Below are 144179 nucleotides of genomic sequence, written 5' to 3' on the forward strand. Positions count from 1 at the left end.
ACTGCTATATATTTACCTTTACTTTTGTTTCCTGCGTTCTTAATATGAACTATTATTTTTTATCTATGTTATTTTTTTTTAAGATAAATTATAAATTAAATCAAATTTCGCATCACGCTTAATTTTATTTTCAAATTATACACTACTATCTGTCCTGAGAAAAACTCAGTATTTTTTTTTATACAAACTACCATAAATCTACGTATTACGCCTGCCGGTGACTCAATTCGCACAAGGATATAAAACGTATATAAGAACGATGGTAAATACATTTGTTTGTATATTTAAGTGTCGTCTCAGACGTCAAATCTAAGTAGGAAAATTATTCCAATCCGGTGAATCTGTTTTCTCATGACGTTTCGGAATGTAATGCAAACGCTTCGTGTATAAATAAGTAAGCGGTTTTAACCGGATTACGTAGCTACCTAATTCATAAATATGAAGAAATAATGAGATACCTATTCATTTATGAAAATGTTATCATCAATAAAACATTATTCCAATACTTCACTCTTATAGAATATATGAATTATTTACTTTATTTACATGTACTCTTCCTTACGAGTACAAGTTACAAAGTATTAAGCTATAAAACTTTACAAATTAAAATAAAAAATAAATATTTTATTCTTAACTGTGTAGTGCTTTTACAACAAACACTTATTATATATAGATACACTTATTATATATAGATATATTTATAAATCATCGAAACTGTACACAAAATAATTAGATTAAATTTTTGGTTATAAATACATTGTCAAAATTTTACATTTGATGTTCGTGACAGAATAACGTACGTAGGTGACGAATCTGGTTAAAGTTATACCTTACACCTATTCCCAACTCAATAACTAGGCAATAACTCGAACAACATCTTAGAGATCCGTGAACGTTTTGCATAATATATTTTTTTATACATTTATTTTGGATTAATTTCATATAAGTTAAAAATATATATATTAAAATCGCTGTAAATTTAAAATAATAATTAGCAGTAGCGGTGGGGTCTTTTAACTTGGACTAGGTCAGGTTATCCTCCGCAAAGGTAACATCGGCTGTCTTGTCATTAGGTTTGGATCTGGAAGGTCAACGCCTCATAAGGGGAAAAATAATCATAAATTTATTGCACTATAGACTTTACTGAAGTTCGTCACTAGATGGCGCTGTAATACATAAATTAATTTATGTAATATTTAGCCGATCGCCTCGACAATTCACAGTTGGTACCTATGTACCAACTGTCGAGTCGAGGCACAGACAGAACAACGTCTGCGTGGATGTACAAAGAAAGCAGATTGAATATTAGATATAATTGTTAAATTGAAATAATATTTACCTGAATATTTCATTATTTATTTATTCTTAATTATTTGTATTATATGCGTGACACCTGATATCGTTGTATTGATTTAAAACTATATAATCACGAGTTGGTGTTGTCACTTAAAAATTATGATAGTTTTATTGTTGACGAAATTTTGAATAGCATTGCAGTTCATTCAGTCGTTAGCTTGTTTTATATACGTAATATGTTTAATTTATGTATTGATGTGCAATAAACAATAAATAAATATATATATATATATATATTATAAACATTCTTCTGTGTAACCATCTTAAATGCTTTGATCTATTTTGTTATTTAGATGATTTTGTTTTAATCTGAAATATAAATAGTAGGTATACCCTACCAATAATAATAAAAACTAGTAAAAATGTATCACAATTTAAATCTCGAACACGTGAAGCCGCGTAAGCTAGTTTTATAATGTGTGAATATTTTTTCCTGGAAAATTTTACAAGGAATAGTCGAAACAGAAAAAACTAAATTTACATATTCAAGAACGACTACGTGAACACAACATCTCTTAAAAATACTTATTTAAATGTACGGAACCATCACTTCATACGGCGCTCTATAAAAGCAAGGGAAACATACAATTTACAAGCTCCTTGTCGTTACAAGGCGACTGTTCTGAATAATAAGGCTATATCTCACGAGGCCTCATTTCGTTATAAAGTGAACGTTTTATTCGTGACTTTTGTTGAGATATTGATGCTAAAAATATCTTTATATAAATAAAATTATCGTAAATGCTTATGGAAATGTTTTTAAATTGTATGTAGAGTTTTTGTATGGATTTGTTATTACAACGTGACAATAATAAGCTACGATACGTTTTTCACGCCGATATTATTCTTATAAAATCTAGTGCTTGTTTATTTTTGACACAGGGAAAACTATTTAGTATAATCATAAAGTATATTTTTAGACCTTTTTATAAATGTAGAGTTTTTAACATAAAAAAACATCTATTTTGTCCATAAAATTATATCCAATTATTTAACTACAAAGGAAAAATCATTATTATTGTGTTATATGTTGTTTTCCGGTTTGAAGGTTGAGTGAGCTAATGTAGGCAGGCTTCAAGGGACATAACATCTCAATTGGTTGGTATATTGACGGAATACGATTATTACATGACATCTACCTGTATTGAATTGAAAAAATGTATTCTGCCACATTAGTAGAGTTTTCCGCCTTTCGTATATGGATTCAAACGTCTAAAGTTAAAGGTATTGAAGACTTTGTGCAGCGCCATCTAGTGGTAAGTTACAACAAAGTTGATAGTATAAGAGCCTATTATACGAATAATAGCATCGAAGTTTATTAATCTCAAATAAATATATTTTTGATTGGAAATTGAATTGAAATTGAAGGATATCCTAGAATATATATACCTAGAAGGATAATATAGTTTTTTTTTTTACTTTAATATTGTATATAGAGATATTAGTATAAATTTAAACTATACTATGAAATGACTTGGTAAATAGAATATGTGAATCTTAAGAGTTGATTGCGGGTAAATTGGTACTCAAGCAAGCATCATTCTATTTTCATGCGCTTAATTTGCCTTTATAAGTCATTCCATACTCGGCTGTGAAGGTATACAATATGAGAAAACCTGTATGTATATGTTGGAAGAAGTTCTACCACGCGTGTAATCGATAACTCGCATCGAAGCAGCGTGGTAGCCTGAGCCCAGTAAATTTAACTTTAGTATAAAATAGTCTCGTATAAACGAGACAGTATACCAAAGACACTTATGCGTTACTGGAGGAGTTAAGTGTAGCTCCTATACTGCAATAAAAATTTTAACCAATTTTAATGGGAAGTCAGTACCTGTAAATTTTTAAATTTGTCTTGAACCTGTCTTCACAAACTCTTATGAACAAATAAGTTCGAAAAGAGTAATTAATAAATATTTTTTAAACATTTCATTTAAATCATAAGATACCTTCGCTGCTGTATCTTGACAATTATTAGTACATGTCTAAACAGAAAAAAATTAAATACGTAATTCTTAAAGCAATTGTCATAATTTATTATAGCCTTGAGGGTTTAATTTTTTCACCTCTAAAGTTGTATAATAGGTACTCGATCTATTAACAAATTTCAAAAACTACACTGATATAACACTGCTATAAGCTACATAACATTTTGTATAACAAATAATAAGAATACATATAACGCTAAACGAGAGCACAATTCAATTACTCAATATAAAAGAGCCTTATTCAAAAAGTTAGCTATAAATTTTAACTAAGTCTCATTCATATTTTTGTATTAAAATGACAAAACGTAATTAAGTATTAAAACATTTAATAAGCTTTAATAAATAAAACCGTTCAAGTACTTTTCTTTGATAATATAAGTCACTATAAGTCATCAAATTCTGATATAAAAGATGATATTTTAAGTGATCGGAAAAGAACATTAGTTATACTAACAGCGCCAGATGTTGGTTCAATAAACCTTCGGCTGCAGATATACATAGATATAAATTAAACAGAAGTGTATTAACATTAAAATCAAATTAAATTATATTTTTTTATGATAGAGTTAAACGGACGAGCAAATCGGCCACCAGATGGTAAGTGATCACCATTACCCATAAACAATAGAGCTCCAAGAAAAAATAATCATTTATTACATCGCCAATGTGCCACTAATATTGGGAACGAAGATGTTACGTGTCTTTAGCTACACTGGCTCACTCAGCCTTCAAACTGGATCACAACAATACAGGGTACTGCTGTTTGGCGTTAAAATATCTGGTGAGTGGGTACCTACAGTATTCATTTTCCCAATTTCCAAACTTAGTACCAGTGCCGAGAATTTCTAAAGTATAAACTTCTATATCCGAGGTGCCAACTAAACTTCAGACTACTATTTTTATAAGTTGAATTTGAATTACAACCTTTATAAACTTTACAATAAAACATTTTTGAATCGTCCATATTTCACCGTTTCGGAAAGCCCATTGTCAAATAAATTATACTCTTATAATATATAATCTTCGCCCTGCTATCTACAACGAGGTAGTCAGATTAGAACATAAAGATACCGTATCTAGATTGCACTTATCCTTGTTCAGACCCTTTCAAAATTACCTTATTCATTTAACCTTGCAACAGATGTGAATTTATTGATAGATTTTTTTTTCTTGGCCATCCTTTAATGTCCAATAATTATATTTTTTACAACTTTCATAAATTTACATTACTTTTCTCGTTGTAAAATTTTGATGGAATCTTTCATCGTGTTAATGTACGACATTATAGCTATTTTAAAATTAATAAATACAACCGAGTAAATACCAAAAACTTTCATTAAAGGGACAATTGTTTGTTAGAAATTACAACCGAATAATGTACATTAATGTGTCACACCTTATGAACAATATCACAATTTGTACGTACAATTATCCTATGAGTACAAGCGCCTGAACTAGGCCGAGCCTGTGTCTCAGACGCTAGTCTCTTCCGATGACGTTATAGAATAATTATTTAAATATAAAGTTCCATACATTCATAGGTCAATGAAGGTGTATTATATCTTAATACAATTTATAATGTATAATCATACTAATATTATAAATGCGGAAATAACTCTGTCTGTCTATCTATTGCTCTTTTACGGCCAAATCACTTCAACGAATTTGATAAAGTTGATATGAAGCAAGCTTGAACTCCAAGGAAGACTATCTACTTTTAAGTATAACAATAAAACGCAAAGCCGCGGGCGACAGTTAGTGTTTTATAAAGTGCCAATACCTAAAAACTACCTTTCTAGATTCAATAAAAAAGAGATACTCTCGAAATAAGCGTTTTTTTTTTCTTTTTTTACTGACAACGTTATTCTGTACACCGTACTTGAAATGTAATCAACATCGATGCTTGAAAAAACAAATCAGGTAGGAATCCAGTTTATACGGCTTTTTATTTAAATTGGATGTTTCATGAAAATATTTGATCGTAAATCATATTGGAAGTCGACGGGCTTCTTATTATATATAACCCACAATTAATAATTATGCAAAGTATTAATAATATCGAGTATGAGAATACGCGATGTGAACATCTGTGACGTCATAACGTTAAAGTGCTTATGTTGACCAAAATAAATTATGTTAGTTTTTCTAAGTTTCCTTTTCAAAAAAAGGATGTCTTGGTATGACATCGCTCATATTTAAACGATATAATTATGTAAAACGTGCTCATTAAAGTTTTAGTTTCTGGAGGGATTTGGAGGGACATTAAACATTTCTTATTATAGTACTTTAATAAGATGAGAAAAAAGTCAAAGTCAAATAAATAAAAAAAAAGTTTTCAATATAGAATCAATAAACTTACTTATTGATTGTCAAAGAAAAAAATTTCTACCACCAGTCCGGAAAGAAACACCTCAGGTCTGAAAATAACCGGCGAAAGAAACTCAGGAAAATGTTAAAGAAAAGTCAGTCGTCGATAACACATCAGTTCTTTGTATTGATGTGTTCCGGTATGAAGAAAGACCGAAGGGTAAAAACAGCTGACATTAACATCTTAGTTATTACGATTAGCGGCGTAACGTAGCGGGTATTTTTGCATATTTTGACTTTATTCCATTAGTACTCATATAATAAAGCTAAAAAGTTTGTTTAAATGCGCTAATCTCTGGAACTACCAGTCGTGCTAAAAAAACATCATCCGCATCTGATAGCCCAATTCTTGAGAAATGTTTTAAGCTATTTAAGATTATGCTACGGCCCACGAGAGTGGAGCAGGAACGATTAACGAGAAACCGCGCAGTGTTGCTAGTTACATTATAATATTTTTAATATTTTCGTGAACGCAAACGTCAGTGAATTGTATTTGAATAAAAAAATAATAATGATTATGAAAAATGATAATAATTTCATTCAGGTCTATGATAGACCCGATCAAAACCTGTCCACAATTATAGATAGTTAAAAATAATTATTTTTAGTAGACAACATATATCCGCAACATTCGTATCATCGAGATATTTTATTTATATCACCCTAGCGGAGCCAGGTTTTCATCTAGTAAAAAAATATTTAAGCACATATTTAGTGGTTTCGGTGTATAAACATTCTTTATAAAACCCAATATCCACTTCACATTTGCTATACAAAATACAAAAAAAATATATTTAATTATTTAACCACGTAAAACAATTTTGGTCAAATTGAAAAATAAATATTTAACACAAAATATTGTACATACCAAGCTGAAATCAAAAAATGGCTATTGTGAAGCACCATATCGACTAAAATGATTTCAATTATTACGTACGTCATGTTATTACGTACCTTTTAATTAAACAAAAATAAGATAATTTTCATATAAATTGTTTATAGTACAGTATATTTACTTTATGACTGTCTAAATTTTTAATAACATCGGATATATTATAGAATATATACCTGAGTCTTAAAATAACAAGCGAAAGAAATTAAAAGGAATGCTCTTTTTTCAAACGAAATAAAAATTATTGTCACAGTGAAAATCTTCCATATAGTATTCCAAGTTATATATTCCATGTAAGAAGTCGTTAGATTTTTAATTTTTTTTTTTTAGTCTGATATAATATAACAACCTACCTATTCTATATAAAAGACACGAAAGACATTTCTAGTTAGTTAAATGAATTACATATCAATTCACTTGTTATTGATTACAGTGATTCGTGGTCAAATTAAACGAGTGTTCGCTATTTTCAATTAACCGCAATTATTAACCGACAAAAGTGGAATAATGTTATAACAGTTTAATATCACTTTATATATACAAAGTGTCTGACTGTGATTGACACGGTAAATAATACAAGTTAGTTCTTTTTTTTTGGATATTAAAAAAAAAATTAAATATGACGGCTTGGAATTGTGCACAGAAAGCTGAAGTGTTTATTCGTTCAATCGTAATGCCGATCCTTTGGAGAAAAATGAACTAGTCCTCTAGTTACCAGTTGAGGTAATTACCTACTACTAGTTCAAAGGCCGTAAATTCACCAGCAAGCTTCCATATGTTCATGATCGGTGGTTGTCTCTTTTCAGGTGAGTCTCGGGCAAGTTCCCTATTATTATTATTTTTTAAGAAATATTATGGCACTATTACTTGTTCCATCCAATGTTTCAACTGCAAACATAACAAATAAACTATAATATCAGTATAATACTAGTATCAACGAGTCAGACGCCTAAATTATGACTTTTGCTATCACCTAAGCCTATATATTCCCACTGCTGGGCTAAGGACTCATTTTAAGGCAAAGGTTTGGAGCTTATTTCAACCCACTGGCTTAATTAGGGTTGGTGGTGACATATGTCAGAATTTCGTCCGATTTATTTAAGCAGGCTTTCTCCTGACATTTTATAATTTAATTGTTATCAAGTCAAGATAGTTATTATAAATATGTTATATTTATAGTTAATTTAAATGATTTAAATGTTAAAAATTAAACAGGTTATTGGAATATAATTGTATTTCGTTGGTTCGGTATAACTTTGGAAGTTCCAATTTGGCGAAGTAGGCTAAGTAAGTGTAGTCGCTGCATAAAGTTAAGATATTAAAGTCATAACAATAAATTGATTTTAAACTAACAAACTCTACTTTTAAGGGGTATCACTCGCTTCTTCTTTGTATCAACCTGTCTTGAAAGTGTAAGTTTTTTAATGAACACGCAAGTTTTTCTTCTGGTCTTAATGTGAATAAAATGGAAGATTTTAATATATATGATATTAACGTTACATAACATTACGTCCCATATACTCAATTGCCGAATTTGTAAAGAACTGTTTGTAGTACTGAAAAAAATATCTAGTAACGGTTTCCGAGAAAATAGTATATTATGTAATTCAAATGAAGTCCTTCCTCTGGTGTTACAAGATTTCCAATCCATCGAATTACAATACTAGTTTCTGTAATATCTGTTGCGGTTAGTCCTTCAGATTGACTGACATACGTCAAATATTTCACAGGCTATGTCTCTGTTTTATCTATTCCATAAATGCAAAAATTTTGTACTTTATAACTAACAGATTAGCAACAAAATAAAAAACCTGTTTGTTTGTCTTCTAAGCACACAGTCCACGATCTCCTTATTGTGATGATACTTTGATAAGTGTTCTCCGTACTCCAAGACTGACCCCGTCCCAAATAATATGTAATTTGTTAGCTGCACTAAGTTTTATTTAAAGACTCAATCTACCCGTGCCATGCTGTTCGGGTAGCTAGTTCTGTTATAAAATGGAAAGATTTAAAAGTGGCAACGATACTCATAAATACAATCGGACTCCACCACGCGTCCAATTCACAATAACAAACAAACATTTTAATAAACAGTTTCTCCAACGCCCGTTCAATGCTTTATTTAGCGCGCTGCCGGCTCTGAATATATTTTATGACCTCTGCTTAAATCCCAAATCGCATTCGATGGTTTTCAATTTCCCAGTTACAGAGGATTGGTGTATTAGGGATGATATTTAATTTGAATAATTGCGAATTTGCCAAAATTATAAATAAAATTTTATGATTATTAATGTTTTATTTATAATTTATAAAGTTATGTTCAATGATCGGATTTAGATAGCATTTTTAAAATTATTAAGTGCATACATTATGGCATGTTTTCATTTAAGAAATATTCCGGTAACAGAAAATTAATATACGAAATAAATTTGTTGTATATTAAACAAAGAAAAGGCCTAATTATTATATATTGTAAAAAACAGATGTTGGTTTTTTTTTATTAGTTTGTTTTTTTTTTAAGTGGGTCAAAATATTTATAATTTAATTCTATTGACTTAGTATATACATAAAAGTCATGTCAGTACCACTATTCCAGATGTGTAAAGTCACAAAAGTCAGCAGATATTGGTATTTTTCCATGGATATTTTTGTACTATCCACACTATAGCAACCAGCCAGTAGACGGCACTGCAATATATCAAATGCTAACCTATTCAACCGATCGCTATGACGATTGGCATGCAAACACAGGGTTTTGTTAGTATAATACGTATGACAATTCAAATATTTATTTCGGATGATAATAAAAAGAACGAATTCAATTCAACCATTCAAATTTACGTGGTAGATGTAAAACGTCTCATCTAGAAACGTTGTTTGTAATTCTAAATTTGAAATTTATGTAGCGTAGTAATGTTTTGATAACCAATTACAATAATCACAATATAACAGAACTAAGAAAATATACAAATACCAAAAATATTTGTCAAAAATCCCTCAAACGGCATGACCATTAAGGCTTAAATTTATAGATAAAGGCGAATAGAACTACATATGAATTTCGAGTGTCTCGAACGAAGACAAATTCGCGTCAAACCCAAACAAGCCTTTCCCAGTTTATATTAAACCAATTTTAATCAAGACTAAGTTATAAATTATTGGAGAAGGCATTGTTAAATTAATGATTTTATTATCAACGAGCATTGGCTGGTACTGACTTGACGTAAAGATACGGCTTCTTAGCAAGAAGAGGGTGCTTAGAAGCGTTATCTTTATGATAATAACAGTATTCTTATCCCAAAGTATACTTAACTTGAGCTTCACCAAAAAACGAATCCATCTAATGACTGCTTATTATTAAAATATACGCATAAATTTAATTTATATTCCTTCAGTTTATAGTCTAATAGTCTATAGTCATAATATAATTTATTTAAAAAAAGGCTATTAAATATATTTAATTTTTGGAAATAATATGTAATTATTTACAGAAAAAGTTGAAATAAAAAACAATACATATTGGGCGAAATCGTATAATATTATCTTAATGGACATGCACTTTTTTATCAATAGTTTAAACTAAACAATATCTTCAGAAAAAAATCTGTAATAGCCTCAAACAAAAGTAGGTCAAGTTGCAAAACTGTAAAATAGTTTCTTGAACCATAAAATAAGAGCTTCGAAAGAATTAATCCTTATTTAGAGTTAAAACTAAGGCGAGAGGCCTTAGTTTTGTGCGTTTAGTCCTTATATAAAAACATATTGCAGATCTAGTTTCTTTTTAAAATGTATTTCATTTTGGCGCACAAAATGATTGATTTTGTCACTCGCAATGGGTTTTGAATGTTAAAGATTATTTTTTTAATAATTTGCTTCGCACGATTCTAAAACTGAGAAAAATGGAAAAATTGTTTTTCCAAATGAAAAATATAAAAAAAATAATACGTACGTAGTTAATATATGGTTTACTATAATTTTATATATGTAATCATGCAAGTATAAACAGTTCGGCCGCGTTTCAGACTAAAGCATACAAAATCAGAAGTAAGCATACAAAAATCACTACATCTGCATTGACACCAATTAAATAAAATAAAAAAATAATTATATATATATATATATATTGTTATTAAAGAGGCCGACACAACTCATATAAGCAAATAGCGTAGCTCGAAATATTAGTAAGCAACCAAATAAAATTAATAAAAATAATTAATTAATTAAAATAATCTTTAGTCGATTAAAAAAATGTAGTTGGAACTTTAAAATAAATTTATCTTAGGTAATTTGTAATATTAATAAGTAATATTAGAACTGTTCAAAAACTATTTTTCATCATACGTTACGCCACTATAAATAAAAATTCCTTTGAATTTCAATATTCTTATATCTACAATATTAACGTAATTTAAAAGACATACTATTTCTTAGCAATAAATCCTACAGGCTCTTCTATATTTTGCGAAGGACATAAAAATGAAATTCAAAGGGACTAAAAAAGAGGACAGAGAGTGTCAATCAAACCTTTTAATCTAGACTCGAAGTTTGTTCTTGTTTCTTATGCGTTATTGGTCTGCTTGGGTGTCGTTTATAACAAAAAAACAGAACGGCGTGGGTGTCATAAATAAAAAGAGCTAAAATATTTTTTATGTAGTCATGATGTAATTTTACAAATATTAACATCCTCAGGGTTTAGAATTAAAGTTTTCTATATAAGTACATATACTGCAAGCTCGTTAGGAATTATGATTAAAGAGGACAGTTTTTATCTTCGAAACCCTCAAGGGGGTTAGTTTCTGTGAAACTTATTCAATAATTACTAAGCCATAACTTATGGCCAGCCAAGCGAACGATTATTAACTAATTGTATGACTCCCTTGTTTATATGTCCTCCCTATTCGCTAGCTTATAAGGCCGATATCCCGAAGTTCTGAGTTCAAATAATAGATCAGCTCAATATAAATTTATTGTTTTTTTTGCCGTTGAGTGTTTCTATTAACAGCGCAATGTCTAGGAGGTAACTAGAAGGTAAACTAGCGATAAGCAAGTGTAAGTCGACCGACGTGTTCGACCTGAACTAGCTTCGGTCAGTTCGGATTTGCCGATCGAATTATAAGTGTGAGTGAAGTGCACTCTACCTGTGTTTAGTAGTATAATGCGCTGGTCGCTAGTTTTCTCAGCAGGACATCATCCTCAATTGTATTTTATATTCGTATTTATACATCATACAGAAATAAAAATAGCATTAAAGTTGAACTATCGCTTACTAGTCCAAAACATTAGGCTAGGAAATTTAACTTTAAAAAAGGATGGCGGAATTACGTATATCGACAATATTTTTTTATGATTATAAAAACGTCGCCTGATGGTAAGTAGTCACCACCACCAAAGACATTGGCACTGTACAATCTTACATAGGCAATGCGCCGCCAACCTTGGGAACTAAGATGTTATGTCCCTTGTGTCAGTGGTTAATTAGGTTTAAGGTTACCTTAAGGAGATGGTTGTTTTAGCGGTAACGCTTCTCTTGTAATATACAAATTCCCTGTATATACTCTAGGTTTTTTCATTGGTGTACCATATATAATATTTATATTGTATTGTATTGTATTGTACGACTCATACAAATAAATTAACATATACACATTTTTGAATACAATAGATAATAAATATTTTTTTGACACAAATAAAATAAAATTTGAATTGAATAAGTAATTTTATTACCTCTGCGTTCTTTTACAATATGACTTTTGTTGGCAGTTGAAGCCATGTTCAATTCAAGTAATAGAGAAAGTCATTACAGGAGAGCCTGAATGGCAGGATCGTAAGCCATCCCTCTTAGTAACAAAAAAGTTTTTATACCTAATTGAATGTTCGAGAATTGTTGAATACATTTTGATGAAAAAAACGAAGTAACATTCGAAAAATCTGTTTTGTTAAAATACCTAAGAACAAGTACACAAAACTCAGGGATATTATCCAAAATGAGTTCAAATCCGGAATAACAGTACTGATTTTAAATGTGCTTAATTTATATTTATAATTTGTTTTGCTGGTCGTAGGTAAAGGAAAAAACCTTAATAAAACTTTCATGTATCGAATGAGATTTTGCCACACAATCGACACTACCGTATTGAAATAGCGTCCAAACAATCTCCGTAAGAAGAGCCTTTGTCCATCTGTGGGATATGTGATATATTATGATACATTTAATAATGTTTTTTACAGTTGAACCTCAATAGTACTTTTATCCGCGGACATAGTTACGTAAGATTGTTAATTATATTCTATCAACGTAAAATATTTTTCATATATATATATCAACACTCAACTTTTATCAATAACATAGCAATATGTACATTATCATTATTCTTAGCTTACAACCAACAAAAGATATAAAGTTAATTTGTAGGGGTAATCACCAAATCTAAAGATAGAAAACTACATTATTCCGGAGTACAATAGGGTATAAATTATATTGATATCATATCTATTTCTTTTTAAATAAATTGCACCCGTGCAAAGTCGGGACGAGTCGCTAGTTAGTTAAAATTCATAGTATTTTAAATAGTATGAATAAATATTACAAGAAAGTCAAAAGCGGGTTAGTCCTTTTCGTCCTGTGCGCTACGGCCATATCGATTCTCAAAAAATCCTGTTTTTTTTAATATTCTAAAATGTACAGACTTCTATTACTCTGAACTAATTAAGTCTGTAGACTAAGAAATAGAATTTAAACTTCGATAATTTTAAATACAATATCTGAGCAATAATAAAACTAAGTACATATTTATTATATTTCCGTAGTCGTTTATCATTCAATACACTATACAGGCATTAGGATACGGGATGCTAGTAATGTCATGCGATATTCCACATAAAACAAAGGAATAACACGAACGATATCAATCACCTTGAATAATGTAAGCTGGAATGCGATCAGAAGGAATCAGCCGATACATTCCCTCTTCAATAATTAATTTTATTGTCAACCAACTCCTGCGGAATAAATTAAATTTGTATCGATTTCGTGTTGTGCTCTCTGCGTTTTCGTTATAAATTACAAATATCGTGTTATTTTGTATATATGAACGATGTTTCGAGTTACACGTTACGTATATTATTGGAGAAATAAATGAGCTATCGGGAGAGATATATACAGGCCCGTCTGAATCCAGGGTCAAGGTGAAAAATACTGGTCCACTGCGCGTTTGGATCACGTGTGCGACTAAAAATGTGGCACCTCGGGTCTTACAAATCATTTTTTGCAGGAAGAGCAGCTAGATTAAACCCGGATGCTTATTGTAATTTTTTTTTTATGGCATTGGTTGGTGGATGAGCATATGGGCCACCTGATGTTAAGTGGTCACCACCGCCCATAGACAATGGCGCTGTAAGAAATATTAACCATTCCTTACATCACCTATGCGCCACCAACCTTGGGAACTGAGATGTTATGTCCCTTGTGCCTGTGATTACACTGCCTCACTCACCCTTCTAACCGGAACACAGCAATACAGAGTACTGTTATTTGGCGGTAGAATATCTTTTATCAATTGAGATGAGACTGGCTATAAAGCCATCTACAAAATATCACTAAAGTTTTCACCTCTATTTCAATCACATTGTTGTTTTTTAAGCATAAAAATCTAATCTAATTATTGTGATATTTTATAAAATTAATTACATAACATTTATATTTTTTTGATTAAAATTATTGCTTTAGAATCTAAGTGATTATTAAAAACGTAAACCAAAACGTAAGTTAGACTTAAGAAGCGAGTAAGTTCGATGTTGCTTACACTTATTCTAGCTAAGTTAATTTGTAAGCAGGAACGATTAAACACGGTGGTTTCATACTAAAGAATACTTCAGATAATGAGAATAAATATGTAGATATGCGTATGTATGTATGTATGTATGAGTTGTGGAAGTGGGACGGTAATAAATAATTGTAACTATAATATGTACGTAAAATAAAGTACATTGTATTCTTTGATGCTTTTTGTATTGATTGGTAAATATTGTTTAACAATTCATAATTAAATTCTTATATAAAAGTTAGTCGACGGACAGATACTGGAAATAGAATGTTAATAATAAAATATATTTTATTTTTTCAGGTTTTAAGATAACTTTGTTTTTATAACGTTGATAGGCGGAATGACATATGAAAGATTGACCATTCCTTGGATCACCGACAAGTTGTAGCGAACGACACATATAATGTTATGTCAATGTGTGTAGTTACACTGGCTTACTTCAAAGCGGAACGCAACAATACCAAACAATACGATTTAGCGGTAGAATATAATAGTACTTACCCAGAAGCGCTTACACAAAAACCAAGTAATATTAGTAAATAACTATAGTAATCAATGTGTTATTTTAAGTGAAAAATTGTGACGATTTGAAACGATCGTTTTCACTCAACAAAATACTTGTTGATTTAAAAACAAATAGATAGAAATGTGTGTCGTGAAACATCTGAGTCCAACTACGCGTTACATTCTCTCCAGTTTCATAAAAGGCTGCGTACCTTGTCACATATTTGTGAGCAACCAGCATACTAACCGTGAAGATATTATATAACAACAATACGTTACTATTTTATTCGAGTATTGATTTTATTAAGAGCTGGTATTTTATATGGGAAACGAGATCTCTTAAAATGGATATCGACGCTTACTAGATCTCAAAATTGATTGTAATTATTGAAGCTCACTTTGACTCGAAATAAATATTTATTATTAATATAATAAATAGTAATTAATAATTAGTAATTTAATTTCGACCCATTCTCAAAAACATTGATTTTAAAATATCTATCATTATCGTATAAAGTGCGTACGACATTGTAAAATTTTAATAGGTTAGCTCAGATTATAAAACAATAAACAAAACACTTTTATTTTATTACAAAAAGATGCGTCCTTTTGCACTACCGGGAAAATGTATTCGCTTTTGTTGCCTGCACTATAATGTGGCGCGTGCTCCATCAAGGAGTAAATTTGATCACACTTTAATATTATTTATTTCTATAGAAATTAATTATTTATCCTTGTAGTGTGGCGATGTGGTCACTACCGTCCATAGACAATGGCGATTTAAGAATTATTAACCATTACTTACATCACCAATGCGCCACCAACCGTGTAAACTAAAATGTTATGTCCCTTGTGTAGTTAGCTAGCTCACCCTTTGAAACGGAACACAACGATACTGAGTACTGCTGTTTGGCGGTAGAATATCTGATGAGTGGGTGTTACCTACTCAGACGTGCTTGCACAAAACCCTACCAACCAGTAAGTAGTAGTAATATAATTTTAACAGAAATGTAGTAATATAAGAAAAAGAACAAGAATTTCAAGAAACAAAAAAAAAATGTTTGTTTGTGGAACCCCTTCTTAACAGTTAGTTTGTGAAATTTTGTGTGTATTTCATGGTTTAGATTGAATCCGGACGAAGTCGGGACAGGCACGTAGTTTCCTATAAATTTCCTAATGAAAAAAGTCAAACTAATAATATTAAGTGCCTATTACATTACATATTAATATTTTTCTACAACCGAGTACGAAAATCATAAGGTTTTTCCTTAATAACGTTAAAGACGTCGCGGTAATTTGACGAAGGAAACGTTTTCCATGATAATTAAATTATAAAAAGTTTCGAGGAAATTAACTTCTAATTGAGAGCTCTCATTAAAATAAGTTTTTCAAGAAGGATTAAGAGTGACGGGAAAGCGGCCTGCTTAGTTTAATTATTTTTTTAACTTCACAATTTTATAAATAGTTTAGGTTACTTTAATAAATTAAAAAAAGCCAAGATCACAAGCTCATAAGTTTCCATGCGAAAAGGTCTGATATATACTCTGGCCAACACATATCTCTTGTTTCCACCTAAAATAGTAATAAATTTAAAGACTTACCCGATGTCATCAGCAGCGTCTATATAGCGCCGGTGCATCCACAAATTAAAGGATGCGAGCTGAAGCTCATACGTGGACGTCGGAGCAATATAAATAATACTATGTATGTTATTATAATGATAAGTAAAAGTTATCAAATGACAAACTCAAAAAACTTAATTTTTAACACATCTCATGCCATATTTTATGGAACATTTAAACGAAAAATACATTCTAGAAATGGTCTCCGACTGGGAACACCGCTGTGCTCTGAGCACAGATGCCTTTCGGTTTACATGGTCTTTCTTGCCCAAGGAGTTCAGGCAGGTTTTTCCGCCACGGTTCTCTTAATGACACAATAAAAAGGGCTCTTGCGACCATCGACGTTCCTGCTCTTACAGAGCCTCCTGCAATTAGTAGTGATGATGGTAAGAGACCTGATAGATTAACATTGGTTCCCTGGGAACGAGGACGGGCGCTTGTGTGGGACGCTACATGCGTTGTCACGTTGGCCCCGTCTCATATCTGAGAAACAATGTTAAGAACCGGTACCGCTGCGGCAAAAGCTGAAGCAAAAAAAGGATCTAAGTATTCGTGTCTTATGTCAAATTACTTTTTTGTTCTATTTGCTTGAAACACTTGGGCCCTTGGAGTAGTGGTGCAAAACGCTACTTCAAAAGTATAACCCCTCGCCTTATTGCCTCCACTGGCGACAGGAGGGCTGGTTCGTTTTTAGCCCACAGGATCGGAATTGCAATTCAACGGGGAAATGCTGCTAGCATTCTTGCTACCATTCCGCGGTCAAGATTTATACAGTAATTATTTTAATGCATATTTATATTATTTATTCTAGAAATAAAAAAAAATACTATAAACCAACTTATTTATATAAGGTATCCTCTAATTGTAAGCGATTATATGTTTTTAATTCCCAACTGAAAGAAAGAGGTGAGTTTAATCGTAATTTATTGCTCACTAGCCATGTACCCGATGGGGTATCCCATCGGAATACAGTATAAAGTTTGTGATTTACTTATAAACAGAAACATAAACACCGATCTCTATGTTTCTAACTTAAAAAATGACAAAGTTGAATGCAAGCTTTCAGTTCGTATTTCACCTTCTGACGAACTTTCGTATAAACTTTCATAATAAGTTTCACTGCTAGAATTTTAAAATAAGGTTTAACTGTCTTTAACTCAACAACATAATACTAAATACTGAATAATATCCAAATAAATTTTCATCCTCCCATTTTACCCTCTAGGAGATGAATTAAAAAAATCCTGTCTTATTATAGCTCATTCAAGAAATCTTGACAAAATTTCGTCTTGTTAGACCCACCGGTTAAGTCAGTCAGACATTTTAAAATTTATTATTTCAATATTAAAAGTATGGAGCTGCCATCTATGAATGATATTAAATACTACGACCAACGGAACATGAGACTATCACGGCAATGTTCGTCATCTTAACAACGCCTTGAAATGTACATATCAAATAATAGATGGCGCTAGTAGACTAAGGGTTAGGTTTTTTTTTATGCATATAAAAATGTAATCAATGTTCTGTCCTTTTAAATTATTCACGTATTTGCAATTCAAATTTGAAACGAATGCTTTATTATACAATTTTTTTGAAAGGCAAAAATAAACGATTTTTTTAACAAACCAAGCTTTAATAATTTCATTGTTTACAATATTGACTTCTGTATTAAATTTCCTTCAGACACCTTGATTTGAAAGATGACGTAATGTTAGATATAAGGATTGTTAAATATAAGGATTTTATTAAATAAAGCAACAATTACTTAGTATGTAGTTATTTATTATATTAATGACTGTGAGAGATAAAATTAGAGTAATGTCTATAAATACTTAGTTAACTAACTTACAAAAATGTAATAAACAGTATCATTAAAGCAAGCAAAGATACTACATTCTTATTCGCAACACTGGCAGAATAATCTCTAATATCCTTCATTTCTTGAATACTTCTATGTGCCTTTATTTTATCTGGTACCGCTTCATCGGACGCCATCTCACGATCGTCGTATCCTTTCTTCTCTATTGGATTAGCTGAAACAGTTGCCAGACGACTTGTTGTGTATGGATTCGGCTTTTTTTCTTTATTTTCTTCTTTATTCTCATTAACACTAGCAGCCTCAGTCGTAGAAGACTCCATTGATAAGTCTAGTATACCTTGAGTTGGTGTTATGCGATTCACTAATTGTGTCTCTTTAATAGGTTTATGTGTGGTAACGAGAGTGACTATTTTAGTAGCTACGGTGGTTTCTTTAACTTTAATACTTTCAGTAGAACTATTGATTGGTTTGGTTGCTATATTTGGTGTAACATTTGGTGCATTGTCGACTTTATCAGTACAATTGAGAAGAAATCTTAGGTCAGTGTAAAATAGATTTCCGTTCAGTTGAGTCTCGTCGTAGTATTCATAGTCGGCGCCTGCTACACCTTCAACATCTTCCTGATCTTGTGCATTTTTTTCTGCCTCAATTGTTTTCATCCATTTCTCTCGAAGTTCATTACTTGGAGTGCATTTTAAATTTTCTATCGATAGTTTTAAGTGCGGACTTCGAGTATGGTTCATTAGATAAACGAACCAATCGAGTCGACAATCGCAGGGGAAGTTGTTATCTGAAATTTAAAAACACGTTTTTTTATTTTGCGAATATAGTCAACACAATAACAGTTTTTTTAAATGCTCCTTACTTTTAATAGTTGCTAGTATATAATAAATATGTACTTAGATTAATTTATATTGTGCTTATAGCGCTAAGTTTTTGACTCCACTAGGTAAATAAATCCTACTTGGGGCAAGATATATCTCGTCTTATATGTTTGTATCTGCTCTATAGAGCAGTTTGAAAAATAAGAAAAAAATATTTGTTGCGAAATTTAATCACCGTTAGTATAAAATAATTTTTTACTTATTTTTTTTTATCATATACATAGGTAGGTTAGTAGAATGGGCAAATGAGCCACCTGAAGGTAAATGGTCACCATCGGCAGCGCTGTAAAAATATCAACCATTCCTTACATCACCAATGCGCCAGCACCCTTGGGAACTAAGATGTTATGTCCTTTGTTAGATGTTATGTCCTAATTACACTGGCTCACTCGCCCTTCAACAACACAACAATACCGAGTATTGCTGCTTGGCGGCAGATTATACGATGAGTGGGTGGTACGTATCAGACAGGATTGCCCAAAATCCTACTACCAATGAAGTATTTTACACTAATTTACGGTACAAAAAACTATGATGAAATTTACTTAAATATCTTACCTTCAACGTTCAAACTACTGACATTACTGTAAAAGTTTTTCACGATTGGTGCCATCACATCTGGTTTAAGCATCTTTAGTTGGTTACCTTTTAAATTCATCAATGAGAGAGCTTTCAGTCCATCAAATATCTTGTTATTATCGATTTCTGTGAGCACGTTATGTGCTAGCGAAAGAGAAGTCAATCTCGATAGACCTTTGAATGCTTTTTCATCGAGCATTTGAATTTTATTCCCTTCTAAATTCAATGAACGTAAATTTTTCAATGGCACAAATGTATTGTCGCCGATAACCTCTAAACTATTGCCACTGAGATCAAGTTTTTCCAACTTTTTCAATCCTGAAAACGTTTCGCTGTTCAAACTAAACAAATTATTTCTATCAATTTCCAATTCCCTTAAGTTTGTCAAATGTACAAAGGCTCTGTCGTGAATCGTTGTTATTTTATTGCTTGTGAGATAAATCTTTTCCAGCGACGGCAAATCGATAAATACGTCCCTATTTATTTCCACTATTGCATTTGTGTCTAAGCCGATTGTAGCTAAATCTGCATGGTGGGCAAAAGCATTAGTTTTTAAAATCCTAATTTGATTATCTGTTAAAATTATTTCCTTCACGTGACTCAAATTGGCGAAAGCAAATGGTTCAATGATTGCAACATTTCCATATTTTACTTCTAATTTTAACAAAGCGTTCGTATGCTTAAGAGCATTCTTGGGAATATATTTGATCTGGACTCCCCTTGTGTTTGTAAACGTTAGTTTGCCAACGTTTTTTAATTCATCAAAATTTTTCCAATTAGGGTCGTCTTGTGAAATGCCGTCGACTGTTGAATAGCAATCAGCGCTTTTTATTAATTCATTTTCCCGAGAGTCCTTGACGCAGTAGCATTGAATTTTATTCGTGTTGTTAAATACTGGATCACAGAGATGAGATTTAGTTTCTCGTTTCTGATGGTAGCGCCTGGCTTCGACAAAGATGAATGTAACACATATAAGCGTCAGTATACCCCAAGGAGCCATTTTTCAGTTCGTGTGTGCAGTGCAGTTTCTGTAATAAACAAAGAGTTCCATTTAAATTTTAGAGATTTATTTTCAAAGCGCAATTCCTTAATATAAAAGCTCATAAATTAGTGTATAAATAAATTAAGGCCGATCTAAATAGTTTAACTACTTCTCATTGAATGAAACATCGTTAATATTCAATTTTATGGCTCCATTTATAATAGGGTCAGAATACAAATTTAATTTCGTAAATCTGACTACAATACAAATGTCTGAAAGGGTTTAATGTCATTGCTTAATTTTTACTTATTGAGCATTGTAAATTAGAATTTTACAGAAGCGAAGCATAAAAAATATTAGTGTAAATTATGGATTTACCATAAATTTATAAAATGTTTGTTGTCTTCGTAGATTTTTATTGAAACAAATTCTTAAAAAAAAAACATAATTTAACGGACTGTAAATTCCCACAGCTGGGCTAATGGTAAACGTTCTCCTCAAAGGGAAAGAATTCCCTTTGAGGAGAACGTCTGGCGTTGGTGCTCCGATGCGGGTTAATTAGTGATAATATTTTCGCGTACGTTGGCAAAATATAAAGTAAGTTGCAATATTTATATATACCTACGATGGTTATGTCCACATAAAGTACTTAATAAATCCCAAACAGACTTCCCATAAGGTTAACAATTCAAAGCAGTGTCTAAATGCTATATCCCAATGTCTAGAAACTTATTTAAGGAATTACTAATATACCTATTTACCCCCTCCTTTTAAGCTTATCACTTGTGTTCGGACTGGGGACGACAATAGTCCAAGGGGTCAGGATCGATCCTGCGACTTTTCACATCGCTAGGCGGCCCGAAAACCATTGCGCTATTAACGCTTAAACTATATACTTATTAAATGAATAAATTTTATTCGTAGTGAATCATTTATATAGATTGTTGGTCACGTACGCTATTTGTGAGAAATATGACATCATTATACATTTTATTGTTTTTAAGAGCTTACACGTTTCATTTAACGTGATAAAATGGCTTTCGCTAAAAAAATAAAAGATTTGCGATGTACCAAAATCGTTTCAAAAAACTCAATATATCGATATATAATAAAATCTATGTATATTGATAATCTAAACAATTGTATTTTAAGCGTATACTGTACTCGTTTGTATACAAAATTCATCAGAATTTATCCAAAAAAAACCCACACGGCTACGATGACTGACTGACGTTTTTTTAACACGTGGCTTTTAACCTAACATTTCATGCAAGCAAGCACGTGTATGCTTATATAAAGCTTTCACGTGCCTTATTTGTGTTTATAATAATTCATCGTACGTTAGGACAAGGTAAACGTCGTAAGGATCTGCATGTGTAGGATGAAATAGTATGCGCAAACACTGCTCTCTCTATTCCCTCATAGAGTAATCCGATGGGACGGCAAATCCGACACGACCGGCTTTACGTGAGAGTACAAATACGGCCCATTTCCAGACTGCCTGCTGTCAGTAGTGGAAGTTTTGTCGAGATATTTTTTCAGTGATAACTCTACAGATAGACCCAATATTTTTAACGGTTCAACATTGGGTTTGAACTCGGAATCTACGGTCATAGATAAATAATAATGGCCATGTATAGGCGATGTCATTTAAAATATTAAACCCTCAACTACATTAGGATACTCATGATACCACTAACTATTAATACAGTGCATATTATATTTAGCATATGCATATTTGACTAAAGACTTACATTTAGTACCAACACTAGCAATTACATACTTTATTAATAAAAATAGTGTGTACCTTGTGATGGAAGCCTAAATCATTATTAAATATATGACGAAAACTTACATGAATTACATTGATTTCTACCTTTATTGCTATATTTTAACTGGTAACACAAGATATAGCTAGCAAACAAAAACAAGGTTTTTTTTTAACGGAAATTAAATATTTATATTTTTCCAGTTATACGTATTATATATATATAACATATACAATATAGAAATTTGAGGTTCATTTATAATCACAAATCACTCTCAAAGAGTTCATTTCTATACAAAATCGATAAACTTTTTTTGTCTGTTTGAAATAAACTCGGCAAAGTGCTTCAAACTCCGCCGTTGTTTAATGAACGCGTTTAAAATTCTTTTAAGTTATTCATTCGTACCTAAAATTTACAAAAGAGAATTTAATTCGTACTTTAATACTATCTTCAATTCGATATTTTTATACATGTTTCAGCGGTTTTATTCGTCGCTGAATGGACCTAAACAGCTGGACCGATAATGATAAACTTTTATACGTAGATATAGAAGCGAGATGGTTATGACGGATGATTTAGATTGAACTCCGTAGGTGGTTCTGCGATCAGATTTCAGGACTTTTTGTTCCAATAAAAAAAAAGAAATTATAAGAATAAAACCTTGTTTGTTCAATAAATGTATAATATTTAGTTCAAATAAAAAGATATTTTTATTATTTTTATTTGGTTTGTCAATGAAATTATTCGTTATTCAAACAGGCATTTAGAAAAAATTTTTAATCGTCATTATACAAAGTATTTTGTATTTCTTTAATTTCACCGCACAGTATATATACATTAATGCCAAACATTCTCTAGTAGACGAATTTGGGAAGTGCGGGAAAGAGTGTCTTTAGGTGATAATGATGATTAAATTTATTGTAAAGCTTCCACAGTTCATGGAGAATATAGATTCTACTAATTCTAATTAGCCCCAAAAAACATTACAGTTTCTCTTACCTACCAATTAAATTGCAGTGATGTTTATATGTATTCCAAATAAAATTCATAAACAATTTAACTGAGATGAAAAGTAACTATAGGTATCCTATTTTTTACCTTGGAACTATTTACACGTTGTAAGTTATTGCTAGTCTTAAATATATATCAGAGTGCAGACATTTGTTTTTTTTTTTTTGGTTCATTGCAACAGTAAACTAACATTGATTCCCTTGACCGAGAAATTATATTTTAATCGTTTGTTTTTTTAAACACTTGTTTATGAAAAAGACCGCCCACAGACTTATTCTGTGATAGTCCTTAAGCTTGTTATCCACCTAAAGGAAATATACGTTATAGCTTATATTATATTTGTATAAAATTTACGCCTAACGTTTCAATAAAACTAAAAAATAAATAAACCGATGACGGTGCGAACCTTTTCCTAAAACATTCGGGCATTTACAGAATGTGATCAACAGACACACAGATTACACACTCGTACATTGTAGGGAAACTACCATGTACCAGTGAAATTTAAAAGTCTAATTTGACGTTTATTTGTTTAACGTTTGAATGAAACGTAAAAAAAATACCGTTAAGAAATAATTTGCCTTAATGGGAATTAATTTTAATTCACCGATAAACACTTTACATAGCGTTTTTAAACATTACGTAGAATCATGTTCAATAATATCAACGGAATTAACGTTATTGTTTAAATTAGATAGAGTAAATGTTGTAGGTAGTGCATAAATGTAGTCAAAGACAACATACATACAATCTATCCGTGTAGTTGTGAGACCATACTTGCTCGATCGTAATAAAGCATTTACAGCGCACTGGAGTCTGCGTATTTCAAACTATCCGTATATTAAATTTCATGGATACTGGTAGAAGCGCTTTGTGGAAGCCTTTCTTGGTTTACCATACACTATTTAGTTATTCTACAGCGAAACATCTATATTTTGTTTCCGATTACTCGCTCCGCTTTATGAGTGAGTCAGTGAAAATCTTCAGCACTATGATAGGAAGTAGGTTACATTTAATATAGTGGTAATATTTATATAAAACAGAAATCACGTATTAGTCTAAAAAAAATGACTGTAAAAAACACAAAAAAAAAATGGAAATAAGTGAATAAAAACAATTAATTTGCTGTAAATTATGTTATTGTTTTTATTTACTTCCGCTTGATGTATAATTCACGTCATATCCGCCATACTAGAATAATTGTGACGTCACATAACACGTCACTGTAATGATAAGCAAACAGAAGTTATTCGTGTATATAAGATATACGTACATAAATGTTAGGTCCACTAAATATCTTGTACCAAATAACATTCGTGATAGTTTACGTACAAATCAGGAACGCAAGGAATTGTAGCAAGAATGCCAGCAGTATTTCTCCGTTAAATCGCAATTCCGATTCTCTGGACGAAAAATGAAACGCTCTCCTGTCACTAGAAGAAGCAATAAGACGGGGTTTTATATATTTTAGAAAATAGCACAGTATAGGCAAACACTGAAACAGATATTTATATTCATATATACATAGCATATAGGATGAAATAAATAAGAAAAATCTTAATCATATAACTGAATTTTTATTTCGCCATTGTTCGGTGATTTTTACTGCAAACGTTTATCCCTGATTTTCTGTTTACATTAGCGGCAATTTATATAAAAGCTTTTAATAGTATTGTTTTTAATAAATAGTATAGCATAGCATAGCTTGGTAAGCAACGCGAATGATTCAGCAATGAGGCGTGTATTAATAGATGCATGACATCTGCTTTAGTGAACTGTTTTTTAGATTAAAAGAAAATTATGTCGTAAACCACACCTGTTTGCATTTGGCCGTTTATAATCGGTTGGTATTATTTCACTACTATTGTTTCATTAGGGATATTTGGTACTACATTAGTTCGTGTTATCGTTACCTATCGCTATAAAATAAATGAGCTGGCGACTTATTTACGTGAAAAAGCCCATTATCAACTACTTAGTAGACCCAGGCGAAAACTTCCTTAGAAATAGAACCATTTATATTGAAGATAAACAATTATCTTAATAATAAATAATGTGGATTGCATAGTTTAATTACGTGTGGTCGCGATAAATATGATAAGCAATATGCTTAGCGTTATAATTTACGCTTCTAGTAGCATTATCTTCTCACCCATGCATTCCCTATTATTACACACACAAACGAACATAGGCCCGCACGCAGTCACGCACACACATATCCTCACACACACACAAACATACATTAAGATGACTACGAGCTATTAAAGTGACATGCTTTTTTAATGTAGCTGAGTGATAATGTAATTTATAGTTGTTTCATGTGAGAACCGAACACCAATTTTTTTTTTTTCTTTTTACAATCTTTCTCAATTTTCTTTCGGCTCAATTGAAGGTTTCCATTATAACACGCGGCTTCCTTCCGAATATTCTTGCGATTTCGTTAGACACTAAAGTTTTAATGATTATTTTGAAACTAATGGATATAAATCCTCAAATAAATATATAAATAAAAATACTTTTTACGACGTCATGCACACTTAAAATGCACGCTAGCAAACTAGCCTTGCAACAGAATATTTTTTATATAAACTAATACACATTTCTCGTCGTTCAGGACTCGTTACTAAATAGATCGAACATTTTAGACATCAATAAATTTCGACATGAAAAAAAATTCAAATAAAACTGCTGTATCATAAAATCTCACAAAAGCGCCCGAATTTAGGTTATTTAAACGAACGCATCTCGCATCTGTAGGAAGCGAAGATTGATGGAGAAATAACTGTTTACTTTGATACACATGCCACTTTCCCAAGATAAGTGTTGCAGGTTGGGTTAGACATAGTGAAAAGAGAATGTCACTATTCTGGAAGACATTTTGATATCGAAATAAATTTATATAATAATGATAAAACGAGCTTGAATATCATCTCTATATGATATTTTCGTGACGTCATTTTTTTTTCCAATGGCTTGGGAAGATAGAGTTGTCTTATAAAGTAAATCTATTTTTTCGTATGTGTGTAATTAATAAATGTAATGAGATTTCAGTATGGATATATGTATATAATAACATATTGTTTACATAATATTGTACATCTAACAGGAAACGTGACTGTAATTATTTCTGACAATTTTATATGATAAAAAATACACAAACGGAGAAACAATTTCTATTGGACAATTCTGACATTATCTTTTATTTAGATTAATAATAACGAATATATATATAGTTAGTAATAGTTTATGCAATTTTCATAACTAGCTTTATTGTTTTCTTAGAATCAATTTCGATAATAATTCGAACCACAATAAGTTGGCGCTCAGCGCAGAATGCCAAATGTAAATAAAAATAAAAAATATATGTTTTTTGGTAAACTAAAAGCAAACTTATTTTGTAAAAATAATATGAAGTTTGAAGCCTAATATAGTGCATTTCGCTTGGTTTCCCTTCCTGTTTTTCTCAAAAAGAATGTATGAAAATTCATATATATTCTTTTTGAGAAAAAAAAAAACAAACAAATACATATATATTTATTTGTATCAAAACAATTTACAGTTGACAATCTCGTTTTCGTAGTGCGTACAGAAATAACTTACAATCCAATTTTTGAGGTAAAAAAAGGCGTGCAAAACTGCACATTTTTTGAAAACATACATTTTTAACAGTCTTTGTCAAATATCACTAATGTTTATTTAGGATTTTGATCAAATGATTCTATTAATAAGAGATTATTCTTTTGTATAGTATTTTTGTTTAAGTAACCGTTAAATATTTGGCTCAGAGACCCTTTTAGAAAACTCGTGAAAACGGCTAATCCGGCATAAACGCTCTTAATAACTGTCATAGCACATAATACGTGTCACGTCGTCGCAAATATATACTGATATTAATATAATACAGATGACACAGATGTTATGTAATAAGTTCTACAAATATGTCACTTTTATAGGCTTCATATAAAATTTCTCTTTGTTGTAACTAACAAATTATTGCTAGTAAATTGTCATATCGATTTCAACCTTTATGATAGTATTCGAATAAAAATACATTAATACATTCTGTTATTAAATCAGATGTTGGAGCCAGAAGGTAGTAACTCTTTTTGGCTCATTTGGATTAATTTGACGAGTCTCATGTAATATTTTTTATGAAAGGAACACATTAATTACGCTTCCGGAATCCACATTCCGCCCCCCTCGAAAAAAAGTTGAAACTCGGGAATAATGAGCCGATACTATGCTTTGAGTGGATATATTCGTTTGTTTCAATACCTAACCTAAATAATGTAGGCATATTCAATATTAACATTCCTTATTCTATAAAGCAGGTAAATATAAACAACACTACTACATATCGAGATCAGTTCAAAGCTTATCAAGATTTCGTGTGGATTACTGGAATTGTTAGAATATTCTACATCACAAAGCAACCACTTCTCGCTGTGAGTAAATTAATAGCCGCTCTAATGTACAACGTACATATTACGTACAAAATGCCACTTGACAATGATATTATCTACATAGGTATCGAGAGTGGGTAGGTGTAGCGCTTCCCAGTGCCTGAAATCACTTAATTACATTCGCATGTCAATTACAAGGCTCGACGGAGATCCAATCAATCCACCAGACAATACATGGTAACATTAATTGAGTTTCTAATACCAGTAAGCGCATTGTTACTCGCTTAAGTATTTTCAAATTCCTCATAATCAAGTGTTCTATAATATTTTTTTTGTTTAATTACAAAATTTGTTCTTCTATGCGGGAGATATTAGATGCAATTTAACTTTTCTGGCTCTCCTAATCCGTTAGAACGATACGCCGACAGGACAGAAGACAACAAGCGCAAAACGTAGCACTTTCAGCTTCCTAAACCCGTTCTATTTCTGAGAATTTTTTACTCTTTTATTGATATTATAAGCAAATATTTTAATGATCTGATTGTCCAGGAATATGATTCATGTTACTCGACTGCAAAGACTTTAACAACTGATTCCCAAATTAAAAAAGGTGTCCATGAGGTTTTTATTCAATCTAGTGATCTTACGGTTGATAGCAACTCTGAGCCTGAAACGATCGCCTTCAGACTGTTTCCTTTTATATTAAATATATGTAAACAATCACAAAATCGGCGAAAAAAACTTAGCTGAGTTTATATCGCCGATTCTCCTTAATGTTTTCTTTTTCTATCCGGTGGGAATGTTTAATTTGACAATCAATGATGAAGTGTAACTTCTAAAGCTTCTATATTGAATAAAGGGATTTGATTTGATGTGATTTGGTGCAATAACTTCGCAATCTGCAGCATTACAATCCAGTAACTAGACGATTGAATCGGTACGTTTATTGCTTGGTATTTAGCTAATTAACCTACATTCGGAATTATTATCGACGTTCAATTTTTACTTGCACATAAACTCGTTCAAATATATTTCTTATTCATTACCCAAGCACGTGAACAGATGTGCCTCGTAAAGGTAAGTGGTCTCGCACACAAACTCACGTAAGCTCAGGTAAGCCACACATTACCTATGCGCTACCAGCTTGGGACCTAACTTATCACGTCTCTTGTATTTATAGCGTGACTGGCGCTTACACTTTGTATTGGAATACGTGAACCATTTTTGTTCGTTACTTTAAATTAAAAGTCTCATCATCTGGTACCTAGAGGGACTATATAAGTAAGGCAATAGAAAATGCGTCTATATTTGAACACGTATATGTGCCTATTGCAGACTCCAACTCGGCTCAAGTACAGCTCCACTGGCCTACATCTGTCAAAGGTACGTCTTCGCCGTCGTCATCATTATCGTCATTATACATTACTAGTTGTAGCCTGCGTTTTCGCTCGCTCGTTTCAGGGGTTGGTCGTTATGTATAAGAAATAAAAAACTATATTCTTCATTGGATTTAAAGCTTGCTTCATACCAAATTTGTTGTTTGGCCGTGAAAGAGCGACGAACAAATAGAGTTACTTTCTCATTTATAATATTAGTATATATAAGACCGCTTCCATTTGTAAATATGGAAATTTCTAGAAATAGCGTTATAAAAACTAAACATTAATTATTATCCATGTCACATGGGTTAATTTACCATAACTTTTTATTTTATTATATTACTACTTTCATATTATTTTACTAAATATATAAAAAAAATATTTCATTGTCTACAAAACACGAAACTTCGGGGAATATTCTGACAGGTATAAAGACTAAATAGTTTTGTAAGCACGCCCTTACTTTTTCTGGTTAGTCTTAACGATAGAAGAGTCATAACAAAATAACATACTTTGGAAAATTAAACACGGCATGTAGTTACTGAGATAATTGAGTTTTTATTTTTATAAAATTAGTAGGTGGACTAAATGGGCCACATGATATTAAAGCACCGTCCATAGACTTTGGTGCGGTTAGAAATATTAACCATTCCTTTCATCGCCAATGCACCACTAACCTAACTAAGATGCTAAGTCCCTTGCACCTGAATTACACTGGCTAACTCACCCTTCAAACTCAGTCATCAATACCAAGTATTGCTGTTAGGCGGTAGAATATCTGATGAGTGGCACCTTCTTTAGACGGGCTAACACAAAGCCCTACCAAAAAGTTTTTTTATATACATATTAATAAATAATATTTTTCTTAGTAATGATATCGATGAAAGTACAATATTTAAAAATTAACTCGCATCCCACGTCGTATTACGTTCCATATTTCACTAGCCATAAAATATATTGTTTACATTAAACGATCCATATAGAAGCAGGTACCATTTTGGATTAAACATTAATCACTTATAGAGGTGGACGAACTTTGTTTATGGTGCACTTCCGTGTATTGTTAGTGAGCGATATTGGTCTTTATTTTAATAGCCATATCCACTTCAGATATTAAATTTCTATAGCCGTTGAAATAGCAATTTAGCATAAAAGCGTTAGCGCGTAATATATTGGAAATAAATTAGTTATATTTCTGATATAAAACTGATACAGAGTGGGTGGGCTGAAGTGTTTTTCTTGAAGTTCACCTCACATATCTTTAAATTAAACTTTAAATCAGATTATAATTTGTACGATTGAAATTTAACTTTTCTGCGAAAAATCTTGAGTTTACTTAGAGTTTTGTGAAATTTGCTAAATTTATGAATGTGTTTCTTTCTTATTTCGACTTACATTAATGTCTAATTCGAATGTTCGTCCTGAAAAAATAACTACCGAACGTCGTCCGTTTTTCATTAACGCTTCCAGTGAGTTGGACGCAATCCAACCAAGATTTAGGTAAAAATGTCATAGATGAATTCCTACATAAGGTTTATATCAGAAGGAATCGTTTTAAATGAATCTATACAATTATTGAAATAAATAGTTTCCATATAAAACGATTCAGTGAAAATTCTCTATCGGTGTTTTCTACGCTAATAGTGTTAACTGTACTTCGTTCTATGACTAAATTCGATAACATTTTTATGCAAACTGGACGATATACACGTATTATAAAAACAATATCGATATTGTTTTTATTTAAATTCAAATATGAGCAAATTCTAATAGAAAACACAAATAAACTATTTAAAATTATAGTCCTTACTTGAACAAAGTGACGGGTTACGATTAGTTTGTATTATGACATAGGTAAGGGTATTATTTCGATAATTACACACATTGACTTATTTCTTCTTAGACACATTACAGTCAATAATTACAATTACAAGATAATAACAAGATGTTAGTTATTATTATTGTCAAACTGTATTCTAAGGACAGACATTTGCTTTTAGCTACATATATTATATCAGGATGTAGTTTGTACGCATAAACATAATCCACCACGCTGCTCCAATGCAGGTTGGTGGATACACATGTGGTTGAATTTTGTTGAAATTAGACACATGCAGGTTTCCTCACGATGTTTTCCTTCACCGCCGCGCATGTGATTAATTATAAACACAAATTAAGCACATGAAAATTCAGTGGTACTTGCCTGGGTTTGAACCTACAATCATCGGTTAAGATGCACGTGTTCTAACCACTCAGCTTAAACAAAAAACGATTTAAACATAATATAACTGTTGTTTATGAGAACTATAAATGAATAAGAAAAGTAGTGACAAACAAAATCAAATTAATGTAATTTTATGCTCGTAACCCAAGTTTGTGCGAATTAAAAAATAGGTTTAATTTTTTTTGTTCCTTTTGCGAATTTATTCTATATTTTATTGAACTGCTTTCTGAAGGAACAACTGCCAAACCTCGTCCATTATTCATTAATGCCTGCAGCAACTTGGCTGCTACCCAACGATTTAAGTTACATTTTACACTTGAATTTCTTCATTTATCAAAACTTACGCAATAGTATCCCATGCTAAGTTTAATTAAACAAATATTTATAATATTTAAATAACTTGTATGATAATATTATATAACTTTATTGAAGAAAGATACTGATACTGAACTATTATAAAATGTCAACGATATCATCCAATACTAACTCTCTGTATTGTTATTTTTGTAGAAACATAGAACACTATTGAGCCAAAAATAGTTCTAAATGAAAATCAAAACATCTCTAAGGCGTCAATTTTAATTAAATCTCAGTTATAAAAAAAACCTTTAAATTCATCGTAGGAACGCAAAACTCCGCAACCGGCCTACCTAATTTAATCACTTTTATCATTTTAATTAGAGTTTAAACGAGAAAAAAATTATGATTTTTGTATCAACGCTCGCCAACCACGGTAGATAAAGTAAGCCCTTACCCCTTTTAACTTGAATACAGCAATAAAAAGTTATGGTGTTGATGTTTCGAAGGAACTAATGATTGATTGATACCCAAACTGGTCTTAACAAAGACCAGTAAGACAGTTTTTTAGTTAAATTGTTAATCTGTAAGACTTGCCAACATTCAATTAAAATTTTTAATTTAGTCTTCACTAGAAATGCTTCTCGGCAGCGCGTCCAATGCAATAAGCTAACAGGGATATTATTAAACTAGTTACGGTGCAGTCAATCGGGTAGTCAATCTAAGTGCAACGTAGGGTGAGCATGGTTTCTGCATTGCTTAACGCTAATGCTAGCTTATAAATATATTGTAGGGTTTATAGTCTACTATTATTAAATTTACTCCTTTAACTATATAACTTTTAGTTATTACTAGCTGCTACCAACCCGCTGCGCTAGGCGTTTCAAAATTACTTAGCAATTTCGACAAAAACGAGACGTCATTTAGAAATCTGAAAATGTCTTACGTTTCATTTTACAATTAGTATAACCTAGCTTATATTATAAATGCGAATAAACGAACCAATAAAAAGATTTACTTCGATTTTTTTTTCTCATTTCTTTAATTTCTGAACCGATAAACTTTGCATACACTTTTCAGACGTACAAAAAAGGACATATCACGTAGGATGTCTAACACCTGACACAATTTTCCCCCCTCTACTTGGGAGAAGCCGCGGACTGAAAGAAGCACACTAACTATCAAAAAATTGTGTTATTTTTTCCAGACAACCTTTATTGAGATTATGAACAAAAATTAAGGTCAATAATTGTCAATTTTTTTACTTAATATATTTACAGTTTTAATTTATATCAAAACTCGAAAATATTAGTCATGTTTTAAAGCAAGGCATAACCCTTGAAACCGACTACATATAATATATCAAAATATTTGGTTTTAGTAAGGAACAAATAGTATACAATACACTTAAAAGAAATACTACATTACTAAAACAAACACCAATTAATTTATGGTTTCACTACAGTGCACTTCACTTTTTTTTTCTTTATTGCACCTTGGATAGCTCTCGTAAAATGAATTCATGATGTAATATGATCGATGATACGAAAGGAAGCAAAGCGAGGAAAGATAACATTGCCGATTACAGAAAATAAAATTCCTAAGTTCGAGTCCGAAAAATTCTCTGAATGGTCATCCGTGTAATTGATTTCCTAGAAGATTTATTAAACGAAGGAAAGGATTAGGATTGAGACGGGTAAGCAAAGAGCACTTTACGTCTTTGATATTATTTAATAAGATATCTTTTAAGGATACTGTACGAATGGGATTCTTATTCTTAATGTTTCCAATATTATATTTTGTCATATTTAGATTTAAAACATATTCTACTATATTTTAATAGTCTTTTAATGTCCCACGGTTGAACTACTGCTTCTTTCCTTTCTGAGGAGAAGGCTTGGAGCTTAGTCGTGTGGATGACACGTGGCAGATTTGTTTGTGTGGGTTCTTCCTGCTTGGCCTAGGTCAAGCTGGGTACGGCCCTCGAGGCATGCCTTACCCGGGCCAGTCCTTAACGGTAGCTACCGTGTCATACGTTTCTGACCCAATAGGTCAGCGTCCTGTGGACCCAGTGGTATGTCCACATTCACCACATGCAGGTTTCCTTGCGATGTTTTCCTCCACTGCCGAACACGTGATGAATTAATAAAAATAATAGTAAACACAAATTAAACACATGAAGATTCAGTGGTGTACTCGGGTTTAACCTTGGTATCATCATCTAAAATTCACGTCTTCTAACCACTGCTCCACCGAAGCCCATAAATGAGCTATTAAATTTAAAAATCAAATCAAAAACTGGAATTATTTTATCCATAGATTGTATTGTCACCAGATCCAAAATAGCTTGTAAAATTTCAGCTCAATCTGGTAGAACTGGTCTCAAACTCGATTACCATATAAGACCCACAGACTAACAGGTGAAGTCAAATAAAATCTTATAAAAAAAGAGATGCTTTTGGTACAACAATTATAAAAATAAAACTATTAAAATTCCTTAAACAATTCATAACTAGACGCTGATCGATAAATGTAAGCCATTAAGCACATCGTGTAAATTTAATCAACTAAAGCCTAAAAGAATATTCAACCATTCCAGAGGTTGTTAAAAAATATAAACTAAAATGTTTCAACTAGATAAGAAACTTTAAAGAGACATAACTCGGATTTAAAATTGATAGTGCAAAAATATACTAAAACGTGATCTCGCCCACTTACACAGACTTGTTCGCCTATCACAAATGCTAAGAGACCAAGGATCAAGATAATTACTATAACGACACAAAATGATTTGACACTTACGATTAAATTGTTTTCTACTGAGTCCGATTCAAAATAAAAAATATGCTTTTTTTTCAAATAGGCTTTTACAAGTTTTATAACTAGATTATACTATAACTAGTAGTAGTAACTGAATATTTTATATACTAGTTTGCAAGGTACGTTCAATTAGCAATTTATTCTTCATAAAAATCAACAAATGGACACACTTCACACTTTTTTATATATTAGCTATTCTTCTGTATGTGAATTATATTCATTTATTGGTGTATGTTTTAACGCGGACAATGTCGCCGACCTCATGATAGTATTTAAAATAAAAAATAAAATGCTGTCACAAAAGTTGAGTTCATATTTCCTGGTAACAAACAAATGTATATACATATATGTATGTATATCATAACAATAACACGTTGAGTTCGTGCATTTGAATATTTTTCTGATAGGAATATGAATTAATAGTTTTATACCCGTCAAATGCACTCGATGTCGTCCCGATAAATAAATCTACAAAATAAAAATACAGCTCGCTTTGCTGACATTTCCAGTACAGGGTTTTATTATAAGCGCAGCAAGAGTTATAACGCTGTACATTTTAGTATCGCTCAAATGTATTCAGAATCTACTGCTATCAGTGCATTTCCGAAATTGCGGAGTCATTGAAATAACAATCTTATACCATAGTCGGAAGGTTTACTGTGTACTTAGCTATTAATATGCATTTAGCAAATATATGAACGTATGTGTTGGTGTTCCTAACTGCGGGCGGTGGATTTCCAACTCACTTCAACTTCACACAAAATTCACTAGCGGTTTTTATAACTGTAGAATTTCGTATAAATTTTAATCGTTGAATGGCACGAGTACCTTCGAACTACCTACTGAGTAAATTTGCCTTAATTTTATTAAAAATAACACGTTCTTATTTCTAGGCTGAATTAACTATCATTTTGTTATATATATATATATCAAAATGATAGTTAACCTAACTTAACCTCAACTTCATTTTAGTTAGAAAATTAACTATAATTATATATTGTAATCTACCATTCACTAAAACATTTAAAATAAATATCACCGAACACTGATTATCTAAGTTTCAGTTATATGTCAACCAAATATTATGAAATTCATCAAGAAAGCAACTGACAGTTACAAACTTGTTACCGCTATGACAACCGAAAATGGATGCCCCTTTCTTTTAGTACGTCTTAAAGGTGACGTCACTTCCTTGACCACGTCATTCAACTTTTATTTTACAATAATATATAATATTAATAATAGTTTTAGATAGATTTACATTGTGTACACAACTGCATAGCAATAAAAGCGTATGGCATTGATACACAATTAAAATAATTTTATTTTAAAATCTTCGTAATTATACTTCCAGCCCCTGTTTTAATTACACATTTATAATATTCAAAATGAAAATATTTTTTTATTCAAGTAGGATTATAAGCACTTTTTTTTGAATCGCTCATAGTGTTAAATTAAATGTAGATTATATTGAGAAGTCTCGGTAGTTAATCTTTTCCACCATTTTAATTACAGAGTACGTTAGTATTAAATGTCTCTATATTCTGCCTAGAAATCAATAAATACTAGCCCATGATTTTTTATCTTTAATATAATTTTTTATTGAAAAATATGTTTTATTTATCAATGTTATTTGACACGAGGTTAACTCCTACGCATCAATTTTTTTTTTATTTTAAAATAAGCTTCTGTATTTTTTTAACTATAAAAATCGATATGATTTAACAAACAATGTCTCTCTCTTATTTCTAAAGAACTAGTTTGTTTATTCGAACTAATGAATAGAGGCTTTTAACAAGAAAAATATACTTAAAAGCTCACGTAGTAAGTCTCAAAAAACAACTTTCGTCATTCCTTAATTGATAATTAAGAAAATACGACAACGCAATACACGAATAAACGTTCAAAATAAACAGTTCACGGTTCTTCACTTTAAAGTGTATAGCGACATATGTTTAAAGTTTTAATTTACTGTCTAAGAAAACAGAGACCAAGTTACTTGCCGTTAACTAACGTTGTTTAAATTAGAAGTTAATGTAATGGATACGATAAAGTAATTAACCAATTGCATAGGGAAAATAATTCAAGAAATAGGTTTAAGAACATATATGTATATATATATAGTAATTTTTGTATATAACAAAATATACGATATGTTATATTTCGTCTTACTGACAAAGAAAATGTGATCTGGTAAAATAGAGAATTCTTTCAAGCTAGAGGTATGTGAGGCAACGAAAACTTAATTGAAATTATTACTGTTATAGAACTATTACTTTCGTCTCAGCGACGCTTCAAAAGCGCTTGAGAAAGTGAGAATACTACTTGAGTCTACTTGAGTTATGTATATTTTGATTGATTTATTTTTAACTTAAAATAAAAATATTATTTGAAAAACTATGAATCGTTTTTTTTTTTAAATAACTGATTACTCAAATAGTTTCGATGATGATTTGATTACTTAAAATAAATGTGTTCAATAGATACGGAATTAGATGACGTAAGATTACAACTTTCCGCAAAACAGAGATCACATTGAAGTAAAAAAGCGTTTGGGCACTTGTCAGATGAATATGAATATTTGCCTTATGTATATTCACTATACACTGGTATGGCTGGGTTAAGTACGTTCCAAAAAACATTTTCTCTTTTATTAGGCCTAAGGCCCTAGCCATGGTTTATTTACAAACTGATAATTATTTTCCATTTTCCTAGATGTAACTAAGCTAATGTATATTAAGCGTATCTTTAATCACAATTTAATGATGTGATGATGAATTGTATTAATTTTAGTAATAAAATTGAACATACTGAGATTCCTTTATTCGACTGGCTTCATCGGAATTATTGATAATACTCAAAGCTGGAGGCTTCCCGTAGTAATTGACTAAAAGCAAAACTTAGTTAAGTATTCCTTTTACGTTGTCCAAGTACACTGAATGGGACGACATTTTTTTTTATATTGGATTGGAATATTTATTTTAATTATTACATAACTTCTAGTTACTTAACATTAGACATGCTTCGTAATATAATAATTGTTTTCCGTACTATATAGCTCGCACAGCTGTTAATATTCTCAGTAATAATGGTGAACATATGATATAGTAAACAGAATACGCAATTACACAATCCAGAACATTCGCGAGTTAGCTTAAAGCAGTTGCATCTCTTTGATAGACCTGAAGTATTATTTACAAATTAAATTCAAAATAAGGTTTTTTTATTATATAGGTAGACGACGAATCACAATGCGCCACCAACCTTTAGAGCTAAGATGTTAGGTCCCTTGTACCTACCAAACCATACCAAACAACTCATCAGATATCTTATATTAATATTGTTGTGTAATATTGTTGCTTTCGTGTGACTATTTACCATAGCCCATTTCCCCATGCGGGTACCGTTTTTATAAAAATAAAAAATAATACATTTTTTTTTTTTCGATTTAATACAATTATCAATTGAATCATTTCACAATATATATTTAATTCCAATGCTAACGAGGGACAGAAATATTTCAAATAAAGTGCAAAATTGGACTTTAAAAGAACTAATAAATCATCGAAAACTCGGCGAGCGTTTGCTTCTTATCCTTCATAGCTTCCAACGTCAAATATCGAGATATCTCTTTTGTTTTATATCGAACAAAAACCATCTGGATTTCGAAGGCGTTGAAATTCTAGTTACGTAAAGTAAAGGCCGTTACATACTATTGACTCGTGTAGTCCCCGGTGACTATTTCTTTTTGCTTTGTACTATTTCATGTGCTCGCTACGACTACATCTCAAATTTATTCGGGAAAAAGCCTGTATCTAAAATAAAAAAAAACTGGACATGATAAACATAGACTCGCAAAAATAGACTATGTTAATACAGATACACAAAAAAATCTAACTTTTTTTTATTAATACCATATAGGTATTTAAGTATGACTGGAGTAAAGCAACTGCCATACCAATGTCGGAGCTTTACCTTTGATTGTAAGCAGAGTTTTGCGCAAGACTATTATTAAAATTGAAAACAGCTGCATTTTTACTTGCAATATATTCGAAGTGATGAAGGCGAAGCGAAACATTTTCCTTTTCGCTGTAATTCCTTCGACTGCAAACGAGTCGCGTATTTCCATTGCAAAATATTTTCTTTAAGCGGTTTCAAATTTATGACATCGTATTTTGATGGCATTATATTTTAAATCAATATACAATTCGATTTAAAATAAAATATACGAGAAAATGGATATAATTAAAACATTTCGTTCGGCGTTTAACTTTGTATCTAAATGTAATATAAGTATGTCATAATACACTGTTACGTAGGAGCTGTCGTGAGAGCGCTTTTCAAGCCCCGGCTTTATGAAAGTCCGAAATACAGAGAATTTATAGCCCACCGGCGACTCGGCAAAGCACTGGATATTAGGTAACCTAAGTCATAACATCTTCATCTAAGTCACAACAGCGAAAATGGATAAAATATGTATATAAGGAAAATTAAATTTCTTCTATTCCGTTATATTTCATATTTTCGTTTTAACGTTGATATACGGTATATAAGGTTTAAATAATACGAGAAATACTTGAGTATGACTGAAGAAAAAACGGCTACACCAAATCTAGTCTCACTTTAGCTGTTGTATAAACATTGTTTTCTCTGTGTCCGTCACAACTGATTTACCGTTTGATAAAAGACAGCACTGTTTAAATAGTCACCGTCCTTAACATACATTTTCCCACGTGTCATTGGTGTACTTATCTGTTTCCAATTGGTTCAAACAAAAGCCATATATAACGTATTTATTTATAATTATAAAGCCTTAATTTTCATTAATTAAATGCTCCATGTCTTATGACCAAAGCAATTATGCACCCGTATATTATTGATAATGCATAAACTTATCAATTATGTGCAGTTCAATTAGAGTGAGACATTAGTTAATTGAATGGTCTCACTAATATAATTATAGTGTTTATTGACTGTTAAATTAATAAAGTACCAATACACTCAAATATAAGTGTGGTATCTTTATTAGTTTTAATATAAAGGACTCGCTTCATAAAACTAATCATAAGTAAATAAAATTTTAAAATGAGAGCGTCGAAGCTAGGTTGGTCTTCTGTCTATTATGATAAGGAAACACAGAATCAATGTTATACTTATATATTATTTTTTTATTATTATTTAAAAGGACTAAAGACGTATCTCCAGATGCAGTAAAATTTCAATGCTGAATTTTCTTTAAAGTTAATTTGTTTCGAATTGTTTTTTATTAAAACAAAAACTAATTTAGATAATCCGAAAGTAATGACTTGTTACGCTCATTGAGTTGAAGAAAAAGCAATTCAACTTATCGCCATATCTCAAAGTTAAACGTAACAATTCATTTTTGTAAATTACAGAATTGATCTTCATTAAATTATCTTTACAACGGTATACTATGTTGATTCCGTGAACTAACAGTAGTATAATATAAAAATCTTAAAGTACTCTCTTATGCTTCGCATGTAATTATGGAAAAATGTATATAAATAACAGTTCGTTAAAATTATATATAAATATCTACTCTTAAGGTGAAGGTACAGACCTTAATCCAAAACTCCTACGCGAATAAGATTTTTTTTTTTTAGCTTTAGCAGCCTGTAAATTTTCCTTTAAAGGCCTCCCCTCCCTTTGAAGAGAAGGTTTGGAGCATATTCCACCACGCTGCTCCAATGCGGGTTGGCGGAATACACATGTGGCAGAATTTCGTTGAAATTAGACACATGCAGGTTTCCTCACGATGTTTTCCTTCACCGCCGAGCACGAGATGAATTATAAACACAAATAAAGCACATGAAAATTCAGTGGTGCCTGCCTGGGTTTGAACCCGAAATCATCAGTTAAGATGCACGCGTTCTAGCCACTGGGCCATCTCGAATAAAATATGCGAGAAGTTTGTTTTTTTTTTTCTTCGATAAAGATTACAGATGTTTACTGGACTAGCCCGCCAATCGTAAGATATTAATTTTAAAATTTACTTAAAACAATATACTGTGATAATGATAAGTGTATCTTTAATGACAGCCACTCGTCGAGTCATTATTTCCAGAACGACATCATAACTTTAACAGAACCCCTTGTAGGGTCGACATCCGTTACTGATAGCGATTTAACTGTTATATTTTTATCTAAACTAATATTATTTATTTTTAAACGTTTTAGTCGATCTTTAAGTATTTTCTCAAATACACAGCGGGAAGTTCTCGATGCACTTACAGAACAATCTTCTTATAGAATTAGCTTCGAAAGGATCCTGTAAGTGCATTATAGAGAAAATACTTTTAAGTTAATCTGAAGAGTGTCTGTTTTAAATTATAAATTTTGTTCGATAGCTCATCATATTTTCTACATTATTAATAGAAATAGGCAAAAAAAAACAATAGTCACGTGTTCAAAAAAAAAAAGATATGTGAATATTGTTATTCTGCCACCATTTTCAAATAAAAAATGAATTCACATATTGTGATAAATCATTGCGATAAATTGTATTATAAAACATTTTTTTTTTTTTCAAAACTCCAAATACGCTAATAAATTAGAAAATAATTTCCTTAAAGGACAGTACCTACAGTACAACTTAAATATATAATTTTGTTTAATTGTCAGGTACGACTCGCGCCACATATTGTACGTCATCTACGTAAATATTATATATTTTGTATATTGCAGACGTTCACAAAAGTGCCAAAAAAACTGTAAAAAATATCGACCCAAAATTTGTATCTATGAATTAGCCAAAGCGCCGGTTTCGCTAGACGGAAAATATAACTTATAATTTAAAGTATTTTAAATTTAATAACAAATGAGGTTCCAATAATAGTTTAGTTGTGTGTAAACAGAATATGCATACACAAAATATAAAATATTCCGTATAAAAACATTGTAGGTACTAAATTCGTAGCTCAATCAAACAGTATTGAAACCTATTCATCGAACACAGATATACTAACATCAATTTTTAAAGATCCAAATAAAAAATGCTTACATAAAAATTTTTAGTTTATCGTATGCGTTGCATGCGGCCTCGACGCCTTTTATTTGCCTACCCCCAAAATTAGAAGTGACTTTCTATTCAACAGTTGCTGAATATTTACGAATGACCTTAATCCTATTTCGTCGGAACATACTTCTGAAATACACCAACTATACCGTTCGACAATTCTGATTCTTAACATGACGTCACACTGGCTAAATTTGCATACACCGAAACTGTTAATCGGCTGGTAGCTGTATGTGTCATAAGTCATAAAATACGTGTTTATTCGTATGGTCATAGCGCAATGTGGATTGATTTCTAATTTCGTACCCCATGACATCATGGCTATACAAACAGACAGCTGGACGCGCACGAAACATTTGAGTCATCCCTACGTGTCAATTCAACATGCGTTCTCTAGGTCAAGAATGAATATGAAACTTATTAATATAGTGTAAGTTATTTGTATCAATTTTATTTTAATTTATTTATTTAAGAGTGAGATGATCTTATAAAACACGTGAATCTTTATAGAAAATTATGGATTCGAACCAGACCAGACCGCAAGTAATTTGTGCTTATAATTGAGTTGAAGGAAGACTGAAAGACCGTGAGGAAACTTGTACATATTATGTGCTGGATGAAATTGCATCACCTGTGTTACCAACTCGTTATTGACCAGCATCTTAGAATAAGCTTCAATATCCTATATCCAGTAGTGAAGTGCATTTTTGACTTATAATGGATGAATAATTATTGAAAAAAACACTTTATAGTACCAACCAGATAAATAAACGACATTTGATATCTGTTGCCGTTATTACAAGAACTATTGTTTAGCCGAAAAGTAATGAACAGTAGATACCTTTTTCACCATATGAATGTGAATGTAGCGATATGGCCAATTCAGATATTTTAACTAAGGTGTAGAGTTTATGATGTTAGGTTTTGTAGATTAGGGCGTATAGAGTTAGAAGCTTGGCTCTATGTGAGATATGATAACTTTTTGACGGTCCGAACCATCATAATATTCATTTAATTGAAAAGTAATTAGTGGGATTTCGAGTTGAAGCGTATTCATTCGCCGAAAGCTTAAGATCTAAAGTGTGTTTGTATTTGTTAAATATAAGTTTTATAATATTACATAGATATTGTATATCATATGTATAATATTATATTAAAATTGTCTAAGCATTCAAATAATTAAATTCAAAATGCCATGTTGTTATCACGTCTAAACAATGAACTACAAATGCATAATAATTTATATCGGAATAGACTTACTTTATCGAAGAACACAGGAAGTAGAACAGATTGCCTATCCTATTATTGTTTAAACAGCAAATATTTATTTATTAATAGCATTAAAGGTCAGATATTTTACATATAACTAATAATACTGTACCAAATAACTGGCTTAGATCCAGTTATTGCATCATGTATGAAATTGTTTCAAATGCAATGCACATATAGGAAATATAGAATAATTTATCAAGTGCACGTAAAGATAAACTTAATACAGGGAATTTTCGTAATCATATTCACAGATTACAATTACAGGATGTGTATTATATGAGGCTAAACACACTAGACATTAAACAATAGTTCACACGGACAGCTGATTTCTAAATTCGTCGCAGTGAGATCACCAGAAAATTTAGCTGCGCCATCAATAAACGACAATAATGGGCAAAGTCTTTACGCGGAATCGGTAACAAATCTAGAGAAAAATTTATACGTACATCTCCCACGGGAATCTATTTGATTGTCAGATCGCTTGCTCACTAAGAATCGTGACTTTATTATTTCAATTGTCCAATAAAGGTTTATTATTATTAGAATCTCTATTGTTCATTAAAATGATAAGAGGCTTGGTGATCTAGTGTATAAACATCTGGAGTAATTATAACTAACGAGCTACAATTTTATCAAGGCGATACACAGTTGATTTTCTGTACTTTAGTTTTAATGACAGCAATGATGACGGCGACAGTTCTATTTTCTCATTTAAAACATAAAAGCGAGATGTTGTCTCGTCAGCGAAACCGTCGCTTTAAAATGGAAAGCTGGAACAGTTCCATTTATTATCGTAAAGCGGGAAATCTCTCTTGATTTTTTTCTCTAAACGAAATTTCCAACATCGACATTCAAAAATTCTATTTCACAAAATCCAATTTGTAATGTACGCTCGCTTACCTTGGAAACTTATAAGGCGTTTTGTCTTTATTTGCTTTGACATTTTCGTTTTCAAGGTTAGAAAAAAAATTAAATGTATATGATTATGTATTTTGCCGATTGAGTGAACTATAACGAGATAAATTATGATTGGAATATCTCATAAAATGGTTTCATACTTAAATAAAACTTTATGTTAATTAGAATTAATAACTCCATATTGGACTTCTTTTGATAGATTTAGAAATAATTTCAGTAGAAAAGGTGTCAGACCATTGTAAAAATAATAGCTAGTAAAGATTTTTACTAGCTATTATTTTTGCTGGTGGACAATCTTTTTCGTACCCACCAATACAGGTTACTGGATACACATACACATAGCGGAATTACATCCTACACGTACAGGTTTTCTTACAAAGTTCTCCTTCACCACCGAATATAAGATATTGTATAAATGTAAATTAAGCACTTCGGATTTAAACCCGCAATCTTCGGTTACTATTAACGTGTTCTAGACAACTGGATTAATTGAATGAAATATGCCAAACTTACCCATAAAAGTTAAAGAAATTAAACATTCAGGATTATAATTATTACTTCCTATCAATGTTGGTGGTCGATATCACTCTGAATGACTAATAGGCAATTTGTTATGACAGCTCAGTTCTGTCTCTATTTAATAACATTTGCATTCCCAATGTGACTCCAAATCGTGACCATTATATACATTTTATATCACGCGTAATATGACACTCGCAGTTTTAATATTTAAGCGTGGTTTCATACAGACAAAACCGCACATTTTAACTTTTAGTTTAAATTTATATTAAAGGATTTGGCGGATAGCTTTGATGAAACAAGCCGTTTAGCATTGATTCTATATAGCACACATTTCGCTGCCAGTTTAGCGTTCATGATATAAGCTGTTTTAATTTCAGTAAGTCTCTGGCAATTCTGCCAATTTCATATTCGTACCAAACGAGGAAGGAAAAAATATGATAGAGTCGGAAAACTTGAATTATGTCAAACATCTGTTGGTACGATTTGTAAATGGAACCAACTCGTGTGCTATATCGGCAACTGTCATGACACTCTCTTATGCAGTCATGATCTCTCGTCGCCGCCACTCAATTTTCTACCCTAATAACTTGGCGGTAGGGCTTTGTGAAAGCTCGTCTGGGTAGGTACCACTCACTTATCAGGTATTCTGCCACCAAACAGCAATATTTAGTATTGTAGTGTTTCGGTTTGGAAGGTGAGAGAGCCAAAATAACTACAGGCACAAGGGAAATAACATCTTAAATCTCTAAGTTGGTGGCACATTAGCGTTATGAGGACGCAACTTAAAATCAATTACAGTTGCCAATCAGACTACCAAATAAATAAAATAAAAAAATCTCCCTCGTGTTTGCGTCGCGCGTATACTATATACTTCTTTGCTAAATTGTTATCATTAAAATGTATTTATTGTAAGAAAAATATATTCATTTCATTAAAAGAAATATGTTTTTATTTATTTCACTCAATATTTCTTTTATTATACATAAATCAATAACTGTTCGCTTTGCATTATACCATTATTGATAAAAAGTTTATTTAATGTTAAACTTTGTTGGATTACTCACATATTCTTATGTCATATGACAATATATTTTTTTTAATATTTTTTAATATTGGACAACATCACATACATTACTCTGATCCCAATGTAAGTAGCTAAAGCACTTGTGTTATGGAAATCAGAAGTAACGACGGTACCACAAACACCCAGACAACATAGAAAACTAATGATCTTTTTCTACATCGACTCGGCCGGGAATCGAACCCGGGACCTCGGAGTGGCGTACCCATGAAAACCGGTGTACACACTACTCGACCACGGAGGTCGTCAAATATATATATACGAGTAGATGCAACAAATCAGCTCGATGGTAATAAGTGTATACTATATAGATAGTATAATTTCGTAATAGGAACCCAGGAGGTAAATGGTCCAACTACTACAGATTTGGGTTATTTAGATTGTTTTGTTTTCTTAAATTGTCGTATTTAAATAAAAATATTTTTGTGTGAATTTTCAACAGTAAATTCCGATAAAAAGAAACTTAAGACAACGTACCTGTATAATATAATAAATTTATAACACTTTGTCCTAATAACTTTAAATGAATGAAGCATCAAGGATAAATTATTCTAAACACTTGCAATTTTACTATTAGAACTTTGATTGTATTACGAGTGAACATTATCTCCTGTACCGGTCTGATGTGGTCAATATTACGTCAACGTTTATTTACCGACTCGAAGACAATGGTGCGTTCAACGATTATTATATTTACTTCAATTCATTGTTTTGTACTTGTGTTCAATTCATTTTGTTTCTATGAATCAACAGTGACTTAATGCATATTTATATTTGTAACGTAATTTCAATGCATTATGTCATAACGACGAATAAATTATCCAATAGTCGGTTCAGGTGTACATACTAGCTTTTGAACACGACTTTATCTGCATTGATAATATAAGAGATTAAGTATATAACTATCTATTTTTTTCGAACACTTCTTGGAAGCACCAAGACCATATCTTGACGGTCTTGATAACGCGAATAAAAAGATGTTTCAATTAATATAACATTATTTAAACATGTGTTGACGTACTCGTAACGAATTTTGTCCTCGACGTATTACACTGCACAAGTGTGAGTGCGCAAATACAAATGCATCTTATAATCCGATGGGACGGCAAATTCTTCATAACCGGAAAGATTTCAGAAGCACAACTACCAATATTCAAACTCTCAGCTGTTATTGAAACTGTATCGACGTATAAACCCTATAACTTTTAATGTCCCGAACGGGGTTGTACCTGGAATCTAGTATTTGTGACCCCATATGATAGACCAACGAGACGATCAGCAACAATGTATGTACAAGTACGATTTAAGCGAAACTTATTTACGATAAGTATTCCTGACGAAGATTTCACGTATTACATGAACTATGTTTTGTTATATATTATTGATCCGTATCTAATGTACAAAATGTATTGAATCATTTATAGCCGCTTATGAAGTTATGACGTTATTTCTTAAAAAGAAAAGTTCCGTTTTGCTGAATAAATACAAGTGCTCTATGTATTTTTGATGACACAGAAATACGAATTGCCACCAATTTTCAAAGACAGACTTTATATTTATCATTTCAATAATTCGTTTAATATATGTATCATAATTTGATATCAAGTAATGTCCTATAAGATTATCTTAAAAGTAAATTGCACTGCAAACTCTCAGTACTTGTACCTTAAAGCTTCACATTTTAAAATGTTAAGTCTACGTATAATATAGGCTTTTAAAGATTTAAACTTTACATAAAATATATTCGACTGATGAAATTAAATACAAATAAAAATCAGAAGGAACTTTACTTAAGTGGGTTTTTTAAGTCTCTTTTGAATCGTCGCATTACAATATTAATTAATCCTAAGCATCTTCAATGGTAAACGTAAAAATATAGTACTGATTTTATTATAAATCGAATACTCTACTGTAAAAGGTCATTGACTTTACAGAATTGGAAACATGTTGTTAATAAAAAGTAATATGAAATAATATGGTACTAATTGATTGAGCATATCGTCATTGTTTATTCAACCGCAGAATCACGTTAATTAGTAATGAGAATAATTCACATTACCAATAAGAGAGAAAAGGAGAAAATATTTTCAGGAGTTACTTAATAATTTCATACCGTTAATATTAAAGTACCAACTTACAAATTTGTAAACCTTATCCGAAACACGCCGCATCTTTGTTATATGTTCTATAAATATGTATTTGTTTAGCAGTCTTTTTTAGTTAAGCATTACTAAAAATAAACATAATTCCCGCGGTTTCGTTCGCGTTTTAGGAGTTGGTCTTTAGATATTAGTTATAAAAATATAGACTATGTCTTTCCTTTTCTTGTTCAAGCTTGCTTCATATCAAATTTCATAAAATTTGGTTCATTATGTTTGTGAACTTTAGTCAAACCCCGTTTCTTATATTTTTGTCTCATTTTTAAGATTGAGTTAGAAGCTGATGTGGGTGACGTCAGTAAATCAACATACAAGTCAATACTACCTACGGACTACACATCGTTAGGCGTCTAATATACCGTAAAACTATTGAGGTTAAAGTGTTTATTATAATAAAATTTATAATTGAGAATAGTTGCTTGTACTAGTTAGTTATAAAGCATACGTCACACAAATATATACATAGCACAAATATTCGATTATGGAGACACAAAACTATAAAGATAAAAAAAATATTATAATAATATTCATAATGCAGGATGATTGCGTGTGTGTAGTACTTAGTTATTAAGCACACATCACACAAATATTCAGTAATGGAGACACGTCATCACAGTTTCATATCATCATCAATTACTTGCTCCTATCCCATTATATTTGAGGTCGAGCAATAGACTTTCATAGCCTGCCGGTTGATACTAAACCAATTTACGCTTTTTCTAGTGTATTGATCCCCCATCACCGTACGGGTGGTGAAGCACTTACGTTCTTGACTGATAGATGCACTTAACAAAAATTTCATTTGACGTCTTTTACGACACCTACGAGTCGATCTATTATAGAGGGACTTGACTCTATTATATTCCGTCCGAAACATCTGGCTCCATTTTTATACGATATATATCGAAAGAAACAGTCTTTTCGGTATTTTTTTGTCTCGAATACGCCTTACTATATGTATTAATATAATACTATAATACAGCTAATACATATATATTAACTAAAATAATTAAATATTGTATTAATATTGTAACTATTTTTGAATTCTTATTTGTATAATATAGTTAAAGACTTCATGCTAATAATAATTATTATGTAAATAAATATTTAATCATAGCATACGAATTGTTAAATGCTACTTCTGTGGAGTAAATACAATACAATACACATATACAGGATACGATAATCCTATTCGTTGATATATAAACAATATCGCTTTCTTAGTAAGCACCTAAGGCCTTGTCCAATGTTTCTTTCATTTTTTCTTTTCAGATTGAAATGAAGAAGTTTTTGTAACAAAACACCTCGACGCGTATAATACAATTTATATAATAGAATAAGAGCCACGCATGTCCTTCACGTGAATCAATACAATGTTCTACCGTGTGTGATATATGAAAATAGATGCTATGATAAAAATATATTTTTCCTTAAGCATAATTCAAATATTGCATTGATTTGTTACAAGTCAAACAACTCATCAAATTTCCCTTGTTTTTTTATAGATAAATCACAACACTATCTAGTACATTAATATATTCCAAAATGCTTCAATAATATAATTCATAATCAGGAAAATATCATTCTTTACAGAAATTGAGCAATTATAATATTATTTTCTTTAATATATATTAAATAAAAATATTCAAATAAATAAAAGCTTCAACATAAAAACTTAACAATGTTAATTTTTCAATAGGAAATAAATTGAGATGGGACCACTTATGCAATGCAATACTGAGCCCGTCGCACAAAAGAATCATAAAAATCAGTAAATAAATAAAAATACCCGAACATATGTACGTTAAAGAATATATTTTAGTAGAAAACTTGAGATCAGTTTTTATTTTTTAAATTGATTGAAAATGCTCCGTCCAGATTATCTTTTTTTCAATTCTGGCAATAATTTCTTTAAATTCTATAAAGAAACAAATCCCATTTACTCTCAGCGACTCTCTGACATCTTGCAGGTGTATTTCCGATACACGCTGGCTTACCGCGTCCATTCCTTTGGGGATATGTTCTAGACTTTAATTTAAAACTTTCCTATTTTTGTACGAAGGATATCGAATAACTTAGGAATAACGTGAGCATGAATGGGACGAATAAAATTATGCCTCAGCTCTGGATTTCGGAGTAAAATCACTTCGGGAATATTAGACTTCACGAGGTTTAGTCAAATTGAAATATGCCAAGGCCTTTTCAAATATCGGCTTAGTTTACTATTATGTGTGAACTATTTTGGTTTAAGGGTTTAGTGCAGGCACCCTCTGGTTAGGAAACAATCTGTCATCACATATTGTGGCGACAAACGGCAATACTTGGCATAGTTGTGTTCCGGTTTGTAGAGTGAGTAAGGTAGTCTCCCTATAGCCAAAATGATTATGAAATCTAAGTTAATAGGATTGCTGACGTATTTACGATGTAAGAGATGTTTCATATTTCTTTATTTCCAGCGTCAATGTTGATGGGCGACGGGGTCCCATACATACATTAGGTTACATATTTGCCAGGCTGCCTATCTTTTGTAAAATAAAAAAGTGTATTTTGCCTGTTGTGTTCATTCGCATTTATAGAACTAACGTTAGATTTAATGGGTTGTTTAAAAATGTTACAGTAAATCTTGAAAACAGCAATAAAAGCAAAGAGTGATTCATCATACGAAAGATGTGAAAATACTAACACCCACGTTTTGTTCAGTGAAATCTAAATAGTATTAAAACATTTACGAACTATTATACTGGGGTCAATAAATCTTTTAAAAGTTTTGACGTATCTTTCTTGGAAAACATATTAAAAGACTGGCTATTTGTTGGAACTCCGCTTAGCTAATGACTATTAATTGACTATAATACAAGTAAAATTCCTGATGGTAAATAATGAATCATTGGAAAGTTCAGACGTATATTACGTGTATTAGTACCAGCTTCCCGGTTCGGCTTTGCACGGGAGCAATAAGGATCTACATCTACAAATACAATGACTCTGTTACCGACCATTGGTAAACAGTATGAAAATTATTTAAGCACTTTTTAATTTTATCGGGTTCAGTCAGAGTTGTAAACGTGGTGGGCTTTGTTTTACCATATAATCGTTTTCTGTCTTGAAGAAACACAGGTGCACTCTCTATTCTCCCACAAACCAACGACTTTACGTGATTTTCAAGGTATAGGAATGTACACAGTGTTTTCATTCGGGCTTTAACTTATTTTCGGTTCTGAACCCAGTACCTCGGAATTTGCGGCCTTATATCTACAGCCAATATACCAACAAGGCAGTCAACAAGGTTGTATGCGCAAGCAATTCCGTGGCAACTCCCTGAAGAGACGAAGAGGGACCACTGGTTTTTTAATAGGTACTTAGCAGCGGTGAGTCCCACATAATACCACGCTTCATGCAGAGGAAACTCGTAAATTAGTAAATGTGCATTTACAGATACACTAATATTATAAATGCGAAAAACTCTGTCTGTTTATCTGTTGCTCTTTCGCCGTCAAATCGCTGAACCTAATTTGATGAAATTTATTATGAACAAGCTTGAACTCGGAGGAAAGACATAGGCTACTTTTTTTATGCCTAACACCTGACAACGAACCCTAAAACGCGAGCGAAGCCAAATCAATGAATTAAAAAAACGTCAATTTGTTTACTGGGTCGTAGCGTCACATTAACTAATCTATAGTCTATTAACTTTATCAATTAATGGGCTATCTAACACAAAAAAGTTTTTTTTTCAAATTGGACTGATAGATAGACCAAATATTAGCACGTTTGAACAAACTATTAAAGTTTATACACGCATATTGTTTACAAAAACGTAAAAAGATATAAATTCAAAATAGCTGGGGACACTTACATTTAAATTATTTTGAAATTCGAAAGACGATATTACTTACGAAAGGTCAAGTTTCCTTAAAAAGATGATCATTTTAATTTATAATTCCTGTTGATGTACAATGAAATACGACCTCGCACTTTTTGCTGTATTGCGACCTTCGCGTTCATTTAAATTCCTCCATAATAAATTGTAAAGAGAGTAATATATTTGCCTGTTATCAGAATGTAGTACAATATTCGCAACATAACATTTATTCTATACATCTGATAAAACTGTCACACAAACCGTTGCTTTCTGTGTATATATTTTTCCCAATAGTTTTATAAACGCTGATCAATGTGAAATTAATTAATGTTACCTAAACTATATTCTAATTGGCCGATGGCAGTTGAAGATGTAAATAAAAAGAATGAATGACCAATAAGGATTTAGTATTTAGCAGCATTATATCGTGACGTTAATAAGCATTTCTAGACGATTTTCTCTGAAAATATAATTTTCAAAAAACTACAGTATATTTATTTAATTGAAGCTCTACTAAACAAAGTCAAGAGTAATCATTGATAAGAAGAAATTCTTTTATATATAGAGTCTGTAATGAATATAACACTAAATTTTCCAGTATTGATATATTTACAGAATCAGTTGCTAACTTCAGGAAATTTGTGCTAGAACCGTAAAGCCTAGATCTTTTATTTGTTTTTTTTTTCAAATTTGCCCTTTTTTCATAGGTTTGTTTTTTCTTATTATTATTATATTAGATATTATAATTAATTTTGTTCTGCTCTTATTATGTTTTTAGTTATAAGTGGAAACTTTACTGGTATATGTGCTAATTTTTATGCTTTAGCTTTAAGAATGACTTGTACTGTTTGTTTCCCTAATAAAGTAAAAATAAAAAATAAAATAAAATAAATACAATTAACGTACCTTTCATTTAGACATATTATTATAGTTAATAAAGATAATAATTGACGTGCATTTCTAAACTATATGAGAACAGATTTAAATAAGTCAAATTTGTTCAAAAATAAAACAGCGAAGTTCAAATTCAAACGATTCTGTGTTTCTTTTTTCATTACTTATCCATTTCAATTTACAACACATGAAGTACAAATAATAGCACTAACATTGCAAGGACTTGGATTAAACTACGTCTGAGGAATCGAACACACCTGCGCATCTAAGTGAAACGAAAGCTTACCTGAATTGGAATCATCTCTAGTCACGTATTAGCGACTAAGCGTGATCACTACAACAAAGAGTTCGCAGGCACATAATCAGATGTAACCGAAGTTTAACTTATGATTCCGGTGATTTCGCCTCGTATTATTTATGTCAAGGGAGATGCGAAAGCAAAAAAATATAAAAAAACAAAAGCGGACGTTTCAAAGAAAACAACTAAAGTAAAATAACATTCGCAGCAACATCTGTTAAGTATAAAGGTTAAACTTGAATTCGAGTACGTGACATACTTTATGTTTTTTCTAAGAAACACAAGACGTATTATATTTAGAATAAATGCAGTTATAGCATGTACTTTAATGAAGAGTGTTTTGTAAAAAGTAAAGCCGACGCGTGTCTGTAATGTTATCCCGATTTGAATGGTGAGTGATTCAGTGTAATAACAGGTATATGAGATATACATTCTTAGACCTCAATGGTGTATTGTCGGAGTAAGCAAAGCAATAAGCTAGGAAACACATGGTGTGCGGCGCCGATGAGCAGAGGTAGATCTTAACGATAGACATGGATGGCCCAATAGGTAGATTATGTCAATCTTAACCAAATTTTCATGTGTTTGATTCACGGCGTGCTCTACGATGAAGGTCATCATCATGATTCGACAGGAAACTGGATATACCTTACCATGTAACCACCAATCCGCTTTGGCGTAGCGAAGTTGAATAAGCGAATCCTTCTCCTCGACAGGTGAGGCGACCTTTTACGGAACATTGTTGCTGTTACTTTATAACTATCATATAAATAATTATCTTTCTTTATTTCTTACACCACCTTTTCAAAATACGTTAGAGCAACTAAAACTTAATAGTCCTCCTTTTTTGAAGTTGGTTAAAAACTATATCTGTATCGTAACGACGTATAAGGATTAAACGAATTTATCAGAGCATGTGTCTCCGTGTTCGGGTTTATGGAAAAATAAAGAATAGGTTTTAATCCTATTTATGTTATAGGTCAATCCTGAAAAAGGTTTTACTATCTATTTATAAAAATAGGGAAAGACAAAATAGTTGCCATATTCGAAATTTTAAACAATTTTTTTGTATTGTATTGACAGACTTCAGTGTTGCAAATGAGAATTATTAAATGTTTTCCTTAAATTTTCAATGATGATTTTGGTCGACATTGAGTAAACACTAGTATATAATAAATATATAGAATGGCATATTTATGCGAAATATCAATTCGTAGAATTACTTGTTTAGAAGACGTCATTACTTCTCGTGAAGCTTTATAATTAATTAATATTATTTATAATTTTTACTTAACTTGGAAAATTTATGAGTATGTTAAGAGCAAATCTTGCAATTAAAAATAAAACAACTTCCTATTATTCTACGGAGTTGAAATTTTACATTAGTAATTACAACAACAAAATACAATTAGTTTAACAATTTAGTTTCGATGACAGTGCAATTTGAAGGTAAGTACGTATAACCTGACCTAAATCCATAATTATCTCCAGGCAAAGGAACTCCTCAACATTGAACAACATAAACAAGAAATGCTCTACATGAAAGCTTATATTATTAATCTATTTTAACTAAATAGAGGTGAAAATCCTCTACAATCACTCGACATATCGACAGAGGATATATGAGAATATTTGAAACACAATTACGAATAACATATCAAAAGCATTGTTACCAATTACTGAATATTACCCGTTCAACTAAACGTAAAGCTTCTGGCAAGTTTCAGTGGAAAACAGAAACGAGCTACCGAGCTATTGAGGTTTCAATTAGAGTAACTAACTTTTATAATACAGAAACTTTCGCAATGCTCGATCGTTGTTTTTAATTGCTTCATACAAATATTAAATAAATATAAATCATATTTATGAATTATGATATTATTCTAACAAATGGATTATTATTTATATGAAAATCAATATATTAACGTGATATGAGTAAAATGTTCTTATCTATTATTTTGTCTACTATTTATAAATGTACAATATTAACAATCATTTTTTGTTTAGACTTCTAGTTACATTATAGTAATACATCACTTAATAATATAATTAAATAGACCTTTGACGAAATCTAAGTAGTAATATTAAATTATAACCGAAAATTTACGTTTCGCAAAGTTTACCTAAAATAAAGTATGGTCGATGGTTAAAATTTGCGCTAATAAATGTATTACAAAATATCATTAAATTATTAATTCCGGTAAGTTTGAGTTAGCCAACTATTTAGGGTCCTAGGTCGCGTATATAACCACTATGAATGTTTTATTCTAAGTTATTGAAAAAAGTGACCTAAAGACACAAGTTTCATCCATATAAAAACTGTAAGCAAAATACTTTGATGCTCTAAATCGCTAAGACAAGGTATTAATGAAACAAATGATTAACAAACATTAAAATTAAAATACCATACTTTATACTATATATAAACAAACGACATACACATATTACACATTACATGTATTATTGTTTGTAAGTACAAACATTTATAAATGTATTTATAAAATGTATTAATAAATTACGTTTAGAAACCGTAAGGGATATTTAAATCTATCATGAAACGACAAAAACCCTATGTCATCTTTGAACAAAATATATTCATAAATTAAGATTCTGAACGCATTCAATCGATGACGTAATGGTAAAAAAGACATTAGTTCACATGTGTTTCGAGATAACCTTTGAACTGTAGGCCCGGCTTTCGGAATAAGACTTGATTGTTCTGTAGCTGCCCAATTTAAAGCTTTTGACGGTATCGTTATATCAATGTTTTAATTAAGAACTTTCTTTATAATGAACTTATTCTTAGTATTCGTACTATAGTAATTAATATTATCTCCTTTGGTAATTTTTTGTCATATGTAGGGTTAATATTTTTGACATACATTACAACAATAAAATTTATCAATGTAATATTTTTTTCTATTTTTTATATTTGTTTTAATGAATATTGTTTGTAAGAAAAACATACTTTACACTTATATTGACAATTATACATTATTAATAATACTAATATAATTATGCCCATAAGCTAAACTTTTTTATACGTTCCATTATTTATTGCTGTGCATTGTATCATGTGTCACACATATCCAGATAACACTACATTGGTGACGGAAATAAATATTTGGCAATGCAAGGCATACAAATGTGCTTCTTATTTCATTGAATATAAATTATAATATTAAAAAGTATGATAAGTATGATATTCAGTTAAAAATATATTTGAGTAGCGTAGCTTTTGATGTAATAAAACAAACTAAACTTTTTTTAATTTTAATTTTTTTTTATTTTTATTTCCATATAAATTTTGTAATACATTCAACTAAAACGTATATAAGAAATTTAAAATTAGAAATGTCTTGTGTTTCAACCAATAGGATTAATTTACAAGACTATGGTTTTATTGAGTCAACAAAAACAGAGATAGAAACTTCGACCAACGTTCAGCATATCTATGTAACGAGTTAATGCTAGTGGTTTTATGGGCGTTTTATCTCGTAGCGTTTATGTAATATGAACTAATAATGTTAAGAATACAAAACATATATTTTGATTGTTATGTATTTTCTTTAATATATATTTTTAATACTGTGTATTCTACATAGATTTGTTTTATATCTTCTGAAAGTGGCAGCGCCAATAAGCTAATGCTTTATAAATTTCACCTTCCTAACATTAACTAAAAGTATAAATTGCTTTTTTAATAACTAATTTGCTGCTAACCTAAGATTTGAAATAAACTGATTCTACTATGGTTTTAACAAAAACAATAGCACATTCTCAATTCCCTTGCACTCACAAAACGATAAGCAATGTATGGATTTATACTTTGTCAGTTTTCTAAACCGGGATAGTTGAGCCATAATTATTGTTTAAATTTGGTAAGTATGATTGAGTCTTAATTTCCAATATGCAATGGGAAAACTCTTTTTTATTTCTTTTATGCAGCAATCTACTTAGTAGACTATCTTTCTTCGAGAAACTGAAGCTGTGATTTTCCAACAAAAAAAATGTCAACTTAACTATAAAAAATAACAATCTCTCGAATATGCGATATAGGTACACACTTCAATACATTTGACATATAAGTATCATAAATGAAAGGTCAAGATTATTCCGTTTTTAAATTTATTTCGACTCCATTAATGCCTTCATTTCATAAGACCTCTTCTCGCGAGTACACTTGAAGCGTCGCCCATGTAACCGTAATGAGAATTGGCGCCTGTAGACCGTACAAAAAGTTTTTATGGCTTAAGTTCGGCTATATTCCGTGATTAACATTTCTGCAGACACTTTAACTCAATTCAAAAATTCTATTCTGTCAAGTTGTTTAATTATATTAAAAAAAAAAAAAAACGTAAAGTAAATGTGTAAAAGCTAGGCTAAGACCATATCTCCTTTTGAAGAGATGGTTTGGAGCTCATTCCACCACGTTACTATAATGAAGACATCCGCAACGAGGAAACTTCACATTTCTTCATCGACCATGAACCCTTCATTACGATTTTCCACCACATTACTAACATAAGCATATTAAAAGCCAGTGGCACTTGCCTGGATTTGAATCCACAATCATGAGGTAAGTTTCACGTTCAAGTGTTCGAACACTGGGCTATCTCAGCTCGCGTATCGTTAAACAAATCGTAATTATAAAATATGACTTATGAGAATTTAAATTAATTATTTTTCTTTATGCAAGAAATTAAAAAACGTAAAGACGTAAAAACATTTGCAAACTAAGATGATAAGTGTAAAACTGCCTTTTCTACACTAATCTCCGCTTTAAAAGTAGGTCAAAGTAGGCCATTATGAACGTTATATTTAAGCCTGTTAACGCTTAATTAAAATAATGAACGAAATCTGTATATCATCATCAACTTTTAAATTGTGATTCAACTGGGATATAGTATTCTTAATCAATTTACTCGCCCATGAATTTTACTTATCAGTTCATAGTATGATAAGTAAAAAAACAAAGTCGCTTACCGCTGTCTGTCCCTATGTATGCTTAGATCTTTATAATTACACAACGGATTTTGATGCGTTTTTTTTAATAGATAGATTGATTAGTTTAGTAGAGAAACACTGATAATTTTAGAGGTTTCTAAAGTGATGTCGTAAATAAACACATTTTCTGCGCTTACATTACATATGCTGGCTCAACCCTACGAGATAGATCAAAATAATCTACTACAGTATTGTACATTCTGTAGTATATTTTTATGCAGCATTGCACCCGTGCGAATCCGGGGCGGGTCGCTAGTTTTTTAATAACAAGAAGTTCTACTCTCATTACTCACTCTACTACTACTCCACAGATAAAAAATCTATTTAAAATAATCATTTTAGCTTTAACTAAAACTATTATTTATTAAGTACTATTATTGTACTTAATAGTATTCTCAATAGACGCCGGACAAGCAAATAGAAACAGGCAACCTATGTCTTGCATGATTTAACTAAATATTGCACATATAGGCAATACTATACAAAGTTATACTTAAATAATTTAAAAGAAATGAATAATTCCTGATCGATTCCGCCCATAACGATTCTTCTCATATCTATTCTATATCTATCTATCTTCTCATATTTATTCTATATCTATATTATTTTTTCGGGACCGGTGGTACAATTTATACAATCAATAAACACGTCAATTAATAAGTCTTATACTTCTATGTTGAATAAAGATATTTGAATTTCGAATTTGAATCTCAACTGAAACTATTCATCTATAAGTGCACAAACACCAGTGCACTCTCTTTGACGCTCATAAACCGATAAGACGGCAATTCAACAAGAGAGAGAGTTTGGGACTCCAGAGGCCCAGTATAAACACTACCAGGTTTTAAATATTACTCGACACTACAATGTCATATATGTATATAAGTTGATGTGAAAGAAACGAGCAATGACTAATTCTATTCTTATAAATTAAATTAATAATAAAAATGAATACTTCTCTTAAAAAACAACAAATACTTTTCACGAATAATAATAAATATTTGATTTTATTTAACCCGAAGTATTCCTGGTAACCCTTAGAATATAATCTTAACGGATTTTTCGTTCTTTAGACGAAATATAAACCAGCTGGTTTATCACAAAAGCCAATAACTTGGAGTGTTTGATTCAACAATATTTCTGCAAGGTCGAATAAAATAAACGAATAAAAAATATTGTTTTTTTATATAAAATCGGCCTACATATGCGTCATAAATTCTAAAATGTATTAGTGAAGTGTTACGAAACAACAACAAAAGAATGATCGTAAACGTCCATCATCATAACTCAAGAGTGATCACTAAATCTGAAGCGTTGAATCGAATGTGTCAAAATTGACACCCACATGTTCACAATTCGGACCTTAAATTAAAATAAATACTACGTATTATGAAAGTGAACCTCGGTATCTTGAAATTATAATATTTTTTTATTGATTTCTAGTATAGTATTTCTATAAAAAAAATTGTACTTTACAGACATACTTTGTAATTAAAATAGCGGAAAAGAGTAACTACTGAGTTTCTTGCTAGTTCTCGGTAGAATCTTACTTTCGAACCGGTGGTAGCTTGACATTTAATTCGACACTGTTACGTGACGATTCAAAAGTGCTATTACTTTTTTACATTATTTAGGTAGGCGGACGATTAAATGGTCCACCTGATGGTAAGTGATTCCGTCCATAGACATTTTTCTTTCATCATCAATAATCTTAACTTACGAACTAAGATGACCCAGTTTCTATAACACGTGGATCATAAACGAAGATTGCGAGTTTCATTCCGGCACCAACTTGAGTTTTCATATGCTTAATAATTCATAATTTAACTCTTGTCTAGAAGAGAAGTAAAACGTACGAAAGCCTGCGCATGTCCGAAGAAATAGTGCCCAATGTCGCACTAAAGCAGAAGGTATTCGAGGGTTTACAGGCTTAACATTTAAGTCCTGATTCCATTCAAATAGTAAATTGATTACAATGGTAGAATTACATTAGGAGAGCTTATACATATTATATTTTATAAGAAGTTTATCTTATTCATAAATCAAAATAGAAACATACTTAAGTCAAACTCAAGGTTCTTACAAGCACATTCATTATAAAGGATTAGTTCTGTATTAATAATTTCGTGCTGGGCTACGATAGACCCAATCGAAACCTATACGCAATTATAGATCGTTAAAAAATATATAAATAAATTTTTTAGTCGACTACAAATATTCGCAAAATTCGTATAACTGAGATATTTCGATATTAAATCCATAAAATTCAATGAATGAACGTGAAGTTCAACGGGCGGCCATGTGTGACGTTTACGGATGATTAACAAATGATAAACCCTATTTGTTTAGTTTTATTTATTTTTACCCGAGCGAGGCCACGTTTTCATCTAGTTCTATTATAATTGTATAAAGGTACCACCTGTACGAAATGCAGATTCGCAAACAAACTAAGAAGCTCAGTAGTTACAGCATCAATTAAACAAATTATCTGTAGTATTTGTAAAATACAATTACATTCAATCTAACAGATAAGTACAAAAAAGACTAGAAAATCCTACATAATAAATTGGATTGATGGTAACTTAATACCTGCAGTATCAACACGACTTAAAACATATCTAGATGTTAATCCAATATTTATATCTGTTGACTAATTACTGATGCCCTAATTAATGTTGTCACAGCAAACTCCACAGCCGCAGTCACTAATAATCATGTGCGGAATCGTAAAATTTGACTGACGTAATTTAGGGTTTACGAGTGACCGAAACAGGTCACTGGGATAGCTGTAAAGTGTTTCCAACTATAAAGCTATTACAGTTACTTATAGTTAACAGTTTATAAATGACTAAATTATCATTAAAATAATCAACTGGAAACGTTATAGTGACAATCTGAAAAACGTCCCACAGTTGGGCTTAAGTCTCCTTCCCTATTGAAGGGATATTGTTTAGGTTGATTGTTTTAGACAATCAATAAATAAGCGAAATGCTTCTATAGTGATGAAAGGTTTTGAATTTGAGTGCTTATTCTACCTGACGATAAAAGTGCAGATACACATAAGGATAAAGTAAGTGCGGCACGTGCAGGTTTCCTTACTATGTTATGTGAATAATCAAATATTAAGCACGTGAAAATTCAACCCGGTAAAAATATTCCTATCCTAATCACTGAGCCATCTAGGCTCAAATAACATTTGGAAACAAAATGCTTCGATGACGCAAACTTCGCTTCTTCTGTGAAAAATAAAAAATGTCTAAGAAGCTTAACAATGTTCCAATTCTGGTTGACGAGAGCTCATATCGTAAAAATATTTCAGTAAATGCGGTCTTCTATTCAATTTAGTCTTCACTACAGAGAGAAAATTAAATACAGCATGAGGATTACTACAATTCAAAAATGAAAGAGAGGATTTAGAATAAAAATGAATCTAAAATATTCCATAACGTTGACCAGAACAAACTAGAAAAATTATTATAATCACCTTTATTAAATTGAAACTGTAACGAGAATTCTTCCGAAAGAGAAACAGTAGATTCGTTACATATTTTTAGTGCATTATGCACTGCTTAATGTTCTGTAAGCCGTTTCATACCAAGAACGAAAATAGGTCAAAAAGACGATTTATAATAACAAATGAAGGGGCTGGTGGTGAAATCGCCGCGCCATCTAGTAGTATCATTTAAAAAAATTAACCCATTCTATGCTCCGATTTTTTGGCACCGATTACTTTAATTTGTGTTTATAATGTTTATCAAAGACTTTTAATTTATGACTGAAAAAGTAGTTTTTAGCCCTAAATATGCTTTTTGTTCAATTGAGTGATATTAAGCAGATAAGGGTTAATGGATAAAAATCTACTAATGTAACTAAGAAAAATAAACAAAACTTACTTGTAACTATATATACATTTTCTTCCCACCACCAAAAGATTCCACCAACAGAACCAGAAGATTTAGGCTTTCATTTCTTCAAAATTTGCCGTCGTTTACCACAATAGGCCCATATCAAAGATGCAGGGAGTATCCAACGAGCAATAGGTTGACAGTGATCGTCGATTGCGGTTCGGGTGAATATAATTCAAAATCACTGCCGGATATTGAAGAACGTGATTCGAACCAAACCTAACCAACAGCTATTTCCAATAATGGTCTGCCAGTTAAATTCAATGCAGTAAAGCGCAAACATATTGAGAGAAGTTTCAGTCTGATCGTCAATCTTAATCAGTATTTGTAGCCATGAGAGTTGATTAAATGACATCGTAATGACTCACATGACCCAATACCCTATCGAGTCGTTTTCATTTAATTTTAACTCAGTGTTACAGATTCTGTGAACCGCATTATATCCGTAGTTTATCACGGACAGTTAACGCACGGTTTCAACATGTTGCGTACATCTTGTTGGTATTTATTTATTTACGAACATTGTTTATATCTTAGCTAACACTCTGTCGCAATTCCTCAGATATATCCTAAATTCATAACACGATGACCTTCAGTTTCTTATTTAAGGAATACTAAGGGAGTTCATGTTTTCTTTCTTTTATATAAGAATAAAAATACATATTATTTCGAAATTGTTTGATGATAGTGCTGCGTAAAATAATAATGTAAATTAATTGTTTTATCATTAAAAAAGCATTCTTTAAATCAAAATATAGTTTATTCAAGTAAAATAAACACTTTTGAATTATCATTTTACGAAATAAATAAAAGATACGATCTATATTTTTTATTTCGGATAAAAGTGGCAATAAATTCAGGACATTTTTTTCATAAATAATGTACATTTAAAAATTGTAAACAATTAAAAACAGAATCTACGAAAGTTTTTTTCAATTAAACGAGACAAAGACGTGGTCTTTACCTTTTCCATTAAGATCAATAGTAAACCGGTTACTACAGTTACCGTATTTTAAGAAGTTTATATTGCATAGAATTTATCATTGCCACAAGATTAATTGTAAATTAGTATTACTTAACCAACTTGTTACTAAACTGCTACTTCAAATACAAATAATGCTGTAACTTTGACAATAATAATAACTCAATTAACATTTACGCTTGTGACAAAACATCAATTTAAATCTATACTTATTATCGTCTGACTTGAAATTTGTTAACGCACATCCAAAAGCTTCTGACTCTAGAAATTTGGAGCACATGTTTCTTTATTGGAAATAACAAAGTTTTGAGGTAAAAATGGTAAAGGTCGTTTTGAAATAAAGTATTTATTCTTTGAAACAAGAACACATTTTACGCGTGCGTACTGGACGTGTAGCGAGTATTTATAAAAAGGTATGTCTATAAAATATTCAAAGAAAACTTAAGAGACTGCCATTTTTACGGTACATTTCAATCTTTTAGGGGATACATCTTTTGGAATATCTTTATACACATAATACGTTAAGAGGGTACGCGGTAGCTTAAAGTTACATAAAGTTACAGCAAGTTTCGTCAAAGTTTTAAGGCTTATGTTGTAACTTCGCAGACTTTTAAGTAGTTCCGTGAAATATACTATTACATATCTGGATAACTCGTCTAGTACAAATACAGGATGGTTTTAATAACAAATTATTAATATTACTTAAACCATATTAAAAACCGTATTGATATATAAAATATTTTTTTGATCAAAAAATTAAGAAACTCTTATATAAATTTATGAATTATGATCGTTTTCTCAATAGTCTTCAATGAATAGCCCAAAAATAACATTAATGATACCTGTCATTGACCTTAGGGGTCATTTTTATAAATATCTGTAATGTTCACAAGCAAAAATGAGTTAATCTTATTTTTATTACGCTTTCACATCTTAACCGACCTCGCAAAATTAATACATCTACAACAATTACAATTTCAGGGACATGGTATTCGTTTATATAATAATTCCACAGCTATTTTTAAATTGGCCTATTAAAAAATTAAAACTCAATACAGGATTATACTAGCAAAGATTCAAAAGCATAGACTATTTGAGTATTTATTAATTTCAAGGCAGGATATATAAAAAAATTGTTGTACTTTACTGACCTACTCTGTAATTAAAATGGTCTAAAAGAGTAACTACTGAGTTTCTTGCCGGGTCTTCTCGGTAGAATCTACTTTCTCAACCCGTGGTTTGGATTTAATTCACCAGTGTAACATGACTATTCAAACGTGCTTTTATGGGCCCACTTGAATAGAGAATATTTTGATTTTTATTTTAACTTCTCTTATAATTTGTCATGAAATCTTGCGTACAAGTTACCAGGGTTTCAGAAAAGGATATATCATCTGACTCCTCCCCTCAGAAGTGAAAACAAGTTTATAATACAATCAAGTAGCGTTTTCGATACTCTTTTCCTCCCTATACTTAAAAACAAATCAGTATTACATTATACAATAACTTCAGTTAATATACACATCACATCACTTGGGATGTGTTTCGAAATGTCTCTACAAAATATAAGAGTCCCGACCCCAAGATATTTATGATCTATAAAAACGTCCATTCGACAGCGTTTATTGCCGAAAGGGTATCGCCCGAGCTACCTTACAAGCAGTTTGTTCGAGTTAATAGTACAATATCAGTAAATTTTGTCAGAACAGCCCAAACAAATTTTGCAAAGTATGGAAAAACGAAATCAAAAAAAATTAATACCTATTAGATATCCTATTGTACAAATATTTATGCTACGGTTGTTATAGCTACTCATAATTTCCTCTTGAATAGAAATTTTATATTATGTATTAACGACAACGTATCTCTCTGACATAGGAATATAAAATATCACAAGCTTCCTGCGTCGGTCGGTCTGTTAAAAAGATTGACACGCTAAACAAACATTTGTCTCATCGGAATGCAGATAAGGAAGTTAAATTGTTCTGACACAGTTCTCGGTAATAGTTCTCCTAATATTTTAAATAGTTAAGGTATGACAGAGAACTTATGAAAAAAAAAACAACAAGACTTTTATAGATTATTTTCGAGCTGAAAATACTTACACTGTAAATATGTGTGTTTTATGATGACGTCATAATATAATTGGGAAAAAGTAACACTTAATATGTATGTGTTACACTTTCTATTTATATAAACTAACACAAAAAAAATTGGGCAATAATTTCATCATCTTTTAAATTAAAATCTTTCCATAATAATGCATTTTCTCCGCTCCGGACGTTAAGAGGTACAATGGACTCCGTAATTAAAACATAGTCTTAATTAAATATCTTTATCATAAACAATATGGTATTCTATAAAATTCAAAGAATTTTTTTTTTATGTGCTAACTATTTAATTATTATTAATATAGTTCTAATCTTAAATTAAATATGAATAAAACATATATGAGATGATTGATTCTAATTCATTTCATTTATCAATTGTTTTTTAGGTTCAGATATCATTCCTTCCTTTTAGTTTTATTGTTTGATTATGACTAAAATAAGCAGAAGAAGTAGCTCGAAACTGAGAGTAATACGCAAAAGACTCAGCAGAAGCCTAAAATGTCAGAATGTGATATTTATTGTAATAGTAATAAATGTAAAACCTCAATATCAAAATGGCGTAAGTCGATTGTTAACATTTCACGAGTGAGATACAAAGCGAATAACAAAATCCCACTACTTATTTCATTCAATCATTCATTTCAATCATCTACTTTAAATCAGAGCTATTATTTACAAAGAAACTCGAAACTCACAGCAGAAGCGATCGTGAGACGCCATGATGTAACGACGTTGACTATAACAATTAGCATATTTAAACGATACATACATCAAAATAGCGTATGACAGCAACATGGTTAGTTTTCAACATTTCACGAGTGAGAATCGCAGTGAGTTTCATGAGTTAGTGAGAATCGGAATAACAGTTGATTAAGAATTCACATTTTATTCACACGAAGATATTTATTATTTAAATAAAAATTATACTATTTTAAACTTATACGTTTATTTTTAGTATTCATTACTTATATACAAAAAAAAATTAACCCGACAGTGACATCACGAAGTACCTCGTTAACTGTGAGATTGTGACAAAAGCAGAAATGTTGACCTAAAAGTCTAGAAACAAGACCTACTGACAACTTTACACTTAAAATGAATGTTAAAAGTTATTATCGATCAAATTTATTCATAAAGGTTCTATGCAGTTCGAAATGTGTGATGCAATTTCAAAACTCTATATTAAAATTTCTAACGTCCCCGATTATATCAATTATCGAGGCGTAGATTATTCCTGCCTTTAGTAATACGCTTCCAATATAAATATTATTATCGCAATATAGTTTTTACCGTATTGATATTAAAGATCAAAATAGCTTTACAAATATCGAGCACATACCTGGGTACAGCAAGGCGTAAAATTAAACACGTGATAAAATCGAGCATACGGAAGATATTGGACGTTCCAATTTCCTGCATTAAAATTCTTTCCTCTATTTGCGTGATGTTAGTAAAAATACACTAACAAACGGAAGAAGCTATTAACTGGGACACTGCATGTAGGTCAACAAATCATTCAGCTTAAATTATATATGAATCTCAATATTAAGCTGTCGATAAGTTACGTGGGAAGTAAGGTCTTAATTCCCAGCTGTGCTTTCACAGCTAAATAATATTATCAATGTGCATAGCGCATTTGAATTTATACACGACAGTACTGAAGAATACATTTCGGAAAATCACCTATAAGGACATAATTCAGTTGTATTTTTAAGACTTCACATTTTCTTTCAGTTTTTTTAATAGTCCATTGGTTAGCGTACGTGATTGTTGAGGAAGCCTGCATGTGTCGGAGGAACATCTGTTACATGCGTATCCGCATTGCAGCGTTAGTGTAATCTCCAAATCTTCTCCTCGAAAGGTGGAAACCTTAGTCCAGCAATGCTTATTTACTTTTTGTATTAAATATTAATTTTCATAAATGCTTCATAGTTTCAAGTGTCTACTTATATGTATAAGTACACGCTTATATTAACCCTTGGAATAACGAGAGCTTAGAACGATACCATATTAGTTTGCTGAATCTAATCGCCATTACAGTTTCTTAAATTATGATCAAAGTCAGATTAACTAATTTATTTACATAATGAACGCTCATTGGTCAACTGTTACGCGATTTACTGCCACCGACCAATGACAATTCAGATTAAATTCAAATCAGTTTATCTAACTTTAATCACAATTTCAGAAACTAGAGGTAAATAGTTTAGTTAATAATATTGGTTCTCAACACAAAATGAAACGTTCATCTAACGTAAGATGGATTCTGCAAGTTGTTATACAACACTATAAGCATTAACTGGAATGGTTGCTATGCCTTGTTTCTATGTATTGTTTGCTCAAACTCCGTGTAAGTAATTTTCACCAGAAACTCATGTTTATCACTAATATACAAGATACAAATTAAAGTGTATTATCACTGAGATTCGTGATTCGTGTAATTAATTAAATGTAACAAAAGATTGTAATGATAACTACTTTAAGGTGTATTTATTATAAATATTATTGAATATATATACGACTTTCTAGGTAAAGGTTAATAAAGGTTTTCTACAGATTCTTATTTATTCAATTTAGTTAATGGTAAGAATAACAATAAAACTCTGCGGGACATTCATTGTTATAATCGTATTTTTATAAGACGGGAAGAATATGACCAATAGCTAATGTAAAGACATTCTTTCGAATCAAAAGAGGCAATGAGATATGTAACAAAATACACAGACATTTTTGAAAATGGAATTAAGCGTAATTATTCACAAGCCCTGTCTTCGCACGTGTAATATTAGAGGCTTATTCCATAACTTTTTTAAATAATAATATTATTAATATCGGTTTCAATCTTAATATATCTCTACAAAATATGTTTTCAACTATCTCCGCAACGCTTTTTTATTCTTTTGTTATATATTACAATATAATAATATTAGTAAATACGGTTTGTCTAGTGAAGATCAATATATTATAGCGTGGGCATTTCCGGAAGCATTCCGAAAAAACATCTTAAAAGTTTAGATAAATATGATTAAAGTCCCATCTTTGCTCGTTCACTGTACTTATATATACTACTATATTTTAAATAAGAATTTATATTATTGTATGATACATAATCTATGAATAGATTTATGAAAATGACAATTTAAACTCCTTGATTCTAAACAGACGATAGTTCGTATTATAGTCCGTGAGAAACATGACTTGAACAAAATATGAGATATCCAAAACGGTATCCACTTGACGTCTCAAGCATTCAAAGGGTCACACGGGATATGAACTAATGAACAAATGTTCGATTAAAGTCGTAAATTTCACCCTCAAATCCCCTGATAATAATCTTGTAAATCATATTTACTACCTGAAAATGAAGTCGGCTCTTACGTCACAGAATAATACCTTTAATCACTTGGAATCTCAGCTAAAATTGCGTGAATAGTTTTCGTTCTATTAATATATGTTCCTGAAACTACCCAACGCCCCGTAGATTGCTCGTATAATGAAGCTGAGCTTAGTGAATGTCTTACTAAGAGGATATTAAGTCTATTATAATTACCAAGTATCGTCGCTGTAACTTGAAACCGAAGTAATTACCAACTATCCTCGACGACTTTGTTAAGTTCTAGCACTACCTCGGACTTTTTGTTTATTTTTTTTTCTCTTGTCAAAGTCTAGAACTTTTTTTTATGTAAAAGGACAAAAGATTGATTATAGTTAGTTCTAGCGAGTTTCTTAGAAATTTCATGATAAAGAAAAAATAACTTAATTACTAATGTATTATATTATTTAATACACTTCACAATAATAAATAGTGAATAAACACGTTACTTAATAGTTAGGCTTTGTTTTTTTTTTATGATATAGGTAAATGGACGAACAAATGAGCCCACTGACGGTAAGTCATTACCATTGGATGATGTCTTACCATCAGTTGGAGGCATATTAACCATTTCCTACATCGCCAATGCGCCACCAACATTAGGAACTAAGATTTTATATGTAAGTACCTCGCCCTTTAAACCGGCTAAAAGACAACAATTCCAAGTATTGCTTATAGTTTTGCGGTAGAATATATTGTGGGAGGCACCTTCCAAGACGAGCATTTACAACAAGTCCGTCTGGGTCGAAAGATATCAAGTAACATATAATGCCAGCCTTCCTATAATGACCTTCTCGTAATCTTCTTTATCCTTTTAAATCTTTAATAATAATTTGCTTTCGTTAACCGGAATCACTTAAGAAGAAATTTATAATAAGTCATGATATATACAGTAACTATTTTTAATTTTTATCTGTATATATAGAAATTTAATAATAATTATATAGAAATTAACATAAATTTTATATAGTCATACACATCGTGGTAGATTTTTGACTATCAATAAGCAAGTGTAACACTTCAATATTGAATAAAGATTTTTGACTTTTGACAACAGATAGAATAACCGTCTAAACTAAAACGAAAAAATTCCAAACTTTCCTACGAGAAATTTCTTATTTCAGCTGATGTCAAAAGTCAAAAATTTTCTATCGTATTACGATACGTACCGATAGAAAACCATTACACATTACTATCATTATAAAATTAAAAGGGGGAGGTACATATATTGGACTTCACGAATGTTTATATGTATGTATATGAGATAAATTGACCCCGCGTTATTTTTTATGTGATTCGGTCAAGCTAATTCATGAAAACGAATGCATGATAAATTCCAGCAGTTCCATAACGGACACTTTTAATTAAAATTCTCTGCTGCGGTGCAATGAATGGATGTATTTAATTGCGTAATTCTTTTTAATTCTTATCGCGGTGGCACACTCATTCGCGGCTTTTTGTTTATTTGTTTATATTACTGCGTTTAAAGTGCAGCAGTTCATGCTATCATTGTTTATTATCAATTATTTTAACTATAGTAAATAAAATCTCAAATATATATGTTCTTATGGCATACGAGCAGGTGGCTCACCTAATGAAAAGAGACTACCACCGCTCATGGAGATCTGCAACACCGGGGGGCCTGCACGTGAGTTGCCGGTCTTTATATATATATATTAAATGTAGGTTTAACTTAATTTGTTTAAGAATAAAGATAGCCCAGAGGCTATGACGTGAATATTAACCAAAGACAGCGGCTAAACACTCAGGCAAGCATCACTGAACCGCCACAAGCATATACATATATATTTTTTTAAGTCATAGTTTATAATTCATCTCGTGCTCCGCGGCTAAGAAAAAAATCGTATTGAACCTACTTTTATAGGATCTAATTCTAGCAGGTGTGCAACCAGCCACCAATCCGCATTAGAGCAGCGTAGTACAATAAGCTCCAATTGTTCTGCTCTACTTTACAATATGACGTATGAAATAAACTCTTACTTAAATTATATTAATTTACTGATTTTATGACAATTGCATGGAAATTTTTACTTACATAACAAATAAAAAAAATACAAAAGTAGTAAATAGAACATAAATATAAATATATTTACTCTGTATTAAATACATACACTTGTGAGTCAAAGACAAAAGACAAATTATACTAGATAACACTGTAGACAAGTTATGATGTAAAATGTCCTTTGACGGTCAAGTCGACCTCATCAGCATCCTACACCTCGCTAACGGATATCTCGCAAATGATACTAATCTAGCAGAATCGAGGTCGTTTCACACAAAACCATTATTCATACGCTATTATATTTTATGTTAAAATAAATTCATTTATTATATATATACAATAAGAGTAATATTAATAAAATAATAATGTTTTTATTAACAAGCATTATATGAGAATTATGTAAAAATGTTAGTTCTTAGAATTAACTTCGATCACAAGCTGTTAAATAATTACAATGTTGATTACATTGTTGGAAGGTTATATCGGATGCTGGGATTTATTTTCTTAGAGGGGTAAGGATTTTCACTTTAAATCCACGCTTATTTTGTTATACAAAGGTTATTTCCGATGCAGTTTTGAGTTTGCTTCAAAAGTTTGAATTTTTTAGAATTATCATGAGTATCATTTCGCTTTGAGTACCTATAGTAAAAGATGATTTATATATTTTTTTCAATTTTATCTATATTTTAATATATATTATATATTATAATATATATTATGAGAAGTTTTTATTTTAAATAATTACAATGTAGATTAAATTGAAAAAAAATCTAAATCATCATCATCTCAAAGCCAATGAAACTCATGAAAATTCTAAAAATTTCAAATTTTTAACGTTAAAAAGCCGTTCGAAGAGAAATGAACCCTGTTTTAAAATTACTTGTAGTATTTATTAGATGTCAGCGTAAGAAAATACGATAAATTTCAGTAAAAAAAATCTTCTCACTCGGATTTGTGATTTGAAACTTTGTATATTTGTAAAAGCGAGCTGGTCCATTGTCTAGGACACGTAAATCTTAACTGAAAATTGCAGGCTCAAGATACGGTTAGTGTGAACGGGATGTCATCCTTCACAGCTGAACACAAGATGAATTATAATCACAAATATAATTATAAACTCACCAAAATGTTCATATGTTCTATTCGATTATCTTGGCTCTTACAGCAACTCCTATTGTGCCGATAGTAAGGCGTAAGGCCCATTTGATTATGAACAACTCGCTCATGATATATTCTACCGCCAAACAATATTTTTGATATGTAAACTTTATTGGCGTTAGGCACTTTTTTTTATTTTCTGTGTTTGAACAGTAAGTCAGTCACTATAAATAAAATAAATGTTATATTTTATCAGTCGATGAATAACTAATTTGTACTTCTTGCAACTGCTAGTATTTATGGACATAAGTGAACAATGAACATGTATCGTCAAATGTCCCAGATATTAGTCTACCCTTCTAAAATAAATAAACGCAAAATTATATTACGCAGTTTCACTATCATCAATCCCTAAAATTTAACATGTCCGACGCAAAATTAAGTCCCTTTCGAAGCTACTAAACCTTAAATAATTACCTAATGTATTTTTAATGTAATTTTGTTACACGTTAAAACAATATGTTTCCTCGGGTTATGTTAATTTACTCTTCCAAAATCCAAATGAACATCTAAATAGTTTGTAAGCAACAAGTTTTTAATCAGGTTGAACAAACAATGAGTAAGTACGTAAGTAAAGTAACGATGTTTGTTTGTTTACAAGCCCTTTCTAAATTGATGGTTACACGCTAATTATATCACCGTTTACGCCTACGGGAATGACGAATTCATGACGTCACGATTTGCATATTTACTTGTTTTATAGCAGAATACACAATTTCAGTTGGTCTAGGTAGTCTGCGATTTCGTCTGAGTTATTTATTTAAATTTCTTTGGATAAAAAAGGATAATGGTTCATGTGAAAGTTTTTAGACCTTTTTTTACCTACCCTTTTATATTTTCTACTCGACTTTTTTAAATAAATTATTTGTGTTGATTGATATTAGGGATATTCTAAATAATTTTGTCAATGCGACGTTTCAGGGTCACTCAGCTTTTTGTATATTATATTGCAGACTAGCAATGCGCCTTGGGTTTGCACGGTGCAATGTATTCATAAATAAAACGATATGATATAAATACGATATAATTTATGCACTCAGGAATAATTTACCTTTTACCAGTGAAAAAAGTATTAGAATTGACTTTTAAGTACCAAAGATTGCACTACATACACCATCAAACAAATTTTACCTCTTTAAAATAGTAGTATCGAACTGTAGATTTAAATCGAGACATCGAGTTTTATCACATACGTATATTAAGGTTTCATGGTCTATAGTAATCTGTCGATCTTTCTGTTGTGGAATATAGTATTACAATTGGATCTTTAGTAGTTCACTTACGAAGTCTATTAACATTTTGTTATGAGATGCTTCACTAATATTTAAAAAATAAAAAATAATTTATTGTATTGTTTAAAAATACACACATTGGTACATACATAGATTTTTTCTTCGATTTAAAAAATACTTTTCGCCGTCCAAATAGAATAAACTGAACAAAGTTATTCTAAACGTTAAGACCGAATAACATTACCTCAAGCGCTCGAAGCATTGCACTTGATAAAGTTAACCCGAACTTCTAAATCCAATTCTAGATTTTGCACGATACCATTGTACGTTTAACAACTTACTAATTTTACATCAATATTGTATAGTAGACATGGCTGCTTTGTTGGTGTAGTGGTTTGCTTATACTGCCGCAAATTCTAAGTAGCAGTAATCCGAAGCCGAAGTTTAGTATTTAGTAACGACGTTGGTCCTGAGCCTGAACTTCGGTCAATCCAGATTGCTATCTCCTGAGATAGGTTCATCTTTTAAGATATTTTGAAGAGACTTACGAATTTCACAAATAGGTATCGTTTTTTTTTTGTGTAATAGTTGGGGCAGCTTACGCTTTGAAAGGAATTGGGCCTACAATTTTCACTTCGATTATAAGCAATATCTCAAAAACTATACAACATATTAATACGATAGAGCCTATGTATAGTATCAATTGTATTAGCAGTTTTATGTATGCTGAGCTAATTGGTTAAAATATTTAAAGTAACGGAAATTTGTTATGCTTAATTTGTTTTTGTAATTCATCTAGTGATTGGCGTCGATTGAAAACATTGTGAAGTAGCCTGAACGTGTCAGACAAAAATTGCCACATGTATATCCACCAAACCGCATTACAGAAGCGTGATGGAGTAAGCTCCAAACCTTCTCTTCAGTATAATTCACTTTATAATATTAATATGATAGAATGATTCTGTCTGTGATTACCTTTATTAATTTTTCATAAAAATAAAGTATTAAATATATCTAATATTTCACCTAAAAATTATAGGAAGGTTATAGATAAATTATAATATTTTAAAACAATCGCCGTCAAACCATTCGATTTTAATTAACAAAATTAATCGAAATTGTACGGGTGGCCTTCTGAAAATAATTAACTCACTTTGGTGACGTTTTTTTTTTCTGAAACGACGTTTGACTATCCAATCAATGTATATATCCTAACCTAACCTAACTATCAATCTCAATATCCAATATCATGTAAAGAAATAGTTTTACTCTTAAGTATTAAATTATTTATTATTTGTTTTCGTTCAATCATGTTGTTTCAAATATTATATTGTTACAATTCTTCTGATTAATCGAAATAATAAATCGTAGCCAATAAGTTGAAACATAAATTTTTATCTGCCAAAACTACGAAATTAATTTTCATGAAAATGTATGAAAATTATATCTTATGTCCAATTACTATCAAGTACTATCAAATGGCGCACGGTATGGTATGTTATGCGGAGGAATGAGGGCCATGTTATTGAGCATGGACGTGGATTGATATAGAGGTAGGGAACAACCAAAGAAACGATGGATGGATTGTGTGAAAGACGATATGGCTGGAAAGAATGTTACTTGTGAGATGACGTCAGACAGAAAAGTATATATTCCACCGCCAAACAACAGTACTCACTATTGTTTTGTTCCGGTTTGAAGGGTGAGTGAGCCAGTGTAACTAAAAGCACAAGCGACAAAACATCTTAGTTCCCAAGGTTGGTGGCGTATTGGCGATGTAAGGAATGTTTAATATTTCTTACAGCGCCCTTATCTATGGGCGGTGGCGACCACTTACCATCAGGTGGCATCATCTGCTCGTCCATCAACCTATACCATAAAAAAGTGATTTAGCAAATGTGAAATGAGACGTATACGTGTCTCATACAAAAATATATTTCGAAAATTGGGTGTTGTTTCTAAGTACAACTCACAAGCTTTCGTTATTTGTGTATGCGTGGGTCAATTCCTGTAACTGCATTTTAAACCCGTTCCATTCAACTGATTGAGAAACGTTTACGCACTTCGTACTGTTGACAATGATAATATAAAATTTTTGGAAAAATTAACTAAATTCGATAAAATATTTCTTCCCGTATTTGTATTGTATTGTCTTCAAATTTTAATGTGACCAACTGAAAAAAAAAGAAATTTTTAAATCGAATTGAGAATTTTGTCTTTTTTTAAGTCGTTTAATAAAACAAGCTTATTAAATTTAGAAACTAGATGGATTAAATGATCAAGCCAATTTTAAATAACCTTTATTATGTCTATAGCCTTAAGCCTATTAAAATCAATCGAGGAATAGAAACAAGTAAACAACTTTGACATTAAATTGACGCAATATCGAGATCTTGAACAATAGTATGATTTCAAGAAAAAATGGCCCTTTGAATGTCGACTGTTGTTATCAGGACTTTGGAAGGTAAATTAAAGTGGATAGTAAAACAATGTTGTATTATAAATAAAGATATATTGAAAGAACTGTTTATAGTACATAATATATCAGAGCTATTAGCACCGGACCGGATATACCATATGGCTTTTTGGCCCAGGGCCCTGTGGATTCAAGGGGGCCCCAATTAAGTCAAGTCAAAGTCAAAAATAGACAATAATGAGAAATAATCCATAACTTTATCAAATTAAACATATCGTATGGTTTGCGGCCCTGCGAGTCCTACAAATAATCAAACTCCATTCAATTAATTTAATTCAAGTCCACGTTCAGATATGTCTTAGATGGGCCCCTAAGTAGTGTTAGCCCAGGGCCCCCTAAGCTTACGGTCCGGCCCTGTAATAGCAAATCATATGGGACACGTAAATATAACGTTTTGCTTATCTTTACTCCTCTTACAATACATTATACATATAACATAACACAACTGAAAATACTACAATGTATACCAGCATAGGTAAGCTAGATATAACAGGCCATAAATGTCTCAACGATGCGCAAAGATGTTAAGCTCTATTGCGACTCCAGTATATATGGATTATGGACAAATCGTCATTATCAAACCAGTATGTGCATTTTGAGGTTTAGAACAGTTCTGTATAAAAGGCCTGCTATCTACAGAAATAGCAGCTATGTTTCGAAAGAGCACATAACATATTTGGTTTGACCAATAATTACGACTCGATATGTGTGTGTCTTATGTTAAATTACTTTTGGTCCCATTTGCTGTTGAAACACTTGGCCCTTGGAGTATTAGTGCAAAAAGTTTAATTAAAAATATATCACCTCGCCTTATTGCCTCTACTGGTGACAGGAGGGCTGGTTTATTTTTTGTCCAGAGGATCAGAATTAAGATTCAGCGGGGAAATGTTGCTAGCATTCTTGCCACCACGCGATCAAGATATATACAGTAACTATGTTTAATTCATATTTGTATATATTTAAGGACTTAATGTTAATAATTCATATGTAAATAAATATCCGAGTACGATTTATATATTTAACATTACCATATATATTATATCACAGATTTACTTCCAAAGCATAAAATTGACGTTCGAATGTTTTACTTTATCGATGTAAAGAAATAAATACAAGAACAAATTTAGCTCTTCAAAAACTCAGACGGACTAAGCCGGATCTACAGTGCTATTCTGTGAAAACTCGCTTCGCATCTTACATGTGAAATGTTAAAAATCGACTTACAGTGATTTTATTTATTTATTTTATTTTATGTTATAGTTTTAGCCAATGTCGCAAATTACTTCCTAATAATTCGCGGTTATATTCTGCATTTAATTTCAAGCTTGTTCTTACAGAATAGGTATACTGAACTTTGATTAGAAGTTATAATTTTTCGTCGTACGCAAAAATCAAGTTGTACACACGTTCAAAAGAACAAAAATTTTATTATTATAATCTGAATCATAGATATCTCCATCTTTTTGTGAAGGTCCATTTCCGACTGAAATGCTATATTGATTATTTATAATAACTGTATTTAATTTTATGAGATACGTAGACGTAAGGTCCTAATAAAACAGACTTCAGTATATGTTTTACACACTGTTTTAAAGATAAAAGTCATACGGAAAAACTATAACATACATTTTAAACCATTACAGCATTTGTACAAATTGTATCTGCTTTGAAGCCTTTACTTTGTGACCACGTACGGAAATGTTCGTCAGTGTTTGACTACTCAAATACACTAGAACAAGCCCTGTTACAAGTTAAAATTTATCTCAAAAAACGTTTAAAGCAAATTGACTCACATGTTAAAGAACTTTAAATTCAATTTGGAATGTCATTTTATTTGCATGGAATACATTACCGCTGCGGATAGCAGCACGAAAGCTGGGAATGAATTTATCACGTTGATGCTGAAGTAAAACAAGCTCTAAAGTTATGAGAAGTTAAAACCCGACTACGATAAAAATATTCAGTAAATCCAGAAAAGTTGGATAAACTACATACATTGTAGCGTATGTTTATGAAATAATCTCGTTATTAAAAAAACTTTTTTGTTCTTACAGTACTTTTGCTGTGACTGTACAATGTACATATAAAAATGCGAGTATATATGACCTATTTCGTAAACGAATATATAGCGTGTATATTCATAATAATATTTAACATTTTCACTAATCACTTTTTAGTAATCAGGCTGAAGGACAATTATCTTCCGAACAAATATTATTCTCTTATATATATTACACAATCTGTCCGTCGATATAATAAGTATATCGATCGCTTGATTCAAAAAGACATACTCTTACTTTTTAATTTGCAGAATATAATGATAAAGGATTAAGATCTTTAGACCTTAGACTATTGTCGCCCAAAGAGGAGACGACGATGTTGAAGTATTAAATACGATGAAACACACTAAAATATTTCTTTTTTTTTTTAATTATTACAGTTGTAACATTTTTAAAATACTCTTATAAATATTATCTATATTATCTATTCCTAAACATAAAATTTGCTTTGGTACCAATTATTGTATATTCAAACCCCATACAAATCTCATATAACCTGCAGTTTAGAATCATACTAAAATCGTTCTCATATTTTTCTCAATTAGATAGTTACTTAGAAGTGAAACTGAACTGAAACTACGAAGCGAGGAAGATGAACTCGTAGAATAAGAATTTTTTTATGAAGTAAACTCGTAGAAATCTTTTGAAATTCTACCCTTAGATAAGAAACAGGCTTTAAAAATTTCTAAAGAAGTCTATCTATGTATATTTTAAATCAAAACAATTTGAAGTAGACGGTTCTGAAATATTTTCAAAAATCGAGAAAATAAGTCATAGATACTATTTTGAGATAAATTTAATTGTTGATAAATGTAAAATGGTCATCGGATGCCAATGATATAAAAGAAAATCTTTATATTTATATCTTAGTTATAAGACTTTAATTGTAAGAGGTATTTTTATTGATACTTGTAAAAAAAAGAGTAGCAATAAAAACCCAAAAAATTAATCAAAGTTTCGTAAATGACCGAATGAGGCTGATTTAATAAAATATTTCGAAGGAAAGCAAATTTGATAATATTTTTTATTATTATTGCGGAATAGCTTAGCAATGATTATTAAAAGGTAAACCTTTAAAAAATGCATTACTTACTTTAAAAAGTATATAAAATGTATACAGATATTTTTTATTTAAAATAAAGTAAATATCCGAAATATAAAAAACCAACGAACTGAGTGAGAAAGACTTCGCTATGAATTTATGAAAACTATTGCAAAAGTAACACCTTTTTAGACATCAACACGATTATAATAATTTATAAATTTCTTTATATACCGAAAAATTTATTGAAACCATTTTTTTTATGTACGTGACATAATATTTATTTAATATAAAAAATGCAAAAAAATTGCTTACCTTTGAAATTGTTCACTAAAATTCGTCGCAATTTTTCACTTCACTCTTACAGTCCGTGTTTCATTATTTTAAGCGCTTTGTTGATTTAATAATTTCATATGCAGTTAATAAATGTACTTTTTTACGAAAGAGTTTCGCTATACTTTTACGAACACTCGCTCATGCTCAATGAATAAACTTTGTCATTCAGACCACCACACAGCTGACAGCCGGCTTTTTCAAATGCCCATAGTTCTTTACCGGCTTCGCGCCTGCGTCTTTACAACGAGCTCTATTCTATCTATATTTCCCGCCAAATTGTTAATTGTCACAGATAACAGTAACTACTACAAGACAATAATTGGATCATATGTTTAATTAGTTCTAGAGTATTATATTAACAAAGAAATATATTTTGTAAATATAATATTAATAATAAATAACTCTAACTTTTATAAATATTAACACATATATTTTTAAATTACATGTTCGAATAGGTCTTCTACTCCATCTAGCGGTAGAATGAAACATCACTTAAGAACTACTGTACAGTTTATAGTTGTTTTTAAAGGTACCAATAGATAGCAGAAATATTATCTTAACATTATTGAAAAAATATGAATAAACGACGGAATAATACAACAATGAAATTAATTGGATATTTTCTAATTACAATATTAGGGTCATCGTAATTAACAATCTAACAGTAATTTTCAAACCCGAAACGATACTTCAGAAAATCACTTTAGATAGTAATTTACCCCATTGATGTCTAAATCAAAACAACATAAATATAATATATTCTGAAAAAAAACAAAATCTACTTAAAAAAATTGTATTTAAAAATATGAGTTGCTGTATCCCACAAATAGTATATTTTCACAATATTCATTTTCTGATGTAGTATGAAAAGCGTTTTGTTTTTGCAAAAATGCAAATCAAGTTAATTAACATAGGTTCTTGCACGTTAAAAATTTATCAAATATTCGTTTTGATATAAAAATATGGTCTATGAAATATAAAAATTAAAGTCTAATAAAATTATTCTTTCTTTTCTCAATTTCTTCCAGTTTCCACTACCCACTGCTAAAAATAAAAGTTGTCTTCATTGGAGTACTTTAAATTGAAAGAGACAATCCAACTTACCAAGTAGAATTGGTTTATGTCCATCGTTCTTGTGAATAAATTATGATTTTTTTTTAATATTTTGTGCATTAATTCAAAATTTTAAACTTAAATCCTTATTCCATAAACATCGAAAAATTGATAACAGTGGATTATATTCTATCGGTTTTAGAATAATTTAATTTGAAAATAAAAATAAAAACTTGCATTTTGACCATAAGTATTTCTTTTAATTTTATTTTATGGTGAGGCATTTCTTTATAATATTCATTAAAGCTTACTTTATCGCTTCGTAATGCTGCGGCCAATAATGATTACAAGTCTAAAAACATTTTTAGAAAAACAAAGTGTCAGATATAAAGTAGTTAAACCCGCTTCATTCTTGAAACCAGCGGATAAATTAAAGCAATTTAATAAAGAAAATAAGGAACTTTTTGGACCACTATTGGAAACGAATAAGCAAAAAAAAAGTAGATTGAAAAAGGAAGGTTAGTTTAAACTTTAAGCAAATCGATTATTTAAATTTTGGCATTTTGCTGTGCCTCGTAACCTTGTGAAATTAATATTTCAACTTTCTATATTGCCTTTTAGTTGTCATTGTAGTGTTGGTTACCCTTCATGATAAATCTTTCATTATTAATTTATACAACGCAGTGACTTATTACGTTCTAATGTTTCTAAAGTAAAGTAAATATACGATGTGCGTCTTAAATACCAGAAGCGTGTGAACAAATCTCGTATTTAATCATATGACTCTTAGCGCCGTGTGATATACTCGTGTACATTTTTGCAGTTATAAAATTATCTGTTTTAGCTAAAAATAGACCACATCAAAACAACGAAGTGACCGCATCGAATGAAAGTACGCAAAAGTTTATCGACGTTACGAGACAAGATGCTGTAGTAAATCAGAGCCTTTGTGCTATTAGAAGATACATCAGTGTTATTAGGAGTGTAAAAAGTTTTAAACACACTATGTGGCAAAATACGAGGACTTGTTTTAATCTAGTGGGAGTTTTATTTAATGGAACACCTGTCAGGGGTATAAAGACATTTGTAGTGAACAATGCAACCGGCAGTTCAGCTGCACAACCTGGGTATGTCAGCGAGGACAAAATTCTCCAAATTAAACAACACCAGAATGATTATGCCCAACAATACCCATCTGTTACTTTAATATTAAACAAAACAATGACCGAGGAGTCAAGAAAATCATTAGATAAATGGAAAAAAGAAAGAATAGAAGAAATGGGGTTGGAAGAATTTAATAGATTTTATCAAGGTATGTAAAAATGCTTTATTTAATGTGTTATAAAGAAACATATGTTAAAATAACATCTGAAATTTACAGACTGTTTTTAACAAAATTAAGTAATTTGCTTTTTTTAACTTCTGGAAGTGACAATTGCATAATTGATGCCATAGTCTACTATATTAATATATACTAAATTATTTTATATTATTATGTTGGTTACATTGATATGTTTCTTTCCAGTAATTAGTCAAAAATCTATTAAGAGATACACATTGTTTAAAAATATTTAATAGGTCATTAGGCCAGTCAGCTATGAGTTTAAAAGTTATATTGATATATAGACAGGACATTGCACTGTATATTACTTGGCAAGGAGACTCAGTCACATTATATATTAAAGATATAATATATAGTAAAAGTATTATGTGATCAGAGTTGAACAATGTTTGAAATTATATATATACAAAGGTTTTGACCAGTATTTGACAAAAATACTTATAAATCTCTTATTTATTAATATTGTGATTATGGGACGACAGCTGCACATAAAACACCATTGTTTTATGGTCTTATTTTGAAGAGCTCCAGATGTAGATGTGCAGAAAATTAAATAGGATTCTTGATTGCAATTTACTAAATTGTTACAATTTAACAAAGAATTTATTTTAAGCGAGTGAAAAAAAGTTACCAGCCTGTTAGATAGCAGTGCTATATATAAAAAAAAAAAGAAAAACACACTCTCAAATCTCAAAAAACAAACTAATTCTAACTGAACTAATGTATTCTATTTGACATTATAAATTTCATTTATATAAGGTTTCATCATTTTGACGCCAAATGGGAATGAGTGACTTGCAGTTTACAATGAAATTAAAAATAAAACAAAATCTGCCATAGGTTTCGATATTCCTAAAAAATCCTTTGAATAAACGCGAAGTTTCCCACCACTAGACTAGACCTACTAGTTTATATAAAGGAACCATATAAACTGTTGTATATACAGTTGTTTTTTAGTAAAATTTAATGTTTAACATAATCAACAGTGCTTACACATCAGCCCGCATTCGTCCACTGCTGGACATAGGCCTCTCCAAATGCACGCCACTGTGGTCTTTCTTCGGCAACTCGCATCCAGCTCCTGCCAGCCGTCTTGCGCAAATCGTCACTCCACCGAGCCTGAGGACGTCCTACACTACGTTTGCCGAGACGCGGTCTCCACTCTAGAACACGTTTTCCCCAACGGTTATCGGTTCTACGACAAATATGGCCAGCCCACTGCCACTTCAGCTTACTAATCCGGTGGGCTATGTCGATGACCTTGGTTCTCTGACGGATCACCTCATTTCTGATGCGATCCCTCAGAGATACTCCGAGCATAGCCCTTTCCATAGCACGCTGAGCGACTTTAACCCGGTGGACCAGCTTTGTCGTGAGTGTCCACGTTTCGGCTCCGTATGTCATGACGGGTAGGACGCACTGGTTGAAGACTTTCGTCTTAAGGCACTGTGGGATCGACGATGTGAAGATTCGTCGTAACTTCCCAAATGCTGCCCAACCTAGCTGAATTCTTCTATTCAACTCGTCCTCAAAGTTGTTTCTACCTAATCGCAATGTCTGCCCGAGGTAGACATATTTTTGAACAACTTCGAGGACGGTACCGTGTATCGCAATCGGTTCCGGTAGAACATGTTCATTGAACATGACCTTGGTTTTATCCAAGTTCATCCGTAGGCCGATGCGCATAGAAGAATCAGCCAGCTCATTCAGCATCTGTTGTAGGTCCTGCAGCGTTTCTGCCATGATGACGATGTCATCTGCGAATCTCAAGTGAGAGATGTACTCGCCATTGATGTTGATGCCACGCCCTTTCCAGTTCAGCGTCTTGAACATGTCCTCCATTGCATTAGTGAACAATTTGGGGGAAATAACGTCCCCTTGTCTCACTCCTCGATGCAATGGTATGGGATTCGTTTGCCGACTCTGTACTTGGACGGACATGGTGGCGGCCTTGTAGAGACATCTCATCACTTGGATGTATCGCCAATCAACTTGGCAACGCTGCAGGGACTCCAGAACAGCCCAGATTTCAACCGAGTCAAAGGCCTTCTCATAGTCCACGAATGCGAGACACAGGGGCCGATTATACTCATGGGACTTCTGTATAATCTGCCGCACTGTGTGGATGTGGTCTATGGTGCCGTATCCGCTCCGAAATCCGGCCTGTTCCGGGGGTTGGAATTCGTCGAATCTTCGCGCAAGACGGTTCGTGATCACTCTTGAAAACAGCTTATAGATGTGGCTCATTAGGGATATGGGTCGATAGTTCTTCAGCAGGGTCTTGTCTCCCTTTTTGAAGAACAGGACGACCACACTCCTACTCCACGCCTCCGGAGTTCTCCCTTCGAAGAGGACAGAGTTATAAAGCTTCTGGAGCTCCCTCAGTACGGGTTTACCTCCTGCTTTCAATAGCTCTGTTGTAACGCCGTCCTCTCCTGGGGCTTTTCCATTTTTAAGCTGTTTAAGAGCAATCTCGATTTCGCCAATACTGACTTCTGGCAGGTCTTCGGTGAAATGGCGTGTTAATGTAGCTCTAGCATCCTCATTTTCGGGATCAGGTCGAGATGCATGCGATGCGTATAACCGGCCGTAGAAGTCCTCTACTTCCGAAAGAACTGCCGGCTTGGAAGAAACGACTTCTCCACTTGCTGTGGTCAACTTCGTCAGGTGGCTTCTTCCAAGAGATTGTACGAACACCTTAGACCCCCGATTCTGCTCGATGGCTCTTTCAATCGTAAGAGTATTGGAGCACCGGAGGTCGTGTCGTACGCGCTTGCTGATCTCTTGGTTTAGTTGCCGTTTCTCGGACGAAGTGACAGGTGGGTTTTCACGACGTTTCTTCATTAGCCCTAAAGTCTCTTCCGAAAGTTTGGACTTTCTGCCCTTACGCTGCATGCTACAAAATCTCGTGCCTTCTTCCCTGAGAATTCTCACTACATTTTTGAGGTTCTGGTTTACGTCTGTTGTGGTTTTCACAGCAGCGAATCGGTTCTCCAGGTTTGACTGGAACGTTTCAGATCCCGCAATGGTTTGGAGCAGGAATGGTCGGAGTGTAGACTTCATCAGACGGACGCGCTCGGCCTTAAAATTGATATTCAGAGAGCCTCGGACAAGTCGGTGATCACTACCGGTATTGAACCTGTTGATCACTGAGACGTCTCTGAATATGTGCCTTTTGTCCGTCATGATGAAATCGATCTCATTTTTGGTCATAGTGTCGGGGCTTTGCCACGTCCACTTCCTTTGGGGCTGCTTCTTGAAGAAGGAGTTCATCAAGAAGAGCCCCTCCCGTTCGAGAAAGTTGACAAGCATTTGCCCCCTATGATTTCTGCTTCCAAATCCATGGGGTCCTACTACCGATTCGCTACAATTCTGTACTCCCACTTTAGCGTTGAAGTCCCCCATGACAACGTTGTAGTGGGTTTTCGTGGTGGAGTGGAGGGCCCTCGATATATCATCGAACATTTCCTCCACTTCATCGTCCGAGTGTGTCGAGGTCGGTGCGTACGCTTGCACCACCTTGAGGCTGTACCTCTCGGTGAGCTTTACAATGAGGTACGCTACCCTGTTCGACACACTGGAGATTTCCACAACGTTGTCAACTAGGGACTTATTAACCAGAAACCCAACGCCTCCTTGGGATTGTTGGTCTCCCTCTCGGAAATACATAAGGTGGCCCGATTCGAGGGTTACGGTGTCCTCTCCCTCTCTACGGACTTCACATAACCCTAATATGTGCCACCTAATTTTCCCAAGTTCCACCTCGAGTTGCGCTAGATGCGAGTCAAGCCGTAGCGTGCGTCCGTTGTACGTCGCCAGGGTCAGTCGGTTTTGGTGGCCTCCCGTAGCCCGGTGATTCTTAGCACCCCCCATCCCGCCGTTACCACCGTCGCCACCATGACGAGGAATAGCGGGACCGCCGGGAACTGGGGGCCGTGGCTTACCTGTTTTTACCATTTGGAGGTATTGCCCATAATCGCCACGCTGGGCAGGCGGGTTGGCGATCGCAGGACGCAACTTCTCGCACCGGTGACGCTGCTGCCCGTTACCGGCCTGTGGTATTTAGCTACGCCTATTTTTGATGGTTATACCGCCATCAGTCGGTCGCCAGAGCCTCGTTTGCTGATCGGCAGGATGCACCACGGGCAGGTGAGGTTGGCTTGGAGCGCCAAGGTGTAGTTTGCGCTCCCTTACATCCCTACAACAACAGTGCTTACAGGCCCTTTTAATTCTCTTCTGGATTAATTACATATCTAGAATCATATTTTTATTGTTATTTCCACTTTTGATCAATGGTTATACTTTTTACTATCTAAAATATGATCCAGATGTTGATGACATACACAAAAAGTGCATAGAATATGTGCTCATTGTGTATGTCAAATGAAAAAATTACAATGTTTTTGAATTTTATTTTGGATAGTTACACTTAAAATTATTTACTATATACATATACAGTTAGTACATAAAAGCTACAGTTTATTCTATTTGATTTCAATAAGAATACTTGAGATAATATTTTAAGAATCAAAATATATCTCTGATTAACAAAAATAACTTCAAACTAAAACTAAATAATAACCAAACTTGAATAATTACTTCTGTTTATAAGGTGACTTTAAATAAACGATATCAAATAATTTCATCAAGATAAAAAGAAAATTAACAAAAAAAACCTAAACCTATAGCAGCAATTGCAATTCATTTTCTGGAATTGAATCTGGAAATTTTTTCTGATACTCATCACTAGATTTTTACAGAAATTAAAAATACCATTTCTACAAAAAAAAAAATGACAGACTTTACTTTTTTTTCATTGTTTTAACACAAATATTAATCAGTTTTCGTGCATTTATTAATAAGAGTAACTGTTTGTGCCCTTAATTTCCTATTGGATAGTGTATTTATTATTATTATTAATATAAATATAAATTTAGCATCATTTTATTGCTTTTGTCATAATGTACTTCACATAATGCTATTTAAAAGTTTAATCATTTTGATAATATTATAGAATGTTACTTTATATTGGTAACAATCACATGTTCAACATGCACTTGTACAAATATGGTAATAAAATTTATGACAACACGAATTATGATCTCTTTAACATACACTTTAAAATCTAATACAAATAATATTTATAAGAGTATCAATCAAAAATCAATTACCTCTTATAATAACTATATTTAGGTTAAACATATTAGGAAATTACAATGAGATTAATTTGTTAAAACTGGTTTTTTGTTAATTTTATGATACATCATAACATGAATCGACTTCTATTCTTGTATATTTCTTTACATAGAAGATCAGTAATCAAATTGTCATGGCTGTTATTTTATTTTTAATTATAAATCAAAACAAAGGTTAAGAGCAAGTTTAATTTTTACATCTATTCTATACTATATTATAAATGCGAGTAAAGTAATTCTGTCTGTTATCCTTTCGCTAATTTTATGAGATTTTATACAAAACCATCTTGAATCCCAAGGATCGCTATACCCACCTGGCTACCTTTTATTTATATTTTTTTTTCTTTCAAATGGTGTTAAATTGGTAAGGTGATGATTATATGCAATTTCTTCAACTTTTAAGATGACTCTATATCAATGATGGTAGTTAGGGTTGAAATATATTGTAGGTCCCCATATGGTGTTTTCATACATTGTCATGATAGAAATGTAAACACTAATATTCAGGCTTTTAGTACAAATAACAATTAATCAAGTGTTTTTTTGAATCTCTATTCAATTAAATATGGATGAAACTGAATAAATTAAGTAATCTTAACTTTTGAAGAATTTTGTAGTGTAAATTCATTTGTTTTGAAAATTAGTAGATATTTAGTCATATGTGTGATTTTAACGTATTTATCAACTTCACATTAAAATTATAAAAATAGGAATAAATAGTAGATAACAACTTTGAGCGTTAAAATTTATTTTTTTTCAACAAAATGATAATCTGTATTTTACGCGTGTGAAGCTGCATGTTCAGCTAGTTTTTCAAGGAGAGTCAAACCATAGAGACAGAGTATTTACATAGAAGGTTATTCAAATAAATAATTGACATACCATCTAAAACTAGTCAAGTAGCTGGTTGTGAAAGTAACCTTAGCTTATGACCATGAGTCATTTGGGTAATGTAACTTTGAATACAACCATGGTCAAATAATGGTAATGACATATGAATTGAATTCATTTATAAATATATAATAAAGTGTATCTTATTCCAAATACCTTTTATGGCTATAGTTTTCGGGCTTGAAATAATTGAGAGAATTGCAAATTTTAAATATTAATCAATATACATTGTTACAAAAAAAGTTGTGACATTGTTTACTTAGTGGTAGGGCTTTGTGCAAGCCCGCCTGGTAGGTATTACCTACTCATCAAATATTTTACCGCCGAACAGCTATACTTAGTATTGTTGTGTTCCGTTTTGAAGGGCGAATGAGTTAATGTAACTACAGGCACAAGGGATGCACAACTTGGGTTACATGGTTGGTGGTGCATTAGCGATGTAAGGAATGGTTAATATTTCTTACAACGCCATTGTCTATGGGCGGTTGTGACCACTTACTATTATTTAGGTGGCCCATTTGCTTGTCTGTCTACATATGCCATATCTTTTTTAAAAAATTAAAATTAGAGGTTTTCTGTATCCTTACATATTTTTTATTTATTTTACAGCTCAATTGGCATCCGGCACAAAATTTCATAATACCCTGAAAACATATTTCACGCAACCAAGGAACCAACTACGTATAGAAAAAGATGTCGAAGGTGTCTGGTTGTCCGTCGCGGAGGTATTGAAAAGTATATCTTCTCCGAAGGCGATAGAATCTAATGTAATACACCCTGTATTGAAATACCGTGGAGTATTTGATGCTATTGCTGATTATGAGTAAGTGAATTTTATATAATAATAATTAATCCAATGCAACAATATAACACTCATAAGAGTAACTATCAATTTCAATATACTATATATTACATATAGTAACATATATAAATTAGTGTTTTTATTTGTGCAATGCTAACACAGGCCAGGTGGCAAGCATCCTACATATGTTGTCAATTTAATAGATAATTATTGTTATTTTTACTAGTTGAACTAAACAAAAGTTAAAAATACTGTAGCATCATCTTGTGGCAAGTTATAACTAACTACATGGTGTAAATACTTTGTTAATTAAATATATCTGTGACAATTTTCATGGTGGCACTTGAGCCATCTAATTGAACACTATCTGATTAGGTCATCACCACCCAGAGATATTGGTAGTGTAAGTAATGTTAACCATGTCTTACATTGTGCATGCACCAGCAATTTTTGTAACTACAATGTTACGTTGTGTTTGTGGTTACAGAGGCTAACTAACCTTTAAAATTAAAAAAAAAATAAACTAAGCATTGTTGTTTGTCAGTGGAATATATGAGGAGTGGGTGGTACCAACCCAGATCACACAACTTACACAAAGATCTATCACCCAGTTGTTATTAAATAAGCTTATAATATTTCTTTAATATTCCAGAGAAAAACCAACACTTATTGAATGGAAAAAATCAGATAAGCCACGAAAATCGATAGCAATGACATACGACAATCCTGTCCAGCTGGCAGCTTACTTTGGTGCAGTATGCAATGATCTGAATTACAAACACTTTAACGTAAGAGATGCTTTACTAGTCATAGCTTACACAGATGGTTCTAAGGCAGATGTATTCCATCTATCAACGGATAAGCTTAGAGAACATTGGGCACAATGGTTGATCAGACTGGAAGAGTATATGGAGAAATATAGCAATGATTCAGAGAAGATTTTGAAGGGTGGGAAACGGTTGTTCGAGGAGGAAATTGGGAAACTCTAATAATTTAAGGTACTTGTAATTTATTGCAGATATATTTTAACTACCATCCTTAATTTGTCATATAAATCTTACTATGGGACAAAATAAAATAATACATGTAGTAGATATAATTTAAATGTTTATTATGAAGAAATGAAACTACTGATCAATATGTTTAATAAATTATTTGTTTGTAATTGACAATATTGTCTTTGGCAGTAGCTCTCAGCTTTAGGCAATATAGTATTAATACTGGAGAATAGGCGAAAACATCCCCCACCCGCCGATCTACATCCTTTAAAGCGGCCGTATTCTGAACCGCCCTCAATTATATTTGTACAAAATAAAACGAAAAACAATATATTAGTTCGGTTATCGCCTCGATAAAAATAACCTTGACATTCGCCTTAATCAGTAAATTAACATTTTACAGAGACAATTCATCAATCACCTGTTGGATCTTATCTACAAGATAATCGTCGAAACAAAAAAAACCTCGAAATTGGAGTCTCACTAGATTGAGGAATAATATGCGGTACGACATTACATACAAATGTTACCATTTATTTAAATAAAATAGCACATGTGATATGCCAATATTTGAAGAAAAATATGACATTGATATCATTTACGAAATGATCATAAGTTTCTTTAAATTTTCACAAGCACTGCATAAAAAAGCTATCTAATATTTGTTTGTAATGTAACTAGTATATTTTGTGGTCAATTATTATAAAAGAAAATTAAAAAAAAAAAGTTCCATTGCTAATGACATTTCTAGCGTGAATGCATTTATTAATTCCAGTTCTTATATTTTCCTTACATTTGTAGTTCTAATTCTGCTGTTATAGAAATATTATGTTAACATATATTTATTTAATCCATATACTTAAGTTTTCAACTCAGTTGAAAACGAAATTGCTTGTTCCATGGTCATTAATGAATAAGGTGAAATTTTGTCTTCTATTTTGAAACTTATTTAAATATCACTCAGATATAAGGTATGTTTCACGTTTTCACTGGAATATTTGTGCTTTTCAATGCCTTATAATGTCAAAATCGATACAAAACATTGTTAAGTTAGTTGTTTAACAGTTATGGTAAAGAAACATGACATCAATATATGTTTTACTACATAATATTGCAATTATTGTTTCTGTCGTGAATAGTTTAATATTTACAAAAAATAAGACAATTTGTCATTGGTGGCTAAAGATCAAATGCGACTGGGGTAAAGACTGGAATTGTTATTGGGTATGTTGTTATCTTAGAATGTTGTTAGAGGAAGAGCTTCGAGTACCAACTGAAGCTTGAAGCTCAAAGCGGAGTAATGTGAGTTATAAGGCACCAAAACACATGTACACTAAATTTATATGATAGAAGTATAATATAATTTTATCTGTATTGCTTTAATCTATAAGAGTATGCTGGTTGTTAAATGTTTTTAATAAAATATAATTTTAACTTTATTAATAATCATAGTCTTTGATGTATACTTCTGATACTCCCTATACTTATAATTTAGCATTTGAACTAAGCTAAGACATACATGTGTGTTGGAACCTTAAGAAACTAATTGGTGAATATTTAATTGTCTGTATTTATTATGGTTAAGTCTTTATTTTATAGCTACGCATTGCATTGGTTGTTTTTGTAAACTATTGTTATTTAAATTAATTAATAATAAATAATGTTTTGGCTAGTTTTTTTTCGAGTTTGTTATCTAATTTAATGTAGTACAAAAAAATCTTTTTAATAAATAATTAAAATTAGTTCTAATGAATGACAAAAATAATAAGAATCGTATTTTTTTTTTCATACAAGCAAAACTGTAATACTATCTTATCGATGTAAAGGGAAAATAATTGTTTACGAGCATTATTATCGTGGTATTTATGAAAGCTTATAAAAAACAATTGCCACATCTTATTACGCTAATTTGCTATAAACATTTTCATTGCAAAATGATAGGTTTTCATGATTTCTCGAATTCTTTTTATTTTATGTTAAGTGTTTTTAGTATGCCAAATAAATCTTTAATAACTAGTCAGTTTTCTTATTATCGCTTCAATATACAACAACGATAGTTATCATTGCCCTCAGTTCTATAGATCAATGTTAGTAACATTTTCTATGTGATTCAAGACTAACTAACAAAAGTTAGAACGTAGATTTATAACAGCTGTCTATAATTTTATTATAAATAAGTGTTTACTATATACGTTTCACAAATTTATAGTAATAGCCATTATGTTTAAATACTGTATAAACCTAATATAAAATGTTCTCGTCTATCAGAAAAACATTAATTGAAGCGAACTTTCTGTCTATTTTATTTTGAAAGACTTTGTGCCCTTCGCCGACTCATTTTGTGATCTAATTTAATTAGGTTGTTATTGTTATAAAATGTCAGCTATTAAAGTATTTAAAAAAAAGGATATTTTTTCATTTAATTTTTACTGGTATATTTTATTATAAAAAAAATGATTAAAAACACTCTTATAGCGCGCCCCTCCACGTTTCATAAATATTGGCGCACATTAGTGTTGAGTGACGCTCGTGCTTAAGATGCTTAAGATGACAATGTGTGTAGAGATAGTATAATTCAAATGAGATTATATTAACGTACTTAATACTTAACGACTATAATTAAATGTGGATTGGCGCGCCCCTCAACAGCGCGTGAATAAATGTATACTTAACAATAATAAACAGTTAAATCTATCTACCTATAGGATAGGCTAACCTCACGTACTGTGCAAATATTATTTTTACTAAATACATTTATGTCATAAAATATTACTTAAAAGCATAAATAAAACAGCGATAAGTTTTTTCGTTTTTACTACATGACGTACTTAGAAAAATTCAAGATCAGCCTTTTCTTCTTCTCGCTCCGCAGTCTCCTGAACCATGACAATCTTGCGTTTGCGTTTACAATGAAGGAAATTACGCAAGGATAAATTCAACATCGCGGACCATGATCTGCTTCGCATTGGTCACCGTGTACTTGGTCACCTAGACGTTTAAATGACCAACGCAGGCATGCGAGTCGGACGGTTTCCTAATCCTAGACAGTTTAAGGAACCAAAGCGCCTACGTATTATAATCTGAAGGGTCAATTCACAGATCCGGAGCTCTTTGATTCCCTCGAAATTCTCCCCCGATGCCAACATCGACGTGTCACACGCAAAACAAACGGCGCTACTACTTTTATCGGAAATCAAGACGCAGAACTAAGTCGTACGGGAGGTTCCATAACAGAGCTCGAAAATTAATACCCGTGGAATTACGCCGCACCCCTCACTCAGGGTATTCGTGCCGTGTTGTTCTATGTAAGAAACTTATCTGACACGTAAGGAGCCACCGAAGATTGCCTGCAGGTAGGGTGCCAGACTATGGTGTAAAAGTGTCCCATAAAATTGTGTAGTGAACGCGCAAGATCATGTCGATAATCGAACGGCTCTATCGGGAGCCAGATCGGGGCCGACACGTTGCGAGACTTGGTTAAAGAAGACTGAGCCAATTTCGTATCACTATATTCCACCTCGATAGTGGCTGAAAACTATCCGATGAACACTCTTGAGGAATATGATGCTTTGTTATTTACTTTACTGACGAAATTCTTGTCACGGCATCATGGTTATTGATATGCAAAAGAAAGAGGGTGGGGGTAAGCACAAAACCCTGGGGAACCCCAGCATTTACTGCGTGAAATATTTAAACGCAATCATTAACTAAAACGCAAAGGCTACGCTTGTGTAGAAAGCTGGCGATCCAGGTGCAGCGCTGAGCTAGCAAACCGTATGCCGGAGCTTGGAGAGGAGACTTCTGTGCCAGACTCTGTCGAGTTTTCAACCCAGATGTTAGGTACACTAGAAGATTATACACACACACAAAATAGAAGTTATGGTCGAAACCCGTAAGGAAGATCATTAATTAGACTGAGATCTTTTAGGTAATGGATCAGTTGGTAGTCCAAAATTATTTCCATTACCTTACAAAGTACTGAGGTGTTAGCTATTGGCCGATAATTTACCGGGTCAGGCCGGTCCCCTTTTTAGGGAACCCGCTTGCACATTAGACTCTCTCTAATTCTCCGTCACACATCCTGTAGAAAGAGACGGCTAGAACAGGTGCGTGAACACTGGAGACAGCTCTGCTGCACACATCTTCAACACTATATCTGGTATTCCTTTAGGACCGCTAGCTTACCGTACATCAAGTGATTGCAGCTCTGTGCGCACATCATGCTGCCTAATTTTAATGTCAGGCATTGTGTGGCCACATGGAGGTATTATTGCTTTCAGCGCACTACAATTTTTCGATCAGAGAATTGTAGGCAAAGAGTTTCGACTGAAGATTAGCTTTTTCCTGCGGATTTTGAACCAGCGATCCATCCAGATACCCGAGCGGTGGCATTGAAGGTTAACAAAATAATTTTGTACAGATTTGATTAGACACCGAAAGCTACGGGAGCTCGAAGGACACCAAAAATAATAAATATAAATGATACCCACTTATTTAGTGGGTATCATTTGATTTTATTTTATAATAAATTACTAAAACAACTGGACTGGACAGGCTGTAATGATAAATTATTGAAATTGCAAATTAAGAAGGAGATTAGCAATATTAGCAGGTACTTGGTAGAGCTTTGCGTAAGCCCTTTTGGATAGATACTACTCATTCATCAGTAATACTAAGTAGATTTGTTATATTCCAGTTGAATGATGAGACAGCCAGTGTAACTTCAGACTCAAGGTAGATAAAATGTTTGCTCTTAAACAAACATTTTATCTACCTTAAAAGGTTGGTGGTGAGCAGGGGCGTATGTACCGCCGTATCAATTATACGGGGACCCCATATCATTTTTAAAATGGGTCCATTCAAACCATAAGGACCGTTTCCAAAAGATTCAGAAAGTAACCGACTTTTTCGGTCTACCATTATTCATATATAAATAAGGCAGGCATAAAAATTGGTTGGACCATGGTTATGTTATCTCAACGTTTTAAACAAACCGTATTGCCATCTGTGTTGTTTATTAGTAAATCGTCAAAGCAAATCGTACTCATCTGCATAGTTTAGGTGTTTCCATTAGAAGCCATTATACTTGACCAGGGAAAATTTCTTTTGTGAAAAATCTTTGCCCTTCCTAAGGGGCCCCTACAAATTTTTATACGGGGCCAAGGCACGTTATGCTTCTGGTGGTGAGGTAAAACCCTTTTCACTGTAGTGATGGTATGCTATACCTTTGATTTTGATTCCGACAGGAGATCCTCAGACCTACCTAATTATGTAGGTAGCTTATGCTTATAATTATTAGCTGTACTAGTAAACACTATCTCGGAATCGTACTTAAAGAATGGGAATATTAGCAATATTAATAGGACACCTGAATCATAACCGAAGATGCGAATTAAAACCCAGGCAAGCATCACTGTATTTTCCTGTTTATTCCATAACTGATTCAGAGTAATAGCGATTACAGACCACTCGCCATCGCCTCTTTCTTTAGGTTTAAACTAATCTAAATTTGGAAATAAATAGATGACGTAATTTTTGTCATGACTTTTGAAAAATTTTTTGTTTTTTAATTTTGTTTATACATTGTCAATGTAAACATTAAAACAGCTGACGATGACAATTGGTAGAGTTAAATACTGATGTGCCAAAATTGCTTGATACTGTTTAAATTTTGTTTTAGTTAAATATATAATCATTGTTCCATGATAATTCCTTACTAGTTCTAACTTGCAAATGATTACGTTAAGCAAACCAAAATAAAAAAAAAACGGTTTTAACTTTAATCTACGACGTCGTTGTTTTACACTTGATTAATTATTATGTGTCAGTTCAAAGTCTATTTTACAAACAGCAAGTTTATGAAGCAATGTTTCATATAGCTGCTGTAACTACCTAAATATGCATTGCTATTATGCCATTGTTTAAAGAGTGCAGTGAGTGAATTATTTGTGGAAAACTAAAAAAGATAAAGATAAAACATCGGCTATAAGTGCAAACAAACATTTTCGTTAGTGTCTCTTATCAATGTAGATAACGTGCTATATTTTATTTTTATTTTTATTCCGTAAGGATAGAGGTAACATATATTATTAATTAATTATTCTCATTATTGCAATTTTACATATTTAATTGTACAAGTTTTTTAGTTTTCAATTAAAAATTTGAATGTTTAGAAGTGTGAATATTTATTGGTAACTTTTTAATTACCTACAATTGGAGTATAATGGCCCATATCTTGCGCCGTTCAGCTTACCAAATTATTTATAAAAATAAATTATTATTATCTCCGTCATCTCGTCAAAAATCTACTGAAGATAATATACTTAAGTCTGTATATAAAGAATTCGAACTAACATGTCAAACGGTCAGAGATTTTGCATGGCAGAACTTGGACAGATGGCCAGACAAAACATTAACAGTGAGTACCTTTTTTATATTTAATTTTGTTTTAATTACCAATTTATAAATTGTACCAGTTGTGCCTTGAGCAGGGCCTCCTGTTTGAGTACCCACTCACCTTTTATTTTTTTGGCAGACAGAAGTGCCAATTTATCAGGTGGATTAAGAATTCCTAACTATAAATGATGAAAAAAAATGTTTGGCACTATAGTTTTTAATAAAAAATATATTTAAAAAAAAACCAAGATATTTATAATTTGATAAATATTTTGTTATTTGTTGTTTACCTAAAATAATAGAATTAATTTTTATTTACTTTTCTTTTTAGGTATGTGCCGTGACTGGTCACGGTTACACTTATGCTCAAACATACAGGATGTCTATTTGTTTCGGTGCATCACTACGCAGTAAACTAAAATTACAGAATGATGATAAAGTGGCAGTAATTTTGCCGAATGTCCCTGAGTATCCTTGTGTTGTGTTAGGTATTCTTGAAGCTGGAGGTATTGCTAGTATAATGAATCCTGCTTATACACCACGTAAGTATTTGATATGATTTTTAATTATAACACTTATTATTTCTAAATATAAATATATATTGCCTAATTGTTTGATTAATTCCAGATGAATTAAAACATCAATTAAAACTAATTGAATGCAAAGCAATAGTGTCCTCTAAGCTGTCTTATCCCAATATAGTACTAGCTCTAAAAGAGATAAATTTGAATATACCTATCATATTAATAGACAATGATGTACCAGAAAATACCATAAAGTTTGCAGAATTTGCTGAAGATTTGAATATAGATACTGATTGTTTGAAAAAGGTAAAAAGAACTGCTAAGGATCTAGCCATTTTACCATTTTCAAGTGGCACTACTGGTTTCCCTAAAGCAGTGGAACTGACACACGAATGTTTAAACACAATGAATGAAATGATATTAGCCCCAGAAGTAATTGGTGTAGAAGAAGCTAGTGGTTTGTATTTATCTTATTATTAAACAATAGTCAATTACTTATCTTTTGCTAAAATAAAATTTAAATTTATACACTCAAATGTGTAAAAGTGAGATTTGAGTGAAGTGTGAGAATTAACATAAACATTAAAATGATAATTACTTCTGACAATTAAGCTAATTGTTTCATGTATTAAAAATATTTTTATCATGATGTATGGTATTTTAATAGCTTCAGTTAATACCTTTTTTTGTTGTTTATTCATTATTTAATGTTTTATAGGACAAAAAATGGACCATAAAAAATTGTTTAATATTTAAGTTAATTTAAGTTATAATGTTGCTCATGTTCGTCTGAAAGCTGTGTAGCATTTAAATGCGTACTTTATACGATATTGTATATTATTCTGTTGGTGGATAAATACATTTTGGATGTGAGAAGTCAGTACTTTTTTAAATATATGAAAAATGCATTATTTAATATTTTATCATCTCCACTGTTTTGCTGAGCAAATGAATTTCTAAATTTTTCTTTTTGACAGGTTCCTTCCAATCAGTAACACCAGCAGTGTTGCCATTTTTCCACATCTTCGGCTTCAACGCACTTATGTTGAATCTAATGTCAAGAGGTATTAAGTTGGTGACAATGCCAACATTCAAGGCTGATCTTTTCCTCGAAACTATTGTTCGACACAAAGCGAATCATTTGTATGTCGTTCCGCCAATGAGTAAGTCAACAATATAAATTCTAAATCATTTACATGGCAGTACAGTTACAATATAATAATTTATTGTCAACTAGTTCTGCCTGTAGCTTCGCCTAGAGACAGCTCTAACCATTGTCTCGCCCGTGTGCAACCAGTACCCTGGCGCCCTATAGTAGGAGCTGGGTCAAAATGGATTACTTACAGTTATATTTTCAAACGGAAATTCGGGTGCAAATAGTGCAACCAGTATTGATCAATTACAATATTTCTTTGTGTCAAAAACATATATATATGTTTAGTTCTCTCCAATATAAGCGCGTTTATTATACACATTATGACATCACAAACACTACTTTCTGGTTTTGTAGTAACGTAATATTTTATACATTTTTAATTTAGTATATTATACATAATGTACATATTTATATGTATTGTTCACGAGGCGAATAGTTGATGAATGAATTAATAACTTCTCTTATTTTCTTGTCAGTCGCAAAGTTGTTGTTCGTACGCACAAAATTGTCCATTCTCATTTACAGTGGTATTTTTGGGCAAACATCCAGCGGTGACTCCGAAATACCTGGAAACAATACAGGGAATTATTTGCGGAGCCGCCCCCATCTCTAGTCACGACGCGAGTGCAGTTCTCAATAAAAATGTATGTCTGGTTTATATATACATATGTATGTGTTAAGTGTAATTCCGTAACTTGACGTAATGCGCGTACCTTTAAAATCGTTAAATAAGTTTTCAAGTTAACTATGTAACTTATAGGACAGAATTGAACCGTTCGTTATTCGTAACTGAAAAACGGTCGGTCATCGATGAACAATAACGATTTTTTATATATACATACAACATAGGTATCGGACATAGGCATTTCGTAGTGTTAACGCTGACGTATAAATATGTCTCGGAAAAGAAATCAGTATTACTCATTTACTTTTTCTTAATTGTTACTTTAACTAAATTTATTTCGTATTTGGAGTAAGTCGTAGGCTTCGTGCAGTCTCGTTTGTGTGATACTACCCGCTCTTCAGTTGTTTTAACGTTCAATGTTTTTTTTAATAGTTCGTATTGCTTTTTTTCCGTGTTGGGTTTATAACAAACGGTGACCGAGTCTCTATGTTTGTAACATAAGATGCATAACGCGATACTTTTCTTGGTAAACTATTTAAGGTGTAAGGAATCGTTAAAATTTCTATCAGTAGAATAATTAATCGAGGTGACCACTTCGCATCAGGTGGGTTGATAAATAAAAATACAGATTTTTTTTTATATTTAATTATTCATCCTAATTGGAACATCAATGTTCAAACTAATTTAACAAAATTTGCATAAATATATACATATGCATTTAATTAATATATTAATTACTTTTAGCAATATTTATATCTGCAAGGAAGTCGAACGCCAAACATCGAATATTATTATCATTTAAAATTAATTTAACTGAAACATAAATTAATTTAGTACTCTTCGTTTTAATTATTTCGATAGTTTTATCGGTTACCATAGATATTTTCTATGGTATAAATGTCCTGGACTGAGTTATTCCTTCTTTTTAAGAAGTAGGTTATTCCATGCTGCTCAAATGCTTTACTTACTTTACTTGGTGGTAGGGCTTTGTGCAAGCCCGTCTGGGTAGGTACCGCCCACTCATCAGATATTCTACCGCCAAATAACAGTACACTGTATTGTTGTGTTCCGGTTAGAAGGGTGAGTGAGCCAGTGTAATCACAGGCACAAAGGACATAACATCTTAGTTCCCAAGGTTGGTGGCGCATAGGTGATGTAAGGAATGGTTAATATTTCTTACAGCGCCTTTGTTTATGGGCGGTGGTGACCACTTACCATCTGATGGCCCATATGTCCGCCAACCAATGCCATAAAAAAATGCAGGTTTGTTAGGTTTGTATTGTTAGGTTGTTTCTACTAAATTATTTTATGACAAATAATAGAAAAAATATTATACATATACATTTATAGTTAATATTTCTACGTAAAATAAAACAGATTCCCTGGTGTTCGTCTTATAACTAATCCATTTTAGTTCAAATATATACTAAAAAAAAAAACGACGTTAAAAAAAACAACGGGTTCCCTTATTTTCGTCTTATAACTAATCTATTTTAGGTCAATAACATCTTATCGTAGTAATGCATAATAATACGTTTCGATAAAACGACGTCGCACCTAGAGTTCACTTATCTTAATATGTATTTTATCAATATATTACAATGTTATTTACAGATAAAAAGCTAAAATAAGATGATTATATTTGGAGATAATATTTAAGTACAAGGGCAAAGTCCGTGTCATATAAATTATAATTTCATAATGATTACAAGAAAAGTATAAAATCGTCCTAATGCTGTTTGATACCCTAAACACTATAATTTGAGATCATCATGCATTTTTGGAATGAATATAATGGATTTGCGAATAATTGGCAAATAAATTATCATATCGATGTTCATTTATTATATAAAACGGTTATTGGACATTTTATTATCGAATATGTAGGCGGACCAGCAAATTAGCCACCTGACGTTAATTGGTCACCATCGTTAGAAATATTAACCATCCCTTGCTTCACCAATGCGCCACCAATCTTGGGAACTAAGATGTTATATCCCTTGTGCCTGTAGTTACACTGGCTCACTCAACTTCAAACCGGAACACAACAATACCAAGTATTGCTGCTTGGCGGCAGAATATCTGATGAGTGGGTGGTACCTACCCAGACGGTCTTGCTCAAAACCAAGTAAAATTAAAGTGGATAAAAGTAGTTTAGCCTAGTGTTGTATTATAAATAAAGATATATTGTATAGTGCACAATTATCATTAGGCATTAGCAGCCCGTAAATGTCCCAGTGCACAATATAGCTGAACTATTAGAAAATCGCGTGGTATACGTAAATCTAAGGTTTGTTTATCTTTATTTCTTCCTCGATTGGAAAAGACTGTAGTGTTCAAGCGTGTGTGCTAACACAAGTGCTTCTTTCCCTCATACTTATAATCTCGGCAAAGATGCGAACTATCAGCAACAGTACAAACTTGTTGTAACCTTGTCGAACAGAACAAAAAAATGTATATTTTATATAAATTACATGGAATTAGCTAATCACTTACACGAGATTCTACAGAGAGACAATTATTAATTCCATGCATTTTTCTCAGGTATTTAATATGATAGAGATGATGACAAAATAAAACAAATAAATATACATGTTAAGAAAATTAACGTTACAAAATTTTTGAACTAATTCATGTATTTTTTTTGCTGTCTTTAAGTCGTCACGCTCACTTAGACATCTTGTCGTCGTCTTGAAGAGCGTCACTCATACTACTGTAAAGCGATAATTTAACGCGGAATAAAACTAGAATCTAGATATTTTTTTTATTTAAAAAATAGCACGACCAAAATGAATTCTTGAATTTATAGTCAGTGTCATTCGGGATGATGAAATGATTCTAAAAAAAAAAAAAAACGAAACAAGCAACTAGAAACTCACATACAAGGAGTCTGAAAATATTATACCACTTTTATGAGCAGTCGAGTAAAAATATGAGTCTATAAATCAATATAACTTTTTTTCAGAAAAATATCATCTTCAGGCAAGGCTATGGTCTAACAGAAACCTGTGGCGGGATATCCGTGGGAAACAAAACTGATGCTAATCACGCGTCAGTGGGTCATGTATTCGGGGGTGCTGAAGTGAAGATAACAGATCTGAACACCATGGAGGCCTTGGGGCCAGGACAGGTAATTAATTTTAAATGTATACGTCACCAATACAGTAAATGTCACATATACGTTTTATAAGATAAATGTTAGTAAATTCAGTGAAGATAAAAAATAAAATTAATGAACGATGCTAACTAAAAATATTTAACAAATCTAAAATAAAATGTTGCCAGTTCTTTCGATACATTAATTACTTTTTAAATTGAAATTCTTTTGTTAAATTTTAAATAATTATGTAAAAAATAAAGCATAGGTATAAAATGTATGGTATGAAATCCATATAAATAAATACGAAATACCACACACTGATCAATCACGAAATCTCACAAATTTTATTACCCACAAATTTGAAATTTGGCAAGTAGGTTCCTTATAAGGCGTAGTCATCCGTTAATATTTTACAAAACTTCACCCCTACGGGGGTAAAACAGGGTTGGAAGTTTGTATGAAAGTCCTATGTTTTTGAAGTATGAGACTTGAAATTAAAAAGGGATACTCTGCTATGATTTATGCAAGTCATCTCTATATTATTGTTTTATAAAACGAAAACAATTCTTACATAATTGAAAATACCTATAGTTTTGTGCTTAACGACATACAGCAGTTTCTGTTTTCCTCAATGTTTTCCTCCATAAATTACATCGTAACTATAAGGCACGTACACACGTTTCAAGCAGGCAACAATATAACTAATGGGAGGATTATTTATATTTATTAAAACATGAGAATTTCATAGTGTATTATACATTACTTTTATAGCTTTATTGTATATACGATACCGGAACTGGTTGCTAGTCTTTACTATTCTGTTCTATAACTTATACAAAATATAATTACTTTAAAGTTAGTGTTCTCTGCCTTCAAATACATATTAATAGCACCTAATTAATCGATTTTAGTTTCTAAATTTATTATTATCGACTTGTTAGAGTTTTTAATACGCTCTACATTATTTTAACCAAGTAATTAAAAAATTCAACGATACATCAAGATGTAGGCCATTTATTGCCTACCTAGAAAATAAATAGAATACTATATTTTAGCATATTTAAAATATTTCCAAAAAAAAAAAAAAAATTTTACATGCTTAAGTAGTATGGTTATGTTATAGAGTTTGCTAATTTTTCACTACGAAGCGGTCACTATCAATATCTATCGTCAGCGATAGTAAACGCTTTTTTGATTAAATATTAACCTTTTCTTCAATAGCTGATGCGTGACTAATCATGGAAACTAAGATCTTATGTCACTTGTGTCTGTAGTGACACTGACACACCCTTCAAACCAGAACACAACAATAATAAGTAATGCTGTATGGTGGTAGAATGTCTGATGAGTGGGTGGTACCTACCCAGACGGGCTTGCACACAGCCCCACACGTACTTAACGTTTGCTACATTTACATTAACAGCCTGTAAATTTCCCACTGCTGGGCTAAGGCCTCCTCTCCCTTTGAGGAGAAGGTCTTGGAGCATATTCCATTACGCTGCTCCAATGCGGGTAGGTGGAATACACATGTGGCAGAATTTCGTTGAAATTAGACACATGCAGGTTTCCTAACGATGTTTTCCTTCACCGTCGAGCACGAGAGGAATTATAAACACAAATTAAGCACATGAAAATTCAGTGGGTTTGAACCCGAAAACATCGGATAAGATGCACGCGTTCTAACCACTTATTTTAAAAACTAATCGAGTTTCGATACATTATAAAAGTTTTATTTGTTTTCCTTACAGGAAGGTGAAATCTGTTATCGAGGTAAGAATCTTATGAATGGATATTATAAAAACGATGAAGCTACTAAAGAAGTGATGACTGAAGACGGCTGGTTCAAAACTGGTGACATTGGGAAATATGATGAGAATACATATTTGTACGTCACTGATCGTTTAAAGGAACTTATAAAGGTAAATAGTAAAATTCGTATTGGTTTGTTTTTTTTTCATACAGGACATATTTAATTGTTTAAAAGTAGTTCACTATAGTACGACACAACTTAGATGTAGCATCGGCAAAATTCGTAAAACCGATCACATCCGAATTAGCTGACTTCAAAATCATCTTTATTCATTTGTTATGCGTAAATGATCTTTACATCATACATCAGCAGCCCATACTCGTCCACGCCACTGTGATCTCTCTTCGGCTACTCGCATCCAGCTCCTGCCAGCCGTCTTGCGCAAATCGTCAATCCACCGTGCCTGAGGACGTCCTACACTACGTTTGCCGAGACGCAGTCTCCACTCTAGAACACGTTTAAAATTATCTTTACGGAAACGTAATAATTTGTAATGTCATATAACCAAATGCATTCGCCAAATTAACGATTGATTACTTTTTTGCGATGCTACATTTAAATTATGTCGTACTATACGTATTTAATTTGAGAAAATCACTGATTTCACAGTAAGTTTTGTCGTCTTTTTGGATATGAACATTTCCAACCGGTGGTTAACTCTACTTTCAATTTGATATATGAGATAGAAATCGGTCTGAACGATATCAACATCATTTCTCATCAGAAATTTATATTGTCCATAGGTTAAAGGATTCCAAGTACCACCTGCAGAACTAGAAATGGTTCTCCGAACTCATCCGAAGATCCTCGACTGTGCAGTTATGGGTGTCCCTGACCCAATCTCAGGGGAGGTACCGAAGGCATTTGTGGTTACACAAGCTGGGGAAAGTTTGAAGAGTGAGGAGATTTTAGATTACGTTAACAGCAAAGTTGTGTCTTTTAAGAATATCAAAGATGTTCAATTCGTTGAAGCAATACCTAAGAATTCAGCGGGTAAGATATTGAGGAAGGAATTGAAAGCGAAGTATTGTTAGCGATCGGTTTTGACGTAATACACTCACACATACACAACGCGCCATTATTTTATAAATATTTACTTTAGTAATAAAGCAAAGATACAACGACGTAAAGTTTAATACTTAGTAGAGTACTATATTTTTATAAGTCGTATTACGACTACCAAAACGATAAAAAATATATTTTACAATCGATTGTAAGTTGATAGTAAGTTTTTTTAATGATGAAATTTATATTTATACTAATTGTAAATAAATAAATTAATATCTTTTGATAAATTACTTAATAAAAAATAAAAACAATTTTAAGACATTTATCTCTAATATATATTTTTTAAAAATTATTATTAAAAAAAAAAATGTCTCAATCGTTTGTCACAAATAGCATGTTTTGAAAAATATTAGACGCAAAACTAGTTTGGCGTGAAATTGTGTTTAAATTTTACAATAAATCATGTAATAAGCTCCTATAAATATAGGGTTAAACCTGTAGAAAAGAAATTCTGCTGCATGTAGCTATAATTACTAACCCGTATTGAGACCGGTTCAATAACTTTTTTTGACACGACCTTTATAAAGCAACAAATCGTTTTTTTAATCTGTTTTAATCGATATGTCATCCAAAAAAAGAAAATCTCTTAAAAAAAGATTTAAAAAAAATTCACATCGATGTTATCATATGTATTGAGGTTATACGGTAATAAAAACTTATTGCATCCATTCTAAAGTCTATAAGATCGTGAAAAAAGTAACAATTGGTTAACTAGCGTAATACTTTTTTGTCAACACAAACAACAATAACGCAATCTTTTAATGATAGCTCAAAAAAGGTCTTAATAAAATAATCGATAATATTACAGAATAAGTTATGTCTTGTATGATGATACAAGAAGAATATTGTAGTGTGCCATTTTAGAGTAAAATTTCAAGGTCAAATTAAGATGCTTCCGTTTGTGTGATAGAGACAAAAATATATTAGAGAAAAAGAGAGGCATACAAACACTCACATTTGATAATGACTGACACAAAGTGATGCTACTTTGGGAGTTTCTGATGTAGTAAAACCTTTTTGCATCCGAAACTCTTGCATGACACACATTACTAATTTAAACAATGTTTTATTATTTTGAATGTATAATGTGTATCTTGGTGTATTTGTATAAATCATTAAACAGACACATTCATACAATTCATATCGGATCCGTTTCTATTGATGCGACGGACAATGTTTAAACTATCTTATTAACTAACGTAAAATATTGAAAAACTAAATAAATATATTTTAATTTAAATAATTATCGCTAGGGTCATTTAGAATTCAATAATATCTGTAACAATATAAATTTTAATTAAAAAAAATAATACAAAAAATCTGTTGCACCGAGCTTATTATATTTATATTAAAAATAAAAACGTACTTTTAAAAATATAAGATTTTTTAAAATAAATTATTTAGTTTTTAAAACAGCAACAAATATTAATTTATTTTACAAATTATTAATTTTTTTTTAGTTTTATAGCTTGCGCTTATTGTTAAATCACATTTATTATACAAATATAAATATAATTTAATCAGTTAAATATTTTTAATAGCTCTTTAAATGCTATAGACGATTGTAATACTATATACTAGTAGTTACATAAATACTTGAAAATCTTAACATATTATTTATTTAATAAGTTTAGAATCTTTAAAACACTAAAAGATAGAAGAAGAAGTAAGATTTTTAAATAAAAACAAACAACGAAATTAGTATTTTTTTACGATTCGATTATTCAAACGTGGGAATCAGATTTTTCTACAAAACAAAAGATGAAACGCACGCCTTGTAGTAAAATGTATATAAAGACGACAATAAGTACAGAAGTGATTAATTTGACATTATATTGTTCCTACACGTCGTAAACGACACCACTAATTAATTCGCTTATTTTAATATGATTAAAATAATACAGCAGTGCTTTTCTGTATGAACTCATATCGTAATTCACTAGTAGCATGTTAAAACTGACTTATGGTGATATGCTACTTAGGCTTATATTATATTTACAATTATACTCAATGTTATAAATAACTTACTGACACTTTACAAGCACCTTCTGTGGTGGGTTTCGTTTTTGTAATGGCATAGCTCTTTACCTAAAATTAGTTCCCACCTCGCCCACCAGATGTCATGTCAAAAAAAAAAATAGTCGGTAATTTTAATAAAATAAATAAATGAATACTTAAGTAACAAGTGCCTTATAAATGTTTAACCTTTGAAAAAGGATTATTTTTTATTAAATTAAGATTAAGTTTTTTCTTATAACTATTTTTATTATATTTGTAAGCGTAAGAGCATATATCCACAGTTGGCAATTATTGTGTTTTACCACTAATTTAAACCCAAAATCAAATTCAAAATCGAAACAACACAAAAGTTGCCAATTATTTAGTTGAGAATTGATGTATGACGTCATTTTTATACATTTTTTTTATGTTTAAGCATTTAAAAATAATTATTGTGGACCAATCTGTATGCAAAATGTATTTTTAATATGACTACTTACTCATTTACAATTTTATCAATAAGTTATTTTTTAAGAATTTTACAAAATTACTAATCACATATGCTAATAATATGCAATTTATACTTTAAATGTATTTTATAACGAAGATATATGAAATATTATACATAGATTGATTTATATTTATATGGAAGTTAACAAATCATTACATGTCGTCAATTCCGTTCTTTTAGAACGGACAAGACTTAAACTATTAATATCTTCTCCTCATGTTTAAAATAAAAATGAGAGCAAGACTTACTTCTGTAAACAGTTCTGTCTCAAGCATAACAAGCATCAAGTCAAGCAGTGTTCTGGTGGTCTTCAAAAAACTCAAAAGATTTTTAAGTGATCTTATGGCCTCACCATGGCTTTGGTAAAGACTTTCATGGGCGAGGCACCCCATACACCCTGGATTAAAATCGTTGTGCATGTAAATTAGTGATTGTATAAGTTTTATCCCACTTAGAAGTAAAGTCTGACCGGCAATTTTTGAAATGAAGATTAAATTCATCAGTTATCATATACTAATGATCAATAAAATTAAACTGTTAGTATTTTTTCCTTTTCATAATAATTTCATCAGAGTTTCAATACTAGGAGGATAATATGTTGTATAGAGCGTTTTTTGTACTATACCATATAACCATTCGTATATATATTATAATATAATATTATATAACTATAAGTGCAATATAGAAAAAATATATTCATATGTTACTACTTTTGTTAATTGTTATTTGTACGATTTTATATAAAATATTATTAAAAATATATTGGAGCATGAAGTTTTTAATTCTTTAATAATTCATATTGAAAACTGATTTTCCGGAACAACTTACGCACGACCCATAAATTAAGGCAAGCTTTATTTAACTGACCAATATTTGTGTCATGTAATTTTACGTTTGTAAACGTTCCTTCACAACTATTCCAAATTATTATTGCAATTACTGGGGCCTACTGCTGGTATTGCTTATATTTATACCTGAATGTTTTTGATACTTGGAATTATTATAAGCCATCATCAAAAGACCTTTACAACGTAACTTGTTATTTTTTTCTAGGCTGTTTTATTTGTCATTGATTGATTGGTTTTTAACGATTCTTTTTTAAAATAGACTTTCCTTGACAATTTCTGTAATTTCACTCTTTACTACTACTGTAAGCCGTATAAATGGGCTTCGTTCCACAAACCCTTCTTAACAAGTGCAACAAATACATAGAACTAGAATGCGTCTAGAATGCCGTTCACATTCAATAAAGTCAATTTAAAAGATTCTTACTTAGCCTTGATATGATTAACTCAAACTCCAAAAGTAACTTGTTGAGTATTGTTAATGCCTAAATGACAATAACATTATACATTTTATATATTCCCTTATTTTGTTTTATATAGTAATTAGTAACAGCCTTATAATGTCTCAGTGCTGGGCTATATTCTCCCTTTGCGGAAGTTTGCTGCTTTTTCTATTAGTTTCTCGTATTATAAACATTGCCTTTTACCTTAACCTTTAATGAACGATTTGATAAATACAATTAGAACTTGAGATATTCAGTGCTATTTTCCTGTAATTGAACTTCGATATGTACCACTAATTGTTAGATTATCGCTGTTCGTTAATTACATTAAGCTAAAACTATTATCTCTCCAAATCTATGAAACAAGATTACTCGCATCTGGATAAACTCAAGTCGCTTTTACAATAAATACTTCGGCGATATAGTTTAGTATTTGACCATCTGTAAGGCGTCCCAGAAGGTTTTGCGATTATAAAATATACACTAAAGTGTATATGAGTAAAGATATGTCTTATTAAATTAGGTATTAATATATACTCATATTATGAATGCGAAAGTAACTCTGTCTTTCTGTCTGTTGCTCTTTCAAGACTAAACCAGACTGAGTTACTTTTGAATTTACGTTATTAGTATACATTGAGCATTCAGGAATTGTGAACTTTTTAACTAGAGGTTTTTTACTAGAATTAAATCATTAGTTACGTAGATTAACCCCTACTTACAAACAAACTTTACCTCTTTATAACATAGATTAAGTGAATCATTGTCAGTTCAACGGTTCTCATGCATGCGGCTATAATTGATGCAATAATGATCATTTTGTGAACACAATGAACGTACTAGAAATACAAAAGGTTAAGCAATTGTGTTTTAGGTCGTTGTCTTTGTTACGCGATATTAAAAAAAATAATGTTTACAAACAACAGACAATCGTAAAACTCCATTCGCTCAGTTTTCACCTCACCGTTACATTACTCTTTTAACAGACTAATTTTTGTATACGTGAAAATATGACATCCTTGCAAATGAATATATTTTTTTAATCACTGTTGTTTTATACATTTATTATTTTATTGTTACTGTATTACACAAATAAATAAACGATTTAATTGTGGTTTCAATATAACTGCCTTTTTAAGATGAATGTGGCTTTTAATATAAAATGGCGGAAGGGCAAATGTCACCTAATGGTTCGAACTATAATTACATTAAACTATGATCACCCATATGTATTGCCGCTTTAAGGAATATTAATCAACTCTAGTAACGAAGACTTTTTGTCCCTTTTGCCAGCGTAACTGAATAGCTCACTTACTTTTTAAGCCAGAACATGCCAATACCAATACAATGAAAATATTTGCAAGTAACCAAAACGGACATAATTTTAGGTTTTGTCTGTTGTTCTGATTCTTCGTAGTAGATTTCTTTGTATAATATTCCAATCGAGGTCAGAGGGTCGATGTACATGGTAAGAGATGTCCCGGGGCTCCAATACATGTGGGGTCACTCAAGGATCTATCCTTGGTCCATTTCTCTGCCTCATTTACATTAGTGACTTGCCTGGTCGGAGATAAATATAAGATTGTATTCTCTGTCGATGATAAGATAAGAATACGGTAATTAAAAAAAAATGTCAATTGTTACACGACAAGGTGAACAATGCTCTCTCTGATATAGTACATTGGTTTAGTGCCAATAACCTACTTCTTAAATAATGGTTAAATGCATCTAAAGTTGTAAGAACTCACGTACGTGTTATTAACATTTTCAGGATTTTTCGGCATTCAGCCGAGATATTCTTAAAGCTCTATTTTTTTCCGTTAGTAAAATATTTGGTTTTATGGTTTTTTTATTATTCCATGTATAATGCAACTTTATCGCAGGTAAAGATATTACATGTAATTGGCTATATAAAACGGGCACATTATCTGTGATATGACCGTGACGAAATCTTTACTAATAAGTATGAATTAAAATATATATATATATATATATATATATATATATATATATATATATATATATATTTAAAGTATTATATCTATATTAATGAAGAACTATGTGTAGTACATAATATAACAGTGCTGCCTCGTTGGTTTGGTTTGGATTCAAACCCCAGGTTCAGCCGATGCAAATTAATGGGGCTTTTCTATCGAAAAAAATAAATTTCAGTAACAGCATGCATTCTGGAAATAGGAAGTGTGTACACTCGCGAGCCTCGGAAAGTACTTAAAATTTATTTATTTATTCTAAAACTAAACATTTACATATGGATTAAACAAAAGTTGCATGTATGCAACAGGCTTAAATCTGTTGGTCGTGTCAGATTTTCCGTCCCATCGGATTACGAGTGAGCTAATCTTTTAACTTATGGAATTAATATTATAAGTTTTTTTTATATCTTTACTCGACCTTCGTTTGTAATAGCTTGTATCTATAAATCTTACAAAATATATAAATTAAGTATAATCTAGGAAGTAAATAATGCTTGCAAGTGTTCTTAAGGATAAAATACCATTCATTAATTTCAATTATTGTGTATTGTTTCATATTATAATTGCATTAATAAACGCAGATAAACAACCATTTTGATCCATACCAATTTGCAAAATATAGATATTCTGATTTATTGTCTTGTATATTATTATAAATAGAGACATTTTGTTTTCGAGTATTTTTAAAAATATTTCTTGTTAGGAATATTACATATTAGTAAAAAGTAGTGAACTTGTCTATGTCTAAATCTCATTGTCTTTGATTATATTTGAGTCCATCAAAAGGCTATTTTGAGTAGAGTTTATGCTGGAGGACTTTGTAGTAATAATCATTAGTGAATAAATCAACAAGATTCGATAACTTACTAGTGATAATTAACACACGTATTTAAATTAAACTATTATTAATATTGATTTGGCTTTCACTTCTAATAAATAACTATATTACTATTAGTTTTATTTTAACTTCCTCAATTTATTCAACCTCAACACATAACAACGTTACATATTGTGTGTACTAACCTAACTCTAAAAATACTTACATTAATACGTTATGATAAAAGATAAATGTTTAGTTAAATAATATTTTATAAATTCATCTTTCAGCACATTTATTATAACTATAGTTATCTTTTTTCGGGAGAGTCTAAACTCTAAAGGAATTAACACGATTCTATGAACGTTTGGGAAGCTGATTGAACGGCACCGTTTAGTGAAATGTTTAGGCTATTAATTGAACTGCTAATTAAGTTAGTTATTATATATTATATAAAATAATCAGACGCAATATGTTATTTTTTAATTATTTCATATGAACGCGCTGATAAAACTATCAGTATCTATGGATTGTTGCTATTTATACTTGGTCTAATTTCACCGTCAAATGTGAACGAACTCTGCGCATTTTGCAGATTTTAGTACAATGTTTTATCTTATTTGATAGTAATTATTGCATGGATTATATTATAATAATAAATAATAAAGATTTATATTATTTTTAATGTGTCTATTTTTTAAATGTTCAACATTAAAATGACGGAAGAGTTTTTATTGTATCTGTAATAAATATACAATATTTTGAATGTGATTTTTATCGAGCTTAAAGACCCTTCCGGGTTAAATACATGAGAATATAATTAATAAATACATTTATTGAATTTATTTAAATCACAAAAAAACTAAACAAACCAATACTACCACTGACCTTACACCACGCAGGTTTGCACAAGGACCTATGATTCGAAATTATATATTTTATTAATAAGATATTTATTTATTTTTCTGCAGTTCATTGTCATCATAAAAGATGATACGCGTCTTCTTAGTTTTCTAATAATAAATGTAGCTACGATAATCTCGGTATTACCGTAATGAGGATGCAAGATAATCTAAATACTTACCTAAGTACCATCCGCTGACATAAATTATTTTACATTAGAAAATTTTAATACCTAAATTAAAATAGTTATGGTTAAGAACATCATGGCATAATTTCCTAATTACGTCTTCATTGTTGTTTAAAGTTATTAATCTAAATTGATTTCGATTTTCGTACCACCGTTTAATTTATAACATTATTTCCAAATGTCACTAAATAATTACTTTAAAAGTAGGGAAAAACAGCGTAGATTATTGAGTCGTTACTATAGTTTAATCAATTTGCGAATCGCTTTTGCTTGCCGTCATAGACGATCAGTTACGATTTTGTAGTGGTGTCAAACGCCCGCGAATAATCATGGCGCGAAAAATTATTTTACGTCAAATCAGAGACTTGAAATCGCTAAGGAAATTTTCAACGAGTAATTTCTTGAAGAACAAGGAGTATATAATTAAATCACCGATACCTGACATTGTAATGCCGAAAATGAGATTCTTGGACCGTCTCTGGTTACATTTTGGAGCTTTTCAAGATCATGTTGCTATTGTAAGTAACGTTAAATTTATATTTCATTTTTAATTATTTGACAACAAATGTTAAAATATTATTGAAATTATTAAAAAAATAAGGCATTTACAGTCATTTAAATTTGTACATTTATGAAAACGAGGCTAGTATTTTCAATCTTTTTCGAGTGATAAATCGATAATAATAAAAGTGAACTACTAAATCAATAATTATAATAAACTATTGCGTAATTATATTTAATATATATACATACTTTTATATAAAATATGTCCAAAATAGAGATCATTGAATAATATAACATTCAAATAGTCTAAGTGTTAGCTGAGTTAAACTTCGCTAATATTCAATTCAATAATATACATTTTATTTAGCGACAAATAAATTTCTTCAATATTTATTTTTAAAATTAAACATTTTCAATTAATATAAATTTATATATACTAACATATTTTATGTTATTAATGAAGTACTCGTTCATAGTCATAAAAATAACGATATGGGGTCCAACGATCAAAGAATGCGTATCTATCTAAAAATGATTGTCACTGTGATTACCTCATGATACGGCCGACTTCCCAGTAATTATCACTCTTATCATTTATTAAGCTACGCCTGCACCATATTAATCATTCTATTTAATATGCGTCAAAATATACCTTAGTGTATTTAATTTAAAAACAACTGGCACAGATAAAAAATAAACATGCGTTAAGGTTTCATAATAAAAAAAAAAGATTACGTACATAATTAATTTTAAATTATACATCGTTACATTGATAATGACGTTTTTAAATAAAATTAAATATTATGTTTAATAATTTGTATATTATATATATTAAAATCCACACCTTTAACACTACAGACGTAAAAGACATTGCATTTCCTTGATCGCAGTTAAAAGAAAAAAAAAGACTTGACAGATAAAAATATAACCGCCAAAATTACTCTGCACTGATTACTCTCCGTGACTATTATGCGTGCAATTTTTTTTTTTCAGATTGATCATGATTTCCTCTTACATCCCGTAAATATGTTTATGCCCTTATAAAGATCATGAGTTACTGTTATTTCTTATGTCATTATTATCGGCTCAGTGTCTGAGTCGAGATGAGTTAACAAACAAACAGAGTTATTTTGGCATTTGATTTCGCTCAGTGCGCGGACTTTGAACTCTTCTTCTTTTATTATATCGCACGTAAGATGACGTCAATAAAATGTTAAAAAAGTATTAAATCCAGCAATGTTCGTCCACTTTGTTTAAAATACTTAACAATGTATTCGAATGTAAATCAAGTCATTAACAATTCCTTTATAATATTATGTTGATATTGGCCTCCTGACCAATTTCGACCTCGTGTACTATTTTTAAAGAAGACTAGCTAGCCGTGCAGGATATATATTAGTGCAAAAGTGAGTGCGCAAACGCGAAAGTAATCATTCTCATAATCCCATGAGCTATCAAATTAGGTCTGAAGTGTTCATACATAGATTACCAGAGATTTTTTTTATTAGCCCAACCTGGGTCTTAGACGTGTGGCCTCGAGGTGTTCTATAGCATAATACTTAAACAATACTACCGGCTTCGCACGGGTGCAAAACAGATACTAATACGAAATATACTACAGAATGACATTATATACAAAGCTTTTTTTCATTAGACAATATAAAACCGCTATATCCCTACGTTTTAAAGCCAAAATTTTCAGAAATATTCATTTATTTATTACATGCTGTAAAGGGCTATATTGATCAATATCAAATGCGTTATGTATTTAAGGTACTTAATTGGATATGTTGTATTGCTTAAAATCGATTCGCAAATAAGCCATTATTTCTCGAAAAAATTAAAGGATTCTAAATGGTTATTATGGGATATAGACATATACTATCATGGTTTTTGGAGACCTTTTTAAAACCTTCCTCTTGAGTTAAATAATATTATTATACGAATCTAGTCAAAGATAATATTGACGCTGAAAATGACATATGACTAGAGGCGGTCTTTTTTTACGCAAAATCAACTATTCCTATTTATCCTAGACAATAACTACGTATATACTTATATATACAAACAGACAAACAGGTCATGTTTTTTATAAACTATACCTACATATATAGCAAGTTTTACATAAAGTGCAAATTTATAATACAAGTAAAAACCAAGGTCGAGGCGATATATAATATTAACAGGCAAAATAACGTAATTTTTTTTTTAGAATTTTGTTAAAAAATAATCCTATAACCGTTTATTTCCTATTTGTAAGATTCGCTAAAAATGTAAACAAAATTAATTTATTTTAGGATTTTTTGTCTTATCGATTAAATTAAATTATGCAAGTGTATACAATTCGGATGATAATATATCGTATTGATCTGATATTACTCATCCTACACATTTCAGAATTATTATTTAGGCATAACCAAGAAATATCTTCACAACTTTGTTTTTACATACTTCCTTCTTTTTGTATTGCTGGAAAAACGCTCTTACTCGTTTTGCCCACGTAAAGTATGTGGGACTCGCCAGATGCGCCCCAACTCAGCTCGGTCCTTTCAGGAAGCATCACGGGATCGCTTACGTATTCTACCATGACGCCCTGTAAATTCACCTCCTCCTACTATCTTAATGAGTGATTACCATTTTTTACTGTGACGTTTCTTTTCGTCGTATCGCTTTATTTTTAACAGGCCTTAATATCTCACATGACACATACCAATATTGATAACAAATTCTTCACCAAAACTGTTAACCTTTGGATTGTGACGCTCCGCTAAATAAGTGTTCGTCATTCGTACTGTATCAATATTCTATGTTTCCGACGTCGTCTGTCTATGTGTGTGGTCTGGGTTACCGATCCAGATACACTCGTTAGATATTCTACCGCCAAACAACAGTACTCAATATTGTTGTATTCCGGTTTGAACTAAAGTGTAAAGCAACCAGTGTAACTACAGGCACAAGAGAAAACATCTTAGTTCCCAAGGTTGGTAGCGAGTGGTCAATATTTCTTACAGCACCATTGTCTAAGTGCTAATGGTTGGAGACTTACCATCAGATGACCCATATGCTCGTCCGCCAACCTATGCCATTAAAAAAACGAATTGGACGTGTACATTTTATAACTTGTAAATATTCACAATTATACACTTAGTAAGGGTTTTCATCAATTTCATTCAAGAGTATAGATTATGTATAAAATAGTCTTTTAAATTCTATTCTACTACTTGCTTTATCTTTTTTCATTTAGTAATTTGTGTCTATGAATATAAATTACAAAATTGTACATTGCTGTCGTTTGAAACTTTTACATATATGTATTTAGGGTAACGATACATTGTGTAGTATATATATTATGAATATTTGCCTTTAGTCTTGTTTATTTCTTAATACACTAATATACGTATTAATTACTGATAAGTATTGTGATATTGTAAGGATTCAATACGTATTATACTCAAGAAATGATGACTAGTGATATGCCATTTTGGTACGTGTCTTCTATGAATTTTATAATTATTTGAGTCAAATATTGCATAGCACATTAAGACATTTCACGGTCGTGTGGAATTTTGAGTCTTCTTACAGAATAGCTCTAAAGCTATCCGGCAAAAACCCAACTTATACATAAGACCTTTTAGGATGCTGTCAAATAAAATAGGTGCAATAAGACATTAGGATTTTTTCATATACGCAGGAATAGTAGCCTATATCCGTCCTTGAGATTCAAGCTTGCTTCATGCCAAGTTTTATTTTGACAGACAGTCATTTTCGCATTTATGTTATAAGTATAGATTTTTTTATTTATATATTATTATCTAGATGCAATAAATATTATCTTAATACAATTGTATCTTATAAATAAAAATGAAGGTTTCTTTGTTTATTTGTCCTCTATGCGTTGTCCGATTGTGATGAAACTTTACTGAGGTCGTTTGCTTTCGGCCGCGGTTCCAAACAAAAAAATTAAAACATTTACTTTAAGCTATTTTGTCCTGATAACATTTTTATGTAGATTATTTTAAAGCCTACAAGCCGGAAAGTGTAGTTTCCGGAAAGTTATTTTATTATAAATAAGTACAATTCTCAGAGGTTGAATTCGCAAGGACACTGATATCAGTATGGTTTCTTGTTTATATTATTATGAACGGTAATCAAAGTCTGTCGAAAATGCGATCACTAACTAAACGGTACCTACGTCTTAAAAATCATCGCACGTCAAATTAGAGCCCTATACGGCCTGCGCCCAATATATTTGCCCTTGACCAATTATCTTAATATTTGTTTATTGTTGACGTCGTCTTTATAAGAATGTGTCACATCACCTGTTTGGAATTAGTTTCTATTTCGTTTATTCATAGGAATGAATTTCCGAAGTGAGCCAAAACAGAGTCATTATGTTTTTCCTATTAAATACCTTTATGTAGCATCCTGTAGTTTGGAAGTTGCCGAGTTTATATTACCAAGCCACGGGAGACATGTATAATTATTGGTTCTGCCTGAACTCTTCGGTCGTGCTAGATTGCCGTCTTATCGGAGTGATATAATCCATAACTCATACTTAAACAAGGAATATAGACTGCACCTATATTTGACTACACAGTGCCCAGTACAATCTTATAATAAATAAGAATAAAAAATATTATTTTATATATGAAGACAGATAGACTAATAGCTAAAATAAAAGACATCTATTTCTTGGGCTTTGAACGGCTGCTAATAATAGTAGCTATGATGCTATATCACATAGGCATTTAAACTGGCTCACTCATCGTTTGAAAAAAACTATAATATAGCTTTTGTTTCGAAGTAGAATACTTAATGAGTATCAAGACTTCCAAAAACGGGAATAAATAATAATATATCAGTCATGTTTCTTTAAACGTGAGTTTAATAGTGCGCAGACCTAAATGCTCTGAGTCAGTTTATTTCTCTTCATGTACCTAAATTTCGAAATACCACTTAGAGAGTTTTGTGACGTCATTCTCAAATAGTTTTATTACTCTATTTGGATACATTGCGTATATAGATTTTCGCTGAATAGCCTGGACTCGTTTACCAAATGAAATTGGTATTGAATTTGGAATTTAGAGTTCAAAAGAGATGCGAGATGTCTAAGAAGTGATTATTATAGTATATTTTATAAAACATATTCAAAACATCAAACAGTACATTATCAAGTTAAATTGAACAAAAAATAATTGAACGAAAGTATAGTAAAGTAAATTTAGTCCTTCGAAAACGCTAGTGAATATAACGCCTCGAAATATAAGTTAAACTTGCTTATAGATAATTGGTACGTTAATACCATGAGGTTTGCAAAACTTGATGTAGGTCGCGCTGGTGTAAGTCTAGTCTGGTCTAAGGTTCAGTGAAAGGACGGTAGTGACGTATAACGTAGTAACACATTATACAACACATACAAGCCCTGTAGTGACGCAATTTTTTTTCTCCGCATTTATAATGTTCATTTTATATTCATATTATGCCTATGATATTTAGAGCAGCAAATACAATTTTAATTTTTTTCTTTTGTTTAGGCTTATGTTTTATTAATGAATTTAAAAATAATACAAGCTCAGTGAGTACATACGTACGACTATTGTATTCTATTTAACTAAGCAATTCAATTTAAAATATTCAGCCTTTAAATTAAATAATTTGAACACTGACGTTATGAGAGTCTGTTTGTAAAATTGCTTTTGACTTTAGCGTAAATTTTTTCCACAGATACTTACTGTCATTCTTCATTTTTTTTATAACGTGGCTCTTTTTTTAAATTACTTAGTTCATATAGTAGTTAAATAAGCGAATATAAATCTTGATTCGTTACAGTTCAGAATGCAAGATGACAATAAAATTATATATTTTCAATATATATTTTTACTCTATACGTAAAATTAGACATAATTTATTAAAGTTACCGTGTATAAATAAAATTGCGATTCGTAAACAACATTTCATGCTACTTGATAGCGTAAGTGATTCATTTTATATAATTTCATTGTTTGTCGTTGGTAATCAGTGACCGATAATCACAATGAAGGCTTGACTGCACTTGATAAAGACATCATCGTTATAGAACAAGTTGAAAACGTTTTAGACGCAAAATATTATCATGTTAACAATAAAAGCACTTAAATCACGTGAATTCCTTAAAGGTAAATATTTTATAAAAATAATTGAACAATAATAATCTGACCACATAACAATAATAAATCCGTTTTCCACAAAAGTCAAAATTATTAAACTTAAACTTAAAACAAAATGAAAATACTTTGGTGATGATGTAGGAGAAGATATTTGAAAACGGAACCATCGTATCGTATTTGCATTTTTATCGTCTTATTTTTTTAATATAACGAGTCCGTTATTACGAATCCACTGACCCCTCACTTTGAGTATAATTTAAGCGATATAATTTTTTTTAAAGAATATTTGTTTATTAAATATATTTTTTTTTACGATATGGACCACCTGATGATAAGCGGTTACCACTAATGGATGAAGTGGTGGTAGAAATTAGCTCTATAAGAAATATTAAACATTCCTTACATAACAAACCACGGGAACTAAAACTACGCCCCTTAGCCTAACCGGAACACAACAATACTAACTATGGCCGTTTGATGCAAGAATATCTTATGAGTGGGTGATACCATCCCAGACATGCCTGCACTAAGCCATACCATTATAAAAATATATGGAGTATCAGTTCATTGTATGAACTGCTGTGTTTCAAAACTGCTGTGTTTACAAACTAAGAATGCTGTTTATTATCATAGGTAATACAACAGACAGTATGGTTTGTGATAACAAGAAAATTAAATAAGAGATGTAAAAATATCCTAGTAACGTCATTCGTGGCATTTGCGAGCTTGTCATGAATACATTAAAAAAAAAAATATTTGCACATTCGACGTGGAATTTAACATTCGAACATTCGTTTTTTAAGTAACTTATTTACAAACTGTTTAATAGGGTATTTTCGGTAGTGCAAAATAAATAGTGAAATTTGAAAAATAATTAAATATATGGAGAACTATACGTAAATATTTTGAGTCATGAAAGCGCATTATTAATTATTTATATTGAAATTAAAAGTGGTAATTTTTAGTCTGTATATTACCTAACCGTGTCCTAAAACACGAGCCGCAATGATATGGCGTCAGATAGGCAAAACTGTCATTTCATTATCATCTGGCACTTTTTTAAACAATTTTTCCGGAGTTTTAATGCCAGTCTTTGCATTGTAATTCATCAAATCAAATAAAAAAAATCAAAAAACACCAAATATTTATAGCTGTTAACATTGAATGATTTCCAGTTGTATATAGACAACTGTTGTTTTTATCAGTGTGACGTCACCAAAATGACTGACAGCATATTCGCGGGAATATTTTTTTCCTGCGAATACGCTGTCAGTTTAATTTGATTTTATATTTAATTTAATTTTATGGCAAGAAAACGTGCCAAAGTATTTTGCCTAAGTATATTTTTTGTGGTTTTTTTAGGAAAATCAACAATTTGAATTACTTTTTCAAACATAGTAGAATATTCTATTAAACAACATTTTATAGAATATTCTACGTTACGTTATAACTGAACTCCAAAACAAATTGATCGATTTAGATTTTTTAAAATGTGTTTGACGCTGCGATCAAGTAAATACATTTTCATTTCACCCGGACGAATTCGAGAGTACACAAGTTCGACTTCGCATTGGCTCAAATAATGGTTAATATTTCTTAAAGTAGCAATTAAGTGGTCACCATCGCCCATACAGATGGTCCATTAGCCAGATGTTTTATAATATTTAAAAATACAAATATAGGTTTCAATTACGACGATGTTAATAATGTATGTATTCAAAATCAGATTACGCAAATCACACCACATAAAATAGATAATAATTATAATTTATCACCAATTTTTTTTTAGATGGACGTAATGAATATTTTAACGTTAATTTATTAAGTGTATTATAATAACTTACTGAACGTAATCTTACCTTAAAGGATTCGGGGTTTTAGGTAACCATACTACCTTAGATCATTTGTCTGTAAACTTAAGACGCAGGTCCATTTATTTAGTCCGAGCGTCTAACCCTCTAAAATTGTTTTCATCAATTCGTTATTCATATAACAGTAGCAGCCCGTAAATGTCCCACTGCTGGGATAAAGGCCTCCTCTCCCTTTGAGGAGAAGGTTTGGAGCATATTCCACCACGCTGCTCCAATGCGGGTTGGTGGAATACACATGTGGCAGAATTTCGTTGAAATTAGACACATGCAGGTTTCCTCACGATGTTTTCCTTCACCGCCGAGCACGAGATGAATTATAAATACAAATTAAGCACATGAAATTTCAGTGGTGCCTGCCTGGTTTTGAACCCGAAATCATCGGTTAAGATGCACGCGTTCTAACCACTGGGCCATCTCGGCTCGGTTATTCATATATAACTGTGTATTTAATTAATAAGTACTTTGATCGTAATAAATAAGTACTAAGCAAAAATAGTATAAGAAAATACAATTTCTCGGATAATGGATAAATAATCTCGGATTAGTAAGATAATTCAAATTTGGAATGGCTCAATTACTCAAAAACCTCATTTTATTTTATAGGAATGTGCGGAGACCAAAAAAAGTTATACATACACACAAGTAAGAAAAAATATGGCGGTATTTGCCACATCCCTACGAAAGAAGTTGGGTCTAAAAGAAAACGATGTCGTGGTCGCCTTATTACCTAATTGCCCGGAATTCCCAGTCATTGCTTTCGGTACTATTCAAGCTGGGTGCATCTTTAGCCCTGTCAATCCGATATACAAAGAAAGTAAGACATAATTGATACAATTATAATATTTAATAGTTACATCTAATAATTAATGATTACATTAAATACGACATACATTCCAAATTACATAATCGAAAGTTTGTTTTCAGTTGAAATAAGTCATCAAGTAAGCTTAACTGAACCAAAGGCCGTAATAACGATACCGGAGTGTTATGAAAATGTTGTGAAAGGACTTAAAATGGCCAAAAGAGAAGCAAAAATTGTTCTTATTGATAATCCTAATAAGGCAATACCTGATGGAGCAATTAGATACACAGAAATAGCCGAATCTGGAGAAGCAGATTATGCTTTACTTGACAAAGTCGAGAAAAAACATGATGATGTAGCTTTTATACCATTTTCGAGCGGGACAACTGGATTGCCGAAAGGGGTTGAAATTAGTTATAAGAATCTCATAGCTGGAATGGAAATAATGTCTAAAGATCAAAACAGATTTCCTGATTTAACAAATGGTAAATATTTTTTATATTTATTTCTAAACGAACTAGGAATTTCATTTGAAAATGGATTCCATCTAAAATTTGAATTTTGTTCAAGTTTTCCATCCTAACGTTACATCATTATTTTTCTTTTTTAGGCAACTATCAAGATGTTGTGCCGTGTATTCTTCCGTTCTTCCATATTTATGGCATAGTTGTAAATTTGCTTGGACATTTAGTTTATGGATGTAAGCTGATCTCTATGCCAAAATTTTCAACTAACACCTACTTTAATGTCCTTAAAAATCGAAACCCCTCAATTCTATATTTGGTTCCTCCTGTCGGTAAGTTGAAAATTTATAATATTTTTTTTATTTTTGTCTGTGTAGTAGATAGATAATATACAAATATAAAAGCCAATTTTTGGAAGGCGATTCAAACAGCCGATCTTCATTTAATTTTGATGAAATTGAAAAATATACTTATTATTATATTTATAATCTAAAGCTAATACTTTATTATGTTTTTAAAGTAATTATTCATAGCAGCTATTTAAATTTTTGAAATACAATTCCTTTCAAAATTCTGTGACACACCGACACCATGTTTGCTAATTTGCGAAACAGTTCTTCAAAAACAAATTAGATTTAATTAGAAACAATTTAGGTGAATCGATAATTTACGTTGAAAAAAGGAAACGTATTTTGCTAATATACCTACAATGTTACAGCAATTCTTCTCGGTAAACATCCTGATGTGACAAAGGAATATTTCAAGAACATGAGATACATTGTCTGCGGAGCTGCACCACTGGCTTCATCTGATGTAACAGCGATTTTAGAAAAAGGAAATGTAAGTTAATTGATATGGTTTTGTAAAAAAAAAACGACGATGAAATATCTACAATAGAAACTTAGCTGTGAGAGTATGTACAAATGTATTCTAAAATAATTTGAGTATATCATAATTATTATTACATTAATTCACTGTGTTAAAAATTAACGGTCGTATATCTATGACAGGATATATATCAAATGTCTAAAGAAAATATTTATTTTGCTCGACAACTTTCGTGTATTAAAAATCCATCAGTCTATCACGGTAATTAAAGGTGTGGATTTGTTTATCAAATCACACCTTCGTACTGATCATCTTAATGAGGTTGATTACCTCTAGGTACGCAATTTTATTACGTTTTAATCTAAATTGTGATAAGTAATTATTTTTATGATAATTTTAGGTGTACATACTTTGTTCATCCTTAATTGATATTATTTTTATAACTATTAAATTATATCTTGTCACGATGAATCATATTTATATAAGTAGGTAAGGTGACGAATTATTCCTAAGTAAATTTTTTCTTTGATATTTATTCATTTTGTAAGAATTAGTCAGAAGCAGGAAACATCACTATATAAGTGAATTGTATATTTTTCTTCTACATTACTAAACACAACATACAATTTTTTTTAAGTTTCTCCACAAAGGTCTTTTGATAAAATTAAAACTCTTTTGTAGGGTAAAATGGAATTCAGTCAAGGCTTCGGAGCAACAGAGACAACTTCATTAGCAACAACTATATACAAAGGAGAGAAGGATATAGATTATTCAGGATGCGGTAAACCTATGGCGAGCATAGAACTTAAGTTTTTAGACCCCATAACTGGAAAAGCGGTTCCTTGTGGTGAAGTAAGTATTTTATTATTAAAGGAGACGTCTAAATAGTTGCCTAAATATTAGGTATTTAATGAATTTCATTACAACAATTGCCTCACTTTACTTAAACTTGGTAAAAATCCTAGTTCTATTTTTGATTTAGTCTCAGAATTTATATAAGCTTTTATTGTAAGCATACAAGCAAACACAAATAATTTAATATTATAATTTGACTGTAATGAAACTTGTTTATAAATAAAAAAAAAACACAATCTTTTGATTATTAAACATTTATCTGATTAGTTTAGAAAGTGCGATTATAAACATAATTATTTTCTTAACGATAACATACAATATAAGAAACATAAGAAAATTATGATTAAAATGGTTTTCAGTCCGGAGAACTATGTATAAGATCTCCAACAGTAATGAAGGGTTATCTTAAAAACGAAAAGGCGACTAAAGAAAGCATAACAGATGACGGTTTCTTTAGAACAGGAGATTTAGGACACTACGATACGAAATACGGCCTCATTGTCACCGACAGGATAAAGGAACTTATCAAGGTAAGTAAATTAAACATTTACAAAGTTACTATCTTATCTTAATTATAATTTGGATGACAAGGAATTAGATTTTTGTATATTAATGATGTGCTTTTTATCATTTGATTTAGATTAATATATTTAAATTCATATTGAGTTCTGGTAATTTAGTGAGACTATAATTTGTCTTGTTTGCTTCAATTTTAATGGAACTTATTGATAAAATTTCTAAATTGGAATAATAATAACAAAAGTCCTTTAAAGAAGCTCAACTTCTTGTAAATTTTCTGCTTTATAAGAAATTTAGCTTTTTGAAAGGACACTTGAATTACCATTGTTAACTTATGTATAACTGCAGGCAAGGTCGAATTATTCAAAGGCAGTGTAGGAACACTGGTAGGCTAAAATTGAGAAATGTGGTGTTAATATTAATTCTTAATTAAATTATTGAAGAAGAATATTTGTCGTATTCGAATAGGGTGAAGGCAGAAAAAAACATCGTAATTATGAGTAAAATTGCGTAGTAGGAAAGTAAGTTTTACATAAGAAAGTTAGAAAAGGGTTAAAAGACGCATTGTATTGAGAACCCGATATTGTATATCCATGCCTGACTGCAGGCTTTAGAAACATAATATTCTTTTATACCTATGTTAAGGCAATATAAGATCTTGCATAGACACATAATGAAGCTTATTGTTTAACTTGTATGTGCTTATTCAGGTTAAGGGAATGCAAGTAGCACCAGCAGAACTAGAAAGTATACTCCGATCTCATCCAGCTGTTCAAGACGCAGCAGTTATTGGTGTTCCACATGACTTCAACGGTGAAGCACCAAAAGCATTCATAATAAAGAAAAACGGTCAAAATGCGTCCCCCGAGGAACTCCAAACATTCGTATCTAAAAAAGTAGCGTCGTTCAAGAAAATTGAAGAGGTTGTTTTCGTTGATGATATTCCTAAAACTAGTTCGGGAAAAATATTGAGAAAGGAGTTAAAGAAAATTTATGCGTAATTTGATTAAGACTTGTTTTATAGCTTTGATACATTATGTGTTCATTATGAGCTTTTATTTTAAATTTAAATGATTATATTATATGAAGGTGAAAGTGTGATTTCAACTTTTTTTAAATAAGTAGATAAAGATATTGTTTTTATAGGCTTAAATAAATTCAAAGAGGCTTAAACAAATCAATGACAGGAAAGAAATTAAATTATAAAGTACCTAACTGTGTTAAAAATTTCATATATCTTATAAAATTACATCAGAAATCAAGTATATTATAATATAATGTATATTTTTTAATGATTAAGATTGTAAGTTTTACAAGCGAAAAAGTAAACTGTTCTTATCTCAGAAATTCTAATGAGAAAAATATATTAATGAAGAAGATGTCATTCAAATCAAAAGAAATCAATTTATTTTATCAAACTACAATGTATTTTTTCCAAATTGCTTTTTTCGATACAGTTCAAACTATTATCCGAGAATAATAAAATTCTAGAGGGCATACATTTTCTCAAGTAAGTATTTGATTAATATTTGTTTCTTAACTTAAATCTCTAATGTTTAATTTATGTTTTTTTAAGAATGATCTAATCTTCTTAAAGACATTACATTTATGACCTCTATCGAATCAAATAATTATAAAATAATACTCTTAGTGACAAACAGAAGAAGATCAAAACGATTGTGACATATCTGCGAGATCCTCTCTGCTTAATCATTGAATTAACCTCCCAGGCACTGTGACACAATTTTAATTTTGAACCTTTTGAAGTATTAATAAAGGGTACTGTTTTCAATAACCTATCTAAGATTACGGATAGATTGCTATCCCCGATTATCAGTAAGAACTTGTCTGTCTTTCATTTGTGTTTCACAAATCTTTAACCAACTTCTGATTACTTTGCCTCTCACCTATCTAAGCTTCTACTACTAACGTTTCGGTTAACTATAACCATGTCAAAAATAAATAAAAATGAGAAACGAGTTTTGAACTCGTTTCACATTTTTATTTATTTTTAAATTGCTTACTATATAAATATATGAACGCGTGCATCTTAACCGAATATTGCGGGTTCAAGCCCAGGCAGGCACCACTGCATTTTCATGTGCTTAATTTGTGTTTATTATTCATCTCGTGCTAGGCGGTGAAGGAAAACATCGCGCGGAAACCTGTATGTGTCTAATTTCAACGAAATTCTGCCACATGTGTATTCCACCAACCCGCATTGGAGCAGCGTGGTGGAATATGCTCCAAACCTTCCCCAAGGGAGAGGAGGCCTTAGCCCAGCAGTGGGAAATTTACAGGCTTCTAATGTAAATGTAATGTAAAAATATAAATATAATAATAAATTATTTCAAATACGAACCAGGTATCAATACATAAATAAGTTTGTTTTGTTTGATTTACTACAATTTTTGACGAAACGTTTTGCTTTTCAGCTCTTTGTTTCGTTTGTAAATCTTTATGGTACGTTACCATAATTAGATCTATTGAGACGCATCGAAAGTATCTGATGAAGGTGAGTCATAAATGTGTGGAAATTAGTATATGACAAAATTAACCTTACTTTTTAGAGGCTACACTCAAATACCGTTGTATCAATTTTTTAAATCCATTGAGCACTTTTGTTTAATCTGAATCTATATGCAAATTCGTAATAAAATTCAAACGTGGCTATACTCTGTGACCGTAAAATATCAGTATTATCATCACTGGCTACATCACAATCTTATATCATATCTATAACATTCCAAAATTAATAAAAATTACAGCGACTTTTTTTTCAAAAGGCCGATTATTATCGATTTTTTCAGATAATCGAATGACTAGATATAGACTAGATATAGCTTCGTCTATACTATACATATATCGTATTTCAAACGTTTTTTGCAACGCTGGTAAGCACAATTTGTATGAGCTATCCCTAGTAAGCTCTCCTCTCGACGACGGATAGATAGTTTCTATAGAAAATGCTAACCGTGAGTAGTTTATTAAAAAGTTACTGAAACTAGGTATTGATAGGTTAGTGAAAATAGCCGTTTGGCAATGCCCGCATCTGTCTAATTGAAATGACATTCTGTCATACGTTTGACCCAACCGTATTGGAGCAGAATGGTTGAATAAGCCAGAAACTCATTTAATTCAAATTTTATCAAATTCAAAATTCAAATTCAAGATTCTCATCAAGAAGCCCAGCAGTGGGGCGGTTACAGGCTGTCACTTTACTTTATATATATTTATTGTTAAGCTAAGATTCGACATTTTCAAGACATTTTTATCTTTTTCTCTAAAATATAATAATTTGACGATAATGATGATGTTTAAGTATTATACATTGATTTGTTATCGTATTCGTGTATGATAATTAAAATTTAATTACATTGTGAAAATAAGGATATATATAGATTTAGGATGAGAAAGAGAAAGATAATGTTTGAGGATTAAAAAGTAAAACATAAATACTATACAATCTATTCTGATATTTTAAATCTAAAAGTAACTGACTGAACAATTGTTTGTCTGTGTGTCTATTTACGCATTCACGGATAAGCCACTGAACTGATTTTGATTAAATTATTAAAAATAAAATTATAGTTAAGTAAATCGTGGAGGTGATTGACTTTTATACCGTACCCTAATCGAGCACTTTTAATACATACGTAATTTATCTTATCGCAAAAGTAAATGAAGACTATGTACACTAGACGTTTTAACTTTTTTAAATATAATTATTTCTTGCAACGCGGCTTTCTATGTTCAATGTTGACTTGTGCCATTCGTATCTTTATAAAGTTAACAGGTTTAGGCAGTTGCAGCGTTACTGTGGTTTCAATCAGGTGTGGTTTCTATAGGTGTGGTTCGGTTCCGGGATATATGAATATAATATGTGTTGGCAGATAAATTACGATTTTGCTAAGAGTCTCTTCGTCAAAATTATATTTGTTATATGAATAACATAAAATTAGGGTTGTTACATTAAAAAAATGTATATAACTATTGGTTTGACTCAAGGGTGAGACCGACTTCATTGACGCTTTTATGCGTGGCGCTCATACTAAATAGGTAAGGTAATTATTTAGTTGGTAGATATCAGACAAATATATTCATTTTATTGTCGAAACTTTATTTATTTATTTTAAAAATCATCTGACGGGCTTGTCTCGTTGGACCTTAAATATAAGGAACTAAAGACTATATTGCTAGGTACGTTGATATTATGTGTATTGCATAAACTACATTTAGTTGCCGATAACTAAGTAAGATTAATTATGATTTTTAAGATACGTGTATGGAACTGATTGTATTATCTAGTTAAATAAATAATAAATAAATAAATAAATATTGGACAACATCACATAGATTACTCTGATCCCAATGTAAGTAGCTAAAGCACTTGTGTTATGGAAATCAGAAGTAACGACGGTACCACAAACACCCAAACCCAAGACAACATAGAATTCGTTCTACATCGACTCGGCCGGGAATCGAACCCGGGACCTCGGAGTGGCGTACCCATGAAAACCGGTGTACACACTACTCGACCACGGAGGTCGTCAAAGGTCGTCAGGTAGTTAAAAGATTGTTGAATAATTAAAGTTCAATGAATTTACCAGTCTTATCTTAGATAACACATAACTAACAAAGGCCTCTTCCAGGGGGTCCAGAGTGATTTTTCGCGGTGTTTTTTCCGTAGATGCCAAGATTACGAGATTTAAAATTTTCTCATTTTATTTTAGTTCAGCTGTTAGTATTTCGATTTTGTCGTACATTGGAAGTGCATTAAGGTTGTATGGTGTGCTTTACCGTGCGAAGCGAGCAATAATATTACATAAAATATTGACACGCACAAGTTTTTGTTTTTTAAAAACATTGTTGAATCAATTCGATCATCAATTCGTTTCATTTATATATTAATCACATATTAACACAGCAATGCCATCTAGTAATCGTTGAGAAACGTTTAGGTGATACGAAATCTCCGAATATCTTTACAGCTTTGTTAATTCAAAGTTATACCCATAGATGGCGCCTCAAAAAATATATAGCAGATATAATAAAAAAAATAGATTTAAATAATTATCGAAAACAAAATATTCTGTATTCAAGGATTCTAATAAACGCACTTTTGAATCGTAATGTCATGTCATGGATGTTAGTCCGCAAGGTTGGTGGCGCATAGGTGATGTAAGAAACAGCGTCTTTGTCTATGGGCGGTGGTGACCACTTACCATCAGGTGGCCCATATGCTCGTCCACCAACCAATGCCATAAAAAAAAAAAATTAATCTATATAATATGTATGCCAACATAACATCAAATACAACAAATTAAATAGGCAACGATTTATCTCACGTCCTTCAAGGAGTTTTATTGTAACAACTATTATACAATAGAATAAAACAACTACAAATTACGATAATGATTATTTATACAAAAATTATAAAAATATTTAAGATTAGATACAAAATTAATGCGTGTGTCATATCTGCTAAGATGTGATCATAAACATGGATTATAAAAACTTTAAAACAATGAAATGTTATTCAAGTATTTTCCATACGTTTTACATTAAAATCGTCATTAGGCATTGTTTTGAAAAGGACAATTTATTGTCTCATATAAAACATACTTTTTGGATAATATTTAAGTACAATTGAAAAAAAAAAGTTTGGATATAAATTTTACTTAATAGGTAACGCAATCTATATGGGCGGTGATGATCACTTACAATTAGGTGGACCAAATCAGACAGTCTAATAATAACATTAAAAAATATATAATACTTATCTAATACTTCCATAGTGGACCGACACCAGATCCGCCTCAAGCTATGCTGGGGCCCTTGGGCACTCATGAATTAGAGGCCCTTTTGGTAGATATTTACTATCTTGTATATACAAATAATTTGCTTTTGGCCAGATCATAAGTATAATTTCAAATAAACGGTGCGGTAATTTTCGTATATTCGTAGGAATCGGATTGGTTGTACAATCTTATGGCTATTTTATAGCCTTTTTTGATAAATATGATACTTATTTCTTACAAATATATCACTTTCGAAAATATACATAGCAATCAACGTGAGAACAAACGTCTGAAAGAAATTGTTGGTTCTTCTCAGAATGGGGGCCCTGGGCACGTGCCCTATGTGCCCTATGGTAATGCGCGACACACACTCTCAAGACACTAAAGAGCGGTGTCGGAGAGTGGTCATAACGGCATAAGAGTGCGCCATGCCGTTCGCCGTTACGGTATACAAGTCGGTCTCACCCCAAGGAGCATCGATAGGATTTGTTCTTAAGTAATCTAGAATGTTATTTGACAATTGTCTTAAAAGATGTACCCCACATACCTATATCTTTAAACACTACTTAAAAGAATAAATTCCGTTGTAAAAACCGAATAATTGACTCACATTTTGGGGGCCGGTGTATTTGCGAACAGCATATTATATTACGACCGATGCCGTCACGAACGACCTTGGGACAGGTTGAAGTTAAATACGCGATGACTTGCGGTGTTGACCAATTATATTACGTAATACAAACTATAGAGACAATGTTAAGTTCTATGTTATGTTTGTAAGTATTTTACACTTTGTTAAGAGCACAATGCATTCCGTTGTTGGAGTATTGGCAGGGTAAGATATGGGTAATATTTCTTAAAGTGTCAAAGTCTATGGACAGTGGAATAATAACCGGTCGCTTATTTGCCAGTGTTTTAAATTGACTTACACCTCACACATTATTTACACAAGGTTAACTTCAACAAGGTACCAAGGTAGGTAGGTTACCCAGTTATGTGGGATTCATACCCAGTAAAATTTCTGCGAAAGCCGTCTTCAGATTTGGTAACGATTCAATAGAACACATCCGTCGTCCCACCTCAAAAACTACATTGTTCGAGGCTTCATAGGAGATCTTCTCAGACGGTGAAAAAGTGGCCTTCAACACTCCTTACTTGTGCATACGACAAGTAAAAACAATCTGAGGTGCAGTCCTCTTCAGGGCCTTTTGAAACAGGTTGATCTGTACGGCACATAACAGGCAAACCCTATATTTATGATAGCGCTGTTTTACCCTCTTTTCGGATCATGACATGTTCACCTTGCTTGCTGAGAGACTGAACTGAACGCCCTACGGTCCTCTGGAAGTGTTAATTATTTTACAGCATAAGTTCCCAAGAGCAACGGTGTTATTGTGTCTGTAGTTATCGTATACATATAATATTATGGCACTATAGAAACGTCTCATTAATCACTATTAACTTCTATGACTCACACGCATCAATTTCAGTCAATTAATTGCCATGTCCGATTGGCAACAACATAGCAAAAGATTATTCAATGAAAGTTGGTGGCATAATTTTTTCTTTTAACTGTAATTCAAGAATCAAATAATTTCTTAACATCTTAACGCCTGCGCTATCTATCGAGCGTATTTTGGATTGATGAATTTTATTTTGGACGCGATTATAAAATGATAGCGCAAACTTGTATCAACCGAGTAAATAGGCAATGAGCCGTGATGGCTTATCTTAACCGATGATTTCGGGTTCAAACCCAGGCAAGACCTACTGAATTCATGTACTTAATTTGTGTTTATAATTCATCTCGTGCTCGGCGGTGAATAAAAACATCGTGAGGAAACCTGCATGTGTCTAATTTCAACGAAATTCTGCCACATGTGTATCCCACCAACCCGCACTGGAGCAGCGTGGTGGAATATGCTCCAAACCTTCTCCTCAAAGGGAGAGGAGGCTTTATCCCAACTGTGGGAAATTTACAGGCTGTTAATGTAATATAATGTAAAATAGGCATCATGAATGAGGGCGATGTCATATCGGTCTCAAATAGTATTATCTTTTAAAACTTGTTTACGATAATACTATTTGAGAAGTTATTATTAAGAAAACCAATTATTCTGTTATTTATAAAGTAGGTAGATTAAAAAAACTACGCGAAATATTCTAAGGTTAGACGGCAATCGCCGAAATGCTTGTTTAACTTTACGCTTACTGATTACGAAAGTAATATAAAGTTAGTATTAATATACTTAATGCAACATTTTTTTACTTCAAGGACTTTACAAATAAGTTAAATACAAAAAAGTTTTTATTTGTAAATTTTGAAATTTTAAAGGTGTACCACCTTTTATTGATTTATTTATGTTTAACAATTAATTTATACTGTACTAATATTATAAATGCGAAAGTAACTCTCTCTATCGGTAACTTGCAAATTAGCAGAATTCTAATGGTACGGAGTGTTCCACTGTTGGAGGAAAATCCAGATAACGTTGCGTTCGACGGATGCAGAAACATAACCTACGTTTCAGACTGAATAATTATTTTTATACATGTTGTTTTCCCTAAAAACAAACGGAAATATTATGTATAAACAGAATTTTTGGATTAGGGTTCAATGTACCACACAGATTATAAATCCACACGAACTTGACGGTTAAATTATGTAGATGGCCTAATACAATTGACAATAGCGCGGGTAGATGGGAAAACACCAAGCACCGTACCCAGACTCGCTTAGTATAGTCAGGAGGAATTCCACTACTGTCGTGCTAGAACTCATACCTATACCTAAATCATAAATATGAATATTTTCCCAGAGAAAATTTATTACTTTTTATGATTAATCTATTTACACACAATTTAAATGATGTCTACAAATAAGTCGAAGTTAAAACTCCTTACAGTGAATAATTTTGTCATCAAAATTCTTTATTATTGGATATTAATAATTAAATTGGTCCGTCACTTACAGTCTGTCTCGTACTTATATTATTATAATTGTGTTTACATATTAAAACTAGCAGAAACAATAATATTGCTTTATAATAAACTCTATTTTAAAGAAAATAAGACCGCAAATCAACGTACCTACATGACTCGAACTGCAGACAGGTCTTAAATGACTTCGCCTCTATTGCAATGGAAATAAGAATTGCAATTGCGAAATGATTCATTTCATATTGGCATTATTATGTATTTCGGACACGAGCATTCTGAAATAGTGATGGGCGACTTAAAAATCGATCTTTTTTTTAAAATTCGATTTTAATGTACTGATATAGGGGTGACTCAAATATTTGTACTTATTAAATGTAAGCTCAATTAACTTATTGACCTATTCTTACTTTATGTAAGTATATTACATTATTGTAAAGATTAACACGTTTTATGAAGTGTTTTGTTATGAATTAACTATTTATTTAAATTATGGTTAAATTGTTATTTTAATTTTTTTGTAACGTCATACAATTAATTTGATCGTTTACTTAAATTCACTTGGTATAATTCAGATTTTTTTATATATACGTTAATAATTAATCGAATGAATCACGTCAATGCGCTCATCTCTATTCGAGCCGGTGAGCGTGGACTGTCGACTGTCGAGTCGAGTCAAACAAACATGGAAAACATACCGACTACATACATTCATTCAGTGGTTTTAGTAATGTGAAGTTCGTTAAGCGAATAAGACTACTTGTACAGTGTTAATAAGTGCGTAACTTCTTTATTTGTGTAAGCAGTGATTTGTTTTTAATTTCCACTTAAAATATACGTACCGTATTAAAATAAGGTAAGCATAACAAGTTTTTACTAGCGAAAGAAAATCATTGTTGTGTTCGTTTTATTTGTAAACGCTCAACTCAGTTGACGTTTTGAACTGCCGCAATCGAATTTGAAATGTATCGTAATAAAAATAAAGTTTAATTTCGCATAAATTACCTAGGATAAAAATAAAACACTGATAAACACTGACAATAATCATGGTCAAACAATATTTTGCGAAAACGATTAACTTGTTTTTAACTATAATATAAGTTTTTAAAGTAATTATAGTCGTTAGTGTATTTTTGCCGAATTAAAAAAAGGTTTGTGAGGTTGTCAATCGTCCAAAACATTTCTTAATTATTTTTTTTAAATTAAAATATTCAATTTCAAGTTTTTATTGATTCCTAACATTCTTGTGGCTCGTGAACTAGTTTGGGTGCTGTGGTGTGAAAGTTACTCGTGAGTTGATGAGACTGTTTTGATATAAAAATTAAAAACAGAAAAAAAGCGCGAAGGTTTTAATTTTTTTTTTTTTTAATGTATCCAAAACCCGGCTTGAAGTCAGTCAAGGCCCAATAATATTAAATCCAAGACACATAATAGTTACACAACTTCGTACCTAATAATTAAAAAAATAAGTTAATATTTTATTAAGCTGATAAACTGCTGACTTTAAAATGTTTATCTGAATGGAACAAATAAAAAACATTAATTCGGTATTGAAAGGCCACAAGTTGCCTTTCTTCGAGAAAAAAAAATCGCTTTATTGATAACTGATCTTTAAATGTACTGTTTACCCTTGTATTGTTGGACCATAATTTATCATGAAAAAAGATATTATAAAAAAAAAAAACCTATTCCATACACAATGAATAACTAAAGATCCCATAACTCTCAAAGTTAAGTTATTCATAGATTTAACTTTCCATGAACAAATCGGACATGGGAAACTTTTTTCTCTCATTCGAACTACACTGTGTAATTTTAAACATAAAATAAATAAACTATTACCTTACTCGTTAACGGTACTGAAGTTCTTCGGAATACATAATATTCCGAAAAACGAAAAGAACTTCAAGTAATAATAGCGTACCTATTTGATTTATGAATAATTGAATATGGCTGAAAGTAATTATCACTGTTATGTAACTAAGTAACAGTGACCATTATTGCCATCTCTTTCTCGCGCAAGTGATATCTCAGCTCTCTATTATTATTGTTTTTTGTTGATATAGGCGTGTAAAGCACGAAATCGACGTCTTATGTTTTTTTATCTATATGTATAATCTCAGGTTATTGTTTTGTTACTTTATTGAGTATACCAAGCTCTTCCCTCTTTTAATAACGTCATCGATTAAGACTTTACTAAGATATTTCTATGAGAATATTCAGATTTTTGTAGCTACACTTATACTATTTATTATTATTATTTTTATACTATTTACTATTTATTTAGTATTATCTAGACTGAACAACTGAAAACATTATCTAGACTGAAATGCTTTTACCATAGTGAACAGTTAAAATGACAAGTTTAATTTAACCTTTAGTCATGTGAAGCGACTACTAATTTGCTCTATAAGTGTTTCCAACAGCAGTTCAAAGGTAGATTATTATTCTTGTCACGTAGCTATTGTTTTCGCGGCAATTTTCGTTGTGAAACATTTATTGTCGTTTTGGGGTTAATACCGACTCGTATGCCGTGATGGCGAGCGCCATGACTATCTCTTATGGGCAATCTCCTTCGCTCTTCGTTTAGGTGCACGTATCACTAGATAATGTAAAAAAAGCTAGCCAAAGATACCAAATGGATTTTTTATACCTAAGGTTTTCACCAATAGATCACCACGAAGTCCGATTTGATTCCGAGTTATAAGGAAACTTAGCTGAAATATTAAGAAGATTCCCGCGTAAACACTCTGTGCGAAGCCGGCCGGTCGATTGTACAGGTAGGGATGATACCCTAAGTAAGCATATAGCCTATTCCAATCAAAGAAGGAATAAAGATAAACAAACCTTAGGTTTACGTATTTCACTCGATTTGCTTGTGGAAATAATTCCAGTGATTTTTAAATTAACATTCACACAAGACGGTATTATTAATGAATTCATATTTCCTTAGTATCTTCATCTTGTTTGTTTTTTTTTTAATCAAATATATTTATGAATATAATAAAACAAAGGAGTGTTTGTAGTCAGCCAGCAGATAGCATAAAAATTGATTACCATCATAAATGTCAACCAGAGATAAAAATTCAAATTCAAATTAACAAGGTGATATAACATTACACATACACGGTTGTATTGTCTTTTATAATTGATGAACATGTGAAATACATGTGTTTATATATATTTAACGGCATCGCGCATTCAATCGTCACGAAGACGAGAAGCTAGGAAGGCGACCTACAGGGCATCATGATCTAGGGTATCTATAAAGTCATTAATCCAGTAATATTGAACTTTAATCTTTGACAATATCACCACCTAATGATTGTCTTAGTTCATGAATCTACGTTAATTATGTTTCAATTGATAACGTTTGAAGCGATTAGAACGAAATTTCACAGTCGGCTTAATTAAACCATAGCCTATTCCAATTTCTAATGTAAGTAGGAAAAAAGATAAACAAACCTCAGATTTATATATTTCATGCGATTTGCTAACTCATTGTGCATTACTAAGAATTTTATATTAAAATATATTTATTTATAATACAATACAGTACTACTATTACAATTAACTTCTTATTTCCGCTTTAATTTTACTTCCAAAATTCCGATAACAGTTTCGTCGAGGTTCAAAACGCCATTTTTTACAAGTCCATAGTGAATATCATAGATTAATCAAGCTCTCGGCCAATGTTATCGCGTCAATTTGCTGTCAAATGTTTTTTATTTGGCTTTTTTCCTGTTATGGTTGGAATAGAGTATAGAATAGGTTTAGGCCCGAACGGCAACGATTACGTTTCGATTGCGATAAACTATCAATTTGTTATAAGTTACCATGTTACCAATTGTCCTGCGTTTTCTTTTGAATCAATAATAAAAATACGCCTCATATAAATAGAGTTTCAATTGGGTAGCGAATTAAGGCCTGTCGTAGTGTTTGGACCTACAATAATATTTATTTATAATATGAAACATAACAACATTGAAAACCAGGTTGTTATTTGATGTTACTGCAATTAATATGACCTACAAATACAATTACCTATTTGTTGTAGTTTTGTAATTTTCAGAAGATTTGATGTTTTTTTTTTTTTCGAGCCATTTTTTTTTTGTTTTTCAATTTGGACGCAACCAGATCCTATTATTAAAAATGCACACTTACTCGTAGTTGTGGTATTATTCCTAGAAGTGTTTATTAAATTAGTGTTATGTAATAATTTATATTCATTGTCTTGAGTAATTATTTTTACAGATATCATCTAACTTTACATTTTTTTTTAATTTGTTTTTATCGGATAGATTATCTTTATCATAAATAATAAAAAGATAACGTATAATTATGCCAGTTTTATAATACAAGCCTTGTCATTTATTACATATTTTTCATTACAGAGAAAGCAATGGCTTCGAAGCTATTGAGAACTGCAAATAGAACCTTAAATGTATTGCAAAATGGTTCAAAATTCGCCAGTGTTAGTGTGAGAAAAAACAGTCTATGGACGAAGGAAGGAATAATCAAATCACCATACGCCAGTGTTGATATACCAAATTATACATTGTACGATTATGTATGGCTGAATTTGGAAAAATGGCCGGAAAGGACTTTGACGGTAAGTCTATAATCCTGTGCATCGAATGACGTAAATTATTATTTAATATTAAAAAATACAATATAATTATATAAAAAGAGAAATAGAACATTCATAAAATAAAGCGTATTTAATACAGAAACAAAAACATAACCGTGAGTTAATTATTTAATTTGTTTATGGAAACAAAGAGTTAGTAAAATATAAGATTAATTATTAAAAAACAATGATTTTACTTAACTACGGAAGCAATGTAATGATTTTGTTTAACCTTGTGTACTTATTTAAATTATATACTAGTTTATCGCACCGACTCCGTTCGTAAATTTGTATCGTCATTTTAAATTAACGATAAATATTATTCACTTTAAGTTTTTTTTTAGGTTTGTGCACGTACCGGCCGAGGGTACACATACGAGCAAGCCTTTAATTTATCGAATGCTTTCGCAGCAAATCTTCGACAGAAGTTTAAAATACGGGATGGTGATGTTATCACGGTGATGTTACCAAATGTTCCCGATTTCCCTTTAATTATGTTGGGTGTGATGGCAGCTGGTGGTGTAGTTACTACCATCAATCCCATTTATACAGCGCGTAAGTGAAATCATTTATATACCGGTAGGGGTGAACAGGCCAAATGGCCACAAGGAATAAAAAGCCAGAAATTGAGGACACTTAATTATAAGAGATTAATTATAAGAGAAGGCGTAGATATTTATTACAGTGTTAGTACTGGTCATATATAGTCCGATCTTCTGCCTTCCTAAAGTAGATTAAAAACACTCGAACTTAAATCCCGGTTCGGGCTAGTAAAATTTTATTTGCGATGTCAATCAGATGTGGTACTATCTCGCTATAAGTATTCAGTTCAATTTATTTTTTCCCTCTGTTTTACAAATTCGAATTTCGAACTGTGCGAACACTAGTTACAATAAGCCATTTTGGAACATTTGCAGATGAAATCCAACGTCAGTTACTAATGTCCGATTCAAAAATGATAGTAACATTACCGGACAAAGTGAACGTCGTCAGAGAAGCAATAAAGTTAGCCAAAGTAAACATTCCTATAATTGTTGTAAAGACAAACGGAGATCCGATCCCTGAGGGGACAGTCGCATTTAATGAACTGAGCGAGGATATACACGTAGACAAGTCGTGTTTAAAAAAAGTAAGGAGAACTGCTAATGATTTATGCTTTTTACCATATTCAAGCGGCACCACAGGACTGCCGAAAGGTGTTGAATTGACACATCGGAATATAATAGCGAACTGTCAACAAATCAGTGATCCAGCAATAACTTGCAATGAAGAGACCACAGGTGAATTAAGTTTAATATTTAATCAATTATTTCTGTATATTTTTTTATCATTATTACTATAAGCGTCGACTAGACTATTGTCTAAAATCTGTGGTTTCAGAGGTATCAATATCCGAAATTAATAATAAGTAAACGTTTTCCGCTGTTATGGAAATTTCATTAACAGCCAGAAGTTAGGAAGTTACAATCCCTTGTTACGGAAAGCACGTAAAACTGTTGATCCATTGTTGGTATCCATCTCATCAAATTCAATCAAAGGATTATCTGCAAATTGAAAGCGTTTCATTAAATGATATGTAATTGTTCCAAAATTTTATTAACACAGTATTATTTATTTCCAGCGACTCACCAAGATGTAGCGATGGCTATATTACCGTTCTTCCACATTTATGGTTCAGTAGTTGTTGGTTTTCACGAGATGGCACAAGGCGTCAAATTGGTGACATTAGACAAGTTTCAGCCGGAAGTTTATCTTCAAGCTATTGAGAAATTCAAAGTTAATGTCCTGTTTCTTGCGCCACCCTTAAGTAAGTTTTCTAGTCTATATTATATGGCATGAGGAGCAAAGATAAGCAAACCGTATATCTACATACTTCATGGTTTTTTTAATAGCTCTGCTATATTATTGTATACAAAACTATTTCACTTAAATACCGGGACGGGTCGCCAAGGGCTGACGTCCTGCGTTAGATAGGCTGACTGGTTCCGCTGCTGACCACCGGTACATGACCACACCTCCGACGCTCATAACGAGCCCTTTCTTGCCAACGAGGCCGCTCACACAGTCCACTCCGCTGGTCGGAGAAGTACCAGGAGCGACCCGCGGCATCCTCTGCGTCAGTCTTCGCCGTGGCCGACGAGCACGCTCAAGCCGGCCCCGTTGCCTAGGGTGCGTCACGAGGAGGTGACTGACATGCAGCCCAGTTCTGACTCAAATCAACATATTTTTCATGGATAATGAATACCATAGATTATTTCATTTAAATCCCGTTCAAGGCCATTTTTTATTTTATTTTTAGTTCTGCTATTTGAGTAAGCTACTGTCTTTTATAAACTTTTAATTACTTCTAGAATGTTCGACATTTCATACAGTACAATATCAAATTTAGCTGGTATTTTTCCAGACTTATTTCATACTATTTAATTGTATGGGATTTATAAAACTGAATCGTTAGCACAATACGTACTAAAAATTAAAACTTATGAATATATTAAAAATAACAATAAATAATGAAGAAATGTATTTATTTCGACACGCAACCATTCATTCTTATAACATAAGTAAGGTTATTATTTATTTTAACAGTAATATTAATGACGCAACATCCTATGGCGTCGGCTAAGGTGTACCAGTATTTGGAGCATGTTATAAATGGAGCAGCACCAATAGTTGCCACTGACGCAGAAAGATTTCTCAGTAAAGTTCAGGTTAGTGCTCCGAGATAATTATGTTTTCATTACATAATATGTAAATTATATTTTTACATCAAAGACTAAATACCTATGATATATCAGCATCTAAATTTTGGAATTGGTTTATTCTGATTATTAACGCACGTCACGTGGATTCTAGAATGCTAAAATTTAGAACATAGGTTTATTTTTTAACTTAGCACTCGCTAAGACTCCAATCCAAAGTATATCTAATGATTTTTTGTTTTGTTTTATACTTTTAGCGGAAAATACGTTTTGGTCAAGGCTACGGGCTCACGGAGACGGCACCAGTGGTAGCCATGTCACCGACAACTCTATACGATTATAATGCTGTCGGTCATCCAGTCCCTAATACAGATATAAGGATTGTTGATAGTGATTTGAAAAACTTAGGACCAAATGAGGTTTGTTTTCAATATCCTTTTACAACACATACACACACACCCAAGTTTTATAGTGTTATTTTTTTTAAGAGAAGCATTTATTATATAGTAGTAGTGACTACGTCACGACTTATCATAGATACAGAAAAATATTCAAACAATTAATAAAACTTCGCAAGCTAAGCACAATTGGCGCGCAAGGGACTAGCGTTGCGCTTCTGCACCATAATAACTAAAATCAGAAACATGACTTTTTTGGTAGGTTGCTTCACGTGAAATACCGACATATAATTATGATCCTTGTTCAATCAATAGTTTATATGTAACTATATATAGTTTTAGTAAAGTTGCAAGTTGTCTTTTAGACAGGAGAACTGTTAGTAAGAGGACCGCAAGTGATGAGAGGTTATAGAAACAATTCTGAAGCAAATGCCAATGTGCTTACAAATGACGGTTGGTTCAGGACTGGTGATTTAGCAACCGTTGATGACGATGGGATAATCAAGATTTGCGATCGACTAAAAGAATTGATTAAGGTACGATTGATTGCATGCTAATAATAATAAACTAATCTGTTATAATATTATAAGCTTTTATATAAACAGAAATGAATTACTTATTACGCTCGCTTATGGTAATTAACATAAAACGTGCGAGCAGGACGCAACTAGGACTTGCCCTGTCAGTTTTATGGTAAACAACAGAGACGCATGACACACATCACACACCGATATTCGATTTGTTATGTATATAAAAAAACGGTGCATAAAAACCAAGTAAGGCTTGAAGCAGAGTTTTTTTGTGCTTAATTTGTTTTCGTATGTATCGGAGCAGGATTATGGTATAAGTTTCAAATTTTATCCAAAATTTGACATTGGCAGGCTATTAATCTTTACTTTATACAATTAAATCTAAGTTTTATAATGGTATATAGAAGAATGTTATATTTTCTACAGGTAAAAGGTTTTCAAGTACCTCCAGCTGAATTGGAAGCAGTTCTACGTGATCATCCAGCAGTAAGCGATGCAGCTGTAATTGGTGTACCACATGCGACAAAAGGAGAGACTCCTAAAGCGTTTGTCGCTTTAAAGCCTGGCTTTAGCGCTAGTCCCAAAGATTTGTGTAGTTTTGTCGCTGAAAGAGTTGCGGCTTACAAGAGGATAGACGATATTTCCGTCCTGGACAGTATACCGAGAAGTGCGGCTGGAAAAATTTTAAGAAAGGATTTAAAGTCCAAATATTGTTAGCATTATTTTAATTATTTTTTAAGGTTATTGTTATAGATAAGTATGAGAGTAAATTGTATGATATTAGTGATTTCAGCAAATGGATGTAATTTCTATGTAAATATTTTTTTTCGCTTTAAATATTTCAACTCTTGCAGTTCAATCGCTTTTTTATCTGTATGACTTTTAATTAAGTTCAATCAATGTCCTAGAAACATTTAAAAATATATTTCGTGTACGAGTTTAACGCCTGATAATATGATTTAGCAATGTTGCACACGTGAAAAATATAATCATTTATTATAACTAGTGATATAACGCATGTTGCGTGACTTTTTTCGGCTCTTTTTTTTTACCGAGAATACTTAAACTGAATTATACAGAGGAGAAAAAGGTATTGTATTCAGACACAGACTTAATAGTTCACTATTAAGTCTGTGTCTGAATAGATAATATAATGAAAAAATGGTTAAGTTATTAATTATTATATATAATGGTTACCGTTTCGCTGAATTTAATCCTTTTTTCCTTTTAATTTTAAGTGATTGTAACAGCCATAATTATTACATCGATGATGGAAAACGTCATTAATATTAACAATATGATGCATTATTATTGTTATACGTCATTGATCCGATATTTAAATTAAATAAATCATTATGATTGTAAATAATATTCTATTTTTATACTCGAAAATCAAATATTTTTGTACAAATATTTTATATTATATTAACTGTTGGTAAGAAGATGAAAACTATTTTATATTTTTTTATATAATAATCATAATATATTAATGAAGATGTCGATGGTTTGGTAGTGTTATCGAATAAAAACAAAATGAAATACAAAGAGTTTGATTTAGTTAATATGAGAGGGCGCAGTTCATTTTACTGAATTAACATTCGATTAAAAACGGAGTTCATTAAAAAAAGTACTAACTTGAAGCCGTTGAGGGCCGTAAAATATTATCTATTCATTAATTATAGAATTAATTCTAAAAGTTAATTACTTTTTCATTTTAAAGATAGTCCCCTTTTTTATAGGAAAAATATATTGGTGCGATTTCGGATTAAAACAGTAAAACTGATATAAAGTCGTATGTGATTATGGAGATGTAAGGAGAACTGTCCCACTTGGGGATAAGTTAAAAAGGCCAGCTGAAATCATTAGATAACAGTTCAAAAACCCTACAACATAGCGTTAGCATAGGCATATAAGAAATAGGGTGTGTATGAATGTCGTAGAACTTGTTTATAGATTGAAGTGTGCCGATTTAGAAAATTTAATATTTTCAGTGATAGTATACAAAATCTAAACTATTTACATAGTCGGAAATAATTATGTTAATATGAGCTAAAAGAATTAGTTTGCGAAAACGCGGAGTGTTATAGATTTTTAATGCATTTTGACGGACAAATTTTATAGAGAATAACGTAAGATTATTTATAATATCTAGATAGACTTTTGCACTACTAAGTCACTATTTACTAACTTTATTTCTTAGTGTGTGTGTGACAGCTGCGATTGACACTAGCCAAACGTCATACTACTTTATTAGCGTAGATTACTTGCCGGAAGATCCGAACGATGCTGCTGACTCCCTCGCCGATGTGGTACTTCAAGATAATATGAAACTGTTCATTCCGTATTCTGCCGTGCCCATCGGTGGCAAGTCACAGACCCGGTTTGATCGCTTTTGCAAAGCGGTGTCACTCTGCAAGCAGGAATATCTAGCCTGGGCTAACGCATCTGTGTCTCGTGATGTAAATAGTAGCGCATTCAAAATACAATTCTGCCCCTCCTTCAAAAACATCATTGCTAAGGCGAAGATGGAGTACATTGGCAAATTGGCGAGAGACTGTTGCGACTCCCTCCACGCTAAGTCTTAGGAAATTTCTGTTACCCTTATTTTCCATTTCTGCACAGGGATTTTATAGTACTATTGTCTATGGGCAGATGTGACAACTTACCCATTTACCAGTACGGCTATCTATATAAAATAATTAAAAAAACTAGGGAAAATTCCGCGTCAATTGGTCATAGTCTATACCGATACGTTCAGTAGTTATCACGTGACCTACGCACAAAAAGATAAAACCATTATTTTATAGGTATATAACATACCATCAATATAAAACATCGTATTAATTTATTTAAAAGAAAAATTAAACAAATAAATCAACCTGAAGCTTAACATCGTATCGTAATTAGTTTTTAAACTACTGACTATTTATATAATACGTTTATTATACAGATTACAAAATAGTCATTGTGTAACGCTATTTCGAGAGTGTCATAAACACTTTATAGTTTTCGTTAATAAAATAAAGATGTAAACTAGTCACTCTTTATCGGAATCCATTAGAATTGAGTCGCTACAATAAACAGTCACAAGCAATAACGTTGCCTTTAAAACGATACGGTGAATTTAAATAAAACGGTACACTTTTGTTAAAATTAAACAATGTTTAAGATTGGAAGTAAGGGCCGGGGCTTTGAAAAGATCTTCTCGATAAATGGAAGGATGAAACATCTGTGGACGATGGGTAAGGTCGTACAGTCACCGTATAAAGACGTGGTCATACCAGATATGCCGATCTCTGAATACATGTGGCAGAATTTGGATAGATGGTCGAACAAAACGGCAGTTGTAAGTAATTTGATTTTCGTTAATAATGTTAATTTTGAACCAATTTTCTAAATGCAAAATAGGTAGGTAGTCTAGCAAGTCAGCCATATGTTGTTTAGACGACACCATCCATAGACGCTGTAAGTAATACGTATCCCTTACATCATCAAATCGAAAATTCTTGTTAAATATTACATTTTATTATACATGTTACAGTCAAAGTGATTAAATAGCTATAACGTATGATATAATATGTAATTACTAAATTGTCTATACAATGAATGTATGAATCACTTTATCTGGATATTATTTATAATAGCAGTACAAAGTTAGTCAAAGTAATAAAAACAGACGTGGTCGAAGACTGATATGTTTGAATTAAGAAGTGAAAATTTTTGACAACAGTTATACCTATTCTGTAAGATGAAACTCGAAACTCACCGAATAACACGAGCGTGAAATGTATGTAAAGGATGTGATACGCGACATTGGTTATAATAAGTAATTAGGTATAATATTTATAGGATGCATGTATCAAAATAGCGTATTATCGTAAGTTGGTTGTGCAGTGAATGACAGTGAGATACGAAATGGATTCTTACAGAATCGCAATCAGATATTAAATTACTTAAAAAATAAACATCATATATTCCACATTGATGAAACACATCAACACGCGTAGAAGTCTAGTCCGTTTTTCCGGTTGGTTCAGAATAAAAAATCAGTATTTAAAAATACTAATA

At 31.5% G+C, this 144179-nt stretch overlaps 5 protein-coding genes and 1 pseudogene across 13 annotated transcripts; 5 read left to right on the forward strand and 1 right to left on the reverse strand.

Moving 5' to 3' along the window:
- Positions 1-18316: 18316 nt before the first annotated feature.
- Positions 18317-78696, reverse strand: LOC125068861 (connectin-like). Of its 3 annotated transcripts, none has more exons than XM_047678205.1 (3): positions 78449-78696; positions 19817-20865; positions 18317-19164 (listed from the first exon to the last, which is right to left on the reverse strand). In XM_047678205.1, the coding sequence occupies exons 2-3, from the start codon at positions 20835-20837 to the stop codon at positions 18401-18403; spliced, it is 1785 nt and encodes a 594-aa protein (XP_047534161.1). In that variant the 5' UTR covers positions 20838-20865; positions 78449-78696; the 3' UTR covers positions 18317-18400. The 3 variants fall into 3 exon arrangements, with proteins under 3 accessions (XP_047534161.1, XP_047534163.1, XP_047534162.1); XM_047678207.1 differs by lacking the exon at positions 78449-78696 and adding an exon at positions 24873-24892; XM_047678206.1 differs by lacking the exon at positions 78449-78696 and adding an exon at positions 21600-21660.
- Positions 78697-79830: 1134 nt separating this feature from the next.
- On the forward strand, positions 79831-89240 carry LOC125068930 (mitochondrial genome maintenance exonuclease 1-like). Its single transcript, XM_047678315.1, has 5 exons — positions 79831-80040; positions 80367-80834; positions 87560-87773; positions 88405-88750; positions 89154-89240. Exons 1-4 carry the CDS (start codon positions 79848-79850, stop codon positions 88739-88741), a joined length of 1212 nt encoding a protein of 403 aa, XP_047534271.1. The 5' UTR covers positions 79831-79847; the 3' UTR covers positions 88742-88750; positions 89154-89240.
- Positions 89241-94402: 5162 nt separating this feature from the next.
- Positions 94403-103566, forward strand: LOC125068928 (4-coumarate--CoA ligase 3-like). Of its 3 annotated transcripts, none has more exons than XM_047678313.1 (9): positions 94403-94826; positions 94897-95168; positions 95478-95688; positions 95774-96127; positions 96648-96833; positions 97352-97470; positions 100417-100581; positions 102300-102470; positions 103105-103566. In XM_047678313.1, the coding sequence occupies exons 2-9, from the start codon at positions 94974-94976 to the stop codon at positions 103393-103395; spliced, it is 1692 nt and encodes a 563-aa protein (XP_047534269.1). In that variant the 5' UTR covers positions 94403-94826; positions 94897-94973; the 3' UTR covers positions 103396-103566. The 3 variants fall into 3 exon arrangements, with proteins under 3 accessions (XP_047534269.1, XP_047534270.1, XP_047534268.1); XM_047678314.1 differs by having other exon boundaries at positions 94927-95168; XM_047678312.1 differs by having other exon boundaries at positions 94403-95168.
- Positions 103567-111421: 7855 nt separating this feature from the next.
- LOC125068927 (4-coumarate--CoA ligase 1-like) lies at positions 111422-124230 on the forward strand. Of its 3 annotated transcripts, none has more exons than XM_047678309.1 (8): positions 111422-111645; positions 120252-120462; positions 120573-120935; positions 121061-121246; positions 121633-121754; positions 122424-122594; positions 122957-123127; positions 123827-124230. In XM_047678309.1, the coding sequence occupies exons 1-8, from the start codon at positions 111457-111459 to the stop codon at positions 124115-124117; spliced, it is 1704 nt and encodes a 567-aa protein (XP_047534265.1). In that variant the 5' UTR covers positions 111422-111456; the 3' UTR covers positions 124118-124230. The 3 variants fall into 3 exon arrangements, with proteins under 3 accessions (XP_047534265.1, XP_047534266.1, XP_047534267.1); XM_047678310.1 differs by lacking the exon at positions 111422-111645 and adding an exon at positions 112831-113053 and having other exon boundaries at positions 123827-124229; XM_047678311.1 differs by lacking the exon at positions 111422-111645 and adding an exon at positions 112831-113037 and having other exon boundaries at positions 123827-124229.
- Positions 124231-132525: 8295 nt separating this feature from the next.
- On the forward strand, positions 132526-141439 carry LOC125068835 (4-coumarate--CoA ligase 1-like). 3 transcript variants are annotated; one of them, XM_047678167.1, is made up of 10 exons: positions 132526-132710; positions 134527-134634; positions 136249-136466; positions 136829-137039; positions 137402-137764; positions 138106-138291; positions 139071-139192; positions 139441-139602; positions 139947-140117; positions 140538-141439. In XM_047678167.1, the coding sequence occupies exons 3-10, from the start codon at positions 136257-136259 to the stop codon at positions 140826-140828; spliced, it is 1716 nt and encodes a 571-aa protein (XP_047534123.1). In that variant the 5' UTR covers positions 132526-132710; positions 134527-134634; positions 136249-136256; the 3' UTR covers positions 140829-141439. The 3 variants fall into 3 exon arrangements, with proteins under 3 accessions (XP_047534123.1, XP_047534122.1, XP_047534124.1); XM_047678166.1 differs by lacking the exon at positions 134527-134634; XM_047678168.1 differs by lacking the exons at positions 132526-132710; positions 134527-134634 and having other exon boundaries at positions 136337-136466; positions 136896-137039.
- A 1865-nt stretch (positions 141440-143304) lies between these two features.
- The window catches only part of LOC125069005, a 13568-nt pseudogene continuing 12693 nt past the window's right edge, over positions 143305-144179 (forward strand).

Source organism: Vanessa atalanta, chromosome 14 (genome assembly GCF_905147765.1).
Source record: "Vanessa atalanta chromosome 14, ilVanAtal1.2, whole genome shotgun sequence".
Taxonomy (NCBI): Eukaryota; Metazoa; Arthropoda; class Insecta; order Lepidoptera; family Nymphalidae; genus Vanessa; species Vanessa atalanta.

Excerpts from the sequence above, each read along its gene's own strand:
- LOC125068928 (XM_047678312.1), top strand. The coding sequence starts at position 94,974 with ATGGCCCATATCTTGCGCCGTTCAGCTTACCAAATTATTTATAAAAAT. Across the intron at positions 96,834-97,351 it reads GTATGTCGTTCCGCCAATGA|TGGTATTTTTGGGCAAACAT; the intron begins GTAAGTCAACAA and ends TCTCATTTACAG. Across the intron at positions 100,582-102,299 it reads AGGCCTTGGGGCCAGGACAG|GAAGGTGAAATCTGTTATCG; the intron begins GTAATTAATTTT and ends TTTTCCTTACAG.
- LOC125068930 (XM_047678315.1), top strand. The coding sequence starts at position 79,848 with ATGCTGCGGCCAATAATGATTACAAGTCTAAAAACATTTTTAGAAAAA. Across the intron at positions 80,041-80,366 it reads AAGTAGATTGAAAAAGGAAG|CTAAAAATAGACCACATCAA; the intron begins GTTAGTTTAAAC and ends TATCTGTTTTAG. Across the intron at positions 87,774-88,404 it reads GATGCTATTGCTGATTATGA|AGAAAAACCAACACTTATTG; the intron begins GTAAGTGAATTT and ends TTAATATTCCAG.
- LOC125068835 (XM_047678167.1), top strand. The coding sequence starts at position 136,257 with ATGGCTTCGAAGCTATTGAGAACTGCAAATAGAACCTTAAATGTATTG. Across the intron at positions 137,040-137,401 it reads CAATCCCATTTATACAGCGC|ATGAAATCCAACGTCAGTTA; the intron begins GTAAGTGAAATC and ends GAACATTTGCAG. Across the intron at positions 138,292-139,070 it reads GTTTCTTGCGCCACCCTTAA|TAATATTAATGACGCAACAT; the intron begins GTAAGTTTTCTA and ends TTATTTTAACAG.
- LOC125068927 (XM_047678309.1), top strand. The coding sequence starts at position 111,457 with ATGGCGCGAAAAATTATTTTACGTCAAATCAGAGACTTGAAATCGCTA. Across the intron at positions 111,646-120,251 it reads TTCAAGATCATGTTGCTATT|GAATGTGCGGAGACCAAAAA; the intron begins GTAAGTAACGTT and ends TTTATTTTATAG. Across the intron at positions 120,936-121,060 it reads ATTTCCTGATTTAACAAATG|GCAACTATCAAGATGTTGTG; the intron begins GTAAATATTTTT and ends TTTCTTTTTTAG.
- LOC125068861 (XM_047678205.1), bottom strand. The coding sequence starts at position 20,837 with ATGGCTCCTTGGGGTATACTGACGCTTATATGTGTTACATTCATCTTT. Across the intron at positions 19,165-19,816 it reads CAGTAGTTTGAACGTTGAAG|ATAACAACTTCCCCTGCGAT; the intron begins GTAAGATATTTA and ends TTTAAATTTCAG.